Raw genomic sequence first — 144,179 nt, forward strand, 5'->3', positions numbered from 1 at the left:
CTATCTAATCAGAAGTCCCTTGAAACAATCAAATGTTTTATCCTATGCACATAGCAATACACACAGAGAGAGCATTAAAAATATGACAATTGAGTATTTCTCAATCTTTGACTCTTAAGAAGCTAAGTTGAAAATTGAAAAGAAAAATAACCCTTTCAACTTTCTCCCTGACAAATATATTTTTGCTTTGTAATTATTATGCTTAGTCATGACACTGTAGTGAGAGCATTGTGCAATAAAAAGGGCAGTACAGTAGTGTACTGATTAGATGTAGAATGATTAACCACTGTTGGAAATCAGTGCCAAGGTAAAACAGAACCTTAGGACTCATTGTGCCTTTCACCTGTTATACAACTATGAGAATCTATCAGTATAGTCAAAATGCAGAAGACTACTTCATTTAATGTGTGACCTTACTCAGAATTATTCATGTAAGAGGAATTGGGAATCAATTCATGGCTGTAAATTTTAGAGTACATGTGTAGGACTTGAAATATTGGCATCAAAATACCACAACATAGTTCTAAGTGGAGCATACAGATTTCATATTAATGAAGAAAGTTTAAATACAGGGCTAGAGCTTTTAATGCATTTCTTTCAAAGAGCAGGGAATATATTATCATCCATACTATCACATGGTTATATGACATGGGTGATAAAAAACAGGAAGACTGGAATTTTTAAGCAGTCCATATTTCTGAAAGTTCAGAGTGTGGTTATTCTATGTCCTATGTGCTTTTTCAGTTATTATACGAAAATTTTGTTATTTTCAACTCTATGAAGGGTTTCTTTACAAGCAGCTAAGAAATGCTGAGAGCAGAAGAAATAGTCTTCCTAAAGAGTACTCTTATTGGTGTGCTATACCAAATGGTCAGTCCCCAAAGCATGTATACAATTGACATTGTACAGACACAAGGAAGTGTTTTAATGTATTTAGAAATATAAAATATATATATATATATATGTATGTGTGTGTATGTGTATGTGTGCATGTGTATATCTGTGTGTGTGTGTATAGCAATAATTAATTTTAAAAGGCCATAAATTTGAAAGAGCAGGATGGATATATGTGAGGACTTAGAGGGAACTAAGTGTAAAAGGGGAGTTGGTATACATATAATCTTAAAAAATTAAAGGAGTTTTTAGGTAGAGCTATGCCTTTAATTATTGGAATAGAATGGAATTTCCCAAGCAGAAAACAACACTCTTAACTTTACTGCAACTGCATTTACTCAATACCACAAACTCAGTTTCCATCTCTCTCCTTCATTATGTTCCTGAACATTATTAAACTCCTCCAACCTACTCTCATAAATGCAAATATGGATATTGATAACTCTTGAGTACACTTTAGCTGGACTCCAGGACACTACCAAAATTGTCCATCTCTCTGGAGATTTGAATATTTCGTTTTTAATCCTGGTACCCAGTTGTTCTACTTGTACATTATACTATATACCCACATGTCTGTTTGAATGCCATGGACACAGGAAAGTATTACTTTGCTTCATGGACAGCAATTTCAAGGTTGCTACATCCTGCCCCCAATCTACGTTTGCAAATGCTCCTCTTTATAGAGCCTTGAGGGTATGCTAAAAATTCAGAAGCAAATCTAAACAAATTTGTTTTGTTTTGTTTTGTTTTGTTTTTGTTTCCCGTGTGATTCATTTTATTCTTTTTTTTCCTTTTTTTTTTATTTTGCAATACAATTCAGTTCTACATATCAGCCACAAATTCCCTTGTTCTCCTCCCTCCTGGCCCCCTCACCTTCCCCCAGCCCACCCCCTCATTCCCACCTCCTCCAGGGCAAAGCCTCCCAGCGGACTGAGATCAACCTGGTAGATTCAGTCCAGGCAGGTCCAGTCCCCTCCTCCCACCAAGCGACCCTGCATAGGCCCCAGGTTTCAAACAGCCAACTCATGCAATGAGCACAAGATCTGGTCCCACTGCCTGGATGCCTCCCAAACAGATCAAGCCAATCAACTGTCTCACCCATTCAGAGGGCCTGATCCAGTTGGAGACCCCTCAGCCATTGGTTCATAGTTCATGTGTTTCCATTCGTTTGGCTATTTGTCCCTGTGCTTTATCCAACCTTGGTCTCAACAATTCTCGCTCATATAAACCCTCCTCTTTCTCGATAATTGGACTCCCAGAGCTCCACCCAGGGCCTAGCCATGGATCTCAGGATCCAGATCCCTCAGTCGTTGAATGGGGTTTCTAGCACGACAATTAGGGTGTTTGGCCATCCCATCACCAGAGTAGGTCAGTTCGGGCTGTCTCTTGACCATTGACAGCAGTCTGTTGTGGGAGTATCTTTGTGGATCTCTGTGGGCCTCTCTAGCACTTTGCTTCTTCCTATTCTCATGTGGTCTTCATTTACCATGGTCTCCTATTCCTTGTTCTCCCTCTCTGTTCTTGATCCAGCTGGGATCTTGGAATACTACTCAGCAGAGAAAAACAATGACATCATGAGGTTTGCAAGCAAATAGATGGATCTAGAAAAAAATCATCCTGAGTGAGGTAACCCAGACTCAGAAAGACAAACATGGTATGTACTCACTCATAGGAGGATACTAGATGTGGAACAAGGATGACTGGACTGCTACTCACATCACCAGGGAGGCTACCTGGAAAACAGGACCCCAAGAAAGACACGGGAATCACCCAATGACGGAGAAATGGAAGAAATCTACATGAACAGCCTGGACATGAGTGGGGGTAATGAAGGGTGAGGGTTGAGGGAAAGCGAGCTTGGGGGAGCGGGAGATCCCAGCTGGATCAAGAACAGAGAGGGAGAACAAGTAATAAACAAAATTTAAATGAGATTACAACATGAAAACTGTTACGCGAGACCGGGGCGGAGGTGGTGCGGAGCGTGTAGGTCTTAGGCCACTCTCCAAAGTGTGTCATGGGAGAGGCTGCGGCGGGGCCTCTGGTAAGAAGGCAGGAGCTTGGCAGCTTCTGTAAAGACCAGGAGCGGGGACAGCAATCCAGAGCCATGAGCGACAGGGGCAAGCAGAACTATGGCGAACAGGAATCCCGTTCTGCTTCCAGAAGTGGAAGTGCTCATGGATCGGGGAAATCTGCACAGCATACCACTGCAAGGTCTAGCTCCAAGGAAGATTCAAGGCGTTCTAGATCAAAGTCAAGGTCCAGATCTGAATCCAGGTCCAGATCCAGAAGAAGTTCTAGAAGGCATTATGCAAGGTCACGATCTCGATCCCGCTCCCATAGACGATCCTGGAGCAGGTCTTACAGCCAAGATTATCGCAGACGTCACAGTCACAGCCATTCTCCCATGTCTACTCGAAGGCATCATGTTGGGAACCGGGCAAATCCTGACCCCAACTGTTGTCTTGGAGTATTTGGATTGAGCTTGTACACCACGGAATGAGACCTAAGAGAAGTGTTCTCTAAATATGGCCCCATTGCTGATGTGTTTATTGTGTATGACCAGCAGTCTAGACGTTCAAGAGGATTTGCCTTTGTATATTTTGAAAATGTAGATGGTACCAAGGAAGCTAAAGAACTGCCAATGGAATGGAGCTTGATGGACGCCAAATTAAAGTCGATTTCTCTATAACAAAAAGGCCCCATACCCCAACACCAGGAATTTACATGGGGAGACCCACTTATGGCAGCTCACGCCGCAGAGATTATTATGACAGAGGATATGATCGGGGTTATGATAATCGGGACTATTACAGCAGATCATGCAGAGGAGGTGGAGGAGGAGGTGGTGGATGGAGAGCCGCTCAAGACAGGGATCAGATTTACAGAAGGCTGTCACCTTCTCCTTACTACAGTCGTGGAGGTTACAGATCTCGGTCCAGATCGCAATCATACTCACCTCGTCGCTATTAAAGCATGAAGTTGAAGACTTTCTGAAAGCTGCCATAGAGCTGGGATATTGTTTGTGGACAATATTTTCTATTGTCTCCTGTTTAAAAAGTGAACAGTGCCTAGTGAAGCTAGGTGACTTTTACACCTTTTATGATGACTACATTTGGTGGAGTTGACATGCTGTTTTCATTCTGCGTTTGTGTAGTTCAGTGCTTTGTTCAAAGTTAAGTGTTTTCAGAAAAGTATGTTTTGCATGTATTTTTTTACAGTCCAAATTTTGACTGCTGAGAAGTTTCTATTGTACAAAACTTCATTTAAAAGGTTTTTCTACTGAATCCAGGGTATTCTGAAGATCAAAGCCTGTGTGTAAAATGCTACCAAATGGCGAAAAGCAACAATAAACAAGTATGATTTTTACTTTTCAAAAAAAAAGAAAACTGTTACGCTTATAAGCAAAGATCTTTATTATATAAAGAATTTATATATACATATATATAAACTATCAAAATTCTCATAGTTTTATGATACTCTTTATCTTCTTTTGTGCCTAAAACTGTGTCACATCTAAATTGAATTTATTGGTAGAGTTTTATGTACATAATATAGTGATTTTTTTTTAATCTCAAGGAATTAATAGGACAGTAATTATTCCTGGGTACATAGCCATCAATATATTGCATACATAAAACTCCACCCATAAATTCAGTTAAGATGTGAGCACAGTTCTCTGCTGTCATGACCAATCATAATTCTATTATTTGAAAGTTGATCTGTGTTGGAAAATATTAAAGGATAAATCTAGTGCCTCAAAGATCAGGACCAAGACCTTAGTGGTCATCTGGTCATTAAACGTTATTTCTGGTGTTTTACTAGTTATTGTCTAATTTAGAATTGGGTTCCATGGACTCAAAATGATCAGTTCCCATACAAGTCTAAGAGCTCAAATTAGGCTAAATACGAACTCAGGAAAAGATTAGTAAACTCTGATCATTCTCTCTATAAATTGTAATTCAGAAATTTTTGTTTTCACTATTAGTCTGCTTTTGCATTTTTTTTGACAGAAATTTATCTATAACAGAAAGAATTCTGCTCTTACTTGCACAGACCTATTTATTTAAAGCTGAGTCCCTCTCCTATACATACTTATTCATTTGGACTTATGGTAAAGCAGGCATGACTAACATTCAAAACTTGCCAAGCAGTTGTAAGTCTAGGTAAGGCGAAAAACACACTTTCAATAAAATCATCACTTTCTCCCTATGATTGCAACAATCATGGCTTTTTTTCCTGCAAAGCAATGTGCTGAGAGCTGCTGGTAGCAATGGCTTTATCAGAGGCCATGGGAGTACAAAGTAGGTGACAACTAGTATTCAACAAGTCCACCTATCAGATGAATACTTCTCTGATGGGGAGTCCCCCACTTGGCAAAGACCGTGGGGGTCACTGACTCTGAATCCAGTTTCTGTCTGTAATTCTCTCATGTACTGCCACAATTACTCCCTAAAAAGAACTGCTATGGGTGTTTTCCCACTGTTTGTGTGTTTATCCCATGTAAATATTCCATCTATTGAGTACACATATAGCTGTAGATGGTTAGGAAGATGATTTCTGCTTGAGCTGTATAATTCTGATGAACAGAAATAATACTAGGATATTTTTCATAACTGTCATAGGAAAGTAACAGTATTCTCAGATAATTTTAGACTTCAGGACAAATTTAAAACAGACTACCTACCCCTGCAGAGAATACACAAAGACGAGTTCCCAAGTATTTGTTGAATCAAGGTCAGGCATGAAGCAACTTTGGTAGATATAATTCTCTGCAGTAATGGACTTTCTACATGTACTCCTAGCCTCACTTGTGATATGAGGCTCAAGTTTCAGCCAACTATCTGTTTATTGTTTAAGTCCTGAATTTCAATGTCAAACTGTCTGAAAATGCTAACCAAACAGAGCTATGTGCCTGCTTTACACACCTCCCTAGCCTGAGAGAAACTGTGTGATTTCTCATGGCTCAGTCTCTTACTGTATACTCAAGAAATGCTTTGTGACCTTGAAAATGTAACTCATATTTGTCCAGAGTTTTTGCTATAGAGACAGAGATATGTGTATATAGGACAGAGATGTGCATGTAAGGCAGAAATGTGTGTGTAAAGGAGAGCAAATGAGTGAGACTGAGGAGATGAGAAAGTGAGTGAATGTGAATGATGTAGTAATGTGTGAAGGAATGTAGCAGAGTAGAAAGAAAGAGTGTGCATAGGAGAGAGCTGTGTAGGAGAGAGATATGGCTAAAGAAAAATGTGCATGGAGAGAGATATAGCAATGTGAAAAGAGACATACCTGTGTGGAGACAAAGAGAATTTCAGAGACGATTTTTTTTCAAGATGAAGTAAAAGAGAAAATCGCCATCAGAAAATGTGTGTTTCCTTATTTTCCCCCTTAGATAGAAAGGTCAAACCCTCGGATAGATAATAATTTTTTTCTAAACCCCTGCTACTCTGCAGGCAATCTTTTTGTGACCCTGGGTGCAGTTCTGGAGGCTGATCTTCCCGGGCTGTGTTAGTAATTGTTTCAGGTGTTCTTGTTAATTTCATCAGCTTTTTCACATGATCCCTGTGGGAAATGAGCTGTGATTCATTCCTAGCCAATGCTGCATGAGAGAGGATCACGCTAGGGCAATATCCAATATTATTTTGTAAGTGCTGTTTTTAAAAAGTGGATTTTCGCTGGGAGGAGGTGGCACACGCCTTTAATCCCAGTACTCGGGAGGCAGAGGGAGGCAGATCTCTGTGAGTTCGAGGCCAGCCTGGGCTACCACGTGAGTTCCAGGAAAGGCGCAAAGCTACACAGAGAAACCCTGCCTCAAAAAACCAAAAAAAAAAAAAAGTGGATTTTCTCCTGTTGGATATTGAACTACTGCTCCATAAGATCTGAAGTTACTGTAGCTTCGTTCATCCAGCCTGAACATGAGGTTAACACACAGAAGTGCAGTAGAGATGGAAGAAGATAAGAATGCTCAATGAACAGTATCCAGAGTGTGGTCTCTCACCAGACTTCTTGTGGAAGTAAATATTTCTGAGATACTTCAGATAATATGATGTAGGTTTATAACGTAGAGATATCCTAACAACAGCAAGTGAAGGTAACAAATTCCTCCATGATGCACTCATCTCCCATTGCACTTTCCACACATCCAAAAACACCTAGAATTTCTGACATTTGTGAATCCATAACGAGTAAAACATAATGAGATTATAGGCTTCTGGGAATCTAAATGAAGACCGAAATATTGAGCAAAAGAGCCTGGAGAGATGGCTCAAAAATTAAGAACAATTGCTTCTCTTCCACAGGGCCTAGGTTTCCTACCACCCACATGATGGCTCACAACCATCTGTAATTCCAGTTCTAAGGGACTAATACTCTCTTATGACCTCCCTAAGCATCAGGAATGCATGTGGTACACAGACATATAGGTAGACAAACACACACACACACACACACACACTTAAGATAAAAACATTTTTAAAAAAAAATATTGAGGGATAGTAAATAAGCATTAATATGGACTGGGCGGTGGTGGGGTATGCCTTTAATCCCAGCACTTGGGAGGCAGAGCTAAGCAGATCTCTGTGAGTTTGAGGCCTGGTCTACAGAGTGAGATCCAGGAAAGGCCCAAAGCTACACAGAGAAACCCTGTCTCAAAAAAACAAAAAAAAACAAAAAAAAAGAATTAATATGGAAAAGGTAATTGTATATTTAAAGAGTACTCAATTCTCTCCTAAAATGTTAAATATTAAACTGCTAAACAATTTTCTAAACATTGAAAAAAAGATATTGGTAATCATTTTAATCATTTTTCAAATGCAAAAAAAATTATTTTCTATGGTACATAAAGATTCTGTGGGAAATAATTTGTAAAATTCCTAAAGAAAGCACCATAAACCTAGACTTGCTCACTAATATCAACTGATATTTATGAGGTGAAACTTTATGTGAGAATGGAAGTATTAAGAAAATTGTTCTGAAATGATAAGCACAGATTTGGCATATTGGGAACTATAAGATCAGTTGCTTTGAAGAAAAAATAACTGGTAACTGTTGATGCCACCTACATATCAAGACCACATGCTACCAGACAGGCAGGTCTTCTCAGTGTGAGATGCAAAACTACCTGTTTTGGGGATCCTGATGTTACTAACAGTTGCATCTTTACTTGGTTTCTGTAAACAGCTGACTGCTTACCAGAGCCTATTAGACAGTTAGCCTGGGTTACATGGCTTTTCTGATGTTTTCCTGGGGAAAATTTGAAGCTTCCTAGTCCAACATTGTGTTGACATCTTTGCACACTAAATTTTCAGGGATTCGGAGATCACATTCCATCAATGCATCACAATACTTGTAAGTATTTTTAAATTGATGAAAATTAAAGTTCATTCCCTTTTTTGTATCTTTACAAAAATAATGCTAGGAATAAATCTCTGATGTGTTCTTGGATTAAATTTGTGAAAATCTCCTTTTGTTTGTGAAATGTAATTATCTTCAAAAAAGAGAAAGAAAAAAGGAAAAAAATCAACCTTGGCATCATTTCTAGGTAGAGCTATGATCAGCTCCCTCCTCCTGAAGTCCCCCATCCTGACTTTGAATGGTCCTATTAGGCTGGCTCTCATGTCACCTTTTTAGTCTAACCTTTTCAGAAATGCCTCACTCTCCAGTTCCAAGACTCTAATGCTAAGCAGCTAGAGAGAACCTGGGAACTGTTGGTCAACCTTTCCATGTGTGTCTCACCTTCCAGACTGAGAATCACAGACTGTGTGCCATGTTTTCTTGTTGACTCATGACTAGAGGACCACTGACTCACAAACAACTACTAACAGCCATTCCCTGGTCTGAAAATACCACCTAACCCAAGTCTGAAATATTTATAAAATGGAAATCATCATCTCCAAACACCACCCACAGACTTCCATCAAAACCAGTTTTGTGTCATAATGATTCATAAAAAAATAAAGTATCTTTTGAGGAGAACATGTTATATTTATTTTGAAGCATCATGAAAATTAAATCCCCTTTTTTCAAGACTGTTAGCCGGAGTTTCAGCTGAATGTGAGAGTTGCTAAGCAGCCTAGATTGACAGGAAATGAGGCATCCACCAAACAGCATCTGAGTCCCATCACCAACATCACTGTCCACACACCATAACTTCAGTCAGAGTCATAGCCATGATTAGGTCTCGGTGTTAATATTCCTCAGAATATGGATATTCAGGGTGTTCCACAAAACTAAAATAGGAAATAAAAACAAGCATGCACTGTATGATCCATTTTTGCTGTGTAAAGACATGACATCTAGAAAGTTACCTTGGAGGTGAGAGTTATTCGTTTTATTCCCTAACATGTTGCAGAAGGTGATATTCTTACATTCACTTACAAAGCTTTATTAGAAATGTTTTTAAAATATTATTTATTTATACATTTTTTCCAATTATGTCCCTTTGCCAGGAACAGAACACACAAAGACCAGTGTCAATAAAGATTCATCTCCCTTAGCTTCATCTATGCATCAATCAAAGAAAGAAGAGCCAAAAATCTTTCCCAACTTCAGTCTCCAAAGAAAGGAGAAAAGTATAAGTCACTTTAGTTCAAGGTAACTCTAGACATTGATCAACACAAAAATCTCTTAATATGCCTTAAAATATTATTTATGCCTACTACTTTCACTTCCATTTAATTATTAGTAATCCATTCATTATTCACTCACTGCCCATTATGCACAAAGTAATGTATTAGACTCAGTTAAGAAAGAATGGCATCAACAAGATGGGCATCCATGTCTAAGCAGCTAACTGTATAATATGTAGACCTCTATATAGAAATAACAATCCAAAATAAGCAGTGATAAAAATCATTCATTGTTAAAGTGTGACAAGAATTATTCATTACTTACAACAACGGCTCACTCACTGAGCTATATCTCTCCTTTGCCTTCATTCTGCTCTCTACTAAAAAAATCTGCCCGGCGGTGGTGGCGCACGCCTTTAATCCCAGCACTCCGGAGGCAGAGCCAGGCGGATCTCTGTGAGTTCGAGGCCAGCCTGGGCTACCAGGTGAGTTCCAGGAGAGGCGCAAAGCTACACAGAGAAACCCTGTCTCGAAAAACCAAAAAAAAAAAAAAAATCTTACTAGTGATAACATATATACCAATTTTACATGGTATTGTAGATTTTTTAATTCTCCTTCAAACATTACCATATTTATTTCTATGAGAATTAAAATTCCAACAAACAGAAGATGTAGATACATAGATGATAGACAGTTGAATATGTACATATATATATATAGAGAGAGAGAGAGAGACAGAGACAGAGACAGAGACAGAGAGAGAGACAGAGAGAGACAGAGAGAGAGAGAGAGAGAGAGAGAGAGAGAGAGAGAGAGAGAGAGAGAGAGAGATGCAGTCTTTGTTTGCAATTTATAACCTGTTTCCAGTATGAAATTTTGTTACCACAGATCATGAAGGGAAACTAAAAATCTTTGGGGTGGCTATTAATGCTCCTATGCAATAGTGCTTTTTCCTAAATGTTCTTTTCTTAGTTTTGAACATGATTTTCAAAACCTTCTCTGTGTTTTGCAATGACACATACATATTTTCAAATCTCAGAAACAAATGTTGTATTAACTATTTTCCAAGGGAAATTATAAGGATGAATAAGGCACTTGATTTCAAGCAAGGGAGAGTCTTGGACCTGAAACTAATTAAGGTGAGGTTTTTATCAACATTACTTACATCTCAGCTGCAAGATATCGAAAATTTTTGTTCAGGCCATCTAGGGTTTTCATATCCTCAGGAGACAACTGGAATTCAAAAATCTTTCAGAAAAACAAAAGGTTTTGACATTTGAATGAATGAGATTTTATGTGTCAAAGGCAATGTGAGTAGCATATATGTTTCAAAAAAAATGAACATTGTTTACCAAAGCATTCAAGGTTAATAAATAACAAGTAAAAATAAAAAAACTGCTTTTGAGATATATTAAAACTGCAGTACCACAGATGAGAAAATACAAACAAAACATTCAACATCATCTAAAGGCAATGGCATCACCTACATAGTTTCAAAGAAATCTAAAGCAAATATTTGAAATGTATCACAGAAAACAGTGATTCGCATGGAAAGTACATTTTGTAATAAATCAATGAATAATTAAAATGTAAACAATTGCTCATTCAATATTATGTAAGCCAAGATGTGTCCAAATTCTAATTATATCATGTTTATGTAGGACAAAAGAGCTGGCTTTCAAAAGGATCTTCTTATTTAAATTTGAGACATTTTAACTTCAAAATGATTTTCACTAATTGTTCACATCTTAAAACATATGCACTGGTAAGTCTCTTGGTGCCTTAAAAATACGGAGAAAGAGAAGAATGGAGGGAAGGACAAGGAAATTTGTCAACAGTGTAACAACTGATGAATCTAGTAAGACACATAATTAGGGTAGTGGGCGAGAGTAAATAAAACAATTGAACACAGAAAAGAACTCATAAATGTAATTATTCTGAATAAGTCATTTAAAATTACATATATCTTTCTGGATCCATGCTTTACATTACATAAAAACTGCAATTTAGAGAACAGCTTAGGGGGAAATAACACAAAGCCTTGGCAAAATAGTGAAGGAGACTCTTGCCTGACAAATGAAAAAATGTGATGCTCAATCACATAGTAAGTATGAAGACTGTAGTAGGTGCCCTTTTTTCGTGAAGTAATAAAGCGAGAACGAAAACAAGCAAAAATAGGGAGAAGGCAATTTAGCAAACACTTCTCAATGTGTGTAACAGTCATTATTGAGACTATGTAAATGCAGAAAACTCATAATCCTTATTTCTTTTTGTTTGAGAAAACAGAACATCTTATAATTCACTACCTAGAATTACAAATTCTTACATTTTTATACTTCTACCCTTCAATCAACAGTGTTCATTTGTGTGTGTTTATGTGTGTATATGAATATCACTGTCAAATGACCATATATAGACCATGTCACATTACATTGAATTATATATGATAAATATTACATATACTTACATGATTTACCATATATATTTATCAAATGGTAGATATTGATCACATATATAATTGATATATAAATTCCACACACCATCAATCTCTCATGCCTGTACAATTCTGCACACATCTGCAAGCATTTATTACAAAATCTGGGTTTATTCTCCTTCTCCAGCAGTATTTCTAGGAACATCAGCAATACTTGCCTACAACAGTGAGGCAGTTGTACCTGTCTGCCTGGCTTAAGTATCAGACATACATCTGATTCAATTGCTGCTCCAGTTTTAATATCAATTTTTTTAATTAAATTTCTTCATTTACTTTACATCCCAACTGCAGTTTCCCCTCCCTCCACTCCTCCCACCCCCTCCCTTCACCTCACCTCTGCAGCCCTCTGCACCCCACCTCTGTTTCTGTTCAGAAAGAGGCAAGACTCCCATGGCTGTCAACGAAGCATGGTATATCAAGTTGAGATAGGACTAGGCTCCTCCTCTTGTATTGAGGCTGGGCAAAGAAATGTACTCACTTATAAGTGGATATTAGCTCTACAGTAAAGGATAACCATGTCACAATCCACAGACCCAGAGAGGTAATGAAACAAGAAAGGGTCCAAGCAAGGATGCATGAATCTCCTGGGGAAGAGGAAATAGAAGAGAGCTCATGAGTGAACTGGAGGTGGGTAGAGATGGGAACATGAAAAATCTGGTTCAGGGTGGATGGAGAAGGAGAGTATTGAAAGAAATGACTGGAAAGGGGGGTGTTTTGGAATCAGTCAGAAACCTGATGCAAGGGAAACTCCCAGGAATCTACAAGGATGACCCTAGCTAGCTAAGACTCCTAGCAATGACGGATGCTTAGCCTGAACTGGCCATCTCCTGTGACTGGGGAGGAGGAGGCTTTCAGTGGAGGGATTGGGATCCCGGGCAAGCCACACAACTTTGGACCTACTGTCTGTCCTGCCTATGGGAAGTATGTAGGGGAGGGAAGAGAGAGTGACACAGACATTTTAGGAACAGCCAACCAATGACTGGTCCAGCCTCAGACGCATACCACAAGAGTGAGCCCACCCCTGACACGGTCTGCAGCTTCAGGACCCAGAGCCTAGATAGGCCAGAGACCTAGGATAGAACCAAACACGATTGGGGAAAAAATGTGAAGGTAATGATGCCTAATGATATTCTGCTATGCTCATAGTTTGGTGACTATCCCAATTGTTATCAGAGAGCCTTCATGGACGAACTGGTGGAAACAGATGTAGAGACCCATAGCAGAGCATTGGGTCAATCTCATGGAATCTTGTAGAAGAGAGGGAGGAACGATTGTATGAGCCAGGGGCGTCAAGAACATCACATGGGAACACAAAGAAACAAGTAACCTGGGGTGGTAGGAGCTCACAGAGTCTGGACCAACAACCAGGGAGCCTGCATGGGACCAACTGAGATCCTCCACACGAGTGTGACAGTTGTGTAGCTTGGTCTACTTGTGGGACTCCTAGCAGTGGGAGCAAGGATGTCCCCAACGCGTTGGCTGGCTTTGGGGAACCAATCCACACTCTTGATCTGCATTCTGTTGAAGTGACTTTACACCTTCCCCCACGGAGGAGATGTCTACTTGTCACCCCTTGAATCTTGGTGGCTGTGCAACTTGCACTGGACATTTGATCGTGACAGAAGCAGTGATTCTTCAACCCTGTGCTTGTCATAAAAGGCTTCTCACTGGCTTGCTTTAGGGCTAAGTGCAGAGACCTGGGAAACTTGTCAGTTGTAGGAAACCTATATGGAACTGAGGAGAAGATCAGTCCACTCAGACTGAGAGGCAGCATCGTCCTGAATATATGTACAACAGTTCCTTGAAGAGATGTGCAACTCAGCAAAGACAGATAATTTTCACTGAGTCCAGGCTAAAGTATAGCAAATCTTTTAAATCAAAGAATATTCTTAAGTAGTTATTTATATTAAACTACTTGAGAATGGTTTCTTTACTAACTACTAATATTTTACACTATAATAAAGTATACTTATGTGAAATTTCAAAAACACAACTCAGGTAAATGAGTAAGACAGAAACATATACAATTAATCAATATATATACATATAATGAGTATTAGAATATCTCAGCATGCATAGAATTAAAAGTAAAATCATAAAAATTTCTAGAATCAAAGTTACTCAGTCCAGAGCACTCATTTCACAAAATAAAAAAGAAATGCATAGGCAAGGGGTATGTACTTGGCTAACAAAACAGGGCAAATTCTACATTGTCTCCAACACTATTAACAAGTTGCGCTGCTGTTTGTGTTGTAGACAAAACTTTTCTCAATGCACCTGAAAGCTCACATATATAGAAAATGCTTGAAATATAGGCTTGAACCAAAAAATGTTAACAGAGATTTGAAGGAAGCAAGCACATGGAAGATACTATGTAACAACCCTAAGAAGGAGAACTCATCACCTGCAAATTCTCTTTCATCTCATTTTCTTTGAAACTCTGGGCCAGGGGCACAACCCCACGCTGAAGCAGGTATCGAAGTGCAATCAGGGCAGGGCTTCGCTTGTTCTTTTTGGCCACATCACAAAGAACTGGATCATTCAAGAGAACTGGAGAGTTCTGGTCCACCCTAGCAGGAAAGTAGAAATGAGCTGCTGAGGCCAAGGTTTTTGGTGGTGCTTCAAAACACAGTAGAGGGCACATACTAGACTGGACATGATGGTTATGGATAACAGTCAACTGGACAAAGTCTAGAATCATCGGGAAGATGGGCTTCAGGGATGCCTGTAGGGCATTATCTTATGATGAGAATTGATGTGGAAAGGCTCATGTTAATTGTGACTGAAACCATTCCCCTGAGCTGGGGATCCTGGACGGTCTAAATGAAGAAAGTGCTCAGATCATTAGTGATCTTCTGTCATTCTTGGCTTCTTGATTGTAATGTGAAGGGACCACCTGCTTCCAGCTCCTGACACCCTGACTTCCCTACCATTGTGGTCTATAGCCTGGAACTGTGCACCATAACCAGGCCTTTCTCCCTGAAGTTTCTCTTGTACAAGTACTCTGTCGGAGCGATGGAAAAAGAAACTGACTCCAGGGCTACTCAGGAGTCCCTGAACCACCAACTTCTGCTTCACCAGGTTCTTGCAAAGAAAGATCCCTCTCTCCCTGAGAACTGAGTGTTATGATGCTAATTGACAGTCTTGCTGCAGGTATACTCTTTTTCATATTACCATTCTTTATATCGTTGTGTTCCCAGAGCACCATAAGCAACGAGAACAATGTCTTTTGATTTGCAGTAATCCAGCAGCTTACTCTGGTTTAAATAAAGATGACATTCAACCTATGAAAGAGTATGATAGAAAGATATCAGATTATATCATATGCTCATATTATGATGAATAAAAATGCTTAAAGTCAATAAAGTAGACTAAGAAAATTATATGCAATATCACCTTTGAATTTAAAACAGTTGCAATTTTTCTTGAAAGGCAAAAGAACTAATTTTGGAAGATTCTGGTAAACAACATTTGACTGGGTAAGTTTTTGTGTCAAAAACTAGTTAGGGGTCAGCAAGGAAGTTTTTGGGTAAAGATGAAAGCTGCTAAGCTTAATAAAATCATCAGAAAGGACCATAATAAGATGGTGAGAAGCATCTAAACTCCACATAAGTCCTGAACACTGACTGATTTTTATTTTAACTTAATCTTTCAACAAAATGTCCCATGCTTCCTCATTATTCGCAGCTCAAGGAGAAGATCACTATCCCTGCCCCCAAATTCTGCCTACTGGTCTAACTTTAAATTTATACATTCTCCAAAGGTGGTGTAATTAATTATGTCCCCATTCTCACCAATACTTTAATAGTCCAAGGTGAATTTTGTAATCTCCCCCATTTTTTGAAGCAATGATACTGCTCTCAGAACCTTCTTTTCCAGAAAATGAAAATCACTTCCACAAAGGGCAAATGGACACATGTCAGTTGTACAGAGTGAGGAAAACCATGAGAAATGAGGAGGGAATGACAATCCTTACCTGATTGCAGACAGGCTTGTACTTAAGTCCTGGCTTATTCAGGATTCTCTCTAACTGCTTGTGGTTAAAGTTGGACACCCCAATAGACTTGACCAATCCTGCATCCTTACACTTCTCCAATGCCTGGTGATGAGAAGAGGTTGTGAAGGGCCATACTTGCAATTGGCTACATCAATATAAAGAGAAGATGGAACAATTTAATAAATTATCTAGAGTGAGACATACATTTCAGTATTGGAACACTTGCCAGTGTGTACAAGGCCCTATGTTTGATTACAGACACACAAAAAAAGGAAGGGAGGGGTGTATTGCCCAGGTGATCACTGGATTTAAATATGAAGAAGTCAAGATAATGGTGATATTAAGAATAAGATGCCAGGCAAAGATATATTTCTATGACATCACTAAAAAATTGAGGATGCTATTACATAAGGTGGCAAAATAACACATATTCCTTATTATCCTGAGTGCTTCTTCATTTTCCATCCCTTACATTTTAGTAATGCATTTCTCCCCTTCTACTCCAGCAAATACGTATGCATGTAAATGAATTTCTATACTGAAGGGAAAATGAGCTGGCTCTCCCTCCTTCTGCTTGCTCTATTGTCCTTTTGAAAGGCACTCACCTCCCACGTGACACAGAAATCCACTGTGTCCAGTAGTACTTTTCCTTGGTCATCTTTTGGAAAATCATCATCCCCTGGCTGGAAGAGTAATGTTTGTTAAATAAATCTCACAAAAACACGTGTCTCGCCTATAGTAAGGCTTTTAAGAATGTCTTAGAGGAGCTGGAGAGATAGTTCAGTGATTAAGCACTGGCTTATCTTTCAGAGGACCCGCGTTCAATTCCCAGAACCTACAGTATGGGTCCCATCTATTTGTAAATACGTTACATGGGCAATGCCCTCTTCTGGCCTCCACGGACAATAGTGCACAGACATACACACAAGCCAAACACCCATATACATTAAACAAGTATTTAAAAAAAATTTAAAGACTATCATGGAAATAAGACAATAAACAGCCATAAAGTAGTGAGGCATCAACCTATGTACTGTGTTTACAAAGTGATATACATGTAGAGTTGTACAAATTTTCTTTAGGAGCCTAGTTTGCTGTATTTTCTTATGTTAATTATATAAGTAATTAAATATTTTCTTTCTTATAATAATTTTATTTTTAAAATTATAATATAAGTACAGCATTTTTCTCCTTCCCTTTCCTCCCTCCAAACCCTCCCATGTATGCCTTCGCTGTCTCTCAAATTCATGGCCTCTCTTTCTTTAATTATTCTTAATTAAACACACACAAATATATATAATTCTTGCACCTAAATAATATTTTCAAACAACAAAATGAGAGCTGATAATTGACCTGTGTTCTTTTGTCTACTCTTTCTTTTGGAAAAAAGGAAAATGTTTCCTTTTCACAGGGAAGCCCAGTCAATGCATGACCTTGACCTCCACCAAGAATTTATATCAATCTAGTCCCAGTATAAATAATAAGTATGAGTGGCCCAAGGGCAGGCATGAGGGCCAAGGATGGCCAATCAGGACTGAGTGCAAGATTGATTATGAAAAGAAAACATGCAGAGAAGCCATGAAGTGTCAATAACCTTGAAGTTGATACTATCTTGGGCCACTATTGCCACTAAGAGAAAAATAGGGGCAAGACCCAAGCAAACACCTAGTAATACAAATAAATGTGAAAGATGTGTTCTAACAAGATTTTCTGGAAGTTACTTCTACTCTGAGATTCTGACAATTTCTTGGACACCTCATTTCATAATCCAGTAAACTCTTTGTAAAACCTACTAAGAAATTTAATGACATAAACTAACTTTATATGAAATTATAATGGAAACTTGTCTCAACCATCCATAAAAATTATTTCCATGCCCCCATGCAAAAATATGTACATTTGACAATACAAATCACCTACCATCATGGGCACTGGGAAATGCATAAGGTAAAGATCAACATAGTCCAGTTGAAGTCTTTTCAGTGATTTTTCCAAACTAGGCTGGACCAGCTCTGGCCGAAAACAAGTGCACCAAAGCTACAGAAGTTGAAGAACAAAAGTTGTGATCAATTAATAGATTGCCAAAACATGCACACTTATTTATCCTAATACTGAAACATGTTTTGTACTTGAAGGAAAGTTTTAATCATTCCCTTTACACCAGAATTTACTTTACTCTCACTTAACAATGTAAACTCGATTATATATTATTTGTTATTGATAGATCATTTATCGAACAATGAAATTACTTAAGAAATAAAACACATACTACTAATAACATCCAACAACTGAAATATTTTTCATAGACATTATAATCTATCATTACTTTTACTCACCATTTCTGCAACTGACTCCTTTTTCCAACTTCTGATCAAGTAATATAATTTTCACTTCTGCTGTGGGATGTTCTGTATGGCAAATGTGTTGCTCTGATTGGTTGGTAAGTAAAACACTGACTGGCCATTGGCTAGGCAGGAAGTGTAGGCGGGACAAAGAGGAGAATAAAGCTGGGAAGTGGAAGGCTGAGTCAGAGAGACACTGCCAGCCGCCACAATGACAAACAGCTTGTGAAGATGCAGGTAAGCCATGAGCCACGTGGCAAGGTATAGATTTATAGAAATGGATTAATTTAACCTGTAAGAACAGTTAGTAAGATGCCTGCCACGGCCATACAGTTTGTAACCAATATAAGTCTCTGTGTTTACTTGGTCGGGTCTGAGCGGTTGTGGGACTGGCAGGTGAAAAAGATTTGTCCTGACTGTGGGCCAGGCAGGAAAACTCAAGCTACAAATGGCACCCAACGTGGGCAAGAGTTTCCACCTAAAAACTGAAAAAAAAGATTCTAAAACGGAGCTAAAAACAGTTCCTAATTGTCCATCTCAAATGAGTGACAGCTGCCGGTTTGAGCTACTTGTGGGTTCCTGGCATGCGCACTCGACCTGCCATATGGCGGGAATGAGACCTCTACAAGTGGTACATTAAGCTGCATGGTGGATTTAGACATTGCTAGTACAAAACAAAAAAAAAGAGGTTTCTGGGCTACATGCTGCTTGGATAAAAGCATAGACCCACTATAGCTCCCAGAGCTGGCGGTTGGGAAGCTGAGGTGGGCGGAGCCAGCAGCCACAGCTGCTGTAGCTTAAAGCAATAGATTCACAATAAGACAGATTCAGATGTAATAGTAAAAATATGTGTAAAAGACACGTAGGCTTAAAAGAGAAAAAAGGTGATATATACAGTTATAGAAACAAATACATAGTTCTAAAAAGTAAAGTCTTTAAAGAGACAGTAAAATTAATATAAAAAATAAGCCACATAAAGATGAATATTACACAGAGAATCTGGATTGTGTTGTCTTTGGGATTCTTAACTGCAGAGAGATATTTGATTAAAAAGAAAGCTGAGTTAAACCAATATGTATATTTTAAAGGTACCTTGACTTCAAAATTTGGATATAAGGATATGTTGCTTTGGAAAAGAGGCTCTGCTTTTGTTTCCACAGAAAGCCAGAGGCTATGGATTTGTTACAGATTAAGATACATCAGGTTTGACCAGCCAAGACCCCCTAAAAGGTCTCCGATGACACCATGGCCCAAATGATCCAACATCCAGAATGGTATGAAAGCAACTGGCTCAGATGATACAGCCTCATGGACTATTCCATAATCCTAAAATTTTCTTTGTGTCCCCATAAGATACAGCGCCCCCCTCCAGCAGGAAGTAGTAAGAGAAACTACGCCCAAATTCCCAAATTATATGTAATTTTACTTTGTTAAGGTTAAAACCTTCCTTTTTGAAAAAAAGAAAGGGGGAAGTGCTGTGGGATGTTCTGTATGGCAAATGTGTTGCTCTGATTGGTTGGTAAATAAAACACTGATTGGCCATTGGCTAGGCAGGAAGTGTAGGCAGGACAAGGAGGAGAATAAAGCTGGGAAGTGGAAGGCTGAGTCAGAGAGACACTGCCAGCCGCCACGATGACAAACAGCTTGTGAAGATGCAGGTAAGCCATGAGCCACGTGGCAAGGTATAGATTTATAGAAATGGATTAATTTAACCTGTAAGAACAGTTAGTAAGATGCCTGCCACGGCCATACAGTTTGTAACCAAAATAAGTCTCTGTGTTTACTTGGTCGGGTCTGAGCGGTTGTGGGACTGGCAGGTGAAAAAGATTTGTCCTGACTGTGGGCCAGGCAGGAAAACTCAAGCTACACAATTCCTTATATTATATTTCAATAATTTGCACACTTGCATACTATAAAAACAATACCTTTGTAGTGATGAACATGTCTTCTCTCTTTACAATGCCAGCTTTAATTGTGCTTTGAATGGCCTGTCCTACCTCCTCTTCTACTTGATACACAAAAGCAGTATCAATATGGCGTAATCCAACACCTATAGCTAGGTTTGCAGCTTCCAGTGACTTACTCTTGGGAACCTAGAGGAACAACCAAAAGAGATATTTAGAGATGCATGTTCTGAGAGCTAGGTGAGAGTAAACATAGATGGGAGTTTACTAGACTAGAAAGAATTTTGTCTTTCAAAACCATCCTCAGACCAATTGTTAGGCAAGAGCCTAGTCCCTTGATCCTTGAATTTCCACTTTCTACTCTACAAAACACAAAAAATTCTCCAGAAACATTGTAGATGTCACAGAAAATGAAGTATCTCCACAGACTCAATGGTTGCCTATATTTTGTCCCACATTTCAGACAATGAGTCAAAATCTGCTTTCTTGGGGTCTTTCCTAATTGATAGCAAGACTTTCACGTCTGAGAACTTCTTTATACCCATGAAGTCCTGGATACTTATTGGCACTGATGAATGCCAAGATCACCTTGTGTTCAACTGTTTGCTTGAAAGTCACACTCAGCTTATGTAGAAGGGTTACTAAGCAAAATAAACACAAAAAAGTCTGCTTGGGATAAAGCACAATTACAAGGAGAACAGTGTCCTCCTTGACCCTATCTAAGACATTGTCACAAAGGGATAAGAAAGCAAAGATCACAGACACTAAGCAAGGACAGGTTAATATTAGGGACTTGGGCAGAGAACAGTGTCCTATGTCAGTATTTCTGAATATCCATTTTCTTTTCCTGACAGACCTAAATACTGACAGGAAAAGAAAATTGACCCTAGGAATATATCCTCATTAAAAATTAAACTACCTACATCATATTGGAGATTAGTCATTTGGGGTGTCAGCCCTTTCAACCTAAGATCATTTGTTTAAAAAAGATATGACTGGAATTAAATCTAAAATTACTGCCTTGACTGTGAGATTTGGATAATGATATGACAGTTCTTTTATTAAAGAATTTAAGATTGTGGCTGGGGAGATGTTTCAATCAATAAAGTGTTTGCTAACAACTCTCAGAATCTTAGTTCAGACCCCCAGCCCTCATGTAAAATCAGAGGATGGCATAGTGATATACACATGTAATCCCAGTGCTTGGGGATGCAAACTCAGGGCGATCCCTGGAGTTCATTGGATTGCCAGTCTAGCTGAATCACTGAGTTCCAGACTCAGTGGCAGACCCTGCCTCACAAAAATAAAGTAAGAGCAGTGGAGGGAGACTTTGACCTCTACCATCCACACACCTGGGCACAAACTCATGTAATCATAAACACAATCAAAGGAATTAAAAAGGAAATCAGAACATGGAAACAACCCAGATGCCCTTCAACTGAAGAATGGATAAACAAAATGTGGTACATATACACAATGGAATACTACTCAGCAGAGAAAAACAATGGCATCATGAGGTTTGCAGACAAATGGATGGATCTAGAAAAAATCATCCTGAGTGAGGTAACCCAGACTCAGAAAGACAAACATGGTATGTACTCACTCATAGCAGGATACTAGACATGAAACAAGGATGACTTCTCTGCTACTCACATCACCAGGGAGGCTACCTGGAAAACAGGACCCCAAGAAAGACACAGGGATCGCCCAATGACAGAGAAATGGAATGAGATCTACATGAACAGCCTGGACATGAGTGGGGGTAATGAAAGGCGAGGGTTGAGGGAAAGAGAGCTTGGGGGAGCGGAAGATGCCAGCTGGATCAACAACAGAGAGGGAGAACAAGGAATAGGAGACCATGGTAAATGAAGACCACATGAGAATAGGAAGAAGCAAAGTGCTAGAGAGGCCCACAGAGATCCACAAAGATACCCACACAACAGACTGCTGGCAATGGTCGAGAGACAGCCCGAACTGACCTACTCTGGTGATGGGATGGCCAAACACCCTAATTGTTGTGCTAGAAACCTCATCCAACTACTGAGGGATCTGGATGCAGAGATCCATGACTAGGCCCCGGGTGGATCTCTGGGAGTCCAATTAGCGAGAATGAGGAGGGTTTATATGAGCGAGAATTGTTGAGACCAAGGTTGGATAAAGCACAGGGACAAATAGCCAAATGAATGGAAACACATGAACTATGAACCAATGGCTGAGGGGTCCACACTGGATCAGGCCCTCCGAATGGGTGAGACAGTTGATTGGCTTGATCTGTTGGGGAGGCATCCAGGCAGTGGGACCAGATCTTGTGCTCATTGCATGAGTTGGCTGTTTGAAACCTGGGGCCTATGCAGGATTGTTTGGCTCGGCCTGGGAGGAGGGGACTAGACCTACCTGGACTGAGTCTACCAGGTTGACCTCAGTCTGTGGGGAAGGCTTTGCCCTGGAGGAGATGGGAATGGGGGGGGGGGGGTTGGGGGGAAGGTGAGGGGGACGGGAGGGGGGGAGAACAAGGGAATCTGTGGCTGATATGTAGAACTGAATTGTATTGCAAAATAAATTAAAATAAATTTTAAAAAAAAAGGAAATCAGACAGCCTTTTCTGATTACTTTAATAATTTCCATATTTATCTTTCCATAAAAAAAACCACAGTGGCTTTAATTCTGGCTTGTACCACCTTCTCAGGATACCATCCCTGACTAATTTATGAATAAAGCCACTCTGTGAGTTACCAACACTGAGGCTTTAGCAGTGGCCTTGACCTGATCTTGGGTTTTGTGACACTTTGCAAAAGAAAGAAATCCTGAATATTTCTCCAGATTTCCCTATTATACATGCATAAATCTAATAGGAAGGAAATGTACAAATTTGAAGTTAAGGGGAGTGTTCCTTTGTCACAGAATTAAAGTCTCAAAAGGTTTACAAAATAAGAAATTTGCCCCATGTTAAAAAAAACAGTATTCTTTAATGTTTTCACTTCTGGGGACCACCAGGTGTTATGTGAACCCACAGGAATCTGTGAAAGGATCTCTAGAATTTATTAAGATATAGAATGGTGATAATACACTCACAAATACAGAACAAAGTAAACACCACTGCTTATTCTGCTGTTCTTGTCCTCCATTCTGCCCATGGATTTTGGGAAAAAACCATCAGGCCTCCATACCAACCAAGAAAGCACAGCTCTTAAGGGGTCACATACAGACAAAGCCACGCCCTAGGGCTTATATCCCAAAGACATTGGCTGAACGGAAAATTTTTCCCACAGCAACCTTGCTCTAAACTCAACATGCATTAATGAAGACCAATAATTCACACTCATCTTTACTAGGTCCTCCTTCCCCTTATCATAATGATGTATTACAAACTTCAGTGAGTTTCCCACAGTTGAGAATTTGTACATGGGAGAGCTTACTCAGCTCTGGTGCAGTATTCACTATGCGATGCAGAAGGCTACCCCAAAACAAAACTGAAATATTCCTCAAATATTTGTTTCATGCATTAATCTAGAGGGAGACAACCTGAGCTACCACACGGATTTCCTTGCATCTTTCCTCCTTGAAAGGAAAAAACGGTGTTGTGGATTATAGACATGAACAGAGAAGTCCTCTCACACTGCAACCAAGAAAGCTGATTGGCAATCTGGTGAAGTTCTTCTCTTCTATCAAACTGAGAAACATAGACATAGGAAAAGCAAACTGCTCAGAATTGTTAGGTCAAGAATATGTCCCTTTAAGTCTGGAGCTCAGAGCCTGGAGATTCATGCCAAGTTCTCTCTTAGGGACTTCAAATAAGTACAGTAAACCCACAGGCAGGTCTGGGCTAGAAAAGCAAACCCAAGAGAAAAGACACAGCCACATCCTGTCAAACCCAGACTCCCAAGCCTACAACAAGAATAACCAGAGAAGATAAAAAAAAATCTTTCTTCCTATCCCTGAAGTCCCTGACTGAGTTACAGTAAATATTCCGATGCCACTGAGGCATGTACCTTATAGCTCCATCATGTACAACTCTAACATCCATCCTCAAAGAACATGTTTTCAGAGTTAGGCCTTCCCTTTGTTCTCCATTAAGCATGGCTCTCTGCTGGATCACCAGGAGCAGGGAACTTTCTCCCAGAGAAGTGAAAGCATGGAGAAAGACCCTATTCTGCCAGAATCCTGACTCAGCATATCTAGGGAACCTGCTTGGTCTCCTACCCACAGTCACCAATTGTAGATGCTGCTGTAATCTCTATTTAACAAAATTAATAAACAAGTAGGGACTCAATCAAACCCTGATGCAGGACAAGCCTAACTGTCTGCCTTCTTGTACTTGGCATAGCTCTAGCCTGGAAATAACTGAGAATCATGTAGTCTTACCTCTTGGGGTTTATAGGTGCCAAAACCCAGAGCAGGAATGAAGTGGCCATCATTTAGTTTGACAAACTGCTGTTTGGAACTCATGGCTTGCCACTCCTCTGCCTAAGCACGTCCTGAATCTTCCAGTGCCCTAAAGGGGAAGGTGGTAAACATTATATATCAAATTCCTGTCTACTGGCTAACAGGTGGCACTCCCATTCTGGTGGTTAACCATTCCTACTTACTGGCTAATGTTTAACCATTTCTACTCCCTAGATAATGATTAACTAGTGCTACTGTCTGTCTGATGGTTAAACATTACTGCTGTATACCTACTGTTTAAATACTTCTATTGCCTGTCTAATGGACAGCTGACAGAAAGGAGGAGGCCATGAAGTTATAGCTTTATCTCTCATGGAAAAAAGGAAACCACTCGTTTTCATATGAAGGATGAATTTTAAACAAAGTACTATATACTGATAGAGTATTTGTTTTCTGTAATTTTCTCTTATTATCACATATGTTATGTTTGTGGAGAAGAGAGTGACTGAATAATTATAATACTTCAGACACTTATTGTCCTTCGATCATTATGAAGCCTTCACTTGACCATGCATCATTGGAAATTAAGAGCTGCAACTCGCCATATAAACATATTAAAAGAACAAAGAAGCCACAATCAACCATTTAAAACATTTTGATACTCAACAATTAAATTTAGTCAACAATTATAAATAGAAAGGTTAATCTTTTTTGAAATTTTCCTCTATGTTTCCATTGTCATTGTCACAAGTACAATCCTGAAATGCATAAAGGGGACAAAACAGAATAGTGCTTAGTGTTGGCAGCCTCTGGATATTGTTTTACAACAAGCAAAGGGACTTAAACATTACTATAGCACTCAATGTTAGGCAGTTTTGAAATATTCGTGTACATGTGCTGGGTGTGCCAGAAGAGAATGTCTCATCACTTAGGGCTGTAGTTACCAGCAGTCATGGGTAACCTAGCTTGTTATAAGATTGTTGGTCAAACATTCTGGTCCCATGACCTCACAGCAACCACTCTGAACCACTGAGCCACCTCTTCAGTGTCTGATTTTTTTAGATCACTATAAATAAGATGTTAAATGCAGATCAATATTTTAGAGTTTGTAGCCTCATTCAACATTCATACAATAACTAAACTGAAAATGATCAAATTACTATGAGTTTTGGAGTGGGAGAGTAAATGCAAAGTATAAATGAGACACGATTCTATGTATTTATTCTATTACATCTACAGTATATGGGTTCTCACTAATGCAGTACATATGAGACTAGAATATGTGATCACTTTTAATGTAATCTGACCATACAATGTACATTCTATACAAGGTAAGGCTGAAATTTATAAAACTTCATTCTTCTGAAAGAAAGTTATGTTGATTAATAACTTTTTATATGCTTTCCAACCTATACTTAATATCTGTCAAGTTGGAGGCTAAAAAAAAAAGGTGTTTACTATGAAATATAAAGAGGGCTGAAGAGAGGGCTCTGCTGTTAAAAGAATCAACTCCTTTTCCAGAGGATCAAGGTCTGATTTTAGCAACCATTTGGCAGTCCACAGAGTTATGTAACTCCAGAGTATCTGATGCCCTTTTCTGACTTCCATGGGCACTAAATGCATGTTGTGGATAGACACACCATGTAGGCAAAATATCTATCCACATAAAAATGAATTGTATAGAAAAGAGTATCAACTATATTTCATTTGTGCCCAGTATCTGTGGCACAGAAACAGAGATCTATCATTGTGACTGAAAGAGCCTGTAATTCATTCCATTGCGTTTGTTTGCATGTATGTCACATATTATTTACACCTTCATCTGTTGATGGAAATTTTAGCTCCTTCCACTTACTGAACTCATGAAACTCTTTGTTAATGTTATCATACTTTACTTTTGATTGTCTGCAGACTGTGTGTGTGTGTGTGTGTGTGTGTGTGTGTGTGTGTGTGTGTGCATATGTTTCAGTGTGAAAGTTGATGTACATGGCCCACATGTCCTAGAGAAGTCAATCTTAAGGGTCATTGCCAAAAGCTACAAACTCCAGACCAAGTAATTTTGTGCTACCAATTACAATGTAGTATGAAAGTGAAGAGCTTCAATGAGCAGAGAATCAAGGAATAACAACTGAAGAGCATCTGTCGAGGTGAAACACTATGACGTCAGGAGAATTTCTCTCATGTGGGAATATGCATCATGTCTCATTCATAGTCATGCTTCTTTCTTCCACGTGCTTCCAGGGTGAGAAAGGAGAGGACTACATTTAGAATCAGAAGTTGAAGCTCCTACAGGGTCTGGCTCTTCCACTTCCACTGCTTGGTAATATCAAGCTAATCTCAACCCTGCCCTTCTGGTTTGGGGGATTCCTTTACTACCTCAAGGTTTCTGATTCTCCCTTAGACCTTCTCAATGGTTGTTTGTGCTTTTCCATATTTATACAGGAAAAAAAGCCAAATAATCATGAAGCCTCAGCACAGTTGCTACTTGACAGGTATGTTTATAAAGGGCTATTGGCTGTGTTTATTAAGAAGATGCTGAAGGTGTGAGGGAAAATAAGTTCTCTCAGACTTCTCATAATTAATAAAGTTCTCTTGGGCATCTCACAATTCATATGTAAAATGGCACAGGCTCGGATCGGAGCACCAACAGGGAAGATGGCCAGCGGTTTGAGTAAAATGACAATTTTTTGTAGGTAAATTTCTAAATAGTCTTATTAAATAAGAAACACAGAGCCAAATACAGGGGTGATAGCTGTAGAGATCAAAGTGAATAGTGAATAACCATTAACTAACCTTAGTTTACCACACTGCTTCTATAGTTTCCCAAGAGAACCTCTACCTATCTAACCTGTGCCTTTTTTTGCCTTGCTGTTCTGCATTCTCATTGGCTCTTAACACAGCCACTTCACATCCTCCTCACTGCCTGTCTATACAGACCTCCAGGTCTCTATGTTTGGTACTGGGACTAAAGGCATGTGTCACCCCGCTTGGCTGTGTCCTTGAACACACAGAGACTCTGCCTGCCATGTGATCGGATTAAGAGCATGTGCCACCACCACCTGACTTCTGTTTATGGCTGCTTATGACATCTGATCTCCAGGCAAACTTTATTTATTAACATACAAATAAAATATCACCACATTTCAGCACAAACAAAATATCACCACAATTTTTCAAGAATAGAGTCAACATGGCTTTCTGATATATCACACACATAGTAAGAAAAAAGAAATGGACTCCATGTTAACTTCCTAAATTTAGTAAGGCCAACAACTGAAGGAGCTGGCTGAGGAAATAAGAATGGAACAGATTTTCCCAGGAAGACAATGAGTTGAATTTTAAACACATTACATTTGACTTTCCAGGTATCCACCTAAGTGTGTAAGACAGTTGTGCCACTAAGCCTAGAGGTGTGCCAATGACACATATTTAGATTCTATTGGAAAATAATTTCCAGCTTAGGCACCCTGAAATTAGTATGAAAATAAGTGTGTTAGTATGGACCTTAATAAAATGATAACTGAGACATCCTATGGTTGAGTTGGTGAAAGGAAATTTAAAAGGAGCAGAGACTAGAATGGAAACTGAGAAGTACAGGTCCTGTGATACAAGCAAATAAATGGAAGAGGATATTTGTTCCAAATTTCCCCCAAGTTTGCAGTATGCAGCAATGTGTCTTTTCTTAACATGACCCACATGACCTTACAAAGCCCTAGTTGTTCATGACTGTTCTTTACTGTGTGCTCGGCTGCCACTTAGTGTTATGAGAGGGTGGTAACACAGCTCTTTAGTTATAATCATAAACTTTAAATGGTATTTTATAAATTAGGGGCAGAGTAGAGGTTATAGCTTTTGTCCCAGATCCCAGCTTATGTGACATATCCTCAGACTGATGGTGACCAAGCTCTTCAACATGTGTCAATGAGTCCTACTTCCACCCCCATAAGCTGGTACAAGAAACAAAGCCACAAAGGCTTAAAAAATACCACAGCAGCCAAGGTCACCGCCTCCATTGTTTCTCTTTGAATTCCACCAACTGGTCCAAAAATCTAAACAATATTTTTCCTCACACATTGGAAATGTTTGTCCCATTAAAATGTACAATCATAATTTTTGGATTTATTTAGTCAGATGGTAACATAAAGTCATTCCTCCCTGAACTTGAATCAAACAACAGGCATGCAGCTATACACACAAGTGGGCAACCCTAAATGAGAAATGAAATTCAACAGCAGAAAAGTAGAACCTCAAGATTCTGGATAACAGAAAAGCAAGAGAAACAGGGTGGTCCGACACCCGTGGCATAAAAATACCACTAGGGTGAGAGTAAAAAAGTACACCCACGTGGGCGGTGGTGGCACACGCCTTTAATCCCAGCACTCGGGAGGCAGAGGCAGGTGGATCTTTGTGAGTTCGAGGCCAGCCTGGTCTACAGAGCGAGATCCAGGAAAGGTGCAAAGCTACACAGAGAAACCCTGTCTCGAAAAACCAAAAAAAAAAAAAAGAAGAAGAAGAAGAAGAAGTACACCCACTTAGAGAGTTGTACAAGTAGAGGGCTCCAGGGATCTCCCTAGCGTAGCACTGACATCTTGCTTGTACACCTTCCAAACAAATCCTAGGACTGGAATCTGGACGTGCCTTTTCTGTTACTGTTATTTTTTTTTTTTTTACCTTTTGGGTTTGCTTGTTTTGTAGCTCTGGGCATTAGTCCCACAACTTTGCACCCCATGAATGGATGCTTTGCCGCTTAGCAAGACTGTAGGCTAGCAGGAAGGAAAGTACAGAAGCTCCAGCCATGAACCAACCTCATTCAAACTTTGATGAATAACTCACCTTAAGAATAGATTGGGTACCAGTCAATGACCCATCATAAAATGATTGCAGTGAAAAGTTGTCTGAGTTTCCACCCCTAGGCAGATGCCATCATGGAGAGAAGACAAGAATACCATAACTATTGTGGATATTACACCTATAAGTATTCTCTGCACCTGTCAAATTCACACCCTGTCAGATTACACATTACTAATGTGAGTCCTACTGAAGGGATCTATGCTCTATACTCCCACGTCTCCCTATGGAACATGATGGACTACATCAGTGTACAAACAGAACCTTAACAAATTGGAGCAACCAGTGTAAATGGGTGTTCTGTTGGTTTGTTGCTTTGTTTATTGATTGGTTGGTTTGTTGCTTGGTTGCTTGGTTGCTTGGTTGGTTGAGACAGGGTCTCTCTAGGTAGCCCTGGCTCTTCTGGAGCTCTCTGTATAGACCTCAGACTCACAAAGCTCCTTCTGCTTCTGCCTACCTAAGGCTGGGATTAAAGGTATAGGCTACCATGTTCAGCTGTTTAAATAGTTTTAAAGTAGCAGAGACAAACAGTACCTGTGTAAAGCCTTACTAACTCACAGAGCTTGTACTTCTATAGTATAAGAAGCACAAAAGATACACCCGCATGCTTTGCTTTCTATACCATGCCTACCTATATTACCAGAAGGTCCTACCTCTTGTAAGACTTAAGAGCCAGTGGGCACCTTGGACTTGGTTATTATATGTATATGTCCAAATTCAACATTCACAAAGGAGCTACAGGAAGTTAATTTTATGAAGTACAATTGGGAAGTAAACTTAACATTACACATAAACCTAAAATATGGATAAACCTAAGAGGAATGTCAAGAGAGTTGATTATTAAGAAGGCCATCAGACAACCTGGAAGCGATACTCATACCAACACATAAGCAAATCACTACAACATATAAATGTGAAAAACAAGGTTATATGAAACTCTCTAAAACTCATAACTGTATAGTAATATATTCCAAAGATACTGAAGTTGATAAAATGCTAGACAAAGATGCCATAAGAAATTTTGTTTGGGGCTGGAGAGATGGCTCAGTGGTTAAGAGCACTGGCTGTTCTTCCAAAGGTCCTGAGTTCAATTCCCAGCAACCACATGGTAGCTCACAACCATCTATAATGAGATCTGATGCCCTCTTCTAGCCTGCAGGCAAAATATGCAGGCAGAATACTGTATACATAATCAATAAATCTTTTTTAAAAAAGACATTTTGTTTGTTTTTTTGAGACAGGGTTTCTCTGTATTGTGTAACAGTCCTGGTTGCCCTGAAACTTGCTCTATAGACCAGGCTGGCCTTGAACTCACAAAGATCTGCCTGCCTCATTCTCCTGGGTGCTTGGATTAAAGGTGTGCACCACCACTGCTCAGTCATAAAAAATATTTTTAAGTCCAAATGAAATCCAAATATAAATATCATATTAGTGAATTAAAGAAGACTACACAGGATAGGAATGATGAATTTATTAAGGAGAGATGCTGAAAAAACAACCAATAGAAATTTTAGAAATAATGAAATTCATCAGTGCAATAAAAAGTCTCAGTTTGAAGTATCAACAATGGAACAATAAATATTAGCTATTGGAGGTAAGTCTTCAAAAAATTACTTTCACTCCTCTCTCTCTCTCTCTCTCTCTCTCTCTCTCTCTTTCCCTCTCTTCCTCCCTCCCTCCCTTCGTGTATGTATGTATATGTAGTTGTAATTAGATGGATAGATAATCGATAAATGATAGATAGATAGATAGATAGATGATAGATAGATAGATAGATAGATGATAGATAGATAGATAGATAGATAGATAGATAGATAGATAGATAGATAGCTCAAAATAAATAAGAGAACATAAAAGATTTCCAAGACATTACTAAAAGACTGCATAGACTGGTGAAGTCGCTCAGTTGGTAAAAATGCTTGGCTTGCAAGCAATAGATCCTAATTTTAATTCCAAGAACCCACATTAAACAGCTGGATGCAGGCTCTGCCTTCTGGAGTTGGGATACCCTTCATCTGCCACTTTTAGACAACAGAGGTACAAGTTCGAAGGCCCTCAGACTCAGACTGAGCTACACCACCAGCTTTCCTGATTCAGTAGCTTGCAGGACAGCACATCATCCTATGTCTGGTGCCATAATTGAGTGGTAAGAGGCAACACTTATGAAACTAATCTCTGTCTAAGAATCAGGTGTTCTAGGTACTAAAAGTGCTGCCTCTGGTCTTTAGCTCCTGACTTGAACAAGCCTTCACTGCAACCACTCCAGATCAATGGCTGTGTAGATTGCTTGACATCTTTAGTGATGGTGAGGACTCATCCAGTGGTGAGCAGGACAATGAAGTCACTGAGTTCAAGGCAATCAGCAATATGAAGTATATCAACACACAGAAGTGCTCTCTTCTAGAGACCCTGGACAGAACTGGGAGTCTAGAGCCCCAGAAGTCAGATATGATTTAACTATAGATTTTCCTTCCCAGTACTTGTGCATATTTCTGGGCTTGCAGTACTTCCTAATATATTTCAACAGCACAATTGTGGTGCCTTCTCTACTGGCTGATGTCATGTGTGTGGGATATGATCAGTGTGACACCAGCCAGCACATCAGGACAATTTTCTTCTGTATGGAAATCACTACAAGGCTATGGACATTTGGATGCAGGTTACCCCTATTTCAGGCCAAGGCTTTTGTATGTTGGGGCCCTGTTTGATCTATCCTGTCCTTAGATAAATGGAAATCTAATACCAGAAATAGTTCAGTTGCCAATGGAACCCCAGAGCTGTTACGCATAGATACAAGGCAACTCCACATCTGACAGATCCAGGGGCCTATCATCATGTCCTGAGTAAAAGGAGTGGCCATCTACATCTTTGTCCTGCCTAGGTATCTGTAGAAGTACATCAGGCCCTTGACTATTTGTGGTGTAGCAATTTCCTCCAAGATTAAAACATTCCAACCTTCTAGGGAAGCTCTTAAAGTAGGAAGGTAAACAACTAAAGATACTATCAGGAAGTCCCTGAAACTAACTAGATTCACTAGGCTTCTCCCTGATAGTGTAAGCAATGAAAACTGAGAGTCTTTCTGAGACTAGAGGAACAGAGTTGCCAAGAAGACTATGAAAAGCTGAGCTGCAAAAAAAAAAAAAGACTCTCAGAGTAGAAAAACTGCAAAGAGATTCTGAGACAAACCAGCAGCCTGGAAGAAACAGAAACCAGCTGAGCTGCCTAGAAGATATTTAGACCAGATTCACTTGGAAAGGACACTCAGCCTGTTGAGTTTCCTGCAGGTTGTGCAATGTGCAGTTTGGTCCAGGTTTCCCAGCTTTGCGAACTGTCATAGATATTCTCAGTGACAGTGCAGCTAGTACCATTGAGTCCACTGATGACTACTATGTTTGTGCTAGGCTTTCCTGCACCCAACCACGTCCTGTCCATGCAATAAACAGAAGTATTTTCATGAATGATCTTCCCTGTATTTTCTGCACCATTTTTGGTACTGGGAATGACTCTACCTCCTCCATTCCCAGTATTGGAATTTGGGGGATTACAAAGGTTATCAATTGCTGACTGATTAAGGTAGTGTAGACTCATGCCAGGCTTGAGCATGACTGGCAAATTCAGTGCCCTCTTCACATCTCTCCTAGACCTTGTGCAAAGAACCCTCTTCTGTATACTCTCTGGGATGATGGAAGTTGTTGACCTCTCTAACCTGAAGGTCATTAGCTCGAACTCTTCCTGGAATCTATTTGTGCTTGGACTTTCCATCTTCTTTGCACTTTTTCTTCCAAGTTACTTCAAACAAAACACCCTTGTCAATGGTATAATGGGAACTGATCATATATTGCATGACCTTCTCATAACTATGATGTTTACAGGAGGATGTGTGGCTTTTATTTTGAACAACACAGTTTCAAGTACCCCACAAGAAAGAAGGACCAGGAAATGAAAGAAGGGTGTGAGCAAAGGGAATACGTCTATTTATGGCATGAACTCCTACAATTTGCCTTTTGGCATGAACAATATTTTTTAAATGCAGATGCTTCAACTACCTGCCTATTAGCCAACATTTGCAGACTACATGTGGAAAGGCTTTGAGAAGAGTGAAAACAACTGGAGTTCAGAGGAAGACTCCTGGACCACAGTATAGACTTTGCTGTGTCCTATGACCTGGCCACTGTGAAGCATGTAACTACAGTTCCATACTGAGTAACAAGATGTATGTTTTTATAGTTTCACTGGCATCCTTCACCTAAGTGTGGTGATATTTTGTTTGTTATCTAACAAATAAAGCTTGCCTGAAGATCAGAGTGCAGAGCTAAGCCACTAGACAGCCATTGAGGACAGACAGTAGTGGCTAGTGGCACACACCTTTAATTCCAGCATTCAGGAGGTAGAGGCAGAGGGATCTTTGTGAGTTCAAGGTCACCCTGGGCAACACAAGACTGATCCAGTCTAAAAGAGAAACAGAGCCAGGTGGTGGTGGCACATACCTTTAATCCCAGCACTAGGGAGGTAGTGACAGGAAGTGATGTGGCAGGGTGGAGAGAGGAATAGAAGGTGGAGGGAGACAGAAGCTCATCCCCTTTCGGCTGAGGAGTTGATGAGGTGAGAAGTGGCTGTGGCTTGTTCCTTTGTCTCTCTGATCTTTCAGCATTTACCCCAATATCTGGCTCCGGGTTTTTATTGAGACCATTTAGGATCCATGTTATACCTAAGAGTTAAGACAGGTGGCACATCACTATAATGTTGTTGGCAATGACTATAGGAGGGAAAAAAGCTGAATGCATGTAATTTCAGCACTATAGAGGCAGAGACAGGAGGATGCCTGGAGCTGGTTGGCCAATCAGCCTGGCATAATTTGCATGCGCTAGGTCCGTGAGAGATGATCAAAGAAAGGTGGATGGTGCTTATTGAATGACACACAGGTTGTCCTCTGGCTTCTATAGGCATGTATGTATCACACACACACACACAAACACAAACATACATGGTTATATGTCTAGCCCATCACTCTATCTGACGGATAAGAATAACAGACTGTGGCTATAGAAATTTTATTCTATGAAGAAATAGCAGAAAATCTCTCACATCCTGAGAAAGACATAAAGACAAAAGACATTTAGAACCCTGAAGATGTGTAACCAGAAGAGATTCTCTACAACATAACATTGATTGTCAATAATACAAAGCAAAGTAAAATCTGAAGAAAAGAGTGTCAAGTCACATAATTCATCAACAGGATTTTTTTTAGCAGAAACACTAAAGTATTTAAACTAGTTATTATAAACAGTCTTGTGAGGCTTATTTCAACATGTGATAAACAGGACAAGTTGTACTAATTTTCAGTACATTTAAACAATAATCCTTGATTTGCTTCTGTGAAGACCAAAATTTTGATTCATGATGTGAAATTTCAAGTACTACTTATGAGAAAAGTTCCCACACCACAGAGAATAAAAAGTGAGTTCTCATAGGGTAGACTGTTTTCTTCTAACAGCTACACCTAGATCCATCCATAATACACTTGTAGGAAATTATATTGGGCTCTGTTCGTTCATTTGCTGGTTATAAATGGACTAAAGCATTTTGATAATAAATACCTAGCTGGAAATAAAGAATGACTATTAGAAGGACAACTTGGGAGCTTGGTTATATGTCTACAAGACAGAAGACTCATTACTAACATTTGACATTAAACGTTAAACTGGGAAGGTTCCAAATAAAATCACTTTCTGGGAAATAAATTTTGAAAGTAAGAGTTTAAATGAGTTTTATTTGAACACATAAACGGTTATGATGTCATCACTCTTTTTTAGCTCTAGATTAAAAATGAATGAATATGTGTGAATTAAATTTACACCAATAACCACAATTTACCAAAGAACTATTGATCTAATAATACAATTGGAAAAATCATGTTTCACACACATGTACACAAACACACACTACACAGAAGCATTTTAAGTATAGAATATGTCTTTTTATCACATTATCTGCAATTTTGCTCTAATGGCTTATCCAATCTATTCTTCATTATCATATATACAAGCAGTATCACTGTGGCTGAAATTTAATGAGAACTATGGGGGTTCAGCCCCTCGATAGTCCCCTCCCAGGGTCAGGAAAGAATGTACAACCAGCTGATAATTAATCTTTGATGGCAGGAAATGAATCTACATACACAAAACTCCTTAGTCCACACACTTTATTATTCTGAGTCAGTTCTCTCTCTACACAGCTTCTATTCTGCTGTCATGCCTAGCTCCTTTCTTGCCTGATTTCTCTCTACATTTATCTGCTGTCCCCTCTATTTCTAACCTAATTCTCTCATCTTAGTTCTGCCATATATATGTTATCATCCATCTAGTTCCTTTCCACCTTAGCTCTTCTCCCAACTCCTTCTTTCTCATCTTGTTCATCCCCATCTGGCTCTTCTTCATCTTCCATCTTGTTCCTCTAGTACTGTCTTCTAGCCCTTCAATCTAGTTCTTCCCCATCTAGTTCTTTCCTCTCCAGTTCTTACCCATCTAGTTCTTCCATTCTCTTTTCTCTTCTCCATCTTGTCCTCATGTTCTTTCTCTCTCAAATCTTCCTCCAATTCTCCTTATACCTCTCCATCCCCTCATCTCTCAGGTATGCAGTTATAAACCCAAGCAATAGCAATCCTCTGGCAGAGTAAGGTCACCAGGTTTGAATTCTTGCAGGGTCATAAAGTCTAATAAGTGTTTTCCCCAGGCAGTGACCATCAGGCTTTCTTTTACAACCCAAAAGGGAAGTAGTAAAGGAGGAGTTCAATTGAGAGCGTCAATTGAGAGCTAATGATTGGTTAATATATCAGAAAAAGGGAATTTATGTCCTCAAACTACATTCCTAGAAGTGGTTGGGTAAAAATGTTAGGAGTCTATAATATTTGTAAGGCTATATTAGAAAGGAGGGTCTCAGCTAAAACTGAACAAGAAATAAAGCTATCCGCCTGACATAAGAGACAGGCATTGTTTCCACAGGGGTGTTACCTTAGTTCAGGAGATCGTTTGGCCTTGGATGCTTGATATGTATTTTAGATAAATACACTGTTCGGAGTTTTTGGAAGCACACATAGCATACAAGAAAACCATTGTAGGAACCAGCTAATATATACACAAAAGCTAAAATATCACCAAGACTTCTTTAGCCATGGCTTGACCTTCTGAAAAGTCCTTGACTTTTCCATGTAGTAGCTTTTGTGATAGTAGCTGAATTCTATTACATTTTCCTGTGGCCTGCAGCAGAAGTCAGCACAAGTTACTGACTTGTTAATTTCCTCAGCTACTCTTGGGAGCCAATTAGAAGAAAAAAATCAAAATGTGCTATTTGCCCACTGGACTGGGTGATTCATGCCACATACATTGACCTTTCCAACATCCTTTCACTCTTTAGGTATTTCTACCCTAGTGACAGAAACCAATCCCAATTCAGAGGGAAATTTGGGAGGGTTAATCGTGAGTTTTCAATTCTAAGAAGTTCTTCAGTCTCAAAGGATCACTAGTTAGTTAATCATTGCCCTGAAGACCTTCAAATAGTATTATGTTCAATAATTTACTACAAGTATCTATTAGCAGGATCAAAATTATTGATGTTATGGTTTTGAAGTGAAAGGAGACAATACAATCAAATAACAAAGATATATAACTATAAATACTGAACAGGTGAGGCACAAATGCTCAGTCCTTCTCTGAGGGCATAAAAAACAATGTGTTTCAGCCTCCACAGTAAGCACTGAAAAATGCTGAATGTCCACAGAAAAAACTCAGTAGGGTCTCAGGCTTCTGTTTGACTAGCCATGTGCACAATGGGTGCCTAAGACCTACCAAAACACCAGATTCCATGGAGAAAGAAAGTATACTGTGTAAAAGTCTTGTCTTCTATACATTTTAAAAAATTTTATTTCAAAATGTTTTCATGCACTATGTTTTCATCATATTATTTCCCCTCCTCCAACCCCTCCCTAATTCTCCCTGTATTCCTGCCTGCCCAACTTAGTGATCTCTCTCTCTCTCTCTCTCTCTCTCTCTCTCTCTCTCTCTCTCTCTCTCTCCAAAAATAAAAAAATAAAAACTACAGGAAATATCAAAACAGACAAAGTTTTTAAAAAAGAATCAATAATACACAATATATCAAAACAAAATGTACACATGTGTGCCTGTGTGCATGCATACATGTGCACACACACACACGCGCACACACACACAACCCAGCAACAACAAAAATAACATAGCATCCATTATGGAGTCCATTTTGGTTAAGCCAACAACACCTGGGCATAGGGTTTGCCCTGGAGTGATAAGTATACCAAGTGACACTCCATTGGAGAAAATTGACATTCCCCTTCCCAATGGGTATCAACTGCAGATAGCTTTTTGATTCTGGGTGGGACTTTGTGTCAATTTCCTCTTCTCAGTGCTGGAACTGTGTCTTTTTTTAATCTATTCAGGTCTTCTACATGCAGTCACAGCCTCTGTGAGTTCATATACATATCAGTCTTGTTGTGTCTGGAAGATACAACATGTGCATGTCCTGGAAGTCATGCACTATCTATGGCTCTTACAATCTTTCTGCCTCTTCTTCTATGTAGATCCCTGGGCCTTGAAGGGAGGAGGTTGATAAAGACATTCCATTTGGGGCTTAATGCTGCAAGGCCCCTCATTTTCTGTATATTATGGATCAATGACCTCAACATAATGCCAGATTTTCTTTACCTGATGTAAGAGAAAGTAGGAAGTAAGCTTGAACTCATTGGCACAGTAAAGGACTTTCTTAATGATGCCATTAGCACAGGCATTAAGAACAATTAATAAATGATACTTCATGAAACTAATATTTTCTGTACAGCAAAGAATATTATCATTTAAACAAAGTGGCAGCCTACAGAATGGAAAAACCATCTTGACAAATTATACATCTAATTGAGGGTTAGTATCTAAACTATATAAACAATAACAATAGCAACAACAAAACCTGAACGTCAAGAAATCAAATAACCCAGTGAAAAAGAGACATAGCACTAAGCAGAGAGTTCTCTTGTTCATTGCTGGTGGGAGTGCAAACTGGTATAGTCCATATGGGAATCAGTTTTGAGGTTCCTCAAAAGACTGAAAATCGATATACCACAGCTATACCACTCTTGGACATACACCTAAAGGACTCTACATATTACTACAGAGATATTTGCTCATCCATGTTCATTGATACTCTATTCATAGTAGCTGAAAATTGGAAGCAGCCTAGCTGTCCGCCAACTAATGGATAACAAAAATCTGGTACATTTACACAATAGAATATTATCTAACTGTTACAAAAAAATTAAATCATAAATTTAGCAGATAAATGGATGGAAATAGAAACAATTATCCTGAATGAAGTAATATATACCCCCAAAACAAATATGGCATGTTTTTCATATATGTGGATGTTAGCTTTTAAGTTTGAAATGTATGTGTTTCAACCCAAATAACCACAGAAGTTAGGTAGCTAAGAGGCTCGGGAGAGGAGAGGATTTCCCAAGAAAATGAAAACAGAATATAGTGTTATGGAGAAATAAAGGGGATATTAGAGAATAGGAGGATTAAATAGGAAAGGGGATGGGAGGTCAGGGTGAATGGGGAAATATGGGGAAGGACAACTAACAGTAAAGGCCTTTCAAAAAGCCACACTATCCTAGATGCTCCTCAGAATATATACATATACGAAAAGAATTTAAATGAGGTCAACACCTATATGAGAAGACAATACCCCAATTAGACACCTTATGCCACCAAGTTAAACCTCCAGTGCCAGTAGTGGGTTACATATTATTGAGTTGTCAAAAGGGTCCATAGACAACCCCCTCTCCAAAAGATCACAGGTTATTGCCACAGCATTGGTTACTCTCCTTAACCTGATGGTAAGACCCTTTAGCTGAAAGCACAGTTTATTCATATCAACGAACATGGAGAAATAGAGCTGGTGTCCAGCTGAAAACTTTACCACTATTAACTAGAAGGTACTTTTCACACTACCAGAGAAAAGTTATCATCAGTTTCACAAGCTACAAACCCCATGACATACATCTGGTGGACATAAACCTGCCCACCAGATATTTGGGGGCAGTAGTGGCACACATGTTATGGAAGTACCCAACCACATTTTAAAATATGGATTTAAGGCCCACTATGTAAAATGAAACCTATACATGAAACTAAAGTGGCCAAAACCCTGAAACAATATAGGTCATGGATTCTGGAGGAAAGCCAACTTATTATTCTTCTAAAGGGGCATAGCCACAAAACAACTTGTAATGACATATTCCTATACCCATGTAAAACAGCTTTGCTCAACACTCCTCAGCCTCAGAGAAACTTCTTCTTGAAGTAGACAATAACTAACAAAAAGTCAATGTTTTAAAAATATTTCTTGTGCAATAATCTTTAGAAAGTAGAGTGCCGATACGGTTCCAAATCTAAGTTGACAGAATAACAAAAATGGTACTATTAATATTTTCATTCATTTATTTACCTATTTACTCTCTCTCTCTCTCTCTCTCTCTCTCTCTCTCTCTCTCTCTCTCTCTGTGTGTGTGTGTGTGTGTGTGTGTGTGTGTGTGTGTGTGTGTGTGTGTATGTGTGCAGGCCCCAGAGGAGGCCAGAAAAAGATGTCAAGATTCCTCAGAGCTGGTGTTATAAATGGTTGGTAGATGCACTCTGTTCCCCCACGCAAAGCCAATCCACCAGGCTCCTCACTAGCACTACAAGAGGATACCAGCTGCAGCCTCATTTTCCCTGCCCATGCCTCTGATAGATGCCACAGATCACCCAGCCCTTCTTCTCCCCCACCCCCACTAATTGCTGTGTCCCAGGCCCCAGCTTGTATAGACAACCCCTGTTCAACCACAGGCCATAACTGCCAGAAGTCCAGATAGCCTGTCCACAAACCTTCTCTGCTCTCTCTGATTACACAGACCATCCCTTCCTGACCTCCCTCTCCTGATTCTTCCCTGCAATCAAGCCTCCAACACCAACAGGCATACCCTATGAACACACCAACCTAGCAGCCCAGCAAAGCAGGCAACACACAGTCATCACACTCCCTGAAAATCCGGAGAAAAAACAGAAACCAAGGAACAGCAAAAATACAAACTAACAAACAAACAAAAATCCCAACAAAGACAAACTCAACTCAAAAATCAGCACCTAGACCTATAAACACTACAAACACAGATGCCTAGATGCCATTGTAAAAACATGATGAATAACTGTAATAGGCTTTCTTTTGGGCCACCAATCACTCCCAAATCCTGACACGGAGACTTGTTGTTAGTTATGAATGCTTATCCTTATCTTATGCTTGTTTCTTGCCAGCCCTTATAAATGAATTTAACCTGTTTCTCTTCATCTACATTTTGCCTCAGTGTTTTTTACCTTTCTTTCCTTCTGTATATCCTATTTTCACTGCTTGCTCTGTGTTTGTATGGCTGGCAGCTGGCTGAATGGCCCTGGATGTCTCCCTCTTTTTCTCCCTCATTCTCTCCTTTTCTCTCTTGTTCTCCCGAGCCTAGACTCCTCCTGCATTTATTCTCTCTGCCCACCAGCTCTGCCTAGCTATTGACCATTCAGCTTTTTATTAGACCAATCAGGTTCCTTAGGCAGGTAAGGTAAAATAGCAACACATTTTTACATAATTAAACAATCACAGCATAAACAAATGCAACACACCTTCACAGATTTAAAGTAATATTCTGCAACATAAACAAATGCAACACATCTTTATATAATTAAAATAATTTCCACAACAAATAACAGCCAGGACAGTATGTCTTCACTGGAGTCCAGCTATCCTACCACAACTGGCCCTGAATATTCCAACACAGCTGAAGCACAAGAAAAAGATTTTAAACCAACTATGTGAAGATGATGGAGGTCCTTAAAGAGGAAATGAATAAATCCCTTAAAGAAAGCCAGGAAATCATAAACAAACAATTGGAGTAAATGAAAAAAAAAATCCCTTAAAAAAAAAACAAGAAAAACCACAAACTGAGGGAATTTTGGAAATGAAAAATTTAGAAATTAAAAATAGAACTATAGAGAGAAGCTTCAAAAAGAGAATATAAGAGACGGAAGAGAGAATCTCAGGCATTGAAGAAATGGATACATCAGTCAAAGAAAATTTTAAATATAAAAAATTACTAACACAAAACATCCAGGATATCTAGAACACTATGAAAAAAAATAAACCTAAGAATAATAGAAATAAAGGAAGAAAAAGACTCTCAGGTCAGAGGCACAGAAAATGTTTTCAACAAAATCATAGAAGAAAATTTCCCTATCCTAAAGGATGAGGTGACTGTCAAGGTACAAAAAGCACACAAAATACCAGATAGACTGGACCAGAAAAAAAAATCCCTTTGCCACATAAGAATCAAAACACTAAACATACAGAACAAAAAAAAGAATATTAAAAGTTGCAAAGAGGAAAAGACCAAGTAACATATGAAGGCACCTACCGAAATTACACCTGGCTACTCAGTGGAGACTCTAAAAGTCAGAAGGGCCTGGACAGATGTTCTGCAGAATCTAAGAGACCACAGATGCCAGTCCAGACTACTATACCCAGCAAAACTTTCAATCACTGTATCACCATACATGGTTCCGATAGATAGATAGATAGATAGATAGATAGATAGATAGATAGATACATAGATACATAGATACATAGATAGATAGATAGATAGATACATAGATAGATAGATAGATAGATAGATAGATAGATAGATAGATAGATAGATAGATTGATACATAGATAGATACATAGATAGATACATAGATACATAGATAGATAGATACATAGATAGATACATAGATAGATAGATACATAGATGGATAGGCAAATTGTCGTTAGGCATTGTATGGGTACTGGGAATCAAACTCTGATACTCTGATACATGGAAGAGACCTAAAGCCAGTTCTATCAGGTAAGTGGTAATTATAATGAAGTTTGAAATTATAGTCTATTCTATCAAAACTTCAATAAAATTTATTGGATAAAGTATCCACAAAGCAACCTGTTACCCATTTTTAACATTTAATTTGAGAATTTTTAATTTTGTAATGGAGACTAAAGAGTGATTGCTACTGCCCTCTCCCATTACTAACCTTGCTCTATATTGATAAGGACACTCAGAGATATTCAGAATTTTCCCAGTTTCTTCAATTGTACAGGCCATAACTTGATTGGACTTAGAGCCAGAATATACTATACAGTATTTTAAAGTATTCTGTGGTGGTATTGTGTTCCCCAAAATATTGTGCACCCTAATAAACTTATCTGGGGTCAGAGACAGAAGAGCCACTAGATACAAAGGCTAGAAAATGGTGGCACTCACACCTTTAATCCTAGCACTCCAGAGGTAGAAATCCCTCTGGATCTCTGTGAGTTCAAGGCCAGAAACAGAAACTGGAAACGGCCAGACATGGTGACACATGCCTTTAATCCCAGAAAGCTAGCCTTTAATCCCAGGGACTGGTAGAAAGCAGAAAGGTATATAAGGCATGAGGACCAGAAACTAGAAGCATTTGGCTGGTTAAGCTTTCAGGCTTCTAGCAGCAGTTCAGCTGAGAGTCATTCAGATATGAGGACACAGAGGCTTCCAGTCTGAGGAAACCAGACCAGCTGAGAAGTTGGCCAGGTGAGGTTAGCTGTGGCTTGTTCTGTCTCTCTGACCATCCAGCATTTCACCCCAATAACTGTCCCGGGGTTTGATTTTATTAATAAGACTCTCTAAGATTCCTGCTACAGTATTCCACAACTAACCTTTCTTCTGCCCTACCTGAGAGTTTATATATTACATGTCACCTGTTAGCTTTGCTTATCTGTTCTGATATCTGATCACTTAACTCCTTTGTTACCTTGTTCCATTAACATCTCATATCCAATGGTGTACGTACCACTAGAATGTTCAAACTTAGGGACTCCAATTTATCAAATATAGATGAATGGTTTCCCAACATGGAGAATATTTAAGAAATTATTTATAATTACTGGATTGTGGTAGGACTTCTGGTTCTAACTTTAACCAAGATAAGTTTTTGGGTTTTTTTTTTTTTAAGTTTCCTGAACTTCAAAGGTAATTAGATGTTGCCTTGTGGAAAGAAAGATGCTTGCACTATTCTCCTTGTCTGTTACAGAACCAGAGACACAAACCTTGCACCAATTAAAAAAATCAGTCCCCACTCTTTATAGCTGGTGGTGTGGTACTATGACCATAAATTGGTTGGATTTGGATCTCATTCCAGTATCTTTCCTCTCATAATTTTTTAGAACCTATTCAGAATACAGTAGGGCCAGCTAGTCAAGGCCATGACAGAGAGACATAGTTTATGTTGGGAGATGTTCAATTCCTTACATAGAAATATTTGTGTCATATAAATGGTGACTTCTAAGCATTATTATATGTTTTCAAGTAAAGCTCATTAGTCAAAGTCTTTAAAGATATTTCCCAAACATCAAACCACAAAGAAGCTCCATCCTACTCAGCTGTTAAATCATTTTGAAATACATATTTTAGTTGACAAATAGCTACATACAAGGCAGTACAATGTTTTTCTCTGTGTATGTAGGGTGGAACAATTCAGTAAAATGAATGAACATATCCAGCATTTCACCATTCCTGTTTTCTTCAAGGGAAAAACAAAACTCTGATTTCTGAGTCTACTTAGGGATTTAAGAAAGAGAGGAAAGAGGTAATTGTGAATGTGGAATCTGGTGGTAGGGTGGGATTTTTGGTAGTGAACTCTAAGACAAAATTACGTCATTGGTCCACAGCTGTTCTTTAACTTCTTATCTGGTGGTGGAATCTCTGCATATAATTCTCCCATGCTGAACCATCAGGCATGTGGTCCTAATCAGAGCTGAGTCATGTCACCATCATGCCCTTTAGCCTCCCCAAACCATAAACTAAATAAAAATAGAGAAACTCATTTGCACTGTTCTACAGAATGTAAATTTAGTACAATTGTTAGACAAAATGTAAGAAGATTCCTATACTCTCTTATGAAAAAAATTAAGGTAAGTAGCAATTCAAAGAGTAGGCAGCCGCTAGTGAACAGTAATTGTCTCAGGAAGAATACAGAACTTTTGGATGATATTAGAAATATTGTGTGCCTTGATTGTATTGTATTGTGGGTAATATGGACTACTAATCTACCAAAAAATAAAACATATATATATATATATGTATATATATATATATATATATATATATATATATATTCTAGCAGAGTAAAGTTTATATAAAAATGAGTTAAAAATAATAATTGAACTGGATGGATAATAAAAAATAGAATGTTTGCACATCCATATTTATTGTTGCTCTACTCATGATAGCAAGGAAATGCTATCCACCAACAGATGAATAGATAACAAGATTATGTACATATAAACAATAGAATATTATTCAGCTGTAAAAGAAAGATGAAATGTGCCAGAAAATAGATGAACCTAGAAAGTATAACATGAAGCAAGGTGACCCAAACCCAGGGGACAGGGGAACTGCATATTCTCCCTCATATGTGGACCCTAGCCTATAATATATTCTTGTACATTTGTAATTTGGTGTAAGTATGAGTAAAGTCTAAAAATTTAGAAAGAAGACCAAAGTGGGGTAATATTATGTGATGAGATAGAAGAGGATGCAGGCAGGACACATGATTCAGGAAAGAGAATATTAAGTTAATTTTTTTTCAGTTTAAACTCTATCATAGGCTGTTATTTTCACGGTGGATATGTGAATTCCACACATCTGTGTATTGAAGTAGCAAGAATCGTTTTTACATTCCATAAGAATCCAGCATGTAAAGCAGTTGCTGTACCAGTCTCATATTTTTTTAAATTCTGTTGACCATTTCTATTCTGTGCAATGGAAATTGGACATGATTAGTCCTGAATGCATTTGACATATTGACCCATTGAAAACATGATTTTTTTCTAATTCTATTTCAAACTACACCAAATAACTCTATTATAATGTTATTTGATATGTATATTTGTCACCATGTGTAAAATAAGTACACGGGAGTTTTAATTTAATTTTTCAAAGAATATAGATGATTTTAGAATTTCAATGGTGATCATCTAAAATTTTGCAATGCATTTTTATCTACTTTCTTTATACTTGATATTTTCAGTAAAAAATAACAAATAATGAACAGGATGCAGGGAAAAGAATCCCTTGATAAGGTTGTAAATTAGCTCAGTCACTAACGAAATCAGCATAGAAATTTATCATAAAACTAAAATTAGAGCTACCATAAGACCCAGATCTGTAGCCTCTCAATATATGTTCAAATAAATTAAAGTCGGCCTGCAATAGAGATACTGATGTTTATTTGACACTATGCACAAGAACAAAGTTTTGAAGAATTGTTCATGAAAAATAAATAGGCACCTCCCACACCCCTTACCAGCTACAGCACTGGGGAGAACAGACCCCACACCTCACCTGGGCAGCACAATAGAACTAGCCCTGGTGGCATGGGTGCAGGTGAGCAGGCCCTGGGCCTGAGTGTATGAGCCTGGGAGAGCTAGTCTCACCCCTCACCTGGGCAAAGTGGGAGAGCTGGCCCTGTTGGTGCAGGCATAGGAGAGCAGAGGCACAGGAGAGTGGATGGGCTGACCAACTCAACTACCACCCAGGCCTGGATCCAGGGCTTTGAGTTGGCCCATCCCAACATCTACCCCACCTAAGAACAGCTGGAGCATGTGAAGGGGCTGGTCCTGTGGAACCAAAGTTGCAGGATCTCAGTGACACAGGGCAACAACAGGATATCTGAGGGGAGTCCTGGTGAGGATCCAGTATTGATAGGGCAACAGAAGCCAGAGGCCTCCAGCCAGACCAGTGACTCACTGCAATGAACATTTGCAAGCAAAGCTGTTTGGGCAAAGAGTAGACTGTGTGGCCACAGCTTCTACAGCAAGATTTTTTTTTCATTTTTATTTTTTATTATTTTTATTGGGGGGGGCGGAGGAGGCTACAAGGGCGGAGGGCAGATGTTGAGGGACAGGGAGACAAGTGGGATTGGTGATATAAAATTCACAAAGAATCAATAAAAAGTTAAAAAAATATATGGGCAAATGTGGAATGGATATACAATAGGATTAGTCAGCTATAAAGAATAAAAATTGTCAATTTCAAGAAAATAGATGAAACTCAAAATTATTTTTCCTTTCATATTTTCTTCTCTGGATGTTAAAATTTTGTTCTTTAAAGTCTTTAATTCATTGAAAGATAACTTGGATATGCTGTGAGGCAAAGTTTCAACTTCATTCTTTTTCTTGTAGAAATAAAGGTTTATCCTGCAATGTTTTTTGGGCAATCATTCCTTCCTCACTGAGTGGTGTTGGCACCATTGTCAAGAATCAGAACCCATATTTATGAGGGTTTATTTCTACATTTTCCATTCAACACTACAGATATGTGCATCTCTATTTACACTTTCATTCTGCCAGTTTATGGTAAGTTTAGAAATGAAGAAGATGGCACACCACCAGAAAAATCTCTTCATGTTTGCTGAGGCCTTTCAGGTTTCATGTCTACTCTATGCCAGTAATACAGTGAGTGTCCCCCTTCCCAGTGGAACACTGTTATTAATGTAACAAAAAGTGAAATAAGTGAGGCTAGCCAGATTCAGAAAGAATCAAATGTTAATTGGCATTTATGGAATCCACAGGGCAAGGAAGAAGATGTCATAAGCATTCAAAAAAAAGATCAGATAGGAGGAAAGAAATTCAAACAGTGGGAAGGAAGAAAAAGTTAATTCAGGATAATGGGAGTATGTACTGTATGTAGTAATCAAAAAATCACTCACAAAACTATAATCCACATTCTGTAAAATTGTTACACACTAGTAAAAATATTCAACTTCAGAAAAATATCTAAGTTTACTGATGCTATGAAATGGCATCTAAATTTCTTCATTTTCTAAGACTGAATAATATTGAATTATCTGTATTTATCATATTCTTGCTTATTTTCTTTATCCTCATATTTTCCACTTATTCTGGACTTTGTAAATAAGGCTACTTTGAACTTTATCATAAAAAAATCTCTTTTAGATACTACTTTAAAGTCTTTTAGAAATATACCTAGATGAACAATGGTCTCATGCAATATTTAATATTTAGCCTTCTGAGCAAAGTTAATTTTTCTCCACAAGGGCATCATCTTCTAAACACTTAAACAATTTAGTCATGAAATGAAGACTGAATGGTTTTATATATACAATGTGATATAATATGTATCTACAATATTCCCCAAATATTCCCTTGGTATAGAATCTAAGACCTACAGAGTGGATAACTACAACCATAGATAACTTCAGACTCTATCTATACTGTTTTACTATTTTAGTCTACCCTCCATACATAATGAAGTTTTTTGAAAATTAAGCAAAAACTAAATTAGCAATAGTAGCTCCCCCAAAATAAAGTATAACCATATTGTGTAGTAAGTTTGTTCTCTTTCTCTAAAAAATTATTTACTGCCCTGCACTGGTTATTGTGACATGAGAAGATGCCAATGCCTGCATGATGTCACAGTGAAGTGAGTAGAATAACATTTTAATTGTGAAATGTTTTAAGCTAACAAATCAGTTTTACTGCAAGGCATCCATTGAAATAGCACAGAAGTCATCCTAAATCAGGATGCCAGTAAGTGACTTAGACATAAGTTGTTTACACAGAAAAGGGGTTGATTCTCATTTCACCAAAACAGAAAAGATTGGCACCAGATTTCATCAGGCTAACCAGGATACTTCTCAGTTTAAAGCGCGGGGATTATTTATTTCAGTAATTTCCACTTAATATGTTCAACCAGCAGATTATTCTTGGTAACCAAAATGGAGGATGCCAAAACCAAACTTCAAGGGGAGGATGCTGATACTGTTTATGTTAAATCCATCACCTATACTATGTCAAGTATAACATTCATTATATCAGTAAATTGTCATGTGGTGTTTAAGCATACTGAGAAGCTGGCTGTGGAGGAAGTGCTGGCCTCTTGGATCTGTGACCCCAGCACATTTTTTTCAAAGTGTCCTTCAAGACCCCTTGTTCAGGAATGGGCTGTGCTCCCAACCCAGCCCCAGAGAAAGGAGAAAGGAAAACCACTTCCCCAGTCATTGGGGCTGGATGATGTGTGTCATCTGATGTTCTCTAGTCATCTGTTGCTTAAGGTTTTATTCTTGTTCTTCTTCTTCTTGCTGTACAGGAATAAACTCAATCAGAACCCAAAGTACAGCTATCATGGAGCATTCTAAGTACAGAACTAATTAACATTTCATTCCCAACATTGTTCACATGAATTCTAGTCATTTGGAATTTTCTCTAAGTATCCTTTTTTTTTACCCAAATAATGATCTGATTGTGATTTTCTTTTTCATTTTCATAGTTTTTTTTATTGTATATCACTGATAACTTGAACATTTTTTTAAAAGAAACCCATTAAGCTTTTGCAATACACAAATTGACATATTGAATCTTTTGTAATTGTGTTAATAAGGACCTTTCATATTCTTTGTATTGATTCCTCATTAGATACACTATTTGTGAATATTTTATTCATGCTTGGATTGTCATTTGACTCCCTGAACAGTCTTCTTTGGTGTGACAAAAGTTTTTTTTGTATTGTTCACTTTTTGCTTCCAAACATATTTGTTATTATTTAAGCCTTTTATATATTTATATAATGAATTTAATGTCTTATTCTCCATTCCCATCTCTCACCTTTTTCCTTCATCCTTTACAATCTTTCTTCCTAACAGCCCCCTTCTACTTTTGTGTTTTATTTTAGTGTGTGATCCCCTAAGTTTAATTGGAACTTCTTGCCTCTGCATGGGTGAGGGTTTATTTATTTGAGCACAGACAACTTCCCAGTGGCTACCCCACTGAAGAAAATAACACTCTCTCACCCAAGAGCCATTAATTGCCAATAGTCCCTCAGGGAGGACTGGGGCCTCATGGGCCCCTCTCCCATCTGTGAAAACATGTTGACAAGCCTAGTTGTGTGCAGGTCTTGTGCAGATAACTACAGCTACAATGTGTTCATGAACACAATGGCTATGTCATATTTCAAAGGATGTCCTTTTGGTGTACAACTTCCCCAGTCTCTGGTTCTTACATTTTCCCAACCTCTTTTCTACCATGTTCCCTGAGACTGGAAGAGATGATACCATTTAAGGCTGAGAATTCTACCATCACTTATTCTTGGCCCAACTTGAAGCTAGTTACGTGCATTAACCATCACCTGCTATAGTAAGAAACTTTCCTGATAAAGGTTGGATGCAACACTAATAAACATTAGTACTTATGAGGAAGTTTGACAATAAGACCATTTACCAAAACATTAACAGTAGGTTCCTTCCCAACCACAGGGTCTTCTTGACCATATTTATAAAATCAGCCTGGTTTCTTCCTGTGGAGCAAACCTCTGCCCCAATTAGAAAGCAATTGGTCACACCATAACAAACATGCCACTGTTGCACAGGAAAACACATCTTGCCAATCGTGTCCATATCAAAGATGGTAAGATTCCTATCTAGGTAAGAATGATGATGACTTTGCTCCCCCAGTAACCCGCACAGCACCTACAAGAACTATGAAGAGTAGCCAATGGAGAGGAAGCTTCTAGCTCAACTCCAGCTTGATTTCTTTATGCTCTGTGACCCAATTGTGCAACATGCTGAATAATAAAGTTTTACTATTGAACTCTAGTGAGTATCCAAGAGCAATGGCAATCATCTGTATTGTTTAGGAAGTTCCTGGGACCTCCCTGACAGCAGCTCACAGAAAGATATTCCCCCTTTGTTGTAACATTTTAAGTTTTGATGAAGTTAAATTTATCTAAGGGGGAGGCTGAAGAGATAGGGTGGTGTTTAATAGCACTTGTCGCTCCTTCAGAGATACCCAGTTCTATTCCCCACACCTACATGGAGGCTTACAACCATCCATACCTCCAGTTCTTGGGTATCTGACACCATCTTCTGATTTTCATGAGCAACAGGCATACATGTGGTACACAGACTTACATGCAGACAAAACAATCATGTACATAAAGTAAATAAACTAAAAAAAAAATCTATTTTTCCTTTTGCTGCCTGTTTTCAATGTCCTAACCAGGAAATCACAGTCAAATCCAGTTTCACTAAGATTTTTTCTTAAGTTTCCCTTCATTGTGTTGAAGGTTTTGTTCTTATACTTAGGTCTTTGATCCATTTAAAGATAGTTTTTGTACAGACTGTGAGACAGTTTGAAGTTCACTGTTTTATACTGAGATGTCAAGTTTCCTTAACACCACTTTCTGAAAGATGATTCCTTCCTTCTTGGGTGCATTGTCAAGCATCATAATACCACATAAATAAGGGTTAATTTCTGGATATTTTCATTTTATTCATCAGAATTACACATCTCTATTACACTCTCATACCCTTCTGATCAGTGTCACTTTGTGGTAAATTTTGACATAAGGAAGTGGGAGTAGCACTGTGTAATTCCTCTCCAAGTTTGTTGAGGCTACTGAGGTTTTGTGCCTCCTCTGTATGAATAATAGGATGAGGTTTTCTATTTTGAGAAGAGCATTACTAATATGATGAAAATTGAGGTTAGTCTATAGAAATAAGCAAAGTAATCCAAGCTTCAAAAGAGTCAGATATTACTACCATACATGGAATCTATGGGGGAATAGTGTCCTCATTAAAGGGAAATACTAGATAAAAAGAAAGAGATTCAAGAAGAGGGAAAGGAGGGAAAAGTAAGTTTGTGTGATGTGTAGATATATCTCATCAAAGCATACTGCTACATGTGCATATGAGATTGTCATCTTATGAAAATAAACTCACTTTTCTATACAATAAATACGTATTCATAAATATGTTCAACTTCAGAGAAATAACTCTAAGTTATCATTGGATGATATCTGAATCTCTTCTCATATGAATAATGTTGCATATGTATGTGCTGTAGTTTTCTTTGCTCATTCATCTCTTTATCCTAATGTTGGTTGTCTCCCACTATTATGAGTTTAGTGAATAAGGCTACATAAGTACTATCGTGCAAATATCTTTCTAATGACTTGCTTTGAAATATTTTGGACACAAACCTAGAAGTGGAGTATCTTATAGTATTTGATATTTGCCTTTCTGAGAAAAGAGCATAACTTTTAAATACTTAAACAGTTATCAAATGCAGACTATTTGTGATATATATATAGATATAGATATATATATCTCCTAATTTTCTCCCCAAAGCTGAGTTTATATATGTAGTACAGGTATCTGTAAAGTGACAAAACAAATCAGGACAGTGCAGTGTCTCCTCAGAAATTGTAATATATATATAATATGATGTTAAATGTTGACAAAGAATAGATAACAAGACCATTAGTGGATGTCCAAAGCTACTTCTTATACCCTTTGTTGTGTTGAAGAGTTTCCAAGTTTGCTTGCTATTTCACATCTGAAAGTTACATGTTACCAAATGGTTTTCTGAATCAGTTGACAAGACCATGTTTTCCCCAATATGTATTACACTTCACAAAGTTTCTATATAGGATCATCCTTGAATTTCTATATAGAATCTCCTTATTGTGTTTGATTCTTGCAATACACTCCTCAATTTGGAGTACCTATGTGTTTTTAAAGATTTTTCACATCAGTATTCATATTGTTCTATAGTCTTCACTTCTGTAGATTTTGTGACTGGATTAGTATTAGGGTAATGTTGGCCTCATGAAACAAACTAGGAATTCTTTTGGAAGAATTAAGCAATCATTGTTTCCAATTATTTTTAAATGATCGCTTTAATTCAAAAGGAAATCTCTCTGGTCTAGGCATTTTCTGTGTTGGAAAATTTTTCAGTGTGAACTTTATCACTTGTTTTACTGTATTTCTGTTTACAGTACTAGTTTTGATGGATCAGGTTCAAAGGGTGTGTAATCAAATAAGATAGATTGCACTCAGACTTCAGTACAGTTGAACAACTGTCCTGTGCCACTTTGGAATATAGATGGCAATATTTTTGTGATTGTGCTTTAGCTTTATGACAGTGTCTATGAAAAAATGTCTATTGTTTGAAGAATAATAGAAGATTTGTTTGAGAATAAAGAATTTTCTCCACAAAAATGAGTTTAAATATGTAGGACAGGTAGCTCTAAAGTGGCAAAACCAATTAGGACAGTGAACTATCCTCAGAAACTGTGATGACCAGAGTGACTATCCAAAGCCTTAGTTTGTTTGTTTTTGTTTGTTTGTTTGTTTGTGTTTTATTTTTTGAGAAAAGATTTCTCTGTGTAGCCCTGGTTGTGCTATAAATCAGACTGGCCTCAAACTCAGAGATTTGCCTGCCTCTGCCTCCAGAGTGTTAGGATAAATAGCAGAATCCTATCCCAAATATGTGTAAAGAATGAAGATATTTTGTGTAGTGTTGACTACAAGAAAAGAAAGATCTATCTGTATGTATCCCCCCATGTGATTTTGTGGATGGAATTTCTTTACACAATGTAGAGATAAGTCATTTGTCTCTCAAAACTAATAACTCAGCAATTTGTTCATGGATGTGGAAAATTGTTCTCAGTGAAAACAGATTGGATCAACACCAGTAATTTAGATACATAAAACCTCTTCTTAATTTAGCTTTTGAGAATGTGGTAGTTTCCATGTGGATTAATAAAGATGTTTGTTTAATTCTATAGCAATTTTTTCCATTGTAGACTGTTTTATGTCACTTTCTGTTATTTAAATCAACCTTAAATTTCACCTCAATCTCCAAAATGTTCTATGCAAGAAAATATAATGATACGTCTCCAATTCTTCATTTCTCCCAGAAGTATAAAACACAAGAAGAAAAAACTACATTAAAACTACAAAATATAGCCGGGCGGTGGTGGCGCACGGCTTTAATCCCAGCACTCGGGAGGCAGAGCCAGGCGGATCTCTGTGAGTTCGAGGCCAGCCTGGTCTACAAAGCGAGTTCCAGGAAAGGCACAAAGCTACACAGAGAAACCCTGTCTCGAAAAAAAAAAAAAAGGGAAACAATAAAAGTTCAGTAAAGAGCCGGGCAGTGGTGGCACACACCTTTAATCCCAGCACTCGGGAGGCAGAGCCAGGCAGATCTCTGTGAGTTCGAGGCCAGCCTGGGCTACCAAGTGAGTTCCAGGAAAAGGCGCAAAGCTACACAGAGAAACCCTGTCTCGAAAAACCAAAAAAAAAAAAAAAAAAAAAAAAAAAAAAAAAAAAAAAAAAAAACTACAAAATATGGAAAGGAGATAACAGAAACAAAAAATGGGAAAAGGAACATGGTGTCCTGATCACCTTCACAGAGAACTGGGGATCATTCCTTTTAGAAAAGTATTTAAGATTTTTGTAGGCATTACTTATAGAAAAATTGAGCCAAATGAAAATGGAAGAGAAGCAGAGGTCACCACTGTAGGATGTTGAAATATTCTGGTGAGTCACATAGTGAATGAACAGTAAGAGTCTTCTTCATAACAACAAAAAATTAAGAAAGTACACATCTCAGCTTTTATACTCTAGAAATGCTCAGTAATCACTCGGTCTCTTGCAGCAATCTAAAATAATGTGTGGAGTATTCTCTAACAACATTTATTAAATAATATCATTTGGGAGTCACTATGTGGGAGTTTCAAACAATTCTCTTTTGTATAAAAATAATTGGACTAGTGCCAATTCTTTCCTTATAAGTAGAATACGGTTTGGAACTTACTCCACCCCCATGCCATTGATTACTGATTAGTCATACATTTGGAGCTATAATTTGCACTTGCTCACTGCCCTGTGAGAGCAGCAGAAGAAAGAGAGTCTGCTAGGTCAGAGCAGTGAATGAGGATGAATTCCAAAGCTCAGAAAATGGAATTAAATGATGGCCACTCCATTCCTGTACTGGGCTTTGGCACCTATGCAACTGAAGAGGTAACAGGGATGGGACTGGGGTTGAGACTGGAATGAATACAGACCTAAAAGAACGGAAGTTACCAATTCCTGTGCAGTTCTCGTGGCCTCCTGGTCCTCTGCTTCACCAGGTTAGAGCTATGCCATGTAAGAAGAGAGAGGCCAACAGTGTGTGTGTTCTGTACCAGGGTCTGATCATGTAATCATTCACTATTCTCACCCAAAGATCAAATATCTTTTTTCTATTTTGATCTGCTTCAAAGAAAAGAAGAAAAATTAAAACTTACTTATTATGACTATCTGATAATATATATTACATAACCATTTTATTTGTTAACCATTGAAATATGTTTATTCAACCCATTCATGCATTTTTATGTTTAATTACTTGATTTTTGTTATTTCTGAATTTGATATAAATTCTGGGTATTAATTAGTCTTTATGAGATAATTGGCTGACACTTTTTTCCTATTCCATAGATTGTTTTCTTTACACTGTTGACTGTTTCCATTATCATGCAAAAGATTCTTGACTTGGTATACTATCATTTGTCTACTTTTGCTATTGTGTCCTGGGTCTTGGAGGACATATCCAAAAATTACCTGTGCAATGTTTTAAAGAGATCCATCATGTTCCTTCTAGCAGCCTTATCGTCTCAGTTCTTATAATAATGTCTTTGGTTCATTTTGATTGATATTTCTAGCAGGTGGCAGATTTCAGTCCCATTTCCATTCTGTGTGTAGAGATATTCAGTGTTCCTAGTTGTCATTGGTTGAAAAACCTGTGCTTTTTCTTATTCATGCTGCAGTGTCTTTGTTGACAGTCATTTGAAGCATATAAATTCACTTCTATGAAGTCTAGTCTATTCATCATTCATCATTTTTTGTTTGTTTTTTAGAGACAGGGTTTCTCTGTGTAATTTTGGTGCTTGTCCTGGGACTCACTCTGTAGACCAGGCTGGCCTTGAATTCACAGAGATCCACCTGTCTCTGCCTCCCAAGTGCCATCACCGCCCTATTCCATTTATCTATGTGTCCATTTTCATGCCAGTAGCACAGTTTGTTTTAGTTTCCTACAAAACTGCTAAAAGTAGACATCACTTTTCTGGATATACATACATCATTGTTCTCTTTCAGATTCATGGCTTTTTAATTTTTCCCTTTTATTGAGAATAGATTATTGTCTCATACAATATATCCTGATTACCTTCTCTGGTGAGAGTTGAGAGATGCATTAATCTATGGCTATAAGGATAAGTCATTAAGAGTTAGCTCAATTCTATATCTATTTAGGTTCTTCTTTAGGGCCTAAAACCTGTCTGATCACAGATTCATGACCCCAGTAAGGACGCCAGGTATGGGATTTGTCTTGTGGACTAGGGCTTAAATCAAAAAAGCAATTAGTTATTTCCATAATATTCATGCCATTATTGTAGCAGTGGGCATATCTTGCTAAGTCATTATTAAGCTTGCAGGTTCATGGTTATATAAAATTGATGATTGCTTTTTTCTTCCAGTATGATGTTAAATTCTTGACTTAAAATTAAAAAAAAAAAACACCTTTAGATCTCTATGAAATTACAAGGTTAAGAACAGTCATATATATTCAACTGATGAGTTCCTGTGTTTGGTTTCTGAAGGGCTTAATAAAACATGGAAATGTTTTCATAGTGGTTTCATTATTTCGCTAGTCACACAGGTGCCTGTAGGAGCTCCCAAAGCCATAAAGACACATTCAACAGAGCTCTAGCTACTTCCCTCTGAGACTTTTCCTTTAGGGCAGCCATCATCTGTTTAACTGGTTCTTTTTTTTTATTTAAATATCCCCAACCATGATGGGCATGGTGGCATACACTTTTAATTCCAATATCCTCGACAGAGGAAACACACAAGCAAAGAGTCGAATAGTGTGGGCTGCTGACACCCTCCCATGTGTTATCCACAGCCACTTAGATGTGTAGTCACTGACTCCAGAAACTTTATTCAACTGTTTGAATATGCCATTTAACTTCAATTGTCCACATTGGAAGCGGGGGAAGGGGCTCACAAAATCTAATTTTAGACAACATGATGGTTTTATTTCTGTAACAGGACAATAAATCAGCAAAGGGTTATTTGACAGTAAGATTCAAGCAAGTTTGACATCCAGGGTCTTCAGATTAAATGTTAGGTCCATGCAAATGTTGGAAATGGTATATTACACATGAAGGCTATTTCTGTATTTCTTTAATTACTTTTTTAATTTAATTTTTTATTTTATAATTTAATTTAATTTTACATATCAGCCACGGATTCCCTTGTCCTCCCCCAGCCTATCCCCCATTCCCATCTCCTCCAGGGCAAAGACTCCCCTGGGGAGTTCAACCTGGTAGATTCAGTCCAGACAGGTCCAGTCCCCTCCTCCCAGGCTGAGCGATGTGTCCCTGCATAAGCCCCAGGTTCCAAACAGCATAGCTGGTTCTTATTTAAGAAAAATGGCTATTACTTGTCTGGAAAAAATTTTAATACTGTTTCATAAAAGAATGTTTACAGTTATTTTATTCTTCTTACTCTTAAAACTAAAGTATGAAATAAAAGATAAATTTTAATTAGTGAATAATAAATAAATAAGAATATGTCTTTTTCACCTTTTTTATTTTTTAATCAAACTTGATAGAAAAGACAATAATTTTAAATTTTGCTTTATTTATAATTTTCCTAAAATTATGAATTTTGTTGTAAAATCTGACACTTGAAGTTTTCCTTTGTGATCTGGATAGTTTCTTATGTATAAATCTATGTCTTTTGAGGATTAATCTTCATTGTGCCTATTTATTTGTGACATGTATATTATTTAACTGCTTAGAAAAAGGTTAACATAGCATACTAGTCACTATTTTGAGACTAGAGTCTGCTGATACCTGGAAACTTAGACCTCTTACTAATGTTTTTATTGACGTAGGAAAGACCCAGTAAAACTTGAATGGATCCTTCACTCCAAGCAGAACAAGCTGAAAACATGGGGGAAATTGTTCCCTCTAAAAGTCACTGCTTGTACCAAACTTAATCATAGAGATCTTTAAATACTGTTTATTTCTGTTTCTTTAGCATCTCAAGATCAAGTCTATGGATTCCACCAAAGTAGCTATAGATGTTGGATTCCGCCATATTGATTGTTCTCACTTCTACCAAAATGAAGAAGAGGTGGGAAAGGCCATTCGAAGCAAGATTGAAGATGGCACTGTGAAAAGGGAAGATATATTCTATACTTCAAAGGTATCATATATATATAGTGCATCATTGTGCAAATTAATGAAGGGGGGTGTATTCAGATGACATAGTACAATTAAATCTGTAGTTGGTGAATTGTGCTTATAGGTCATCTTTTATTCATGCATGCCCACATATTACATTCAGTATTAAACATGGGAGGTGATGGCTTCCTCAGCATTGCTATATTTAAATTTAAAAGCTTAATGTAAAGTCCATTTGCTTATCTGAGACTCTGCTGAAAGCACTATGATTTAACATGAACTACATTATCAGAGAGGACTCTGCTGGGACAACAAGTTCCCTTATATGCTGAGTGATTTTCCAAAAATTATAATTACAAATATAAATCATATTTATAGATAAGACAGAACATTATAAAATAACCCTTTGGGTGTTAAATTAAGAGATAGCTAAAGTGTCTAGTACTATGTCCACGATATATTAAAATATTAAAAAACTTTTCTTTAGTTATATAAATTAAAGGGATACTGAATCTTCCCCCATTGAGTTCAGGTGAGAGAATTAAAATATTAAATTGCTCTCTAAGACACAATTATAGCACAAATTGATAATGTGTTTGTATATCAAGAATTTTCCTTCAATTTTTGTCATATTTACTAATAAAAGCCACACATATGAGAGTTTATGTAGATGGACACCACCATAAGACATTCATGATGAAAGTGAGTATTTTTCTTGTGGTCAGTTTTTAAGCAGTTGAAAATTTCTCAATACCAAGTGACAGAAAGCCATTGATTATGGTAGCTTATTAATCTAGCACAACTCCCATTGTTCATACTCTACAGCTTTGGTCAACTTCTCATCGTCCAGAGTTGGTCAGACCCAGCTTGGAAAGTTCACTGAGGAAGCTTAATTTGGACTACGTTGACCTCTATCTCATTCATTTCCCAGTGTCTCTGAAGGTAAGTAATTTGTAATATCGAACTATCTAACTTCAGCTGTCAACATGATGTTCATTGTGTGAGTAGATGGATTTAATACATAAAATTCATAAATCTCACTCTACTTATACAAGTTATAAAACAACAAGGTGTGGCTACAGAAATGATGGAAGGAAAGAACTGATTCCTACAAGTTGTCCTCTGATCATCCACTGTGTTGTATGCACACACACACAAAAAAAAAAAAAAAATGAAAAATGAATAAAATGTAAAAAGAAAACTTAAAAACACTACCCAGGATAACTCATGTGAAAAAGTTTACCACATCACGTAAATGAACAAAGCTAAGGAGTAGTCTTTGCAAATATCTCCACTTAGCCATACCCTTCCTCTGTTTATTAAAAGTTTGGTCAGTTTTGTTTCAGCCATTTCTATTGATGATAAATAAGGCCTTTAGCTCAAAGCTCATGAGCATTAATATTTGATGGCTTCCTATATGTTCCAATATCAAAGTTGATCTTGCAAAGAAACAATTGACTTTTTCTCACTTTCCTGACTTTGTATCATTCATGCACTAGGAACATTAAAGGCCACAGATTGGAGCCCTGATTATTTATCCTGTGTCAAGATTCCAACTCACAATTGCCTGAAATCAGTGCAATGACACTAGTGACATTGTCAGAGAAAAATGGACATTACAACAGGGAAATGAGCAGATGTATTAAAAGTAATGTGTCAACTAGTACCCCGCAGGACATGAAAATGCATTGTTTATTATTACACATAACATATGAAAAAGTAAAGTGAAAGGCACTTTATTAATATATGAAGTTGTTCCATCTAGGTTAGGGGTTTAATTTCCAGCCATAAATTTATCTAGGAGCATAGCTACAGGGAGAGATGTAAAAATGATAAGATCTCTAATGACTGCTACTATTCCAGCCAGGGGATGATATTTTACCTCAAGATGAGCATGGAAACTTAATACTTGACACAGTGGATCTCTGTGCCACATGGGAGGTGAGTGACTATAATAAAGACCCCAGAAGAAATAAAGAAATAGAAAGCAAGAGAATATGATAGGTAAGTGATCAGCCCTTCTAAGACTCTGGGAACATCTCAGAAGGAAGGTCAGGAAGAATGTAAGAGACACAAGACAGAGAGAAGAGTGCTGTCTTCTGGACATGACACAGACAATGCAGACATGATCCCTCAGCAGGTGCCCACCCACCCTCAAATAGGCCTGCACAAGATTGAGTCTGTCAATAGTCAATCATCAATCCTAGAAGGACTCGTGGGGCCCTATGCTCCCTGGTGAACTAGCTACTGATGATAGATTCTTGGGAAGGATCAGTCATTGTCTTCAGTTGGGTATCCACTCAGGAACCCACCAGACCCCAACAGATATTTCCAAATCCATGATCACATCAATAATCCTGGTTAAATTCAAAAGACCTCAAAACAAAAGAAAATTAATGTGGGAAAGAGACTTGCAGAGAGAGAGGACAGGTAATAGCTGTGGGAAGGAGATTACTAGAGTGTATGAGGATTACAGTATTCTGAAAGCACTACATGTATATGACATTTTCAAAGAACTGATTCAGTGAATGTTACTGAAAACAGCAAAGAGGTCCAGTTCACACAACTCCACATGTAGGAAAAGGATGAGTGCTCTTTGCTGTAGACATTATGGTCTTTCTCGTCAATGTTCTGCTTAAGTAGTAGGGAAAATGCATAGCAAAAACAAAGTGAACGTGGAGAAGATAACTGTATCCTGCTTTCCTCCCTATGCAATAGTCATGATTGCCTAAGGAGAGCATAGGACTTTATTTCATTGTCATCACCTTTTCTGCCATTTCCTTCATCAGTTTTTACCAATAAATACAAGTCAACTTCACTTTCCTTTCTTGGCACTCTTCTTTCTAGCAACATAGCTTTTCATTTCTATCAGTCAGATTCCAATTGTGTATGTTATTCTCCACCAATGTTTTCTTCCCAGGCCATGGAGAAGTGTAAGGATGCAGGATTAACCAAGTCCATCGGGGTGTCCAACTTTAACCGTAGGCAGTTGGAAATGATCCTGAACAAACCAGGGCTCAAGTATAAGCCTGTGTGCAACCAGGTGAGCTCCTTTATCTCTTTTCCTTTAGACTTTCTTTGCTTTCTGGATGTCCTATTGACAGGTGTCTGTATGTCCTTCCTACTTGTTCATCTTTCTGTTATGGAGCAAAAGGTGCTAAGAGCAGAGCCTTTATCCAGGGCTCTTGAACAGCTTGTATCTTTGCTTGGTAAGGCAAAACAATAATGAGGGGAGACCATACTGTGGAAAGTGTTTAGAGAAGTCAAGGCTAACATTTGGAAATGAAGTCATTAGTCACACTTCAGAAGGAAGATCCACTTATCCCTGAGATACTAATGATGGCCATAGACTGAGTCAACAAAGGATCAGTGAAAAGTACAGCAATACTGGTAGTAGATGAAATCCATACTCAGAAAATTGTAGTAATAATTATAGTTGATCCAGTGCCTGACAACATCTATTGTATGCTGATTCTGTGACATGAGATAGTTTTCATAAATTACATATAAGAAATGTGGGCTGGGTGGTGGTGACACACACCTTTAATGCCAGTACTTGGGAGGCAGAGGCAGATGGATCTCTGTGAGTTTAAGGCCAGCCTGATCTACAAAGTGAGTTCCAGGATAGCCAGGACTATACAAAGAAAGCTTGTCCCAGAAAAATAAAGGAAGAAAGAAAGAAAGAAAGAAAGAAAGAAAGAAAGAAAGAAAGAAAGAAAGAAAGAAAGAAAGAAAGAAAGAAAGAAAGAAAGAAAGAAAGAAAAAGAAAAATGTTCTCTGTTGAAAAATGTGACATGGATGTGTTGGGTACATAATGACATATTATTTTCAAATATAAATGTCAAAGAAATAATACAGAAGTAATATTTTTACATCAGTTATATAACAAATCACATTTAAACTTTTAAAACATTTGGGATAATGATACAAATATCAGTGTGTCTAAAACAGTGGTTCTCAACTTTCCTAATGCTCTGATGCTTTAATACAGTTCCTCATATTGTGGTGACTCACAACTATAAAATTATTTTTGTTGCTGCTTCATAATTTTGCTTGTAATTTTGCTAGTGTTATGAATTGTAATATAAATATCTGATATGCAGGATATCTGATATGTGACCCCTGTGAAAGGATTATTCAACCCAAAGGTATCACGACCCACAGTTAAGAATCACTAGTTTAAAATGATTAATGTATACCATAGTCTATAATATAGGCAAGTGCAAGTGTCTACACCGACACACATGTGTTTAATGTTTTGATGAACCCATTGAAATATGGAAATATGAAATATAGAAATAACTATTCACTCTTACTACAGAACACATCTACTACAAAATTAACTGTTCTCATCCATTACTATGTAGTTAGAGTTTTAGATCAAAGGAACTCAAAAACTAGTGGAGTTTTCAACTTTAGCTGAAGGCAGTTGGAGATAATAACAAATAAACTAGAACTCAAATAATCTAGCAACTAGTGATGTCAGATTTGATCATTTAGTAAAGCTAGCCATAGCAATATCTCTTCTTTTTAAAGGTAAGATTTTTTCCTTTATTTGAAATGCATTTCCTTCTCACATAATGTATCTTGATTACAGTTTCCCCTCCTTCTACTCCTCTACATTTCTCCTACGTTCCCTCCCATCTGGATCCATCCCCATTCTATCTCTCATTAGAAAAAAAAAGCTTCTAAGGGATAATAATAAAATAAAATAAGATAGAATAAAAACTAACACATCAGAATATGACAAAACAAATTACCAGAAGGAAAACAGCCCAAGAAAAAGCACAAGAAGCAGAAACCCACTGTTTGTACACTCAGAAGTCCATAGAAATCACTAAACTGGAAGTCATAATATATATGCAGAGATCCTGTGGGGTATATATTTTATCTATATAGAGATAGATAGATAATAGATGATAGATGATGAATAGATTAGATAGATGATAGATAGGTAGGTAGGTAGGTAGATAGATAGATAGATAGATAGATAGATAGATAGATAGATAGATAGATAGATAGAAAGATAGATAGATGCATAATTTTTTAAAAGCATGACATTATGAGACAAGGAACCTCCAAAGATGACAACTGAAATTGCTTTCTAAGGGCATGCAGCCTACCCTTAAGAGTAGTTTGTTTCCCCAGTGAGAATACTTTGGAGGAAACTAAATTTTTACTTGCAAGTGGTTATCAATTGGAGATTGATTCTGTGTTAGGGATGGGGCTTCTGTCTACTTCTTTCTGCTCTAGGACACCATCTGGTACAGCCTTGCACAAGCCTTTTGCAAGCTGCCTCAAACTTTGTAAATTCATATGCATGTTGATCCAATTGATTTAGAGGGCGTTGTTTTCTTAGTGTCCTCCATCCCAGCTGGCTCTTATGCTCTTTGCACTTGCTCTTCCACAAGGGTCCCTGAGCCCTGGGGCAAGAGATTTGATAGAGATATCCCCTTTAGGGATAGGTGTCCCAAGGTCTCTCACTGTCTGTACAATGCCTGACTGTGGGTCTCTGTATTTGTTCCCATCTACTGCAAGAAAAAGCTACTCTAATGATGGCTGATAAGGCACTAATAAATGAGAATGACATTAGGAGTCATTTTATTGCTATGTTCTTTTGGTAGAACAGTATCATTTGGCTTTACCCTAGGTCCCTAGACTATCTAGTCTCAGGTTGTGTACCAACCAAGTAATGCCAGGTATGGGTTCAATTTCACTGAGTGAGACTTAAGTCAAGTCAGATATTGATTTGTTATTCCCACAAGCTTTGTGCCACCATTGCACTAGCACATCTTACAGGAAGGACACCACTAAAGAACAAAGGGATTGCACCTGTGATGGTGTTTATATTTTTTGTTTGGTGGCATAGAGAGTATCCTCCTGTACCAAAGATTCTAGAACATAGGAGTGAAGGCTCAGTGAATTGCATAGGTGTTGTCTTCAACAATGGGGTCTTGCTGTCAGTTTGTGAAAGGCAAGTTATAGCCTTGGCAACAGCCTGGGTTGTTTGGGAATTCCTATGGGACCCCTTTGGCCAACAATTCAATTAGATGTAACCCAACACCAGTAGTGGGAGCTTCATTTGGTGTCAAAAGATGGCTGGTTAGGACTCTGTCTCTCCGCTTATTTGGTGATTTCATTTAGGTCACCTTCATATATATATTTATATATTTTTTCCAGGAAGTTTCTACTGTATTGGGTTTCTTTTTGACCCTGTAAATGGCCCTTAATTTTAGCTGCTGCTCCCTGTAATTCTCTCTCTCATTACCCTCTCCCCTCTGCCTCCCCACTTGATCCTCCTGTTCCAACTCCCCATTGTCCATCCATAACTGTATACTCAGTTTCCCTTTCCTAACAATATCTGTCTGTACCCTCTACTCCCATACTCTATACCTAACTTCTGTGGATCTATGGCTTGTACCTTGGTTTTCATTGACTTAATATCCACATATAAGTGAATACATATCATATGTGTCTTTCTGGATCTGGGTTACCTCGCTCAGAATGATTTTTTTTTCTTGTTCCACCCATTTGCTTGCAAATTTCATTATTTCATTTTTTTGACAGCTGAGTTAATACTCGGTCATGTAAATGTACCACATTTTTTAAATCTACTTTTCTGTTGAGGGACATCTAGGTTGTTTCCAATTTCTGACTATTATGCGTAGAAAGACTGAGCAAGTGTCTCTGTGATAGGAGGAAGTATCCTTTGGATATATGCCCATGAGTGGTAGAGCTGGATCTTGACATAGATTGATTTTCATCTTCCTGAGAACCACCACTCTGATTTCCATAGTGACTGTGCAAGTTTTCACTCCCACCAGCAATGGATAAGTGTTCCTCTTACTCCACGTCCTCACCAGCATGAGCTATCACTTTGTTGATCTTAACAATTCTGAAAGGTGTAAGATGAAATCTCAAAGCAGTTTTGATTTGCATTTCCCTGATGACTAAGAAAACTAAACATATCTTTAAGTGTTTCTTGGCCATTTAAGTTTCCTCTTCTGAGAACTGTGTTTAGATCTATACCCCATTTTTAATTGGGTTTTTTTCTTGATTTCTAGCTTTTTGAGTCTATCTTTGTTAATTGTGTGAATGTGGTTTCAAGGTTGACCATTCTGAATTGGACAAGTAGTAAAGGAGCTCATCCCAGGGAGGCTAATTCTCCTCTTCCCAGAAGTATTGGCTGTCTGTAGTTCTTTGTCTAGGGATGAAACCTGTGAAATTTCCCCCTTTGATGTTAACATATATAACAATATTGCCATTCACTCTTCTTTCTTGATATATTAGTGTAGAAAGAATTTGGATATAAAGTCCAAACAAATTTACCAAGTTTAAGAAAAGCTGAATTTTGATTTCTTTCCTTTAATTGTCAGTACTGTAAGAAAGGAATTAATATAATAACCACCATCATTAGAGGACAATACTTTTCTGTTCTCTCTCTCTGTCTCTCTCTCTTTCTGTGTGTGTGTGTGTGTGTGTGTGTGTGTGTGTGTGTGTGTGTGTCCCTCCCTCCTTCCCATCCTTTCTGTACTTACTTTATTCTTTTAATTCAGAAACTAACTCAATATCACTGGTAAAATTTCTAACAACTTCCTGTTCTCTTTTAGACATTACCTCAATTGAATATTTGATCAAATCCTTGCTTTCCTCTACTATTCAATATTCAAAGCTCTACAAATTCGTGGAATTTGTTATGTCTCCCACAGTAAAAATTGGTGTTTAGCCTCCAAGATCTGGCCTGCAGGGTTACTGAATCTCAAGAATGTTACTTTTCTAACTTCCCAAGATAGATATTAAATTTATTTGAAAAAACCATGACATGGTATTGATGATATTCTCAATTCAAATTTCATGCTAATATTGATTATTTTTATTCAGCTTCCTTTCCTTTAATATCTCTTTGATATTACTAAGGGATTTCATGGAATTTTATATGTTCCTATTCTGTTTATATACAGGTAGAATGTCATCTTTATCTCAACCAGAGCAAGCTGCTGGATTACTGCAAGATGAATGACATCATTCTGGTTGCCTATGGTGCACTGGGAACTCAGAGATATAAAACTTGGTAATAAGAACAGCAGAAGTCATCTATAAGTCACAATTGTTAACATTCTGGACTCTTGTGGCTATTTTCATTTGTATTCAACCCTGGCAACAAATTTCTGGGATTTGTCTTTCCTTCTAGTGTTAATGAGGATACTCCAGTTCTCTTGGATGATCCAGTTCTTTGTGCCATAGCAAGGAAGTACAAGCGGACACCCGCCCTCATTGCCCTTCGATACCAGCTGCAGCGTGGAATTGTGGTCCTAGTCAAGAGCTTCAATGAGGAGAGAATCCGAGAGAACATGCAGGTGAAGAGGAAGCCAGACACCAGGGCTCATAAGCTGCATCCTTCATATATGCCACATCTTTCATTTTCAATTTTAGAATTTTCTAGTGTACAATAAGTTTAATAAATTAAGCAGTACATCTCTTACCTAAATTTGTCAGCTTTTAATTTATTGATATTGTATTATTTCTCTATAACACTACTTTAGAGTAACACCAATCAGTGATGGACTCATGTGTTAAAATTGTAACAGTTAGTGATCATCTTTTTTCATGATAAAACTGATTGGAATTATCTACAATGAGTCATCTTCCAGCCAGCTTCTGAGTCCTTTGACCAGGAATCATTAATGATTGGGTAATTCCTACTTTAAGTAATATTGAAAATGATTTTTTTCTCATCCTAATTCTTCATGGGTAGGACATACAAACGCAACTGTATCCATGAAAATTTCTGAAGCATATTTTCAAAACTGTCTCTGCACTTCCCTGGATCTTTCACATCATAACATTATTTCTTCTGAATCAAGTCAGCTTTCCTTCTTCTCCAGATTCCTTTGAAATCTTTGTCTGTCGTATTACATGTTATGTATGATGATATATTTCCATTTAATTTTTTAATCTGGTTTTCAGTGTTTTGCTTGATGACTTTAAGAATTGGGGGCAACTCCTCAGATTGTCTCAGATTGACAAATATTCTTCATAAATATATATCTAAAATAGTATCTCTTCCTCTATAACAGGCTTTGGATTTCCAATTGGCTTCAGATCACATGAAAATCCTCGATGGCTTGAACAGAAATTTTCGGTACTTTCCTGCTGATATGTAAGTAACTTTCATAACTTTTATAATTTTTGATGGTTCTCCACTTATTTTCTAAGAAGAGCATATTAATAGCATGTCTGTCAAAAGTTTCCTCACTATGAGGTAGTCAAAGAACAGTTAGAGTTAGAGAAGACACAGATTTCTAGAATTCTCTTTCTAGACTCAGACAGAGTTTTACTCTTGGACACAGCAAAAGGGAGTGGATACAGGGTCACCTTGATCTGATGCACTGGATGCAGGGTCACTTTGATCTGATGCAACTTTCCCTCTTGTATCAGTTGCATGGAATGTGCTGGGTTAGCCAACATTATTACTGAGTCTATATCCTTCCTGCAGATTTTTTGATTCCATCTATATTCTATGGATATAAATTCTGAGTATTTCAATGTCACATTTTCAGATATTATAATGATCAATTTACAATGTCATCTCAAAAATCTGCTCAGTCTCTTACAGACTGAAGGCAATTCCATCATCTCTGTGGTACGGGTCAATAGCTCTTACTCCTCTTCATCCTCTTCATATGCAATTGCTTATTGAGTCTTGCTAATTTAATGGCTTTAATAATGTCAAACCTCTTATTTCCTTTACACTCTATGTGTGTTCAGGACTCAGACAAACATTTTTCTCAAGAATTTCTCGATTGTTGTTGTAAATAAAACACTATTTTACTCAATGGACTATCATTACTCTCCTTATGCTATCTATAAGTCTATATAATTTACAAAAAGATGCATAATATAAAAGAAGTTAAGCAAGAAATTGCTTCTTGTGTGAAAATTTATTCATAATTAATTCAAATTAAGCACTATAATGTATGGAAGGTATTAGAATGCACAATTGCATGTAATCCAAAATTATAAAGTGGGTTATTACCTATATTAACAAAATATTGCTAATATTTTAATAGTATTGAGAAAAATAATGAAGTGAGCACACTTATTCAAAGAGATGGAAATAATGGCAAGCAATCAGTAATTTTTGCTCCTATTAAAATGATAAATTAGGGTTGAGGATTTAGCTCAGTATTAGAGTGCTTGCCTAGCAAGCACAAGGCACTGGGTTCGGTCCTCAGCTCTGGAAAATAAATAAATAAATAAATAAATAAATAAATAAATAAATAAATAAATAAATAAATAAATAAAATGATAAATCATTTTATCACTTTCATGCTACTATAGAGCAAATTCCTTGGACATGGAATTTCAGTCCCATAAATGAAATTCCTTCTAGTTCTGGATAATATAGCATACCCTGTATCATAAGCAGTTAGTAAATAATTAATGATTGAAGACAACTGACACTAAGTGCTATCAGTTACTTTATCATTTAAGAGTGGTTTTTAACTTTTTACTACTTTTTAATTTGATGTATATGTGTGCATGCACATACCAGGCATATGAAGTTCAGAGGACAACTTGCAGGAGTTGATTCTGTGCTGCTACCATGTGGGTTGCAGGGATCTAACTCAAGTCGCCTGGGATGACAGCAAGCACTTTTACCGACTGAGCGAGCTCGCTGTTCCCCAAAAGTATTCATTATTGTCAAATAGATAACTGGACTTGCCCAATTCAAAACAAGGCAAAAATCAGTTTCTGCTTTGTTGAAAATTTACAGTAAAAAGAAATGGTCATCTTTTTGCATTATAGAAAGATGTATATATTTGAATGATTGGCTCCGGGTTCTCTATGTGATAAGTTCCAAGGAAAATATATTTGAACAGCTCATTTGTTCTTCCTTAGCTCTATTATAAAGTACTGTTTCTAAAAATAAGAACACATGTCATACGGCTTCTCAGAAAATCAAGTTTTCCACTTGAGCCTCAGTGGCATAGCTCTAGAAATCTTACACTAAAACAGTCATCAGACACATTGTGCATTGTTCTTTCTCATTGCAGGTTTAATGCTCACCCCAGCTTCCCATTCTTTGATGAGTATTAACATGGAGGCCTTTGCTATGAGCTCTGTTAGAAGCTCGTGTGTGCGATGCTGGACTCTCATATGCCAATAGATGAATACATCACCTTCAATCCATGCTGCTTAGAAACTCACCCTCAGTTTGAGCTATGTCTGTATACCAGGGAGCAAAAGTACTAAATTTTGGCCCTTTTCTATGAATAAAAATACCTTACTTCAGTCTCACCTACTCCTGTGTATAGACCTTGAATGTTTTACCTCCTCCTACCCCATTAAGCCCTCAAACTGATTAATCTGTATATTTGTGCACAGCACAATGTTTAAGAGATAAGAGCTATTTTATTGACATTTCTAGAGTAGGTATGGATAGGTTTCTTACCCTATAGGGAAGTAGCAATTAGGAGGGTTTTATCAATAAGTGTTTCTCCTGATCTTCAAACAACAAGGAAATATACATGTGATCTGGTAAGGCAAGATAAACATGAGAAGAGCAGCCAACATCCCTGGAAGCTCAAAGATTAGAGCTCCAAGAAGTTGGAGAATGCAGTCACTGTAGAAGGCTTTTAAGGGAGCCAAGAGGGGAGTCAGTCTTCAAAGGTCGTGAGTTCCTTGGGATATAAACAGATCCACTGTATCACAGGATGGAATTTGCAGATGAGAGATGGAATTCCAACTAAACTCTGGTGTGTCCTGATTCCAATCCATACAAAGGTACCATACAAGAACTCCCTTCTGTAGACACAACTCAAGCAATTCCCTTGTTTCTTCCAAGATACTTTAAGAGGCCTGTGTTTTCAAATTGCTTATGGATAAATGCTAATGATCTAGTGGCATGGCCTGGTATACCAACTATAGATATATAAAGTATAATATATATGTATATATAACTTTATTACAAGGAATGCTGTAATGAGGGACCTGTCTGCAGTATCAGTATATTTGCTCATTTCATTTGGATTGCATAGTCTCTCCTCATATAATACCAGATGATTATGTAATATCATAGCATACATTTTATCAAAAATTTAATTTATATTACCTAGATCAGAGTCCCACAGTCATAAACAAACCTACCATGACTTGCTGGTAATCTGAGCTGATTTTACTCCTTGTCAAAATATCCAGCGATGACTGTGCTCTTTTATGCTGGTTAATCTTTTCTAAAGATACTCTGGAACATAAAGATATCCAAGATCTGGATAATTGGACCAGACACAAAGGTCACCCCTGTTGACATTCTCTAGCCAAAATAGCCATTGGTATATATGTCATTTGTAATGAAACAGCACTGGTGGCTTACTCAGAGAAGGGATGGATATTCTCCATGACTAGATGCAGTATTCTAAACGGTGAGTCAATTATATTTTCCCACTGTATCCCACATCAGATGTCAATGACAGGGTCAGACTATGACCAGAGGATTCTTGCCTAGTCTATACGGCTTGCCTATAAGGACTCAATAATTAAGGGTTTCCTAAATCTAAATGGTACTGTATAGCTGCAGATATTATAGACTCTCATCACCCCTCTCCCCTGAGTTTTATAAATTTGTGTCTCCAAATAAGGCATACAATGGAATTTTGACCTGTTTGATCACCCTCAAGAAGCATGTTTAATTGGAAGACACACCATATCTTTAAGAAAATACTTACTATATAGATGATAATCAAGCAGAGAATCCCATAAGTGGAACTCCCTCCTAACTCTGGCATTGGCCCTATTAAGTTCTAAATTTACAAACCATCATGTTCCCTTATAAGTTTTCAAGCAATACTTTTTAAAAGTCCCATGCTCACAAAGATGTTGTCTCTATGTAACACATCCACTTCCTCCCACTCCCATTTTTAGAAGTCATTCTATCTTACAGAATGGATTATATAACCAAGGACAGATGGCATCATATGTCCCAATGTCAACACTGCTCGAAATTGGACCGTTATAGGACCCCTTGCAAAGATATAATTCCACTTTGCTAGCATTAGTATCTTTGCAAATGATCACATAGTTAATAAGCTTGAAGATCCACCTCCTCTGAGCCATTGAAGAAAATTAAAATAATTGCATCCAAGACAACACCAGAGCAAAGATGAGAAACTTCATCTAGTAAATGCCAATCATATCAGGAAGTGATCAGGGAAGAAATTCTTAACACTTCTTATGGAGCCCCCCGAACTACACCTCCGTATTCATGGACCTCCTTCCTCCAGGGTTAGCACAGCTCCCATGGAAGAGAGGCTCCAAAACAAGAGGCAAGTGTGTCAAACGTTTTCAATTAAAACAGAAACACACAAATTTGACAAAGAAATAAGTATGCCATATGATCTTACATTTGTCAAACATCATATTTCTCAGATGTTGATATGGAAGGCATCTCTTATCCCCAATAGGACTGGGAAAATACAGGAAACTTTACAGAGTCCAACAGCAAACACAAGGGTTTTAAGCTCCTCGAATGAATGATACAAAGAGAACAAACTCTTGACTTCTGAAAGTCAATGACTGGAGGTCACAAGATAAAACCATCACAACATTTAGCTTTGACTTCTCACTGAATGAATGGAAGTGTTTTCAAATTGCAGGACCCTCCTATTCCTATCTTAATGACACAAGTAACATCACTACCTAACCAAAGACTGTTAAAAGGCCTTCACATGACTGTAGCTCAATCTGCAGTTCCATTGTCACATTATCCAGAACCTGGACACTTTTCCATAAGTGATGGATTTGTTCCCCGGTTCCTGTCAAACTGGGGCACCTTGTTGTGCTCTCAGGTGCAAGACATCATTGTTACTATCTTTGTAATATACTTATAGTACGCTTCATTGAAATGTGATACATACGTGTTGAACTTGATCTCACTCTATGCACTGTAAGTTTCCTCCCCATAGAGGTCTCAGCTGCCAGATCTCCTTGATCTGTATTCACTTCCCAGGTATACAACTGCCAACAATGGTCCTGACCTCCACCACGTGGATTGTATTAACCATGATGTTAATCTCTATGTAGTAGCATTAACAAGACAGTCACTTTTCTCACATAAACCCTGATTTGCCCAGAAATGTCTGGAAACTATACACATCTCTAGACCACACCCTGTAAGAAGCAGAGTGAGCATGAACTTTCCAGGTATGCCACATTCACGCACAGCTAGACAGTCTTAAGTTCACTGAACGGGGTTACTTTTTTCTTCCAGAAGGAAACCACAGTATTGATGCTGGCCTACAGTGTTTTTCTACCGCCACCTAGTGGCGTGTCCACGCTTCCTACAATGGTGCTGTTCTCAGGGAACTGTCCATACTATAAACCTTCTAATGTTCTCAGCCGTTCTGACTTGTGGGGAGGCTTTGGGTGCTTTAATCTCATGAAGACAAGCATGCTGTAGGTATAACAGACAGATCCAAAAGGGAACTTAACCACCCTGGTTTCAAGTATTCATCTCAACTCAGACAAGTCCCCTGAATGGAGAATGTTCACCACCAAAATATTATATTTGTTTTGTAATAAATTCAAAACTCCAGTGAAACAAGATTCCCTTATATTTTTGTAAACTTTATATCCATCATTAGTGTTTTATATAAATCTGATAAAAAATTTATCCAATTTAAGACAAGACTACTAGAATATAAAGTGTATTGTATGCATGTATACATTACTTTGTGTAGATTTATATTTCAATATGTCATCTTCCCTATCACAAAAGTAGAATGCATTTTCTTCCACTTGCTCACATATTATTTTATGTCTTCAATATCTTATCATTTATTTCTGTGGAAGCTCTGTAGCCAAAGCCAAGTTTATTCTTAGGTATTTTGAATTGTTATCAAATGCTATGAAAGTTCTATTTTCCCATTCCAACTGTAGATGCCTAGTCTCAAACTTTATGTGTGTGTTGTATCTAGTCAGCTACAAAGAACTCTGATAAACTTGAAGGTTAGTTCTTTACTCAGCTCTCTTGAGATTTTATTTCCTTTGATACTGTGTTTCAGATTCCAAGGCAATTTTACTGAACTTAGTCAATTCTGAATTTTCTTCCCAAAAAAATATGGATATGGTTTCATAAGGCTATAGTCTTTTCACTAGGGGAGTGGAAACAAAAGGGTCACGAGTACAGGGAATCCTCAACTACACAGTGAGCTTGGAGTTAGCAGAGAATCTGTTTACAAAACAATGAAAAAATAGTATATCATTGACGAAATCAGGGAGGACATTAAAAATTCCTGAAGACATTTGAAAATGAGAGCACATGGTACTAGAACTTCTGGGATACAGTGACCAGAACTTCTGGGATACAGCCACCAGAACTTCTGGATACAGCCAAGGATACATGTCCAGATGGGAGAAAACATGTGTAAAGAGCAGCCAGAAAACTAGAACACTGAGACGAGATTTCAGTGGTGTAGCTATCTAAAGTTTCCCAAGGGAACCCAAAGACACAACTTACATGAGAAAGTTCAATGTCAGTTAGAGTGCAGTGATGTAGCTGCCCAAATCACCCATCCTTCTGTACATAATCCATTACCCATGTTCCTGTAAGTGATCTCAAAAACTACATCATTGGTTCACCAATATAGACCTTGTTTTACTTAGGGTTTCTATTGCTGTGAAGAAACACATGACCATGGCAACTCTTAAAAAGGAAAACATTTAATTGAGGTGTTGGATTACAGTTTCAGAGGTTTAGTCCATTATCAGCATGGTGGGGAGTGTGGTGGCTGGGAGTATGGTGGCATTCTGGTAGACATGGTGCTGGAAAATTCTACATTTTGATCCAAAGCCAACAGCAAGTGAACTGAGTAGCACACTGAATGAAGGAGACCTCAAAGCCCACCCTCACAGTGACACACTTCTCCAACAAGACCACACCTACTACAACAAAGCCACACCTCTTAATAGTACCACTCCCTTTGGGGACCAATTTCTTTCAAACCACCACAAACTTAGACAGAATTCTTCCTTCTGTTATTCCCCTTTCCATTCTGGATAAATGGGATATTCTTTCTAGGAATAGTTACACAATCAGAATACTAAATAATACTTCTTGATTTTCCTCTAAGAAATTTTTGGATTCTTAACGTCTTGCCCCAAAATGATAGAGTTCAATAGCCTCAAAGACTCTGCCTTAAAACCTAAATACAGGTTTTGGACACATTTTGAAAGTGAACATAACAAGATTTCCTCAGTTTATACATGAGATATGAGAAAATGGAAGTAAAAACTCAAAAGTTATGGGCTTTATGAATGGTAAAATATAGTCTACAAATACCATCACTGGAAAAATTCAGCAGAGAGTAGAAGATACAAGGGAGCTTGGTTTGACAAACACTAAGTTTCAAATATCCCTTGGATGGAAACAGAGCCGTGGAGCATAATATCTGGCTTCCCATCTAGAGTGTTTAAGGGAAAGCTGGGCTATACATACTGATTTGGGGTTTCTCGGTCTATAAACAGCATTTAAACTCACGAATACATCTAGGGTCACTAGGGGAGTAAGTGAATCTAAAAGGTAATCCAAGAATTCTTCTAGGACAAGTGAAATTTAGGCCTCCTCTAATTTAAGGAAGGAATCTCTTTAGAGAAATGGATGTAATGTGGGATGCGCATCTTGGGTAGTTATGTGTCTGCTGATGGCTGTGGCTTCAGAAAGCCTCTGGGATGTGACAAAATTAGTCACAAGAAGGACAGCTGGAAGCTTCATGTTAAAAGTACCCATGTCCCTAACACCTGTAAGTCCTTGACCAGTACTCATGACACTAACTCCATCTTTGGGAAAACGTCATCTGAAATGAAGGTTTAGAGCCTCAAAACTGACTCATAAACTTTACATTCCTAAATTTGTTCAAAATGGTTGTGCATTTTGGTAAAAGAGACTGCAAAAGGCGAGCGGCTTTTCAAAGTGTCCTGCATGTCCTATGCCTGTTTTCAAAGGGCTTGTTTTAAGCTTGGAGAATTTGTCTCAAATGTATTATTTACCACTTAAATACTAATGTCTCACTAATGTTTAATGGCTTTGAGATTATTTTGTGTTTTAGATGTGTAATATTCCTGTTTCATTTGTAAGATAATTGAAAGAGAGCTAGCAAGATGGCTCAACTGGGGAAAGAGTTTGTCATGCAAACCTGACAGCCAGAGTTCAATCACCAGGACATGAGGTGGAAGGAGAGGACCCAAGGCACTGTTGCATACATGTCCCTACAATCACATACATCATAAACACACAAAAAATAAAGCATTTGAAAAGACAATATTTTTCAAATTCAAGTTTATTTTTACAACTAAGAAAGTTGGACCCAGAACAAGTATTCAGCAGTTTTCACCAATCAGTTAATTTGATTTTCAGCCTCTCAATCAGTTCCCAGCAGGGCTGGTACTATTCCATTTGCAGAAAGACATTAGGTTTATCCCTCAACTCTGGCTCTTGGGAGGAAAGCTTTCTTTATCTATAATAAACCTATCAAAATACCCATATATCTCAGACAGAATTGTTCAGTTCCCTTCACCTCAATTCCGTGTACCCAACTGCTAATCGTTCTAAGCTGGTTGTCCACACCTTTCCCTGTGAATGCTCCAATTCTAGTTTCCTTGAGCTCAGATCTTAGTGAGTCAGATGGAAAGAAATCATAGAAATAAAAGACAATAGTGGTGCTTTGCATGCACCTCATAGAAGCAAACCTCATTGTCCTCAGGGTATTACAAAAAACACTATGCCCATCTCTCTCAATCCGGTTGAGTGTAGGTTGACACACAACATTGACCAGAGGTGATATCCGATCAGAATCTATGGCATCTCCCACACAGCTACTGTCAAGGTGATGTCATGGCAAAGGCTTCTATGTTAATATTCATCTGAATATGGATAATTAGGGTGGACAGCAGTACTGAAATGAGAAAGAAAATGTATAGAACAAGCTTAGACTGTAGAGAGAATAACTCTGCTTCTGACTGCTATCACAATAGAAGATTTTTATTTACTGGTTACAATCTGTCTTTCTGTCACAAAAAGACTACATAGTAAATGTTTATTAATTATAACTAAATCATTTCATTTTAGTTCCCCACCTGGAACTAAGATAGGAGAACTTGGATATTCAAATGTACAAACATATTCTTTTCCATCAACTACATCATCAGTCTAGCAAAGCAACATCTTATCTTTTCTCTTTCCAGACTTTCAGTGCAAACAGAACCTGATTATGACTTGTGTACATTTCTACAGATATTGACCCAAATTTACATATGTGTGAATATATAAATATATAGTCAGATATGTATATGTATATGTGTGTGTGTTGTATGTAAGTATGTATGTATAGTTTAGTTCTGATAATCCCAAATTCATAATTCATTCAGCTATAACTCATTGTTCATCACATATAACACACTATAGTTAATTAGAAATAGAAAGGACAGAATTATTAGAAATGCTTCCATGTCCAAGAAGCTCAGCACATAGTTTGTAGGTCTCTACACTTGACAAACAACACAAAATATAAAGCGATAAAAATAATTTATTTTAAAAGACTAATTTAATTTTTTTGGACCCTTCTAAATAGGCTACAATAAATCTACAATCTACTACATATTTGCCAAGTATAGTGGCTTACATGTTGGTATAAAGTTAGCAATATTGGCTGACCTGCAGTCTGTGGAATAATAAATACAGAAGCCCATACAAAGCAATCCAAGCTAATTCTGATTACATGCACCCTGTTAATGTAACAGACAGACCTCTGTGAAGAATTTGGGAACAGAATTCCCAAACCTCCTGTCTCACACTGACCCCATTAAAGCAACTCTTAACAACCATATTAAATTCATCATCATAAAATAAATTGAGCAATGTTTTTTCCAAGGTTACTTACACATCAGCAGTAACATATCGGTAATTTTTGTTCAGGCTATCTATAACTGACATGTCTTCTGCTGGCAACTGGAACTCAAAAACCTGTCACGAAAGCAGATTTTAGCATGACCATATATTTGCCAATCTGAAAAACACAAGCTAATCAGACTAAAAGGTGTGGGGTAATAGCTTCCAAAAGACTTTTAAGATAATGGCAATAAAAAGAATTCAAATTACTAAGAAAATGATTCTCCGCCTTTTGGCAAAGATCAAATGAAACTATTAATGAGCACTAAATGAAATTTGAATGCAAATATATTACTTTGTATAATATATTTAAACATCACTATACTACAGGCAAAATCAGATCTCAAAAGAGACTGGAGAAGAAACCAAACTGGCATATGCAAAGATTATAGGATCAATTTCATACAAGATCCAGAGGAATTTGATGATCACTTTTGAAACGTATGAGTTAACAATAATCATCATGGATACAGTTGGCTTTGTATAGCCAATCAATGAATGATTAGAATGTAAAAAATACCCTTTCTTATGTAATCAGACATTTCTCAAATACAGATGATACTTTGTTTAAAGAGCCAGGAACTGGCTTAAAAAGAATGTCACTCTTTAAATTTGTAACACTTTAAGCATCAAAATGAATTTCACTAATTAATAAACCATCAGAATGAGTGGATCCTTAAATACATACTTTTTAAAAATAGAGGAAGAAAGAGAAACAGTAAAAAAAAATGTATCCATAATGTATTAGTTGATGAATCTAGACAATAGGTTTCACTTTGTTATTTTTAACTAATCTCTGTAAATTTGAACATTATCAAAGCAAAATGAATGTTATCAAAATTTGATCAAAACTATTAAGCCTGACAGAATATATACAGATTCTTTAATGGACAAATTAAGATTTTATTTAATAATATAAAAGATGATCTAAAATTCAGAAACGTATACCTAAATCCTATTTAAAAGTTTAACATTATAAAAAATTAGATCATGTTTCAATACAGTGAGGTAGTATTGGGAAAAGGTGATTTTAAGTTTTATCTGACCAGAGTCAGTCAATAATAGCCAACACATTTAAGTAAAAAGTACAAAAAAAAGCAATGAAACAAGCTTGGTGGCATAGCTCACTGCTAGAGAACTTGCCTAGCATGTGTGAGGTTCTAGGTTCAATCCCTAGTACTAATATTGAAAGCAACAAATGAAACATTGATTTTCTAATATAATCATCACAACAGAGAAAAGTAAACACAGCAGTTAAAAGAAAAGTGGTCAATTTTACAGCTAGGATACTTTAAGTGCCATTTAAAAATTATATACTTTTATATTCATCCTTGCTTTACATAGCACTAAAAACTTGCATTGAAGTAAAGACCAGGCCGGGCAGTGGTGGCGCACACCTTTAATCCCAGCACTCAGGAGGCAGAGGCAGGCGGATCTTTGTGAGTTCGAGGCCAGCCTGGTCTACAGAGCGAGATCCAGGAAAGGCACAAAGCTACACAGAGAAACCCTGTCTCGAAAAATAAAAAAAAAAGAAAGAAAGAAAAGAAAAGAAATAAAGACCAGTTGGGGAAAAAATTATCACTTGTATAGAATGTAACAAAACTCATTATGCTACCCATATAGAAAAGACATAACATTCATTGACCACAAAGTAAAATCATGAAAGGTGTGACTATAGTAAGGGAGAGATTTTAGCACATAAAAATATATCATAAAACTAATGAAAACACAGGTAAACTTTGGGGAAGATACTTCAACAAATAACTCTTAATCTGAAAAGTCAATATTCAGAATATATAAATGTGGTAAATGGACTGTAAAGAGCCCCCTTAATTCTTCTAATTTCTGAGGACACACACTTTTGTAATATGAACTTGCAAGTTTTCCCATTTCATCCCTTGAGGTTTGCCTGGCATGTAACTTACAATGGCCCATAAAGCGTGAAAACAATGATAATGGGGCAGTTTTAAGCCTAAAAATGTAAACTCAAATATCTAGTCCTAAACTGAGTTTGGAGAACACCTGCAATCCCAGCTCTTGGGAGGCTAAGGGCAGAGGGCAGTGAGTCTGAGGTTAGCCTAGATACCAGAGAGACTGCCTGACAAAGAGATAAGGCAAGAAAGAGGGAACAAAAGCATTAATATCTTTGTTTTAAACTTATATATCGAAACTGGCTGACTGGACAACTATTAGCAGTAACAATATCTTCCTACTTGAAAATAAAGATAATCAACCCACAGAGAAATTAATATGTAAATACTATTCTCTATGAGTATCAAGAGAATAAATTTTTAATGTAGGCTGAAAAATCACATAGTTTGGCTCCCTCGTTTCATGAAATGAATGAAAGGTGTTTGCTAACTTAAAGATAACCCGGTCAATTTTAATCCTCTACAGCCATGAAACCAGAATGCTATTGTAGAGAAGAAAATGCTCATTCATGCCCTTGAAGCACATATGCCAAGGGAATGCCGGCGACAGTCACTAGACACAAGGAAACTGGAAGGCTATACAGAAGCCTTCAAGGAAGAAACACTATGCAGGAGCCCCGATGCCCATAGCCTACCTACTCTTCAGCTTCATATTCTCCTTGATCCGCTTCTCATTGAAACTCTTGGCGACAATCATAATCCCACGCTGCAGCAGATACCAGAGGGAAATTAGGGCTGGAGTTTGTTTGTACTTTTCGGCCATAGCACAAAGAATTGGATCTTCCAAGAGATATGGGGCATTCTCATCTATCCTGAAAAGAAAGGAATATTGACTGCTTGTGGTCAAAAACTTGGGATTTCAAAACTGAAATTGTTTTATATGTGTTTTAGATATGATTTAGTTACAATCCTTATTACCAGTTCTTATATCGTTGGGTACCTAGAGCACCATAGGCAACCAGAACAATGTCTTTTGACTTGCAGTAATCCAGGAGCTTGCTCTGGTTGAGATAAGGATGGCATTCTACCTGTAGATGGACAAGACAGAAAGATATCAGATTATAGAAAACCTCATATGACCATGAAAAAGAAGTGTTCATAAGTAAAAGAAGTGGAATTGAAAAGTCTACACTATGTGAAATCTGGCTGGATCAGGAACAGAGTGGGAGAACAAGGAAAGAGATACCATGATAAATGAAGGCACCATGGGAATAGAGAGAAACAGAGTACTAGGGAGGTCCCCAAGAATCCACAAAGATGACTCCACCATAGACTACTGGCAATGGTCGAGAGGGTGCCTGAGCTGACCTACTCTGGTTATCAGATGGCTTAATACCCTAACTGTCATCATAGAACTCTCATCCAGTCCCAGGCGGAGCTTTAGGAGTCCAATCGACAAAGATAGAGGAGGGATTCTATGAGCAAGAGATATCGAGACCATGATTGGAAAAAGTACAGAGACAACTAGCCAAACTAGTGGAAACACATGAACTGTGGACCAATAGCTGAGGAGCCCCCATGGTACTGGACTAGACCTTCTGGATAAGCAAGACAGTTTGTTTAGCTTGAACTGTTTAGGGGGTCCCCAGGCAGTGGAACCGGGGCCTGTTCCTAGTGCATGAGCTGCCTTTTTGGAACCTAGTGCCTATGGTGAGACACTTTGTGCAGTGTTGGTGCAGGGAGGAGGGGCTTGGACCTGCCTCAACTGAATGTACCAGGCTCTACTGACTCCCCATGGGAGACCTTGCCTTGGAGGAGGTGGGAATGGGGGGTGGGTTGTGTGGGAAGGATGGGAGGTGGAAGGAGGAAGGACAGGGGAATCTGTGGTTGATATGTAAAATGAATAGAAAATCTCTTAATATAAATAAATAAATAAATAAATAAATAAATAAATAAATAAATAAATAAATAAATAAATAAAAGAAAGTCTCAACTTCAAGTAATGGTCCTCTTTTAAAAGGTAAAAACATCCCTGAGGTGAACTGACTCTGGCCCACTGAATACAGATACACTGAGAAAAGATGAACTACAGATGGGGCAAGGAGAAGAAGCCCACTGAGGCTTGGATTTGAACTGTACCATAAAGCAAGAATTTGGTTGAAGACTTATGAGGGCAGATATGAAAGACAAAAAAGTAAGTTTGTAGGGATTCTGCTAGCGACATTTGGAAATATTTGAGCATCAAAGCTATGAGGGTTAACAAAGGAATAAAAGAGCTTGCCACACATGCATGGTGGTCTAAGTTCAATTTCCAGAACCCACATAAAGGTGGAAGGAGAAAGCCACCTCCACAAGGTTGTCCTCTGACCTCCGTACATACACCACAGCATGCCTGCCTATACACACAAAGAGGGAGAGAGAAAGAGAGACAGAGACAGACAAGGAGACAGAGAGACAGAGATAGACACACAACATTCATACACATACAAACACAAAGTAAGTTTTTTAATTGTAATTTTAAAATCTTCAGAGAGCCAAGCAGTGGTGGTGTACACCTTTAGTCCCATAACTTGGGAGGCAAAAGCAGGTGGATCTCTGTGAGTTTAAGGCCAATCTGGCCTACAGAGTGAGTTCCAGGACAGCCAAGGCTACACAAAGAAACCCTATCTTGAAACACACACACACACACACACACACACACACACACACACACACACACACACAAGAAAGAAAAGAAAAGAAAAAAAATCCCAGGAAAGATCATGCCAATTGGTTGTACAATGTCACATGGTCAGCCCTGAAAACATGCATATAAATAACATACAGAATGAGCAAGTTGTAGTTTGTGTATTCAGGAATATATATAAATATAAATATGTATATAAATATAAATATATATATTAATAAATAAATACACACAGAGAGAAAACACAAGTATCTGTTCCTAAAGTGCTGATTATTACAGTAAACCTTCTCTCAGGTCATTGATAACTAAGGAAAGACAACAAGGTTTACTGCATTACTTAGGAATAGCTGTAGTTCATCTTAACTACTTAATCAAAAAATTTATTTACATTAGAATTCAATGAAGAAAAAAAATAAACTAGTATCTTAAAATGAAAAAAATAACTTCTGGAAAACCCCAGTAAGAAAGCTAATTCAGGCAAAATGTATTAATAGATATTTGAAGTAGATTTTAAATATGTAAAAATTGGTCTTAAAACATGACCCTCCCCATAGACAATTATCACCTGACAGGATAGTTATAACTGAAGCAAAAGAAAATATCTGCTTTAAAAAACTGATCTCACTATTAAGAAGAGAGGAGAGGATGAGAGAGAGACAAAATTATGAAAATTATAAATGATAGGAAGTTACAAGAGACTGCAATGAAATCCAGAGGATTGTTACAGCATACTTTGAGAACTTGCATCCACAAAAACTGGAAAATCTAGAAGTAGGCAAATCCCTAGACTTATATGTCTTACCAAAGTAAGTCACAACATATCAACAACTTGTTGAAATCAATAATAGCCTTCCAACTAAAACAAATGAGTAGGAACCTAGGCCCAGATGGATTCACTACTAAATTCTACCACACCTTTAAAGAGAAGTGTTCAGGCTAGCTTTTTGTCAACTTGACACAAGCTAGAGTTATCTAGGAAGAAGAGTATCATTTGAGAAATACCTCTATCAGACTGTCTGTAGGTAAATCTGTAAACTATTTTCTTTATTAATTATTGGTGTTGAAGGGCCCAGCCCACTGGGAGACACTAACACTGGGAAGGTGGTCCTGGAGTGTATAAGGAAGCAGGTTGACCAAGCCATGGGAACAAGCCAGTAAGCAGTCTTCCTTTGTGGTCTCTGCTTCAGTTCCTGCCTCCAGGTTCCTGCCTGAGTTCCTGCTCTAACTTCCCTCAGTGAAGGACTATAAGCTGTAAAATGAAATAAACACTTTACTCCCCAGGTTTCCTTTGGTCATGGTCTTTATCAGAGCAATAGAAAGCAACTAAGACAAGGTACTAACACCAATGCTCCTCAAACTCTTCTGTAAAATAGAAAGGGAAGGGACATTATAAAACTTACCCTACAAAATTAGAATTAACCTCATACAGAGGAAGCCAGGTCCCCTGGAAATGGACTTGGGAGCTGTCATGTAGGTGATGGGAACTGAACCAGGGATCTCTGGAAGAGGAGCTAATGCTCTTAAACACTGAGCCATCTCTCCAGCCCCTCCATGGCTCTTTCATTCTTGCAGTCTTTAGTCATTCTTCATTATTAGAGAGTGCAGCTTTCCTTGATCACTTTTGCATTTCCAAATTCTTGCATGCACAGAAGCACTGTGGCCCCCAACCTTTTCCACAAAGACTTTACTAAGCAGAGATACAATCAGCATCCTCTGCTCCATGAAGTTTAGTAAGAGAAGAGGATTATGGCTAGTAATAAAGGAAGAAAGGAATGAAGAGCAGAAGAAAAAGAAACTATGGATGCTCACCTGGTTGCACACAGGCTTGTACTTGAGCCCTGGCTTGTTCAGGATCATCTCCAGCTGCCTGCGGTTAAAGTTGGACACCCCGATGGACCTGGCCAACCCTGCATCCTTACATTTCTCCATGGCCTGGGGCAGGGAGAAGGTGGTAAAGAATAATTTGTGAAAGTGGCTGTAGATGGTTATGAATGCAATGTTGTGTTGCTAGAAAGAACACTGTCAAGAAAGGAAAATAAAGCTAACTTTGTTTCGTAAGAAGAGAGAAACCAGTTTTAAATATGGACAGGAGATAAAGACAGAATGAATTCCTTTGCTCTCCTTAGGAATCAGAGAGATTATTTCAGATAGTGGAAGATATTTCTCCCAATACTTTTCCGGTAGTCTCTAACATATTCAATTATGCTTTCCTCTCCACAGCAGCAAAATAGCCCTAGTAAAGACCATGGGTTTTCTTAATCTGGAGGTGCATATCTGACTCTCACATGTGAAGCTGAGACCTGACTCCCTCTCTTAACTTTCCCTCTGCTCTATACTTCAAGTACTTACCTCCCATGTGTCACGGAGATCCACTGTGTCAAATAATAACTTCCCATTTTCATCTATTGGATTAAGATCATTTCCTGGCTAGAAAAGAAACAGCCATTATAACTGTCTAACCAATGTCATGACTTTCCCCATAACAATGCTCCCTAGTATAGAGAGGGCTTCTCCATAAATTAGGTAGACCAGCATGCCAGAATTTATATTCACAAAAGCCTTTGCATGTGAAGTTGTAGGAAATATTTAAGGTAACATGTTTCTTTTGTTCTCTCACATCTATTACATGTGTTAATTCACAACATTTCCCAGATCTCTATGGGCATCCTATTTGACTTGCATTACTGTTTAATACCAATGCCATTTCCCCTGGAGAAACATCTGTCTGTCACTGAGAAAGTCAGTAGCTATATGGTCATGATCCCAGCAAATAAGCAATTGCAGTCTTGACATGATTACAGAATCAGTGTTCCCAACACTGTTACTTTCCTTCAACATGTCAAAGGTCAAAGGTTAGACATAGCAGCTAAACAATGTCCATCAAGGGACTGAGATACACCTTAGCTGGTAGCTAGAGTGTTTGATATAGTATGAACAAGGCCTTAGGTTCAATCTGCAGCACTGCATATATCAAGTATGGTGGTACATAGCTGTAATTCCAGATCTCAGGAAATGGAGATAGAAGGATAAGACATCAAGGGGATCAGAATAACTCTCTAATACTAATTAATAATTGTTTATAATAAAATTAATTATTAATAGTTATTAATATCAGAATAATTAGATTATTTTCTCTAAAAATCAACAACAACTAAGTCAGAAAAAAATCTACTATCAATAGTAACAACTATCAGCTGTAGATTCTGGAACATACAGAAACTCCTCAGATGTTCCGTTTGCAGCCCTTTCAATGGTAGACAAAATATAAACAAACTAGGAAGTATGACCCACTAATTCTTGGGGATACGGATTCTTTTCAGAACACTGAATGTACTTACTGAGGAATCTGTTTCCCAGGTCTTAAAATCAAACATCCTAATGAGTAAATATTTTTCTAATCTCATCCAATGTCTCTGAACATTTTATGACTTACATCTATCATCCTGCGTTTATTTGTAAGGTTTTTTTTTTTTAATTCATTCTTAGTCCAGCATGTCAAGGGCCATACAGAGGGGACTGAATCATAGGGGAGACAGTAGTTTATTGTCTTTTTTTGTTGACCATACGATATCATGATGGGTAAAATTTCCATTATTGCTAGACATGGACTAAGATTGGTTTTGTTATATAATATTTTACAAATATTAAAACACATACATTTACCAAGCATTGGCCATGTACCAGGCACTATATTAATTCATTTAATCTACTTTTTTATCTGTTAGTTATGTGGTTATTCTTATTGGCATTTACAGGTAAGAAAATAAAGTCATGGATTTAAGGAACTAATCACTAAAAACTAGACAATTAAAACAAAAAGTTCAAAACTATTCACTATGAGTCAGGTCTGTTGATGCACACCTGTCATCTCAGCACTCAGAAGATTGAAAAAAAGATAATCAAAATCTTCAATGGAGGCCAACACGTCAACATGGCTAGGACCCATTCAAAAATAAGAATGTATGATCTGCTAGGACAGTGCTCTTATCTGGGAGACACCACTTTACTCATTAAAATATTCTTTTGCTGCCTGCCACTTGCCTAAGTTTGTACAGTTTCAAGTAGTAAAAGGAAAATAATTATAAACAAAAACAGTAATCCTAGTATATGGATGCTAGAGGATCTGGATTCAGTGTTAGCCTTGGCAACACAGAAAGTTCAAAGCCAGTCCCATTTTTTAAAAAAAAAAAATCAAGACTAAAGAGATTCACTTAAAAACAAAAAGATTAAAAGTAAAAGGAGCCCACATGAGGATAGACTCAATCAAGTTTATTTTCAAGATTAAGTTTTACACTGGAAGATAAAGCACTGAATATAAACAACCATGAACCACAAACAAGCCATATTTGCTACCAATGGAAAAGGATGGAACAAAGGAAAAAACTATAAACAGACACATTTCTAAAGACTTTTCCAAATCCATCAATCTTGTGTGATTTGGGTTGCTTGTTTTCCACATGAATTATTTTGAGTGGCTTCCATGATATAGTCATTAAATTTTTATCAGTTTATCTTAGTCTAAATAAATCATCAATGAAATTAAAGGTCATTCGGACCACTGAAGTAAAATAGGTATGAAGATGTTGATTGCTTACCTTCATTGACACTGGGAAATGAATAAAATAGAGGTCAACATAATCCAACTAAAGTTTTTTCAGTGACTTTTCCAAACAAGGCTGGACCAGTTCTGGCCTATGACATGTGGAAGGAAGCTGCAAATGTTGAGAGTAACACATTGTCCAAATTTATGGAATTCTTTTACCCAAAATTGAGACTTTTTCAACTGGTCAGAAACTGGCGACCACAGAGCAAAAATACTCTGTCCAATTTTTAGTTTTCCATTGTCTAATCTATTAATGTCAAGTCTGATACATATTTGGGGTTTATTGGTAAATCTATGGGACAATGAAAGGAAATAAATACTTGTGTGAAAATTGGATGTAATAACAGCCATTCTCTGAGTTAAATTTCACATAAGTTTACAAAGGAGTTTTCTATCTTATCCCTTCATGCATTAGCTCAATGGGAAAGAGTTAATATTCCTACATTTACATAAATAAAAGGAAATATTGCTAATATTTTAACATATATTAGACAAATAGAAGACTCTAGCAATGTTTCATGAAATACTCAGGAAGCAAAATTTTATTTTCTCTATCACTGATGAAAGTGAAAAATGGATGTTAAGAACCTTAAGAAATATTAGTCACCCAAAAGATAAGATATGAGATAGTCACTCAGGAAGCCCTAGTCTTATCACAGTTCTGTCCAAGTTAAACCACACTGTTATGAGATATGAATCAAAATAACAAAATAATTTTTACACTAAAGTTACAAATTCAAACATAAAGGTGAAGAGAGATTCATCAGCTTCCTCTGTTCTCAACACTGATTGAATATATGTAATTAAACAGTAGACTAATATGCCTAACTCAACCACTGATCAAATTATACAAACATCAACATACCAGTTTCATTCATTTGCACATCAGCATACCATATGTGCACAATACCTTTGAAGTGTAGAATATATCTTCTCTCTTCACAGTGCCATCGGCAATCTTGCTTCGGATGGCCAGCCCTACTTCTTCCTCATTTTGGTACAAATAAGCTGCATCAATGTGTCGGAATCCAGCATCTATAGCTATTTTGGTGGCCTCGGTAACCATACTCTTAGGAACCTAGAAGAGCAACCAGAAGGAGTATTTTGAGATAGTGTATTACTGTAATTAAAGAGGCAATTCCACGTAATTTATCTGGTAATCAAGAGAGGTTTATTTCTGGGATAACTTACAGCCAATAGGGGTTGGTTACAGGATCCAGGAGAGATGAGGTACCATCCAGGAGAGAACTCTGGCTTGGTGTCCCATCCAGCTTCCAGGATCACGAGGTATCCAGAAGAGCCAAACACAAACACGTACACACCTCATGTCTTAAGGGGCTCCCTCTCACCCACGCCCCAGGGGCAGGTCAGCCCCCCGGGCAGGTCATAGGCAGATGTGGCAGTTACCAGTTACCTGCTGACACTCTCGGGCAGTGTTTCAAGGTCAAAGTTGGAACAGCTACCCACTACATCCATGGGATTGAATTAATTCTAGAACAGATGGCTACTTTACAAAACCACAAGTTTCTGCTGTGTTAAGTGGGTAATGTATCTTCCCAGGTTTGTGTGGGCCTTTTCTTCTCAAACAATGAGAATTGAGCATCTGAGAAAAGTTTTCAGACTGAGACAATCACTCATTGATTATTGCCATCCATGGTCTTCAGGGACATTTCTAGGTTCAGTAATTTGCTAGGAGGATTCACAGGACTCAGCATATAGCTGTAACAGTGGTTGTTATTTATATAATGAGGTTATAAAGTAAACGGAGCCCAAGACAACGTGCATAGCAAGAAGAACAGAGGAAACAGTGTTGGAGGTCTCTCCTGGAGAAGTCACACAGAACACACTAAATTCCCCTCATGTTGTAGACATGTTGTAGACAATACATGTATGCATTGTTTGCAGGAAATCTGTTGAGAGACTCAATTCCTAATTATTTAGCTGAGAGTTTACATAGACATCCTCTGTCAGCACACTCTGAAATTTCACTCTCCCAAAGGAAAGCAGACCTCCATAAGCTCTGCTCTTTGTGTAAACAGTTAAAAGAACATGGCCATTCTTCTCTATTATCAAATGGTGAAATTAAGGTTGCCCGCTATCAGCCAGGGTCTAGTTTAGAAATAGACACTTTAACACACAGCAGGATGCTGTCTTAACTCATCCCCTAGACATTCTATCTGCATGACTGAAGTAAATTCTAGCATAAAAATATATACTTCTGGGATAGAGATTTAATTATCAGAATTACTTTTATGACATATAAAAGGAAGTATTTAAGTAACTTTGCCTTGATGCTCAGAGGAGACTTTGAACTTGGGCATTTGCTGGGGCTGTTGAGATTTGAGGGTCTCTTTAAAATGAATTAAATGAACTTGTGGTACTACACAGACACAACCCTGTGGGAGTCAGGCACAGAATGTTATAGTTTTAATCTCAATTGTCCCCTGACGTATCAAGTGATTGAAACATGAGGACTTTACCCTCACTCATAGGTCAGTCCATTAGTGAATTTATAATTTGATATTATTGGGAAATGGTACAAATGAGGAGAGACGATTCATTGTCACTCTAATGAGGAGGTTAGCTAACATTAGATATCATGGAATTTGAAGTGATATTTCGACCAATGCACATCTCATGCACCAATCAAATTAGCGCAACTGGCATTTCCCTCTTCTTCATATTTCATTTAGGATCTTTGAGCTACTCTCCTCCAGATATTAATAAAATAGAACTAGACCTGGCAGCACAGGTTAAGGCAGAAGATTCCTGAGTTCAAGGACTGACTAAGCAACATAGTGAGATCTTTTCTCAAAATGTAGGGCTTTTTGTTAAGTCCGGGGATACATAGAATAACTTTCCACAATAGAATATTTGCATAGCATGTCCAAGGGCTTAGGTTCAATCCCCTTTACAGAAATATATATCACTGTAAAATATAGTCACCACCTACTGACATGCCAGAACTTAGTCCTTATCTGTGTTTTGGTACCTATGTCCAATCTAATAATCACTATTCTACATTTAAGTCGAAAACGTAGCTTTCATACATGTGGTATTTGTATTTGTCTTTTTTTATGTTTATTTTTTAAATGTCCTCTAATTCATGTACTTTATAAAAATAACAAGATTTAATCCTTCTTTGTGGTTGCACATTACTTCACTGTGTGTGTGAGTGTGTGTGTATTGTCAAAATTATTAAGGCCACTCCACGTAGTTAAAAGGAGATTTATTTAATGGCATAACTTACAAATTAAGGGATAGATAGGTCGCGGGGTCTGGAGAAGGTGTATCGCAGTCCAGCGGTGTTCTCTGGAGCTCTACTTGGCCCACCTCCACCGTCCAGGGTCCCGGAACCAAGAGCGAGAGCTGGCCCATCCAGATCTCCGGTCTCCAGGTGCCTCCCTTGGCCCCGCCTTGGTGTGTGTGTGTGTGTGTGTGTGTGTGTGTGTGTGTGTGTGTGTGTGTGTATGTGTGTGTGTGCAACATCTTATTCATTCATTGTTTGATGGGCACTTAAGTTAAATTCATAACTGTTCCTAATGGGGTTTCATGTATTATTCCAGTATACTGACTTTATTTCCTTTGTATAGGTGAAGAAGGTTATGGGTAGATCATATAAAAGATCTATTTTAGGAACTTCTATATTGTCTTCTTTAGTGTTTGTACTAATTTACATTCCCATCAGCATGTATGAGAGTTCTACTTTTTCAGCATCCCATCAGTGTTTGCATTTTGCTGCCCTTTTGTAACAGCCATTCTATGGCGAACCATTATCTCATTGCAATGTTGAATTTCAATACATGCCACCAAGCCATAGTAACCAAAGCAGCACCGTATTATCCTGCAATGGCACCAAAGGAAGAAAGCACAGCAAACTTTCAAATCATTAGTACAGGGACCCATGTTTTAGATATGTCCTCAAAGTAAAGATCATAGAAACTAAAATACATAAATAGAATTATGTATACTTAAGAAACATTTTTTTACTTTTTTGATGGTAAGATTAGAATGTATAATTTTGAGATTATAATATAGTTTCAACATTTCCTCCCTACAAACCCTCCCATGTAGCCCCCCGTGCTCTCTTTCAACTTGATGCTTCTGTCTTCATTAATTGTCATTACATGAATATATGTAATACAGATATTCTTTCTTTTTTTTTTTTGCTTACAAACTGTATGGCCGCAGCAGACCTTTTGTTATCTACTTCTTATATCTTAAATTAACCCATTTCTATTAGTCTATAAGTTGCCACATGGCTTGTGGCTTACCGGTAACTTACATCTCGCTTGTCATGGTGGCGGCTGGCAGTGTCTCTCTGCTTCAGCCTTCCACTTCCCAGAATTCTCCTCTTTCCTTGTCCTGCCTATACTTCCTGCCTGGCTACTGGCCAATCAGTGTTTTATTTATTAACCAATCAGAGCAACACATTTAACATGCAGAACATCCCACAGCATTCTACTATCTTCATAATCCTCTCTTTCTAAACTTGTTTCTCTTTTCTGTACGTCTAGGAAAAAGAAATTGTCTTACTCATTTTTGTTTTGTTTTTTCATTGTCTCCTTTCTTGTGGTTAGGGAAATGCCTGACCTCTCTTAACATAGTATTAATGTGCACTTGTTATTTTTACTATCACCTGGATAAAAGTGGCTTTTCCTAATAATCGTTTTGATGATTACTTTAAATCAGGTGGTAGATGTTAGGATAAAGCGCATTAGGGGTGTATGTGGGTAAAATTTAAGGAGAAAAGCATCTCATAGTAGAATTTATTAGAAATCAAAAATCATTTTGAGTTTCTTTTATTTTCTAAAGCTAAAAATTTAGGGAATAAGAATGTGTTGTCTTCTGTTCCATCACGAGGCACTCATTTGAAGGCTGTATTCAGTAGACACAATTTTTTCTGTTGTTATTCTTGACGCAGCCAAAACAGTTTTTATTGGTGAAATGTTTTGGGACTGAGTCTACCAGGTTGATCTCAGTCCACGGGGGAGGCTTTGCCCTGGAGGAGGTGGGAATAGGGGGTGGGCTGGGGGGAAGGTGAGGGGCGGGAGTGGGGAGAACAAGGGAATCCGTGGCTGATATGTAGAACTGAATTGTATTGCAAAATTAAAAAAAAAGGTTTTATCGTAGTATGCTATCATAATCACAACACACAAAGGCAAGAGAAGAGAATCATCACATGATCTCATCTATAAGAACTGTTTAAAATAGATAAATCTATAGAGACATGAAGTAAGTAGACTGGGGTGAGAATGGGGACTAACTGTAAATGATACAAGGCTCCTTTGTGGGGAGATAGAAAAGTTATAAAATATGGATAATGTTGATGGTTTCATAAATGTGTGAAACCCTATGGTATTGAACACTTAAAATAGATAAATTGTATGGCATGTTAAGTTATTAATCAGTAAAGCTAGTAATACAGATATTCTTAAATATAACGTGTTCGGTCTGTATAATGTTAATTGTACGTATATTTTCAGAGCTGACCACTTGGTATTGGAGAATCAGTCAGTTTCTTCTTCCCTGAAGAAGGCTATTTCTCCCACTCTCAGCATTCTTTACTTGCCTGTAGATCTTTGTGTAGGGTTTGTTTGCAGCAAAGGGAATAACAGGATGAAGAAATAACCTACAGATAAGGAGAAAATCATTGCCAACCATGTAGCTATTCAGGTTCACTTTGCTGGCTTGATTTGGATTTTTTTTTTTAAGGAACAAAGCTCCAAGAGATTACTGAAACACACCTCTGGGTGTGTTATATTGGCATTTACAGAGGTAAATAGATCAAAAGGACTGACCAGATCATTGGATTAACCCCTTGATTTCATTTCCTTCTTGGGGAGTGGCAGAAAGTAAGGGTGTGATCTGTTGGAGAAAGTAGGGGACTGGGAGTGTGTGCTTGGACTGCAGTTCCTTCCTTTACTTCTCTTCTTCCCACTTCTCTTCCACCTAGAACAGAAGAGCAGCTGCCTCCACATAGCCCATCCCCACCTCCACCACCTTGATGTTCTGCTCAGGCAAAGCTAGTCAAGCAACACAGACTGGAGCTTGAGAACAGTCAGCCAACATCAGGGGTGAAAAAAAATCAAACCAGCAATTCCTTCTTTGGTTTCTATGAGGTATTCTTACCACATTAATTCTAAAATAATGTGTTATCTGGAAAATTATTACTATCCGGGGTACATGAAGAACCCAGAAAACTTTGTGACAAAATTAATTAGAGGGGAAGTGATCTGAATATACAGCTCTCAAAAAAAAAAAAAAAAAAAAAACAGTATGAAAATGTCCCGAAAATACATGAGACACATGACACCCAGTGTGACCAGCATTTATGCAGTGAGGGTGGTTATTAAGTTTTCTCTTTTGCACCTACCTACTAGAAACAGGCTTCTTTTCAGACTTGAAAGTGAAAGTGAAGGCAGAGCCAAGAGTTACAGTCATTAACCACATGGTCAGACTCTCAGCTCCCTCTAGTCCTGTCTGCTTTCTTCTGAACTCCAAAACCACCATCGTTACCTCTTCGGGGGCAAAGGTTCCAAAGCCAAGAACAGGAACGTGGTGGCCATCATTTAGCTCTGCAAAGTGTTTGGGATTCATTGTGGCACAGTCCGCTTCTGTCTTCCCCGCCGTTACTGGGTACTGAGTAACAGGAAGATATACTGCAACTGTGGGATGCAAGCTTAATCATTACTTACTTCCTGTCCATCCTTAAACAGGAGTGTGTGGGGAGGGAGGGAACACAGCCCACACGCCCCAGAGAAATGGAAGCAGCTCAATGATTTCATAGGAATGAGAATTCTAGAGTAAAGTACTGTATACTGATAGATTATTTAGTCTTTAGTAAATTTTCTCATTATAGTCTCCCACAAATTGTCTGATCACAGATTAACTGAACAATTATTGGCCATTTGTTACACTGAAAACCTTCCTACACCTGTTCCTTTGTTTGGACTCATGTTTTTCTAGCCACAATGAAGCCCCTTCTTGGTTATACATTATAAAAAGAGTAAGACATCACATACCACACACACAGTCACATTCAAAGAATTAAAGAAACTGGAGCTGGGTATGTGGCTCAGTGATTAAAATCATTTGCTGTTCAAGCATGAGGACCTTGGTTCAGATTCCAGCACCTACATAAAAGTCTGGGTGTGGCTGTGCATACCTATAGTCCCAGGGCTGCCAGGCAGGGACACAAGAGGACCACTGGGAGGCTGGCCAGCCAGTCTGGTTCTAGCTCCAGCAAGAAACTCTGTCTCGAGCAAGTAAGGCAGAGAGTAACAGAACAGTACACTCACAATTCTCCTCTGGTCCATAAGTGTTCATACACAGCCCATACATATATTACACATGCATAAACCCACACATACACTAAATATATACACACACCATACATACACATGCACTTATATACACACACATACACATATACATGCAAATACATGTGCATGTACACATAACACATCTACATCCATGTGCACACATACCATTACACATGTACACATGCACACATCACAAACATACACACATAGACAAAACACACACATATACATTCATACATACATTGGATTTGTACACAAATGTATACAATCACACAAAATCACTTTCAGCCATTGAAACACACTCAACAGACACTCATCTCTTTCACATGCATTAGCACACAGTCGCATGCACACTCAAACACACACATGGTAGCACACTGGCATGTTCACACTCATACACTCACTTATAATCACAGACATTCATATAAACACACACTAACACAATGCATACTTACAGAATAATAGTCACACACACTGAAATACTAAAACACATTACAAATACACTTACATACTTCAAAACTAAAACACAGAGCGCACACATAACCACATATGGAAAGACATTCCTACGAACTGACCCACCTTCTCAGGTATACGCTCACTCCCTTAATCACTAACATGACACACACATACATACATACATACATACATGCATACATACATACAAACTAAAAGCACACTATACATATATTAGATGTTAGGAATTGAACTCAGGTTTCCAGGCTTGTATGACAAGCACCGTTATACACTCAGCCATCTTACCAGCTCAGATGTTATCTATATATTCACTGCTCTCAGTTTAAATTTCTACTTGGAAGAAGTTGATATCATCTTTCACTGTTAATGCAGAAAACTCAAGCGTCCCTAGGAGGTTTAATTCATACTTAAAATGTACTTCAGGTAACTACTTGGGTGTTTACTGCTTGTAACTAATTCACAAGGAAAACCAAAACTTCAACACACCCCACGCTAAGTGACCCTCTTGCTCCGTGGTTTCTACTAAGCCTCCATTCATCAAGGTCTGATTTCATCAAGCCTGAATTCCTCAAGAGCTGTAGTCAGTGGGAACTATTTCCTCTTCTCATTCTTCCACTCTCAGCAGATTCAAGCCAACAGTCATATCCCACTCACTCTTTCTACAATTCTCTTCTAACTAGATGTACTGCTGGGGGAGGTCCCCTGTCACTTTCACCCACTGTCCTGTCTTCATAGCAGCTGTGTAGGACCACTGTGCACGAGAGCAAATTGTTTTGCTTTGGCATACAGGGATTATTTTAAATAAAGCCGAAGCCCCTTCTGCTCTATAGTAAATCTAGATGTTTCCAGGCTTCAAGATTGCCAAGCTGGTCTGACAACTCTCCCACAGGAATGAGCTCAGAGGAAGAAGGAGCTATTAACTCTGTGAAGTGCAGGGAGTGTTGTGCTGCTGGAGAGGAATCAGTCTCTCATTGCTCTCCTTCTTTCCTGTTCCTGCTTTCCTATTTCCTCCCTTTTCCTTTCCCTGGGTCTTTTTTGTTCCCCTCTCCTGTAAGCCTCAGAATTCCTTGAGTTTCTTAAGATGAACTCCTCCTTCCTACTCAACGAATTGTACAAAAAGAGAACTGAATCCTTGACAATTCCATCAAGTGTCACAGACCAAGCAGAAAAACAGGCCATCTCTTGACACTGAGGAGGCTGCAGGGGGTTTTTTGTTGTTGTTTTTTTGTTGTGTTTTTAGCATGTTCTAATCTGTACTGCCTGCATGACCTAACTCAATTCTGCCCTGCCCTGATTACATGCTTGGTGATCTGGCTGGATTACTCTACACCCAAATTTTGTTTACTTTGGAAGAAAAGATATCAAAAGGACAAAAGACTTACAAAGCAGGTTAGCCAAAACCAGTTTGAGTTTAGACGGCTTCCAACTTCATCATAATTCAATCTGTAGATGCTTAACTCGGATATCAGTGGCACTAAACATAAATATTTTCCCTTTTCTCCCCTTCATTTCTTTTATCTCACTGTGACTTCTCCAGTGGGTCAAAAAGCACATTGTGAACCTTTGTGTCTACTTCTCCTATTCTTTGGCCGAGAATAATTTTCCTCATAGCTGAAACTCACCCTCAGTTGATGGTTCTGCGACTCCTCCAAGAGGGAGAAGGCACTATATGTGGGATCAAAGTTGGTAACCATTCCATAGTTAGTCATTGCTACATATAAAGAGACAACTGGTCAGGAGAACTTTGAGTCTGGGCACTATTTGACATATGATTTTGTTAGGATTCCGGCCACTCCTCCAGCTGTATGACCGCATATGCACAGTTCAGTAGCCAAGTAAGGGGCCTTACATCTTACGACATCCATGTGCTGCGTGGTCACGCAATCTGCACATGTGCAGTGGAATCCCTAAAAAGCCGGGCACAGACTCCTCCCCTCTCTTCGGCTCTCTCCTCCTCCCCCCCCCTTCTCTGCATGTGTCTCTCCAACAGGCTTGGCCATGCTCCCTTCTGTCCCCCCTACCAATAAAGCTCTGATACTGAATTTTGTCGTGCCTCATGACCTTTCTCGCATGATAACAGTGCTGCTTAATATTTAAAAGGAACAGCTGTATCTACCATGTCAGAATTTACTCCAGAGATATTGAAAGCCAGTCATCTGGTGTTCAGATCTTCCATGTATCTTGGTCCCATAAAGGCAGAAGTGAGGTTGAGGATGTGTCTCAGTTGGTGCTGTTCTCACATGTGCAAAGCCCTGTGTTTGATCTCCAGCACTAGATAAGCAGATATACTAGTTTATGCCTATAATCCTAGCACTCAGGAAACAGAAGTTCAAGGTCAACCTTGGCTACTTAGCAAAGGTAGAGACACTCTGGGCTACATGAGACAGACGTCAAAAAATTACTTAGATAAAAGAATAAAGGGAGAGACGGCCAAGTTTATTGTGTTTTCTCCCACTTCTCTTTCTTTTAACACAAGAATTCGTTCCTTATCACAACCCAGAGTACTTCACAAAGTCCTTTGGGTTGAACTTGACCTTTAATCTGTGTACACAGCTGGGAACAGCATGGTATTTGAGGTGATAGTACCTGATAGCCAAAGCCATAAACTAATTTCATAACAAAGTTTTCCAAATTGGAGTGGACTGCAGAGTGTACCCTGTGCCCAGTTCCAGACATGCTTGAGAAGTGTTCAGAACGGCTATGGGCATAACACCCTCCCCCTAATTCATGAGCACTTACCTATACCAGTTCCAGCCCGCACTTGAGACAAACCCAGAAAACAGCTTATAGTGGCCAACTGTCTCTTTTTTGTTCCCCAATTTTCCATATGAGCCCAGAAATCAAAGCTTTTTGTTCTCATAATGGCCACATAAGTTGGTGCTGATCTGGGCACATTACTACCTAGATTGGCACTTTCAATGATGCATGCAGATATCAAAATCTCAGTGTATTCTACAAATACACACAAATATCTGTCAATTAAAACATATTTAAAAGGAAATAGGTAATAAAATGTCATAGCTGTGTTGACTGTGGCTACTTTGTTGTTTAATATTTAAGAAGTCACTTTTAAGGACTTTGAATACTTTATAATTTGGAGCTTCTTTGTTCACTCTTTAGTTGTATGTTTGCGATATAGCCCAAAGTAGCCTCAAACTCACTACAGAGCCCAGGCTGACCTCACACTCACCCTCATTGACTGCTTAGCCTCCTGAGTACTAAAATGCCTAACATTCACTGTTTTCAAAACAGTATCTATTTCTTTCATTACAAGGAATTGAACAGCATCCTTCCAAGCACACTATACATTCTCCTTCTTTGACCTTTATCCTGCTTTTATTGTGTTCTCAGTATTTCGTTGTGAACAAGCTTAAAACAGGCCAACATGAGTTTCTTAGTTGGGGCTAGCCTTGGTGGTTTTACTTCTCTGACTTGAGAACTACACAAAGATACCGAGAAAGTTGGCTGCCGCTTTCCCAGGGACCATATAGATTTTACTTCAGAAGTTGTAGTTCAAATTCATGTTTTCTCTTTCTCTTTAACAAGGTAGAAATGAGAAATTTTACAAAGTAATGGTCTGTGTGATGGCTATTCTTGGTTGTCAACTTGACCATATCTAGAATAAACTACAATCCAGAAATGGAAGGCACACCTGTGAGAGATTTTCTGCTTGGTTTGAAGTGGGTGAATGCATTTCTAGTCCAGACCTTTGTGGTCGGAAGACACACATCTTTAATTTGGATTTTGAGAGCGAAGACATATCTTTAATATGGTCCATACCTTCTGCAAAAGTCTATATAAGAGCACAGAAGAAGGAAGCTTTTGTTCTTTACCTGCTTGCCCTCACCTTGCCAGCACATCCATTCCTTCACTGGCATTGGAGACTACTTCCTAGCGATTCCAAAATATACAGAAGACTAGCTGGGACACCCAGCCTCATGGGACTGAGAAACTACAAGATTCTTGGGCTTTCCTTTCATAGCCAGCCATTGTTGGATTAGATGGACTGCAGCCTGTAAGTCATTCCAATAAATTCCTTCTTTATATATAGAGATTCATTCCATAAGTTCTGTGATTATAGAGAACCTTGACTAATAAACTGTGAAATATTATTTGTAAGTCTATGCTTAAATACTCAATTTTCTGTGTCTTGATAGGTATTTTAATGTTGAAAACACATCAATCTGAAATCTTGCAGAAGACCTAAAGTGTGTGCAGGTTCCCAGGGAAGCCAGAAGAGGCTGTCAGATGCCTTGGAACTGGACATATAAATGGTTGCTAGATGCTCTCTGATACCCCAGCAGACCTAATCCATCAGGCTCCTCCCTAAAATGCTATGGCAGAACAACAGCTACAGCTTCCCTTCCCCCATCCATGTTTCCTATGGATCCCATAGACCATACCCTCTTGACCTGCCTCCCCCTACTCAGGGCTGTGTCCCAGCCCCCAGTTTATACAGACACCCCCTGCTCAACCACAGGCCACGCCCATCAGAAGACCAGGTAGCCTGCCCACAGACCTTCTCTGCTCTCTCTGACCCCACAGACCATCCTCTCCTGACCTCCCTCTCTTGACTCTTCCCTGCATTCCAGCCTTCAACACCAGCAAGCATTCCCCATGAACACACCAGCAGAGCAGAACAGCAAAACAGGCAACATATGGCCATCACACACTCTAAAAATCCAGAAAATCCAGGAAAAAAAAAAAAACATGAAATTTGCAGGCAAATGGATGGAACTAGAAAAAAAAATCATCCTGAGTGAGGTAAACCAGACCCAGAAAGACAAATATTTTATGTATAAACTTATAAGTGGTTATTAGCTGTTAAGCAAATGATAACCAAGCTACAATCTGTAGACCCAGAGAGGTGAGGTAAAGAGAAGGGCTCTAGGGGTGGACTCATGGATCTCCCTGGGAAAGGGAAATAGAATAGATTTTGCAGGTGGACTGGGGTCCAGTGGGGACTGGAGGGGGGGATGATCAGGTATACAGAGGAAATGGAATGGAGGAAGGGAATGTGGGGAGAGAAGGTTGGATGCTTTTCTCTGTGTATGTATGGTAGAATGATTCAGTCAAACTAATGAATATATCCTGGCATTTCACCATTCCTATTTTCTTCAAAGGAAGAACAAAACTCTGATTTCTGGGCCCACTTAGGGATTTAAGAGATGGGATCTAGTGATGGGGGGGTGAATCTTTGGTAGTGATTTCTAAGACAAAACTACATCACTGGTCAACAGTTGTTCTTTAGCTTCTTATCTGGTGATGGAATCTCTGCATTTAATTCTCCCATGCTGAACCATCAGGCATGTGGTCCTAATGAGAGCTAAATCACGTCACCATCATGCCCTTTAACCTCCCCAAACTGTAAACTAAATAAAAATAGAAACACTGTTCTACAGAATTTAATTTAGTACAATCGTTAAGTAAAATATAAGAAGGTTCCTATTCTCTCTTATGAAATAAATTAAGATACGTAGCAATTCAAAAAATAGTTAGCCACTTCAGAACAGTCATTGTCGCAGGAAGAATATAGAAGAACTTCTGAGGAAGATAGGAATATCGTGTGCCTTGGTTTTGTTGTATTGCAGGTAATATGGGATACTAATTTATGAATTAAAAACAAACAAGAAAGGCTGAATAGCGCCGCGGCAGTTATCATCGAGTCGGAAATAGAAGTTGTAGATTCTGGAACTCGGGTACTTGCACAGTTGCAGAAGACCTGCCAAGAATGGTATTTATCTGTGTGAAGGAGGTAAACGCAGTGCATTTTGGGATATGTAGTCAGCGCCGAGCTTGGCGCCCTTTGAGGCGGGTGATAAACTCCTCGCTAAGAACAAGATGTTGCTGTCCTTCGCTGCCCCAACGTGACTTAACTACTTGGCTCCCAGTACTTCCTTTTTGGCAACCCTCAAGGGCGGTGGTCAAGGTCCCTGATGGGCCTGATCGACTCGCAGAAACCCAAGCCTTATCAAAAGTGCTGAGTTCCTGACAGAAAGCTCTCCCTAAGTGATCAAACCCTACGGAGTACCGAGATACCGAGAAAGTTGGCTGCCGCTTTCTTGAGCAGATTGTGGACCTGCAAGCCCCACCACTACCCATCACCCACTATCCCTCACGCCCCCACTACCCCCACCACCCCCATCACCTCACCACCTCACACTCCCCCACTACCCTCCATCACCTCACCACCCCTCCCTCCTCCCCGACCCCCACCCGGTACCTCTTTCTCCAGCTGTGCTGACTAGCTAAGCCGGTGGCATTTAGGAAATCAACTGCTCTTTGTCCTCAATGGAACTTGCGGCGCCAGAAGTGGCTAGGGAAAATCTAGATGGGGCGAAGCTGTTGAGAACCAGACATCAGAATTCTACGAAGCCTCCAAGAGGACACTCGATGGTGATCGCGAGGTTGGGCTGCATGAGCTCCCCCTCCTGGCGTGGTCAAAGCAACCAGCCACCAGGGTAAAGTTGGGCCAATAGAACCTATGTAGGTCTGAAACTGAAGTCTTTATGATTAAGCTACCAAATTTACATATTCTAAATATTAATCCTCTTATAGCATCAGCAATACTTATTGAGGTATTTTCCCAAATAATTTCTACGTTCATTTTTACATGGTACTTTTTTTTAAAACAAATACTCCACTCTGTGTGTGTGTGTGTGTGTGTGTGTGTGTGTGTGTGTGTGTGTGTGTGTGTGTGTAGCTTTAGTTTGGTTTTTGAAACGGCCTCTATGTAACTCAGCTGGCAAGCTTTCCAGGCCAGCACCAAATTTGCACTTCATTCTGCTTCTGCCTCCTGACTACTGGGATTATTGGTGTGAGTCACCACACCCAGCTTATTTCTTGTTTTGTTTTTGGGTTTTGTGTGTATTGAGATAGGCTCTCCTGTAGCTCACAGGCTGGCCTTGAACATGCCATATAGCTGAAGATGACTTTTAACTCCTGATCTTCCTTTCTTTGCCTTACAAGTGCTATCAATACAGGGGGGTGCCACAAAGTCTGCATACTATTATTGTGTCTTCTGCTGAGTAGATGTTTAATTATGCCATCACTCATTAATATGTGAAACAATTATCTAAATATACACCTATGTTTACCTAAATTGTTCTAGTATAATTAAAAACTCTGGAGTCAAAAATTGAAATAAAGACCTGATAAATCCAAGAAACAGCAGAGAGTCAATACTCTGACCCTCTCTCCACGTTTGACTCTGTCTCCACATTTTTCTTGATCCACCGGCCCCGGAAATTCCCTCTTCTCTCTTCCTATCACTCTCTATCAGGCCTCCTTGGTCCTCCAAAGACTCTATGACTGATCCCAGTCAGCCAATTGCCGACTCCATCCTTTGATTCAGGGTGGCTTTATTGGCGCAGTGGAATGATCGTATGAACACTTCTCCACCAAACACCTGCCATGTTCAGTCAGATATCAAATATTCATAGCCACAGTAGTATGTTCCTGCTGTTGTGGGGTACCCTCCAAAGAAGACTACTCAGACAGTCTATAGCCATTTGAAAGTCTCTAGTCAAGCCAATTGAGACTACACTCAGGTTCTCAGGACCCAAGTGTAATGCTAAGCATTTAGAATAAGGGGCTTTTAAAGACAAAATCTATATCCTGTTCTTTTGCTTGGCAGCTTCAGGGGGAGGTTTGTACAAGCAGACAGTTTAACAGAAGCCGAGCAGAGCTGGCTGGGGCATTGATTTCGGTTTCCTGGGTAGAGCTGGGTAATTTTCAACAGGGCTTCCCATCAAGGAGATCAAATTCTAGTTAAACCTAAAATGGCCTCAGCAAGAACACAGGATAAAGGAACGTCTGCCCTGTCTTCTCTGGCACACTGGTGTCTCTCATTTTAACTGGCATATTTAATTTTGTTGTATACATGTCTGCATATGTGTGGCTGTGTGGAAGCCAGAGGGCAACCTTAGTTGTTATTTTTAAGGTGTCATCCTTTTTTCTGTTTGGGGTTTTGTTTTTATTTTTGTTTTTTTCATTAACATGATCTCTCACTGGTCTGGAAACTGCCAAGTGGGTTAGGAAGCCATGAATACACCTGTCTTTGCCTCCCCAACACTAAATTTACAAGCATGTGTATTACCATACCTGGCTTTTTAAGTGTGGGTTCTGGGGTCTAACTCGGGTCTTCATGCTTTCAAGGATAGCACTGTTCTGAGTGAGCCATTGCTCCAGCCCTAATGTATTTAATTTCTGTAATCTCTTTATAATGTTCAAAGTCAACTTCTCCATAACTCCTTCAATTTAAGAGTAACTTTATTTTGACTTATCAGTATGTTATGTAAAGTTTATAACCACCTAATCAACTTCCACGAAAGAGTAAGCCTAAGCATTTATTCACTATTGCATTGGAACTTTTGGTTGGTTTAGAACTGACTCATTGACCCTATTGACATTGAATCTGTTGACATGAAATAAATGTCTAGTTTGTTGTTGTTGTTTGTTTCTTTTTTGAGAGATGTAAATTAAATAATAATGAGGTGATAATATTAGTAGTATGAGCAAATTCCAGAAAGCTGACAATCAACCCCTAATGCTGGGAGACTGTCAGCAGTAGATGCCCTCATTCATTGCTATTGGAGGTATATAATGATAGAGCCACCTTGGAAAATGATTAGATAATTTCTTTTTTTTAACATAATTCTTTATTGATTCTTTGGGAATTTCACATCATGTACCCCAATCCCTCATGCACCTACTACGCCCTCTATATCTGCCCCTCACCCTTGCAGCATGTTTCCCAGTGGAACCTCCCAAAACAATTAATTAAAAACAAAAACAAAAACAGAAAAAAACCCACCTTGCTCCTCTATCTTTCCAGTACCTCTTCATTCATTCTAGTGGCTTCGGGACCTGCAGTGTGTCACAAAATACACCTTTTTGTCCAATCAGCCCCACCAGCAAAATGTTCATTACAATTAGTTATAAGTCTGGTTTAAGGCCTCTGGCACACCACCATCCCTGGACACACAACAAAACTCCTCTCAGATACCCTGCTGTTCCTGAGTCATGGAGGTCCTGTAGTTATTGCTCCACAGGACCAGTACCTTCACGAACTCCAGCAGGTCATAGATGGGGTAGGTGTTAGGGTGAGCAAACCCAAGGTCCAGGATCTGGGTCTTGGTGGTAGCTGAGCTTGTGGGTCTTAGTCACAGGGACTGTCCCCTTCAGGCAAGGGGCAGAGTCTCCCAAGCCTATGCCATAGGGGCCGGTTCTCCCATGACCCAGGTGAGGGGTGGGGCCATTTCTCCCGAGTGCAGGGGCCAACTCTCCCATATAGGGAGTAGACCAGCTCTCTGCCTACAGTGTCCAACTAGGGGCACAGCCAGTTATCCCAGGGCCAGTGAGGGGTAGGACATAGACATGGTCCGCAGCAGCGGCCTGGGCTCTGGTATCACCTTGGCGCCAAGTGACAGCCCAGACCCCTGGCATCATCATGGACTTGGATGGTATCAGACTTTGATGGTATCAGGAGGCACAGCATCAACACAGACCCTGGCTGTGGTAGGGCCATGAAATGTCTAGTTTTTATATGTTGTTAAATTCATTTAGAGAAATTTCACATTCCCCATTATAACATATATATTTTATTCCATTTATTAATAAGAATAGGACAGTTTCATTTTATCAACACATTACATAGAATTTTAGTTTGCTATCTATTCACATTTTGTTAGATTAATCAATAGGTAACTAGTAATTTTATTGCTTTTTGATAATTTTTCCCTTTAAGAGACTTCAAATATATAGGTATAGTGGTATGCCTTTAATCTCAGCATTCTAGAAGTAGGGGTGGGTGGATCTCTATGAGTTCCAGGCCAGCATGGTGTACATAGCAAGTTCTAGACCAGCAAAGGGTATATAATGAGAAACTGTCTCAAAAAATTCTTACTTGAGATATTTATTAATGAAATATATAAGTCCAACTGTATGCTTCAAACTAGGTAAACAATATTTGTATTTTTTTTATTTACCTCCACATTCTTCTGAATCTTCTGTAAACACAACACTATCACCTTACCTTTCTGATTTCTTTAAGATATTCTTGGTGCAAAAGATATTGCTAAAACTTAACAATTTACAAATTTTAAAATTAACGAATATTGTCCTGGCTCAAATACAGTATTTCAAATAATTTTTGAAATTTTAAAGTATTTGTCTCATCAATTACATGTCCTTTTAATATTAATTTCATAACACAATTTAATATCTATGAGATATTTTGTATTCTATAAGTCTAACCGGTTTACCTATAAACATGTAAGATCAAGTTTCACAAATCAATTTTTAAATCTAAGAAAATTTGATGAATATGGAGTTTACATTCATTTCCATTGACTTTTCCTACCATAGCTCAATAAGAGAACTGCTGAAACCCTTGAAAATACAATTATCAAGTCTAGCTCTCTGTCTTGGATAAAATATGTCGAGTTCCCCTTTACCTGTAACATGTAATTATCAAAAACAGATGATATATTTCCCAAGCAGAAACATGTTCAGCTTTCTTCTTGCTCTCCCCACATCTATAAAAATGATGATTCTTTTATATGAGCTCTCTTCTTACTGACCTCCCAACCTTCCCACAGGGAACACTTACTCTCCATGCTCTTGGAACTCTGGTCCTTGGGCTGGTGAAGGGAGCCCTGGGACTCCAGATCACCCCTACCACATCTGCCTCACCTCCAAACTAAGAACAAAATAACTTCAGAGTACTTTCTTCTTTCTCAAAGGATTTGAGGATTATTGACTTACCAGTAATCTCTCACTGTTAACTCCCTAAATGTTGAAAGTTCTTCCAACTCCAAGCAAAAAATGTCTGTTAAATGACTCTCCTCATCTACAGCCTACTGCCCAAGATTTCTAGGCAAATCAGGTTGGTGTCAGAAGGAAACAAAAAATTGATGTCACAGAAATAGAAGCAGGCAAGAATCTTTAGGGTAGGGCCTGGTGAGATGGCAAGGTGTTTAAAGGCTTGCTACTCTTACAGAAAACTCAGATTTGGTTTCCAGCACCCACATGGTGACTCACAATCATCTGTAACTCTAGTTCTAGGTGATCTGTCACCCTCTTCTCCCCTCCATGGACACGGGCATTCACAAGGTACACATACATGTAGGACACTCATATATGTAAAATAAAAATAAATTAATATTTCAACACATAAGAATCTTTGGGATAAACATCTTGATGTTGCCTTTCAGACTTCCCACACAGCTCTGGGGACTTAGCTCTAGCTGACTGAATTGACAAGACAAGCTGGTCTGATAAGAAGTGATGATGTGTTCAATGGCCAGTATCCAAGACATCTCTCATATCATGATGCATAAAACAGATCTTCTGGTAGGAATTCTGACAAGGGCCTCCATGTTAATATTCATCAGTAAATGGATGATTGGGATGTCCATTAAAACTACAATTAGAAAAAAAGAATGCCTAATATAAGAAATTGATTCTTTCTTGTTTTAAAGAAGAATAAGTCCAAATGTAGGTCAGCAATAAAGGCTAGTTTAAGGTGTACTGGTTACTGCTAAAAAGTTCACTTTTTTAAAATATCAAATACAGTGTTTACATATTGTACTGGCTAATTTTATGTCAGCTTTACACAAGTAAGAGTCATCTGAGAGGAGAGAGTCTCAACTGAGAAAATGCCTCCGTAAGATCAAGCTAGAGGGAAGCCAATAGAGTATTTTCTTAATTTCTGCTTGATGTGGGAGGCCACAGTTCACTGGGGGGGAGGGGGTGGTCCTGAGGTTTATAAGAAAGCAGACTGAGCAAGCCATGTAGAGCAAGCCAGTAAGAAAACACTCCTCCATGGCTTCTGCATCAGTTCCTTCCTCCAGGTTCCAGCCCTGCTTAAGTTCCTACCTTTATTGCTTTTGATAGGGAACAGTTGTATGGAACTGTAAGTGAAATAAACCCTTTCCTTCCCAAGTTGCTTTGATCATGCTATTTCTTCACAGCAATAGCAACCCTAACTAATACAGGTAATTAACATGTTAAGTTTATAAATGGAACTTTTATACAGGGTCTCATTTATCCCAGGCTGGCCTCAAGCTCACTATATAGCAGACAATGATTGTGAACTTCTGACCCTCCTGCCTCCAACTCCCACTGTTGGGCTATAGTTGTATACCACCATGCCCAGTTTAAGAATTTAGAATTCCTTATTCTAGAAGCATAGTTTGTAATTTGGTGATGTTCATACTTTATTAGTGACATGAAATATAATTGACAAAGATCTTCTTTTCAGTCTTTATAATTAAACATATAAAAGATAGCAACAATTCCTCTCTGCTTTCCACTCTATCTTTGCGTTATCACTAATTCTTAACATTTTCTATACTAATAAAAAGATTATTAATGGTTTATCTGCTATTTTCTTGAGGACATATAATTTTTAATAGAACTATTCTCATTTTATACACCATTCCATTATTTCTACTGTGAATTTAAATCCCCATGGGCAGAAGAAATACACAACCCTGCCTCTGTCCATTTACAGGATATGTCTTTTCTCAATTCCCACAACTTTACAAAAGGAAGGAAAACTAGACACCATTTATTGGCTTCAAATTCTTCCACAATGTCTCCAAAACCTTCCTTTGGTTTCTTAGCTAACTAATCTAAGACGTCTTTGTTCTCTGCACTGAGATCTCTGTATTTCTGAAAATGCCAAAGAGTACTTTCTGTTCACCTCACACAGACCAACTGGTTTTATACAAAGGTAGCATTTCAGTTCTGAACAAATGTTCATGAAAATGAATTGAGAAAATTGAATCTATTAAAAAATCAATTGACAAGGTATAATTAACAATTCCATATGGGGTAGATACAAGAGTCTAAGACCATGTTATTGAAACAAATGACTTTGATCTGGTTAGCAACAACAACAACAAAAAAAAAAAACCTGAGAAATGTGGGAGCAGGTGCCATAAGCTCACGTTTAGAAATACTTAATTCAGCTATATGGCAAAGTATATGTCCCATGACATAGCTGTAGAAGACAGAAGCCTACACGGAGCTTTAGTTTTAACAAAGGCATTATATTATCTAAAAATTTCAGGGAACTGAGAAGTACAGAGGGTACAAGTGGAAGTCAAGCTGACCCTGGTCCCACCAAAAGAACAGAGCTCTGGAGACAATCTGTAAGAACTCCCAAAGCAACTCATCCCTAACTCAGACTAGCCTTTGTCTTCTTCATATCGAGGTAACTTTTAACACATCACATTTCTACTCAGAAAACAAATTGAAGCAATGTACTGATCAAAGATACTTACAAATCTCCAGAATTGTATCTTAAATTTCTGTTCAAGCCATCTAGGACTTTCATGTCCTCTGAAGTCAACTGGAATTCAAAAACCTATCACAGAAGTAGAAATTTTATTACTTTCATATTCCATATTGCCAATCTGGGAAATCCAAGTAAATTCAACAGAGTAGTGCAGAGGCAATATTGAAAACACAGGAGACATGTCCCAAGTCTCTTGAAGATATCAAGCAAAGCATTCAAACTATTAAGGAATAATAGGTGGAAAAGAAATAAAGCCATGTTCTTATATAAGAGATTAAACCACACAACTACAAACCAAGGAAAAATTAGGAAAGAAACAGAGATGATGTTATTGAAACATATGAACTTAAAATACTGAAAAAACTTTAAAAACTGAATTTTAACAATAGTATTTAGTAAAATGTATGGACAGAGACTCCTACATCCCATTAGAAATTAGAAAATAAGTTTTATATATTTTAATTTATAAATTTCAAATGTGAATGAAGTCATAAGGAAAGAGCATAGGAACTGGCTTAAAAAGATCTTGACTAAATTAGAGATAGATTAAACATGAAAATTATTATCACTAGGCCCCAACACATCTAGACTAATGATTTTATGAATACTACTATATTACTGTAGAATGTGGTAGAAGACAACAGAAAATCAATATCTGAACAGCTGATAAAACTATTAAAGGTAAGATGGACTGTGATGTTTAAGTGTAAGCCACATAAACCCTTTCCTCCAACCCAAGTTGCTTTTGGTCATGGTTTTAAGCCAGCAACAGAAAACTAACTAGGACATCCAGTTAACCCAATGTCAGCCATGTACAAGAGGGACTCTGTGTCAAACAAGGTGAAAAGTGAAAACTGACACCCAAGGTTGTTCTCTCACATCCAGACACACACCATATCATGTCCATACACACGAGAGAGAGAGAGAGAGAGAGAGAGAGAGAGAGAGAGAGAAATATTTTTTAAGTGATCTTACAGATGACAGGAAACAGCAGACATCTCTAGACTACTCCATTCCAACAACAATTGTGATGTATAATGAAGTGCAACCTAAGCTAGTTAGCGAAAGAATAAAAATAAAGGTATAATGAAGGAGAGCTTAGGCAGTTCTACATCAGCACCATCAATAGAGAAGCCTCACTGTCATGCAAATGAGAAAACTCAATCCACAGCAAGATGGGACAACAAATAATATCAGTTGTGGCATATGCCTGAAGATCTGAATTCAATCCCTGAAATCTATAGTGGAAAGAAAAGTGAACTCCTAAAAAGCTGTCACCTGACCTGCACACACTTACACACACACACACACACACACACACACACACACACACACACCACAAATAAATATAATTTCAAAAGAGGCTAAGAAGCACAAAGATGTCCATGAGAGATCACAAAGGACTCATGTTAAGGATATGTGCTGACTAGTCTTATGTCAACCTGACAAAAGCTAGAGTTATCTGATAGGACAGATTTCAATTGAGAAAATGTCTCCAAAATACCCAGATGTAATGTATTTTCTTAATTAGTGATTGATGGTAGATGTACAGCCCATTGTGGGTAATGCCATCCCTGGGCTGGTGGCCCAGGGTTCTATAAGAAAGCAGCCTGAACAAGGCAACAGGAGCAAGCCACTAAGCAGTGTTCATCCATGGCCTCTGAATCAGTTGTTGCCTCCAGGTTGCTGTCCTGTTTGAGTTCCTGTCCTGTCTTCCCTTGATGGTGAACTGTGATGTGGAAACATAAGCCTAATAAGCCCTTTGCTCCCCAAGTTCCTTTTGGTCATGATGTTTCATGACAATAATAATAATCCTAACTAAGACAGGATATTTCACAGATGTTTCAAGGCTTACAGCTCTGTCATCACCTGCATGTTCTCTTTGATCCGCTTCTCATTGAAACTCCTGGCCAGGACTACAATCCCACGCTGCAACAAGTAACGAAGGGCAACCAACGCTGGTGTTTGCTTGTACTTTTTGGCCATGGCACAAAGAACTGGATCATCTAAGAGAACTGGACTCTTTTGGTCCACCCTGGAAAAGAAGGTAAAATACTGAATTCCAGAAGTTCAAATTACCTTAATGATAGGAGGCTTACAGGACAGTACATACTCCAGACCATACATATACAACTGTTCTCCTTGACCCACTAGAGTCAACGTCATCTCGGGGCTTCTCAGAAATTTAAATACCAGCCCCTCTAAGGCAGTTGAGAGTTAATCTAGAAAGTTGTTACAGAACTAAATATATTTCAACAAGACAGTTGAGATTCACTGTTGTCTTTGTTACCTACCATACTGCATCTCGTGAACTTCCCAAAGTACAGTAGGCAACAAGAGCGATATCTTTTGACTTACAATAGTCCAGCATTTTGCTCTGGTTCAGATAAACATGACACTCTACCTGATAAAAAAACAATCAGATTATATGAAGCTTTGATTAATACAAAATGGAAACATCAAAATGAAAGAACTTGAATTGTTAAAAAGTATAACATGAAATTTGAAGTGAAAAAATAACATTAAGTAACAATCATTTTAACAAAATAAATTTAATTCCTCTTTCTTATAGAAAGACATTTTTAAATATATACCTGAGAAGAAATAATTCTATGGACCAGCTCTTAGGTGCTGAATAATCTTTTCCACCTCATGAAGGCTTGAGAAATTCCATAGTGGGAATAGGGGAAGTATTCTTGCAAATTTGGAGACTAAATCACAGTAGAACATGAATTTGGCCAAAGGCTCATGATGGCTTGTGTGAAGACAAAAGAACTAGTTTGGTAGGATTCATATCAATGTAAGAAATCTGTAAGTCCATGAAAATACAGAGAGAAAAGGAAAAGGGCAAGCAAATCCATTTGCTCATGCTGATTCTCACTATGATAATTCAGTCAAAACGTTGGTAGTCAAAGGCAAACTATTAATATTTACATTATCTCATCTAAAATTGAGTTTTATCTTGATTTGTAAAAAAAAAAAATTTTTTAGCAAAATATCATGTAAGAAAAGTAAAAGGGGTTGGTGAAATGACTTAGCAGGTTAAAGCACTTATCATCAAGCCTGATGACCTGATTTCAATTCCTGTGACCCACGTGGTGGAAAAAGAGAACCAACCAATTCCTATAATTCTCTGACTTCCACATATGTGCTGGTGTGTGTGTGTGTGTGTGTGTGTGTGTGTGTGTGTGTGTGTGTGTGTGTGTAAACAGTTGATTTGCTGCTGTCAGGAAACAGGAAGGAGTAGACTATGACATATGTGAAAAGGCTCAAAGTGCTCTGCCCAAAATTCCCATCATGAGTTCACCATAGCCAAGTAAGATATCTCGCAAATCTGGATGAATTTGATAGCTTCCAGTTAATTTCCCTGTAGCTATGACTGTGGTTAATACACCTGAAATCAGAGGTGTCAGGACTCAGGACAAGCGATCTAACATTCATGATTGTACTTTTGTTGATCTTTTACTTTGGCTCCCTAATTCTTTACTGCCTACACTGTCTTCCCAGGACCTTTCTTTCTGTACACAGTCCCCTCCACAGCATCTTTCTTTCTTCATCCAATTGCTTCTCATAGACGGAGAAGAAGTACATCTTCTTCTCAATGACCTCACTATGACTACTGCCTCCTTTGATTATCTTTCCCTGATCTATTTCTTACATCCAATTAGCCCTGAGCTAGCCCTAATGGTCCACTGTCTTTTTCATAGTTGTAATGAAGGGACTTCTATGTCCTCTCAGAAAGATTCCACTTTTAAAATTTCCACCCCATGAAGGTAAAATGGACAGGACTAGACAACACATGGATATGAACAAATTTAGGCATAAAATGTCAAGCAGTGGAAAGGGCTCACCTGATTGCACACAGGCTTGTACTTGAGCCCTGGCTTGTTCAGGATCATCTCCAGCTGCCTGCGGTTAAAGTTGGACACCCCAATGGACTTGGCCAACCCTGCATCCTTACACTTCTCCATGGCCTGTGGTGGGAGAGATAGTGAAGGATAAATTGTGCAGTTGTTCCAAAAAGTGGTGTTAAAAGGGATGCTTTCAAACAATGCTGGGGGAGCTACTGGCTTTGACTGTCTAGAGATGGAGAATTTTTTGGGAAAAATAAGGAGCAAAGGAAGTGAAAGCAAGAAACAATTCCTGTGTCCTTAAGAAACAGGTGACATGAGAGGCCAGGCCAGCTTCCTGAAAACCACCACAACTCCAACTGCTCCTCTTCTCCTCATCACCATATCCCAGCCCACACCTCTGGCAGAAGCCTTCCACCCCACCCAACTCCTGCCTGCCCCACCCACCATAAGCCCAAGTAAACCACCACCCCACCCAACTCTTGCCTGCCCCACCCACCATAAGCCCAAGTGCCCATCCTCTCCTTGCCCCCTGATCCCCACTGCCCAGAGGAAGGCCAGCACATCAAAACCCAGAAAAGTCTGCTCCCCACTGCACCTGGGCTATGCCAGCATAACTTCAACTGTCCCTCCTCTCCTTACCACCAAATCCTGGCCAACACTTCTGGTGAAAGACTTACACCCCATCAGAGGCCAGACCACATCCTGAACCCCAAAGACCAGCTGAACTACCTGAAAACCAGGCAGAAGCATCCTATCTTACCAGAAGCCAGGCCAGCATCTGAATCCCAGAAGACCCCTGGCAAGATCAGAAGCCATGCACAAACCTAACCAGAATGTCAGCCCCAAACTTGGGCAGCAACCCACTGCTGGATCAGAGAGAAAATTCAGGACATCAGAATTAAGCCCCCAACGTGGACAGAGACCCTCTACTCAACCACAGGCTATGGGAGCCAGAAGACCAGAGAGGAAACAAAAATTGAGGAAGAAAACATTCACCCAACAAAGACAAATCCAGAAATTGGCAACCTAGACCTATAATCATTTCAAATCTAGATGCCTAAAAGTAAGTGTAAAAACACAAACAACAACCAGGGTGGTATGTCACCACCAGAGCCCAGCCATCCCACTACAGCAAGCCCTGAATATTCCAACACAGCCAAAGCACAGGAAAACAATCTTAAAACAATCCTTATAGTGAGGATAGAGGTCCTTAAAGAGGAGATGAAAACTCCCATAAAGAACTCCAGGAAAAAAAACAAACAAAATATTGGAGGAAATCAACAAGTCCCTTAAAGAATGCCAGGAAAGCTAAGAAGAAACAGAAAAAAATGTAGAGAAAACTATTCAAGACTCAAGAATTTAGGAAATGGGCCGGGCGGTGGTGGCGCACGCCTTTAGTCCCAGCACTCTGGAGGCAGAGCCAGGCAGATCTCTATGAGTTCAAGGCCAGCCTGGGCTACCAAGTGAGTTCCAGGAAAGGCGCAAAGCTACATGGAGAAACCCTGTCTCGGGGGGGAAAAAAAAAGAATTTAGGAAATGGAAAATAAGGGTAAGCTAAGGAAATACAGATGCAAGCACCACTAACAGAATTTAAGAGATAGATAGAAAAGAGCATCTCAGACATTGAAGATACAATAGAAGAAATTTATCAGCCAAAGAAAATGGTAGATCTAAAAATATCCTAACACAAAGCATCCAGGAAATCTGGGACACCATGAAAAAAATGAAACCTAAGAACAATAGGAACAGAAAAAGGAGACGTATCCCAGCTCAAAAACCCAGAAAATATATTTAACAAAATCATAGAAGAAAATGTCCCTAACCTAAATAAGGACATACCTATAAAGGTGCAAGAAGCTCACAGAACACCAAACAGATTGGATCAGAAAAGAAATTCCCTTAGTCACATAATAATCAAAACAGTAAACACAGAGAATAAAGAATATTAAAAGCTGCAAGGGGAAAATGCCAAGTAACATATAAAGGCAGACCTATAAAAATAATGCACAACTTCTCAAGAGAGACTTTAAAAGCAAGGACCTGGACAGATGTCTTGCAGACTCTAAGAAAACACAGATGCAAGCCCACACTAATATACCCAGCAAAATTTTCAATCAGTACAGATGGAGAAAACAAGATATTTCATGACATAGCAAAATTTAAACAGTATCTATCCACAAATCCAGTCCTTCAGAAAGTACTAAAATGAAAACTCCAACTCAAGAAAGTTAACTGTACCCAAACACAGGGAATAGATAATCTCACAGCAACAAAACCCAAAGAAGGGAAACACACACACACACACACACACACACACACACACACACACACACACACACACGGGAACAATCAGTGGTCATTAATATCTCTCAATATCATTGAAATCAGTATGCCAATAAAAAGACACAGGCTAACAGAATGGATATGAAAACAGAATCCATCCTTCTGCTGCATACAAGAAATACACCTCAACATCAAAGATATTATCTCAGAATAAAGGGTTGAAATAAGATTTCCCAATCAAATGGACCCAACAAGCACTCAGTGTAGCTATCCTAATAGCTAGCAAAATAGACATCAAATCAAAATTAATAGAAAGAGATGAACTCATCAAAGAAAAAGCCACCAAGATGATGTTTCAATTCTGAACATCTATGCCCTAAATGCAAGGGTACCCACATTTGTAAAAGAGACATTACTAAAACTTAAATCACACAAAGAACCCCACACATTAATAGTAGGAGACTTTGACACTCCACTTTCACCAATGGACAGGTCATCCAGACAGAAACTAAACAGAGAAATAATAGTCCTAAATAATAGGACTCAAATGGACCTAAGAGATATCTACAGAACATTACACCCAAACAGAAAATAATATACCTTCTCAGCATCTCGTAGAACTTTGACCAAAATTGACCACATACTCAGGCATAAAGCAAGTCTCAACAGATATAAGAAAATTGAAACAATCCCATGTATCCCATCAAACCACCATGGATCAAAGTTGGATTGCAACAACAACAGAAACAATAGAGAGCCTACAAACTCCTGGAAACTGAACAACTCTACTGAATTACCACTGGTTCAAGGAATAAAAAAAAAGAAAGAAATTAAAGACTTCCTAGAATTCAATGAAAATGAATGCACAACATACCCAAACTTATAGGACATAATGAAAGCAGTGCTAAGAGGAAAGTTCATAACACTAAGTGTCTACATAAAGAAGTTAGAGAGTCCACATACAAGTAACTTAACAGCACACCTGAAAGATCTAGAACAAAAAGAACACTCAAGAGAAGTGTACAGCAAGAAGTAATCAAACCGAGGGCTAAAATCAGTAAAATTGAAATAAAAAGAATAATACAAAGAATCAATGAAACAAAAAGTTAGTTCTTTGAGCAAATCTACAAAATAGACAAATTTCATCCAAACTAACTAAAACACACAGAGAGAAAATCCAAATTAAACAAATCAGAAACAAAGGGGGAACTCCAAAGAATCACAAGGTCATACTTCAAAAACCTATACTACACAAAATTGGAAAATCTAAAAGAAATGGGCAAATTTCTTGATAGATGCCACTTACCAAAGTTAAATCAAGATCAGATGAACAATTTAAATAGACCTATATTCCACAAGGAAATATAAGCACTCATTAAAGTTTTTACAACCAAAAAAATCCCAGGGCTAGATGGTTTCAGCATAGAATTCTACCAGACCTTCAAAGAAGAGCTAATACCAATATCCCTCAACTTATTTCCCAAAACAGAAAGAGAAGAAACATTGCCAAATTCATTTTGTGAGGCCACAGTCACTTTGATACCCAAACCACACAGACTCAAAAAAAAAAAGAGAATTACAGATCAACATCCCTCATGAACATAGATACAAAAATATCAATAAAGTACTCACAAACGAATCCAAGAATGCATCAAAAAGATCATCCACCACGATTAAGTAGGCTTCATCCCAGATATGCAGGGATGGTTTAACACACAAAAATCTGTCAATGTAATCCACCATATAAACAAACTGAACAACCAAAAAAAAAAACACATGATCATCTCATTAGATACTGAAAAAGCCTTTGACAAAGTCCAACACCCCTTCATGATAAAAATCTTGGAGAGATCTGGATTATGAGGTATATACCTAAACATAATAAAAGCAGTATACAGCAAGCTGGCAGCCAACATCAAATTAAATGGAGAGAAACTCAAAGCAGTGCCACTCAAATCAGGAACAAGACAAGGCTGTCCACTCTCTCCATATCTATTCAATATAGTTCTTGAAGTTCTAGCTAGAGCAATAAGACAATTGAAAGATATCAAGGGAATACAAATTGGAAAGGAAGAAGTCAAAGTATCATTATTTGTGATGATATTTAAGTATACATAAGCAACAAAAATTACACCAGGTAACTCCTACAGCTGATAAATACCTTTAGTGAAGTGGCAGGATACAAGATTAACTAAAAAAAAAAAAATTCAGTAATCCTCCAATATACAAGCAATAAACAGGCTGAGAAAGAAATCAGGGAAACCACACCCTTCACAATAGCTACAAATAATACAAAATATCTTGGTGTAACTCTAACCAAGCAAATGAAAGACATTTATGACAAAAATTTCAGATCGTTGAAGAAAGAAATTTGAGAGGATATTGGAAGATGGAAAGATCTCCATGCTCATGAATCAGTAGGATAAACACAGTAAAAATGGCCATCTTACCAAAAGCAATCTACAGATTCAACCCAATCCCCATTAAAATCCCAACAGAAATCTTTATAGACCTTGAAAGGACAATTCTCGACTTCATATGGAAAAACAAAAAACCCAAGATAGCTAAAACAATTGTGAACAATAAAAGAACTTCTGGAAGTATCACCATCACTGGTTTTAAGCTTTACTACAGAGCTATAGTAATAAAGTCTACATGACATTGCCATAAAAATAGACAGGTGGATCAATGGAACTGAATCAAAGACACAGATGTAAATACACACATCAATGGACACCTGATTTTCAACAAAGAAGCCAAAATTGTACAATGGAAAAAGAAAGCATCTTCAACAAACGGGGCTGGAATAACTGGGTGTCAGAATGTAGAAGAATGCAAAAAAATCTATATCTATCACCCTGCACGAAACTCAAGTTCAAGTGGAACAATACTTCAATATAAATCCAGATACACTGAACCTGATATAAGAAAAAATGGGGAAAACCTTGAACACATTGGCACAGGAAACAACTTCCTGAATAGAACACCATAGAGCAGACACTAAGATCCACAATTAATGAGTGGGACTTCATACAACTGAAAAGCTTCTGTAAGGCAAAGGACACCATCAATAGGACAAAATGGCAGCTTGCAGAATGGAAAAACATCTTCACCAACCCCACATCTGACAGAGAGCCAATTTCTAAAATATATAAAGGACTCAAGAAACTAGACATTAAAAAAAAAGTAATTCAACTAAAAATGAGGTACAGATCTAAACAGAGTTTTCAACAGAAAATATCAAATGGCTGAAAAACAATTAAAGAGATGTTTAACATCCTTAGCAGTCAGGGAAATGCAAATCAAAGTGACTCTGAGATTACATCCTTACACCTGCCAGAATGTCTAAGGTCAAAAACATAAGCAAGAGCTCACGCTGGAAAGAACCTACAGCAAAGGGGAGACTCTTACATTGCTGGTGGGAGTGCAAACTCATACAGTCACTTTGGAAATCAGTGTGGTAGTTTCTCAAAAAATTGGGAATCAATCTATGACCAAGCTGTACCACCCTTGGGCATAACCCAAAGGATGTTCAATCATACCACAAGGACACTTGCTCAACTATGTTCATAGCAGCATTTTTTTGTAATAGCCAGAACCTAGAAACAACCTAGATGTCCCTCAACTGAAGACTGGATGAAGAAAATGTGGTACATTTTACACAATGGAGTATTTATTACACAGCTGTTAAAAAATAGTGACACCATGAAATTTGAAGGAAAATGGGTGGAATTAGAAAAAAAATCATCCTGGATGAGGTAACCCAGGCCCAGAAGACAAACATGGTATGTACTCACTTATAAGTAAATATTATCTGTAAAGGATAACCATGCTGTAATTCACAGACCCAGGGAAGTTAGGAGAAGATGCTTGGATCTCCCTGGGAAGGGGAAATATAAGAGATTTCATGGGTGGACTGGGGTCAGGTAGGGATGGGAACATGAAGGATCAGGTGAGGGCCATGTGGGAGGGAGAGTACTGAAAGAGTGGACTTAAGGGGGGCCATTCCAGGGTAGGTGGAAACCTGGTGCAAGGGAAACTCCCAGAAATCTACAAGGATGACCTCAGCTAAGATTCCTAGCAAAAGGGGATATGCAACCTCCTGTGACCAGGCAAGAATACCAGTGGAGGGATTGGGACACCAACCCAGCCACATAACCTTTGACCTATAGTCTGTCCAGCCTATGGGATGTGCTAGAATAAGGGTGATACAGAGATTATGGGAGTAGCTAATCAATGACTGGTCCAGTCTGAAACTCATGCCAGGAGAGTTATAGTGAGCCCACCCCTGACACTGCCTGGAACACCAGGACCCAGAGGCTGGATGGCCCTGAGACCTAGGATAGAACCAAACATGACTGGAGAGAAAGGAAGTCAATGTAATGATGCCTAATGATATTTTCCTATGCTCATAGATCAGTGCCTATCCCAATAGTCATCAGAGAGACCTCATCCAGCATCTGATGGGAACAAATGCAGTGCCTACAATCAAACATAATGCCAGGCTTGGAAATCCTGCTGAAGAGATGGAGGGAGAATTGTAGGAGCCAGAGGGGTCAAGGACATCACAAGGAAAACCCAAAGAGTCAATTAACCTGGTCTCATAGGAGCTCACAGAGACTGAACCAACAACCAGGGAGCCTGCATGGGACTGACCTGGGCCCTCTGCATATATATGAAAGTTGTGTGTGTAGCTTGTTTTCTTGTAGGACTCCTAACAGTGGGAGCAGGGGCTGTCTCTGACTCTTTTGTTGACTTTTGGGGACCTATTCCTCATACTGGGTTGCCTTGCCTAGCCTTAATACAAGGTGAGGTGATTAATCTTACCACAATTTGATATGCCATGTTTTGTCAATGTCCATGGGAGGCCTGCCCTTTTCTAAACAAAATCAGAGAAAGAGTGGATGGGGTGGGGGGGGGGGGGGTGCAGAGGCAGGGATGATTGGGAGGGACTTGGTGGAGAGAAGGGAGAGGAAACGGTGGCTGGGTTGTATGGACGGACAGATAAGAAATGGGTAACATTGCAACATTTGGTTGGAAAGAGATTCCTAAGCCCATGCCCTCAGTTCTTCTCCATTACTATTATTTTCCAGCCATGATTTCCCCAATAACTCCATCAAAACCCCTCTTGTGAAAGCTACACACTTCTAGATTGAGCCACATGTATTCTGTTCTCACACATGGAGGTAATACCTGACTCATCCTCTCACAATCTGTGTCCTTTCCTCTAAGGACTCACCTCCCATGTGTCACAGAGATCCACAGGGTCTACCAACAGATTTCCATGTTCGTCTTTTGGAATAACTTTATCTCCAGGCTGCAATAGAATCATTCATTTTAAAGACTTCATTGAAAGTCATGTCACCACATTTGGTCACACTGCCAACTACTCCAGAGTCTGGGCCATGAAGCCTTCCCCAGTAAGTAGGACATTACTTTAGATATTTTCAGTGAAAAGGGACTAAACTTAAAGATTGGCATATCCTAATCTTTTATATTTTCCTTATGCTTAATAGATGCTTTTCTCAAAGTCCTAATGGTGTCCTGTATGACTTCAATTATTATTTCAGCCCCTGTATTTCCCTATAGAAAAATGCTTCTTTCTTTTTGGCAAATCCAGGCATTATATGGATTTAGTATCTGGCAAAAATGGATTATGATTTGAGCAACACAGTTCCTTTTCACAATGGACACATGATTATGAAAGGGCATGCACAATTAAATTGAGCCATCAGTCAGACTTTCTTTTCAGGATTAAAGTGGGTTAGAAAGCCAGAGTAGCTCTCAAGTTTTACCAACCATGAATTTTGAATTGCCACAAGACCATATCTTCTACTAGTAGCAAATTAAAACCCCAAACTAAATAAACAGCATAAGAAATGGAGAAAATACTTCTGAAGCTGATGGTATTCATACCTTTAAATGTAGTCCTGGCTTGAACTTCCCAGTTTGTAACATAATAGCCTCCATTGCACAAACTAGCTTAAGTTTTTCACATAATTTTATAGCAAGAAATCTGCATAACACAGTTATTAATTGTTAAATGCCATCTACAAAACCCCACCACCATGAAATTATCAAGAGAAATAATCTTCAATCGCCAAGTCTCCAAGGGCTGGTAGTATGAGAACCAGATGTTCTGGTCGGCTTTCTGTTGCTATTATTAACATCATGATTCAAAACAACCTGAGAGGAAAGGGTTTATTTAATGTCTTACACTTCCAGACCACAATCCATCATTGAGGGAAGTCAGGACACAGATTCAAGCAGAAACTGAAGCAGAAAACATAGAGGAATGCTGCTCCCAGGTTCAAACCCTTCCTCATTCATCAGCTAGCTGCCTTATACAGGCCAGGACCACCTGCAGAGGGATGGCATTTCCCACAGTGGGGTGATCTCTCTCACCTCAATCCAGTCAAGATAATTTCTCAAAGACATGGCCTCAGGCAAATCTGAGCAATTCCCCAACTGAGACTCCCTCAGATGACTCTGGGCCCTGTCAAGTTGACAGCTAAAGCCAACTAGAACACCTACCCAGACTGCGTACCACCAGGTCTGCTTCCAAAGTTCAATGATGAGAGATGATGTAAAGCGTATTTACATCATCTACATGTATTTACATGATGTAAAACGCCTCATTGTGAAGCATATGTATGCAGTTTTATCAATCTCCAGAATTGCATGTAAACACCTTCAAAAGACTAAGATGGCCCAGTGGGTAAAGCATTGGACTTGAAAGCCTAAGGACCTGAGTTTGACCTTCAGGACTTATGTAAAACAATAAACAGAAAACAAAACATAAAGCCAGCTGTGGTGGTACATGTTTGCAATCCTAAGACTGGGAAGATGTAGACAGGTAGATTCCTGGGGCTAATTGTCTACTCAGTCTAGCCTATTCAGAATTCTAGACCTGGGAAAGACCTTGTCTCAAACAAGTTGTGGATGGCATCTGAAGAACAACACCAGTGACTGTTTTCTGTCCTTCATAAAAATAAGCACACACATGCGTGTGCAAGCACACACATGTGTACTTGCGTATAAATAAACTCACACGCACACATACACACACACAAAAAAAAAAACAAGAACTATGCCTTGAACTATGGTTATTGGGTTTTTCCCAAGTTTCTAATGCAAAAGGTTTTCTTTCACAAGCAGGAAGTAGTGTTTCAAGGCTGGAAAAATAACTCAATAAAATGGGACTTGGGAATTACTGTTTAGGATTTTCATCAAAATAATCCATACATTCAACTAAGGATATAAATATTAAATTGCCACATAACTATTGGCTATACGAGCATCATTAGTGAAATAATTTTAAACACAGTGATTGCTCACCTGCAAAGGCATTGGGAAATGAATAATGTACAGATCAACATAGTCCAATTGGGCTTTCTTCAGTGACATTTCCAAGCAAGACCGAACCAATTCTGGTCGATGGAAAGTGCTCCAGAGCTGCCAAAGTTAAAGAATGAAACTTTAAACTCAAGAGTTCACTTTCTTTTATTGGATTACTTCATCTAACAAGGAGACATTTTCCTACAGTTGGAAATACACTCCCTGCTTTTCTTTCTCTCCATTGGGTTTTCACATATAAACTTCAATGTGTGTGTAGTCCAATGCCCTACCACCAAGCTATGTAACTGAACATCAGTATATACTTTATTATTGTCCTTTTATCTACTGAACGTGGAATGGAATGTTGAAAGAGAAAGAATTGTTTTCTCTAATAATACTGCTGAGTTTACAAAGTAATTCACAAGATTGGTCTAAATCACTCATCCATTCAAGAACACAGGAAGAACTAGTACATAACTGAAGGTTATGGGAAAACCCGTTTGGAGGTGTATTAGTGTGTGCTGAACTTAACTGATTAAACTTTAGCTATGCCTTTAGTGAACAAGCACTCCCGGAAAGAAGCTGTGTCTGCAGAGATTGACTGGCTGATTGGAACTTCAGCACTGTGGTGCAATTAAAATGCTGCAGGTCCAGAGGCTAACTATCTTATCTTGGGCTAGCCCTCTGGAACGGCCATTGCTCATTCACCTCTGTGTGAGAACTAGCATCTTGTGACTAATAGACAAAAACTATTGAGACTATATTAACTTATCAGACTACTAGTTTCCACTAATCCGAAAGCTAAGAATGTCATCCATATCATGTTAAGCCGGTAGAAAATTTCCCTCATCTTACCCTACTTTGCCTCTCTGGTGTACTCACCAATGTATTTTAAATGTGCATTGATTTATGACTTTCTTTTTTCTGTAAAAATATAAAAACTTCATGAAACTGCTTCCATGTTAGAAAATAGAACTTGAGGTAACCTGTGTTCCTAAGCCATGGTTACTGAAAATGGTTCCAAAATAAACTATCTGTTAATTGCTTTAATATTAGATCTATTGTTCTTAAGACACTATAGTCTGCATATAATATACTTTCATATACTATCCTTCTGTGTGAACTCTGTTCTCATAAAACTTAGTTTTCTAGCCTTGGATAAATGCCTGCCCAAGAAATGTCTCAGAAAGATGTGTCCTCTTTTCCCCTGCTCCTCAACAATGAAGCTTGGTGTGCTCAAGGGCATTGTGCAAACAGCCCCTATTTGTCCATGACCTTCTGCCTTCTGAGCACATTGGTGATGGTGATGAGACGTGGCTCTGTTTTTCATTGTTTCTCTCCCTGAGGTAACTGGAATAAAAGCTCTACAGAATGCCAGTAAAGGCACTCCAGAGCAGCACAACCTACAGTCCCCTGGTTCTGTTGAATCTCAAATTCCACCTTACTTCCTCAGCAATGTTCACCGTGGAGTCATGGTCAAGCTCTGCTGCATTTTACATTTCATGATGAACTACACAGCTTTGACCTGAGATTCAGAACAGTTTATTTACACGAAAGTCATAAATTTTAACTCTATAATGATAATGAAGACATATTTATCTATTTTTATCCCTAGCTTCAATACATGAATGTGTGTGAATAAAATGTATACCAATAAGTAATGATATATGAAACAGGTATTGATCCAAACATACATTGTCTCCTCAGTTCAGCCACATTAAATATGCCCACAAGCATCCCATGTACAAAATACCTTTGAAGTATAGAATATATCTTCTCTCTTCACAGTGCCATCTGCAATCTTGCTTCTAATGGCCTGTCCTACTTCCTCTTCTATCTCATACAAATATGCAGAATCAAAATGCCGGAATCCAGCATCTATAGCTATTTTGGTAGCCTTGATAAGTTCACTCTTAGGAACCTAAAGGAGCAACCAAAAATAGTACATGTGTAATGAAGACATTTCAAACACAAACAATGGCTTTCCAGTGAATCAACTTCTCCTTCTTGGAGCTGCTCTGTATGTGTAGGAATGAGCCTATTCCAATTTTTCTGGATCTCTTCCCATCAGCCCCAGAGGTGGGCGTCCCTGAAATGTCCTCAGTCCTAAGCAATCACTGCATCACTGGTGTTAGGATTCTGCCCCCACTCCAGCTACATGACTACACATGTGCAGTTCAGGAGCTAAGCAAAGGATCTTGTGTCTTACGTCATCAGTGTGCACCGGTGATTATGTGCACACAGCGTGGTCACACAATCAGTGCATGCATGGTGTACCTCCATAAGCCTGCCTGCACATGTGCAAGGGAATCCTTAAAGAGCAGACATAGACTCCCCCTCCTCTCTGCTCTGTTCTCTCCTGCCCCACTATCTCTATCTCTCTGTCCCTCTCTCTGCTCTCTGCATGTGCTTCTTCCCCAGGCCTGGTTCTTTTAGTCCTACCCCACTTCCTCCTAATAAAGCTCTGATACTGGGTTTTGTCATGGCTCATGACTCATGACCTTCCCACATAGTAACCAGAGACATTTGACATTTTTAAAAAACAACATTGGTGCCATAATTCAGATCTTCCTAATGCTGTCCTCAAACCATTGGGATCATAATAATCCAATGGCTCTCTAGCCAGAGATCAGTTTACAGCCTGCCTCAGAGTGGGTCATCCTAAAGCTGTCCTCAAGCCAGCAAACTATCAAAAAAAAATTCAAGACATGGAATAAAATCTATCTCTTGTCTCCCAGAGCTCCCTAACATTAGGGCTAAAACTTAAGCATTTGGAGAGCAAGGCTCCTGACCCCACAGGCAGAAGTTTCAGCTGTGGCATTTAAGGTGTGCCATGGGAGAAATGAAAAAAAACCCATAAACAGAATTGCCAAATGCTGGCACATGACATTCCAGTAGCTGCACAAGGGCTTCCAGGTCCCTGTTTTAGAAGGTCACACAGGCTAGTGGGTGCCCTGCCGGGTCATCAATTGAGCCTTGTTCAAAGTGCCACCTAGAGAGACTGGTCAGCTGACTGCCCCCAGGCACGGAGTGGCAGACCTCCTAGGCTTGGCTACAGGCTTGCAGGGAACCCAGGATGCAGCATGGGGGTGATCTGTCTCTTCCTGTTGGACACCGAGCCACTTAATCAGTCCTGAGGGAATTTTGAGGTCCCACCTCTCCTTCTTGTTTCTCTATTGTTGAGGTAGGGGAACAGCCTTACCCACCTCACCAGACTTAATTGTACTTTCAGGGTCACTTGATGGGAAAAGATTTTTCAGTTTTCATTTCATTTGCTCCCTCCATGTGCCTCACTCCAGACCAGTCAGTAGTGCTTCCCATGCACAGTGACACAGACAGGGCCCTGCTCTCTCTCAAGACATCAGGATCCACTGCCTTGTCACCAATTCCAGAAGAATGAGGTCTCACCCCACAAGTTTTTTCTCTTTCTCGTTCCCTCTTCTAATTAACTACTCAGCTAATTGTTACAGGATCACCATAGAGCTGAGGACCATCAGATATACTCAGGTGGTAAGGAACAGAAGCAGTTAAAAGGTATTTACACCTCCAGACCAAAAAAAGTCTGGGTTCTGCAAAAAACAGACTCTAATATAACCATCCATTACCGTTAAATGTTCTCAGCAATTGAACACCTGTGTCTCCTAGATGCTAAACTAATAAAGGAAACAGGTACCTTAAAATAATCTATCTCTGATAAGGCTCATCTCAGGTAAAAATTAAAAACATGTTCCAAGGGCAAGAGAGATGGCTCAGCGGTTAAGAGCACTGGCTGCTCTTCCAGAGGATCATCCTCTTCCGAGGACCCTGGTTCAATTCCCAGCACCCACATGGCAGCTCACAACTGTCTGTAACTCCTGTTCCAGGGGATCTAACACCCTCACACAGACACACATACAGGCCAAACATCAATGCACATAAAATAAATTAACTAAAAAAAAACATGTTCCAATCTCTCTCTCTCTCTCTCTCTCTCTCTCTCTCTCTCTCTCTCTCTCTCTCTCTCTCTCTCTCTCTCTCTCTCTCTCATTAGCACTAAACAATATAAGCAGAGTACCAAACACTACAATGGTCACCAGCCCAAGACTTTAAACTTTCTCATGGCCGCTTCTTAATATGTTCAAATTTTTTTCTAAGCTCCAGAATCTGGACAGGTCGGATCTACTTCAGATAAGTGCCAAACCCACTTTCCTGGTCTTGGGACCCCCTCTATCACCCTGGGAACACCCAACGTAAAATAGTAGTAGTAGTAGTAATAATAATAATTCTTTCTTCTAAGCTTTTCTCTGTCTCACCAGTATCCTGTCAAACACAAGCAGCCAAAGAGTTCCAAGCCAGGAAAGACAGCTCTGAGGTGGCAGACAACAACCCACCATCCCAGGATACCTGTCTACCTCAGAAGTCCCCCTTCCCTATCCCCCCAAGAGTCAACTGACACCCACCAAGTCAGCTGGAAGCAATTTTTGTGGGAGAAACGATGCCCCTATTCCTGATCACCCGCTTTTTTATAATAAGCAAATGTCTGGAATGTTAGGATTCTGCCCCCACTCCAGCTGCATGACCACACATGTGCAGTTCAGGAGCTAAGCAAGGAGTCCTGTGTTTTACATCATCAGTGCACACCGGTGATTATATGCCTGCAGCGTGGTCACACAATCAGTGCATGCATGGTGTACCTCCATAAGCCTACCTGCACATGTGCAAGGGAATCCTTCAAGAACCAGATACAGACTCCCCCTCCTTTCTGCTCTGTTCTCTCCTGCCCCACTATCTCTATCTCTCTGTCCCTCTCTCTGCTCTCTGCGTGTGCTTTTTACCCAGGCCTGGTTCCTTTGGTCCCCCCACTTCCTCCTAATAAAGCTCTGATACTGGGTTTTGTCGTGGCTCATACCTCATGACCGTTTCTCACAGTAACCAGTGCCGCTTATCATTTTTAAAAAACAACTGGCACTAAAATTCCTGAAAAATATCCCCTCATTCAGTGATTTGATCAAAGGACTCATAGACAGTATAGGAAGACAGGAAGACTTATAAGGATAGGATACAGGAAGAAAAAGGAGCCTCTCATCCTGGAGTCTGTCTGTCTGAAGCCTCTTAACCAGCTGAGAATCAAGAATTCCAGCACATTTAGCAACATGCGCTGTGATGGCTATAATATTAGAGCATTCCTTTCATATTCAGATATACTGTCTTAAAATAGCAATAAATTTGGATTAAGTCCTGGCATGTCTATGTCTTGGAGACATTGTTAATTTTCTCACATATTTTCTGGGTATCTCAAACAAGACTGTTAACTTTGTGTACAATAAAGATGTCTTGTTTCATGGATCCCTATGAAATAGTTTCACTTTATCAGTTGTGATCCTGCCATGTACCCTTCAGAAACCACTCCCTGAAGTCATTTAAATATCTTATCAATGCTTTGAAGATAATAACTTCTCTTAAATGGTATATATGGCTACTATAAAAAAAGGGTGGCATTATCTTGAAAAGCCCACACCTACACTTGGGTGTATCATATTCTTACTCTTAATAGCCCATGCTTAAATCTATGTTTTAAAGTGTGCTTTAGGACTGGGCAAATGGCTCAGTTTTTAAAAATGCTTGTTGCCCAAGATGAGATCCTGAGGTTGATCCCCCAAACTCATGTAAAAAATGGGGTGTGGCTGTACATACACACTTGTCATCTCAGAGCTGAGGAAGCAGAGGCAGACAGATCTATCAGGCCTACTCAGTCTGATGCAATCAATCTTCCTAAAATATTATAATCTTCTTTGAGAGTTTTCCATTTAAAAAATTGTTTTCTTCTTATATGTGTGATAGTTTTGTCTACATGTATGTTTATGCATCACTTGTCTGGTGCCAACAGAGTCAAGAAGGGGATGTTGGATGCCTTGGAACTGGAGTTACAAACAGTTGTAAGACACCGTGTGGTTGCTGGTACTTGAATTCCTCTGCAAGAGTAGCCAGTACTCTTAACCACTAAACAATCTTTCCAGCTCCAACAGTTTTCCCTTTGGCCTCTCTTGAGCACAGCCCTGTAATTCTCAAGGTTGTACTGACCTGTGCAGATGTACTGAGACTGCAGATGTTGTAATAGCTTTGCTCCTTACCTCTCTTTCAAGCTATGTATGCTGAGGAATAAAAATTCCTATCAAAAGAGGTAAAGATATCTCTGTGATTATGTCTTCTGCATGAGAAAACTGTGATTCTAGCTTTAAGTAATAGCCCTTGCCACTCACTGAATAAGCAAAGGATAAAATGAGAATGGAAACATTTTCCCATGAGAACCTCCTATAGTATTTTGATTCAAATGTCATGAATAGGAACGTGGAGCAAGAATTTAAGGTGCTTTCTTAAAGTATAGTACACCCATAAAATGTTTTATTTTCTTTTTAGATAAGTGTTTCTGTAGTGAAAGTAGAAAATAAAACTTATTTCATCATAGGTCTGGAATTTGCACCGTGATGCTCAGTCCCTGCTTATCAGCAGAACACAATAAGCTCATCATTTTTCATAAGCCGTATCTCTAGTGAATTCTACCAAAAAATATTTTATCTGGATCTTATCTAATAGAGAGGAGTAATTATTTGAATCACAGAAATAATCCATGTCACTAATCCCGTTGTAATTAAACTCAAAGCATAACAGTTGCACTGATAGCTGCTTTCCACTTACTGCCCAACAGGCTGAAACTAAAGCAAAAACAGAGCCCAGAATAAATGGTACTGTCCACATAAGTCCCCAAGGAACAGTTACAAGACTGCCTTCTGTATCACATGTGGCTAGATTCTGTGAGTTTGCTTCACACAGGAGCAAATCTGAAAGTCCCCTTCAGTTTCCACACATCCTTGATTTTTTTTTTTTATAAACCCTTAACCCCAAGACACAATTGTTACCTTCTGAGGCACAGTGGTTCCGAACCCCAGTACAGGGATGAAGTGACCATCGTTTAGTGCCACACGCTGAGATACAGAACTCATAGCTTGTTACTCATGCACCTAAGCAGGTCTTCAGCCTTCTGATTGCATGGGCTACAGGTCAGCAAAATGTGACAGCTTCTTAACTATTCACTGGGAAGTCAAACAGTGGCATGTGGGAGGAGCCGCTTAAAGCAATAGTCCACAGATAAAGAAGAGAGCTAGAGGCTGCTTGCATTTTTATGAAAGTGAACTCCAACAAATTACTAGACGGTGAAAATGAAACCATGAATTTCTCGTAGAAGAAAAGACTCTGTTTACAGTCCACAGTTTAACTAACAATTTAACTTCTTTAAATTGTTAAAAAGGAAACTGATGGAGAGTAACTGATCATATGTTACCTAGAAAGTAACTTCTGCTGACAGGCAGGGTATCACTTCTTTACTTTCTAAACAGTAAGATTCTTGTTGTGCCATTTCCATGCAGACACATGGTATCTTTATCATACTTGCCTCTCCCACAACCACTTTCATTCCATTTATGGCTCCCTAGATAATCTGCCTTCTACTTTTATGTCTTTTTCAAAAACTAAACACCATCCATGGGGAACACATGAGCTATTTGCCTGTTTAAGTTGAGATTTTTATGTTTAACAAGCTGATTATCACCTAGCTCAATCCATTTTGGTGCAGATGAGATGATTTTACTCTTTCTTGTGTCTTAATAAAACTCCACTTCGTATATATGCCACACATTTTCTTTATCTGTTCATCCTGATTGACACCTAGACTGAGTCTATACCTTGGTCATTGTGAAAAGTACCTTTAAAAAGCACGGGTGTAGGGATATTTTTACTATGCTGACTTGGATTCTTTTGCATATACACCCAGGAGCAGCATAGCTAGACTAAAAGAAAGTTCTATTTTTTTAGTTTTCTGAAGCTACTCATACTGATTTCCATACTGGCTGAAGTAACTGACATTCTCACCAGCACTACAGAAGGGCCCCACCATCTCCCTTCCTCAACAGCATTTGTTGGGCTTTGTTTTCTTGATGTCAGCCATCTTATTGGTGTAAGACAGAATCTCTATCTTTGATTTGCATTTCCTTCATTTGCTATAAACAGTGAACATTTTTATATTCTTATCGGTCATTCTAGAGCTGTTTACTTTTTCATTTATGGTTGAATGGCCTATTATTTTGATTTTTCAATTCTTTAACTGTTCTGGATACTCCTACTTTGGAAAATGAATAGCTGGTAAAGATCCCCTTGTATTCCATAGGCTATTCCTTCACTTTAATAATTGTTTCCTTTTCCTATTGCTTATGTTTTTCCTTATTTTCTATGTTCTATGTTGAGATTTGCTTAGCAGTTAGGAAGAATATTTCTTCTATTTTTTGTAAGTATCTTCTTAGTAACCAGCCTTCTCTTCAAGACTTTTTCCTCTATTCTACTCAGAGAAGAGAAAACAAAACAAGTAACAATACGGCATTTTACAAAAGGACATAGTTGAATTCGTATTGTTTCAGCTGTGTGTGATGAAACATGCAACTGCATGGAGCAACCTCAGTGGGAGTGTTGGTACCTCCACCCCTTCCTTTGGTGGTGTGGAATGGCAGGACTTCTTGCTATGCTAGCAGTTGCATTGTCCCTGAAACAGATGAAAAGACATACAACTAAGACTGTTTCATCTAAAGGTAACATGTCTGGGGGGATATTCAACCATGGCCATCTTTCACTATGTGGCATAGATTGGCATACCTCCTTGAGGAGTGGGCTGCTGTGGGATAATGCTTTTGTACACTGGTTTAATAATATGCTGATTGACCAGTAGCCAGGCAGAAAGTCTAGGTGGGGTAAGCAGATGTGGAGAATTCTGGGAAGAGGAGGTGCTGAGTTAGGAGTAGCCAGACAGACACAGAGGAATAAAGATGGCAAGGCAGAACTGAGAAAAGGTACCAAGCCACATGGCTAAACATAGATAAGAATTATGGGTTAATTTAAATGTAAGAGCTAGTCAGCAATAAGCCTGAGCTAATGGCCAAGCAGTTATAATTAATACAAGCTTCTGAGTGATTATTTTATAAGTGGCTTCAGGACCACAGGGCTGAGCAGGACCAGAAAAATCTTCCAACTACATTTGGCGTACCAACGTGGAGCTCTCGAATTTCCATGAAGCCTAAAAGAGTTTAAAAGGGCTTCTAAACACACAATAATGAAGCCAAAAGCAGCTTTCTACTTCATGTCTCATGCAGGTCGAGATATAGACACACCAAGGAACAGAAACACCATGGCGTGCGGACTTGAGCTACAGCATGGTGGGTTCGTGGGCGTATGGGCTTGAGTGTAGCATGGCAGATTCCTGCCACTATACACAGTGGTGTCTGCAAGTTGTGCAGCATGGTGCATGGTGGATATAGCTTTTGCTAGTACAGGGAAAAAAGGGAAAGAAAGAAAAGGTTTTGGGGCTACATACTACTAGATGGAATCATAGACCCACTGCTACCCAGAGTCGGCAGTGAGCATGGTTCCCCCACAGCTGGTGGTAAACTTAGTTCTGCCAGGTTGGAAAGCTGAAGTGGGCAGAGCCAGCAGCCAATGCTGCCATTTCAGTCCTAATTGTGCTACAGTTTAAAGCAACAGATTCACAAAAAGATAGATTCAGATGGAGTAAACCTCTAAATGGTTTACATTTTATGTAAAAATATGTGTAGGCTTGGAAGAGAGAGAAAAAGGAGTATATGCAGTTATATAAAGAAATAGATAATTTTAAAAAATAAAGTCTTTTAAAGAGACAGTAAAATTATGTAAAAAATAAGCCATGTAAAGATGGAAATCACACACAGAGTCTGGATTATATTGTCTTTGGGATTTTTAACTGCAGAAAGACATTTGATTGTAAAGGCTGCTCAGTTAAACCAATATATATTTAAAAGTATCTCGACTTCAAAATTTATGTCTAAGGATATGTTGCTTTGGAAAAGAGGTTCTGCTTTTGTTTCCACAGAAGATGAGAACCTGTGGGCTGCTTCCAAGCTAAGATGGTTTGATCAAGGAAGACCCCCTGAAAGGACTCCGATGACACTATGGCCCAGATGATCCAACATCCAGAATGGCTTCAAGGCAACTGGTTCAGACAATGCAGCCTCACAGACTACTCCAGTCAGGACTTGACTATAATTCTTAATTTTCTCAGGATCCCTGTAAGATTGCCAGTACCCCTATCCAGCAGGAAGTAGTATGAGAAGCTACACCCAAATTCCCAAAATATTGTTTGTAAATGTTAATTTTTATTTAAAAGGGGGTTGAGTATAAGTGCAATCTTTCTAAAGAAGAAAGGAGGATATTATAGATATGGTAGGATAAAGAGTAACAACTTGTTTAAAATGTTTTATGTTGCTATGGATCTTAGTTTATTGATACAAATTTAAAGTTAATTTTGTTATACTGTACGTATATTTTTACTCTTGTTTAAGGTATTATGTTTGTGGAGCTTATTTGAAATTGTAATGTATAATTAAGAAATACAGGAGAGGCCGGCCCCCAGCTCCCATCTTGCTCCGGACTTCCCTTTTGGAATACTGGTGAGTACCCTTCCTTGCCCCAGACCCCATCCCTGGGCACCAGCCACTCCAGGGAAGACCTGCCCAACTTGGCCCCAGGTTCTGGCCACCAGGCAGGTTCCCTGCTAGCCCCACCGGGAAGGATCCCCTTCTCCAAGACCCCTGGCAGACCCTGCAGTCTCCACGCCCTGCCCCCACGCCCATCCGCCTGAGCCTCAAGCCTCTTCCTGAGACTTAGAGGCCGGCCCCCAGCTCCCATCTTGCTCCGGACGTCCCTTTTGGAACACTCGTGAGTACCCTTCCTTGCCCCAGACCCCATCCCTGGGCACCAGCCACTCCAGGGAAGACCTGCCCAACTCGGCCCCAGGTTCTGGCCACCGGGCAGGTTCCCTGCTAGCCCCACCGGGAAGGATCCCCTTCTCCAAGACCCCTGGCAGACCCTGCAGTCTCCACGCCCTGCCCCCACGCCCATCCGCCTGAGCCCCAAGCCTCTTCCTGAGACTTAGAGGCCGGCCCCCAGCTCCCATCTTGCTCCGGACTTCCCTTTTGGAACACTGACTTCCCTTTTGGAACACTGGTCTGTCTGAACCAAGTGTGCGGATAAGGCCAAGAACGAACCACAAGGAGATGGGCAGACGTCAAGGCAGAAACATATACAACAAAATGAATAGCAATACAGCATCACCAGGCCCTAGCCCTCCTCCAACACCTAGACCTGAACATCAGAAATTGGAAGAAGCAGAAGAAAACAGCCTTATGAATGACATCATGAAGAAGCTAGAGGCTTGCGTAGAGGAAAAGACAAATAAAATGTGAAGAACGCTGTAAACAACTAGAGGAAAGGGCAAACAAATTAGAAGAAATCAATAAAGTCCTGGAAGAAAACAATAAAATACTGAGAGAAAATCAAGAAAAATCAATGAAACAAATGAAGGAAACAGTCCAAGACCTGAAAAGGGAAATAGAAAAAATGAAGAAGACACAAACAGAGGGAATGCTGGAAATAGAAAATCTGAGAAAACGATTGGGAACTTCAGATGCAAGTATAATCAACAGAATGCAAGAGATGGAAGAGAGGATCTCTAGCATTGAAGATACAGTAGAAGAAATACATTCATCAGTCAAAGAAAACACTAAAGCCAACAAAGTCATGAACCAAAATGTCCAAGAAATTTGGGACACCATGAAAAGACCAAACCTAAGAATAATAGGGGTCGAAGAAGGAGAAGAATACCAACTCAAGGGCACAGAAAATATATTCAACAAGATCATAGAAGAAAACTTTCCCAACTTAAAGAAGGAAATGCCTATGAAGATACAAGAAGCTTATAGAACACCAAACAGACTAGACCCCCAAAAAAAGTCCCCTCGCCACATAATAGTTAAACAACTAAACGTACAGAATAAAGAAAGAATATTAAGAGCAGCAAAGGAAAAAGGCCAAGTGACATATAAAGGCAAACCCATCAGAATAACACCCGATTTCTCAATGGAGACTTTGAAAGCCAGAAGAACCTGGACAGATGTAATGCAGACACTAAGAGACCATGGATGTCAACCTAGACTAATATACCCAGCAAAACTTTCAATCACCATAGATGGAGTGAACAAGACATTCCATGACAAAGCCAGATTTAAACAATACTTATCCACAAACCCAGCCCTACAGAAAGCACTAGAAGGAAAATTCCAATCTAAGGAAGTCAGATACACCCTCGAAAACACAGGCAACAGATAAAGCCACAGCAGTAAACCCCAACGTATAGAAGTACCCACACATCACCACCAAAAAATAACAGGAATGAACAATCACTGGTCATTAATTTCCCTCAATATCAATGGACTTAATTCACCTATAAAAAGACATAGGCTTACAGAATGGATACGAAAGCAGGACCCATCTTTCTGCTGCATACAAGAAACACATCTCAAATTCAAAGATAGACACTACCTAAAAATAAAAGGCTGGGAAAAGACTTTCCAATCAAACGGTCTTAAGAAACAAGCGGGTGTAGCCATCCTGATATCCAGCAAAATAGACTTCAAACTAAAATCAATCAAAAGAGATCAAGAAGGGCATTACATACTCATCACAGGAAAGATCCACCAAGATGAAGTCTCAATTCTGAATATTTATGCCCCAAACACAAGGGCACCCACATATGTAAAAGAAACATTACTAAAGCTTAAATCACATATAAAACCCCACACATTAATAGTGGGAGACCTCAACACCCCACTTTCACCACTGGACAGATCTCCCAAATTGAAACTTAACAGAGAAATAAAGGACTTAACTGATGTCATGACTCAAATGGACTTAATCGATATCTACAGAACATTCCATCCTAACAAAAAAGAATATACCTTCTTCTCAGCACCCCATGGAACCTTCTCTAAAATTGACCACATACTTGGCCACAAAACAAATCTAAACAGATACAAAACAATTGGAATAACCTCCTGTGTTCTATCAGACCACCATGGTCTTAAGTTGGATTTCAACAACAACAAAAACTACAGAAAACCTGCAATCTCATGGAAACTGAATAATACCCAACTGAATCACCAATGGGTTAAGGAAGAAATAAAGAAAGAAATTAAAGACTTCCTAGAGATCAATGAAAATGAAGACACCACATATCCAAATTTATGGGACACTATGAAAGCAGTGCTAAGAGGGAAATTCATAGCACTAAATGCCCACATAAATAAGTTGGAGAAATCTCACACTAGAGACTTAACAGCATACCTGAAAGCTCTAGAACAAGAAGAAGCACAGTCTCCCAGGAAAAATAGACGCCAGGAAATTATCAAAGTGAGAGCTGAAATCAATAAAATAGAAACAAAGAGAACAATACAAAAAATTAATGAAACAAAGAGTTGGTTCTTTGAGAAAATCAACAAGATAGACAAGCCCTTATCCAAACTAACCAAAAGACAGAGAGAGAGCATCCAAATCAACAAAATCAGAAATGAAAAGGGGGACATAACAACAGACATTGAGGAAATCCAGAGAATCATCACGTCATACTTCAAAAACCTCTATTCAACAAAACTGGAAAACCTAAAAGAAATGGATAACTTTCTGGATAGGTACCACATACCTAAGTTAAATCAAGACCAGATAAACTATTTAAATAGTCCAATAACCCCTAACGAAATAGAAACAGTCATTAAAAGTCTCCCAACCAAAAAAAGCCCAGGACCAGATGGTTTCAGCGCAGAATTCTACCAGATCTTCAAAGAAGAGTTAATACCAATACTCTCTAAATTGTTCCACACAATAGAAACAGAAGGAACATTACCAAACTCCTTCTACGAGGCTACAATTACCCTAATTCCTAAACCAAACAAGGATACAACAAAGAAAGAGAACTACAGACCGATCTCCCTCATGAACATTGATGCAAAAATACTCAATAAAATACTGGCAAACAGACTCCAAGAACACATCAAAACAATTATCCACCATGATCAAGTAGGATTCATTCCAGGGATGCAAGGGTGGTTCAACATACGAAAGTCCGTCAATGTAATACACCATATAAACAAACTCAAAGAAAAAAACCATATGATCATCTCACTGGATGCAGAAAAGGCATTTGACAAAATCTAACACCCCTTCATGATAAAGGTATTGGAGCGATCAGGAATACAGGGAACATACCTAAACATAATAAAGGCAATTTACAGCAAGCCAACAGCCAACATCAAATTAAATGGAGAGAAACTCAAAGCAATTCCACTAAAATCAGGAACGAGGCAAGGCTGTCCACTCTCCCCATACTTATTCAATATAGTACTTGAAGTTCTAGCCAGAGCAATAAGACAACATAAGGAGATTAAGGGGATACAAATTGGAAAGGAAGAAGTCAAGCTTTCCCTATTTGCAGATGACATGATAGTATACTTGAGCGACCCCAAAGATTCCACCAAGGAACTGATACAGCTTATAAACACCTTCAGCAACATAGCAGGATACAAGATCAACTCAAAAAAATCAGTAGCCCTCCTATATACAATGGACAAAGAAGTGGAGAAGGAAATCAGAGATACATCACCCTTTACTATAGCCACAAATGACATAAAATACCTTGGGGTAACACTAACCAAGCAAGTGAAGGACCTATATGACAAGAACTTTAAGTCCCTGAAAAAAGAAATTGAAGAAGATGTCAGAAAATGGAAAGATCTCCCATGCTCATGGATAGGCAGGACTAACATAGTAAAAATGGCAATCTTACCAAAAGCAATCTACAGATTCAATGCAATCCCCATCAAAATACCAACACAATTCTTCACAGACCTGGAAAAAATAATACTCAACTTCATATGGAAAAACAAAAAACCCAGGATAGCCAAAGGAATCCTGTATAATAACACAACTTCTGGAGGCATCACGATCCCTGACTTCAAGCTCTACTATAGAGCTACAGTAATAAAAACAGCTTGGTACTGGCATAAAAACCGACATGTGGACCAATGGAATCGAATTGAAGACCCTGACATTAATCCGCACACCTATGAACATATAATTTTTGACAAAGAAGCCAAAAGTGCACAATGGAAAAAAGAAAGCATCTTCAACAAATGGTGCTGGCAAAACTGGATATCAACATGTAGAAGGCTGCAAATAGATCCATATCTATCACCGTGCATAAAACTTAAGTCCAAGTGGATCAAGGACCTCAACATAAATCCAGCTACTCTGAACCTGCTAGAAGAGAAAGTAGGAAGTAGTCTTGAACGCATTGGCATAGGAGACTACTTCCTAAATAGAACACCAGTAGCACAGACTCTGAGACAAACAATCAATCAATGGGACCTCTTGAAACTGAGAAGCTTTTGTAGAGCAAAGGATACGGTCAACAAGGCAAAGCGACAGCCTACAGAATGGGAAAAGATCTTCACCAACCCCACATCTGACAGAGGACTGATATCCAGAATATATAAGGAATTCAAGAAATTAGACATCAAAATGCCCAACAGTCCAATTAAGAAATGGGCTATAGAACTAAACAGAGAATTCTCAACAGAGGAAACTCAAATGGCCGAAAGACATTTAAGGAACTGCTCAACATCCCTAATCATCAGGGAAATGCAAATCAAAACAACTCTGAGATACCACCTTACGCCTGTCAGAATGGCTAAGATCAAAAACACTGAAGACACCTTATGCTGGAGAGGATGTGGAGCTAGGGGAACTCTCCTCCACTGCTGGTGGGAATGCAAGCTTGTACAACCACTTTGGAAATCAATATGGCGCTTTCTTAGAAAATTGGGAATCCATCTCCCCCAAGATCCAGCTATACCACTCTTGGGCATATACCCAAGGAATGCTCAACCACACCATAAGAGCACTTGTTCAGCTGTGTTCATATCAGCATTGTTTGTAATAGCCAGAACATGGAAACAACCTAGATGCCCTTCAACTGAAGAATGGATAAACAAAATGTGGTACATATACACAATGGAATACTACTCAGCAGAGAAAAACAATGACATCATGAGGTTTGCAGACAAATGGATGGATCTAGAAAAAATCATCCTGAGTGAGGTAACCCAGACTCAGAAAGACAAACATGGTATGTACTCACTCATAGCAGGATACTAGTCATGAAACAAGGATGACTTGTCTGCTACTCACATCACCAGGGAGGCTACCTGGAAAACAGGACCCCAAGAAAGACACAGGGATCGCCCAATGACAGAGAAATGGAATGAGATCTACATGAACAGCCTGGACATGAGTGGGGGTAATGAAAGGCGAGGGTTGAGGGAAAGAGAGCTTGGGGGAGCGGGAGATCCCAGCTGGATCAACAACAGAGAGGGAGAACAAGGAATAGGAGATCATGGTAAATGAAGACCACATGAGAATAGGAAGAAGCAAAGTGCTAGAGAGGCCCACAGAAATCCACAAAGATACCCACACAACAGACTGCCGGCAATGGTCGAGAGACAGCCCGAACTGACCTACTCTGGTGATGGGATGGCCAAACACCCTAATTGTTGTGCTAGAAACCTCATCCAACTACTGAGGGATCTGGATGCAGAGATCCATGGCTAGGCCCTGGGTGGATCTCTGGGAGTCCAATTAGCGAGAATGAGGAGGGTTTATATGAGCGAGAATTGTTGAGACCAAGGTTGGATAAAGCACAGGGACAAATAGCCAAATGAATGGAAACACATGAACTATGAACCAATGGCTGAGGGGTCCCCACTGGATCAGGCCCTCTGAATGGATGAGACAGTTGATTGGCTTGATCTGTTTGGGAGGCATCCAGGCAGTGGGACCAGATCCTGTGCTCATTGCATGAGTTGGCTGTTTGAAACCTGGGGCCTATGCAGGATTGTTTGGCTCGGCCTGGGAGGAGGGGACTAGACCTACCTGGACTGAGTCTACCAGGTTGACCTCAGTCTGTGAGGAAGGCTTTGCCCTGGAGGAGACGGGAATGGGGGGGGGGGTTGGGGGGAAGGTGAGGGGGACGGGAGGGGGGAGAACAAGGGAATCCGTGGCTGATATGTAGAACTGAATTGTATTGCAAAATAAATTAATAAAAAAAAAAAAAGAAATACAGATTAATAATTAGTCATCTATGATAGTCAAACTTATAGTGATGTTAGTTAAGTTTTCCAGGTATATATAGATACATATCAGTTAGGTAAGTAATCTTCAAACACTTCAAAGACCTACAGCATATGGCATTTAAAATGTTTTAAAAACTTAGTCTTTCTGGACAGTGAGACACATCTGCTCCGGCAGCACTGATTTACTTCAAAGAGAAAGACACTCTATATGGAGTTTATCTTCTTCTTGGCAAAAATAGCCATTTGGGCAGGCAACTGCTCTTGTCTGGACTGCTGATAATATGTTATATAAACTGGACATACAGGACCCATTGTAAGGTGACCACTGAACTTTGCAAGGTGAAATGATTCTTCAGGTTCCTGCTTTGCAGAGGAGACTGCCAGATATTCTATAGAACACAGAGAAGTGACTGAGAGATACTAGACCTATAGGCTAAAGATGGATGCCCCAACATGACAGAGGAACTTTGGGTGACTGTCCAGACAGCCAGCTGTCTCTGTCATTCTAGATTTTTGGAAGTTGCTTACAATGTACTTCCTGTTTCCTTAGGTAATATTATATCCTTCTGGGGTCTCTGATGTAGTTAAAGACTAAATAGTTATAGTTATAATTTTCCTTGGTTATGATAAAAGATAAATTATATATGAAATTTTAGACTCACAAATATAGGATAGATGATAGAATATTTTCTTTAATTTTGCCAAATATAAATAGACTCGATATTGTAACTGTAATTCTTGCTTGATAATTGTTCTATTACATGGAATTTTACTATGTTAAAGTTAAAACCTTCCTTTTTGATTAAACAGAAAAGGGTAAGTGCTGTGGGATAATGCTTTTGTACACTTGTAGCAGGAATCTTTAACAGTTCTTATTAATAAAATCAAACCCAGGGCCAGTTGTTGGGGTGAAATGCTGGAAGGTCAGAGAGACAGAACAAACCACAGTTAACCTCACCTGGCCAACTTCTCAGCTGGTCTTGTTTCCTCAGACTGGAAGCTTCTGTGTCCTCATCCCAATGGCTCTCAGCTGAACTGCTGCTAGAAACCCAAATGCTTAACCAGCCAAATGCTTAACCAGCCAAATGCTTAACCAGGCAAATGCTTCTAGCTTCTGGTCTTCACACCTTATAAACCTTTCTGCTTTCTACCACCACTCCCTGGGATTAAAGGCTGCTTTCTGGGATTAAAGGCATGAGTCACCATGCCTGGCTGTTTCCAATGTGGCCTTGAACTCACAGAGATCCAGAGGGATTTCTGTCTCTGGAATGCTAGGATTAAAGGCGTGAGTGCCACCATTTTCTAGCCTCTGTATCTAGTGGCTGTCTGTTCTCTGACCCCAGATAAGTTTATTAAGGTACACAATATTTTGGAAAACAAAATACCTCCACATTTCCTCTCTTTTTGTCTAAAATTTAAAAAAGGCTTATAACTAATACAAGAAAAACTATCCAATAAGTATATACAATATATACAGCCAAAAATTACATTAATGATGTCTAGTCCATTAACATTTGACAGATTCAGATAAAAACTCCATTATATATATTAACAATGTCCAGTCCAGTAACATCTGATAAACTCAGACCAAAACATTTTCATTACTTATCTTATTTAAAACAAGTAGCTCCTTTTTAAAAGTAGATTCCATAATCTCCCTTTTAATCTTATCATATCCATATTCTCTCTTTTTTCTTTTCATAATACATTCAGTAGTCTACCTTTTGTCATTTTTATATCTCTCCCTTTTTATTCAGTGTAGATTCAGTGATCTACCTATTTATCCTATTATTTCTTTATCTTTTTTTCTCAGAGTAGATTCAATGATCTATCTCATATCTTATTCTTTTTTTCTTTTTGCTTCTAGGGGTGAAGATATCTTTAGGGAATCTTGAAAAGAAAATTTTTGGGTTAATTGTCAAGTCCTGTATCATTTGTCCAATCTCTGCATAAAAGGAAAGTTCAAGGCTTGTCATAAGTCCTTGCTTGAGTAGTCTGTCAGGCTGGATCATCTCAGCTAGTCATCTCGAAATTGTCCTGACCAGTCTGTAGTCCAAAGTCCATCTTTCCTTGGTGTTAATCAGCTTAATGACTTTACTATAGTCCATGTGGAATCATCTTTGTGGAGTCCCATCTTCTTTTTGAAGACTTTAAAGTCACTATTAGGCATGGTCATGGTTCCCTGAAGTTTTTTTTTTGTTTTTTTGTGTTTTTTTTTTTTTTTTGTTTTTGTTTTTTTTTGCCTCCTCTGAGGTTTGGAGTAATCACAGTCTGATAAATGTCTGTCTCTCGGAACCATGAACATTCTTCCCTAGAACAGAAAATCTTCACAGCAATTTCTCCCCACCATTTGTCTTGCCAAACTTTTCCAAACTGACCTTTGCCAATGCTTTCTTGTAACACGATGGTCCTGGCAATTCTTCTCTGAACCAGCAGCAGTAAACCCCGTTGTCCCAGGTTGCAGCATCATTGCAGTCACCAACATGATGAGAAGAAGCCAGCAACTCGGAGTAGCAGCCACTGCCTCCATTGTCCCACCACTATTTGTGGTTCGGTCCTGGCCGAAGCTTCTCCCAAGCCTCCTAGGCCAGCCTCAAACTTGGGATCCTCCTGCCTCTGCCTCCTTCAGTAAATCCTACCGGCGTGCACCACCACAACTGGCAACATATAGCTCCAGTCTGAGCTGGGGCCTGCAAGGCCCTAGCCAACTAGCTTTTTCAAGAATTCGTAACACAAACGTTGGGCGCCAGATGTAGCATGAATCTTAAATGTTCTTATTAATAAAATCAAACCCAGGGCCAGTTGTTGGGGTGAAATGCTGGAAGGTCAGAGAGACAGAACAAACCACAGCTAACCTCACCTGGCCAACTTCTCAGCTGGTCTTGTTTCCTCAGACTGGAAGCTTCTGTGTCCTCATCCCAATGGCTCTCAGCTGAACTGCTGCTAGAAGCCCAAATGCTTAACCAGGCAAATGCTTAACCAGCCTAATGCTTAACCAGCCAAATGCTTAACCAGCCAAATTCTTCTAGCTTCTGGTCCTCACACCTTATAAACCTTTCTGCTTTCTACCACCACTCCCTGGGATTAAAGGCTGCTTTCTGGGATTAAAGGCGTGAGTACCATGCCTGGCTGTTTCCAATGTGGCCTTGAACTCACAGAGATCCAGAGGGATTTCTGTCTCTGGAATGCTAGGATTAAAGGCGTGAGTGCCACCATTTTCTAGCCTCTGTAATCTAGTGGCTGTCTGTTCTCTGACCCCAGATAAGTTTATTAAGGTACACAATATTTTGGAAAACACAATACCACCACATACACTGGTTTAATAAAACACTGATTGGCAAGTAGCCAGGCAGGAAGTATAGGCAGGGCAAGCAAATGAGGAGAATTATGGGAAGAGGAAGAGTTGAGTCAGGAGTCACCAGCCAGACACAGAGGAAGGAAGGTGACAAGGCAGAACTGAGAAAAGGTACCAAGCCATGTGGCTAAACATAGATAAGATTTATGGGTTAATTTAAGTGTAAGAGCTAGTCAGCAGTAAGCCTAAGCTAATGGCCAAGCAGTTATAATTAATAAAAGCTTCTGAGTGATTATTTTATAAGCAGCTATGGGACCACAGGGCTGGACAGGACTGGAGATACCTTCAGACTACAATGGGTTGTGCTACATGATTATAGAAGTTCCTCGAAAGCAACTGAGAGACAAGAAAATATATACTATGATCCCTGAAAGTAACAAATATAGGATGGAATTGTAAGTAAGCTATGATGTCAGTATGTAGCCCTTGCTCTGGGCAATAAGTAACTGAGCAGGCAGTCCAGAAAAAAAAAAACTTGCCTGAATAAAAGAGGAAGTCCAATGAGGAAAAGATATGTGGATGCGTGGTTTGTCTGCATGAACAATGAAAGGTGATGACACAATATCCTGAGTACAAATCTAAACTGTGATAATGAAAGGAGTGATCCAAGTAGCAGGTGACATAAGATAGGAATGTAGCAGACTTTAAAACATAATATAATAGAGATGGTTTCCAACTTGATGAATGAGATGAAAGCTTAAGGAATCACTAGGGTCTGGTGAACATAATCACTCCTACTAATCAGATTTCAATAGCAACGTTGTTGTTCAACCTATTGAAAATAGCACTCTTCCTTAGCTGAGGAACTCTTGATAGCTGATGGCTGACTGGGGAGGGAGAGTCAGTTTTCACTAAGTGAATCATGCTGAGTATATGGGCAGCACAAACTGGACTCAACCAACATTTTTTTAATTAAAACTAAAAAAGAATACATGAAGTTAGGAGGGGCTGGGGTGGATCTAGGAAGAGTTAGGAGAAGTGGAGGAGTTAAATATGATCAAAATGTATAATATTCATTGTGACATTCCCAAATAATTAATAAAAATTTTGTGTTAAAAAAGAAAATAAAGCCAATCGTAGTTGTTCATACCTTTAACCCAGTACTCAGGAAGCAGAGGCAGACAGATCTCTGTGGTGATGTAATGTATCCTCCAATATATTGTGTCTCCCAATAAAATTTACCTGAGGATCAGAGGAAAAGGCCAGGCTAGTAAACATAGAATTCAGGCAATGGTAGCACACGCCTTTAATCCTATCACTTGGCAGCAGGGATCTGTCTGGATCTCTGTGAGTTCAAGGCCACACGGGGAACAGAGCCAGGTTTGGTGGCACATGCCTTAAATTCCAACACTAGTTAACCATGGAGGTCTGGAGGTCTGCACAGTCAGACGAGAAGTGACAGAGCTGGCAGGAAGAGGAAGTGATGTAACTGGGCTGAGAGAGCAAATGAGAGAACAGAACAGCAAGGTATATCGGTGTGGGTAGACAAGAAGCAGCTTGCTTTTCGAAGCTGCAGAGTTGGTTAAGTGAAGTTCCCACTCCTCTGATCTCTTTCAGGCTTAACCCTAATTTCTGGCTCCGAGTTTTTTTTTTTATTAATAAGACCATTTAGCAATTTGTGTACAGCTCTCCATGAGTTTGAGGCCAGTATGGTCTACATAGTGAGTTCTAGAACAGCCAAGGCTTTGTAAGAGACCCTGTTTCAAAAAGAAAAAGAAAAAGAAAAAGAAAGAAGAAGGGAGGCAGGGAGGGAGGGAGAGAGGGAGGGAAGGAGGGAGGGAGGGAGGGAAGAAGGAAGGAAGGAAGGAAGGAAGGAAGGAAGGAAGGAAGGAAGGAAGGAAGGAAGGAAGGAAGGAGAGAGCACCTAATACTCCCACTCCACCACAACTATCCATTCTTCCCACTCCTGAATTTTCTCCAAATGATTGTCAAGAATACGGAAGATCTGAGATTTTAATCTTACTTGCAAACTAATAAACTAGCTCAATATGTTTTATACATGGAGGTTAAAAAAAAAGAAATCTCTGAAACTTCTCGGTTAGGGATGAGTGAGAGTTTATTACTTGTGACAATACCTGTGGCCAAAGTAAGGTCACTTTTGAGTCAGTTGCTGCATTTCTAGCTTCCAGAACATGAAGTGAAACAATTCAATGGCACATGAACATTTAGTAGGTACAGTCAAAGGAGAAAAACTTTGAGTATTGGAAACCCAGATTGTTTGCAATGGATAGTAAGCATGGCTGCCTCTATGACAAGAGGGAGAGGAGCTGTTTACTTTAGTAGACATGTTTCATATTTCCTTGGAGGGAGCTACAGTCTCCACATGCCAAGACTATTCACTGTACAACTTCTTAAATAAATGTAGAATAAAGGCAGTCAGTACCTTTTGTTTGTGTCATGTACAACAACATAAGAAATCCTAGCAGGTAGATAGTCCTATGGTCCTACCCCTAGGTATAGAACTCATGCCAATTGTTAGTGACAGAAGAGGATGTGACAGTTTCTTCTAACTGTGTATCCCTTTAGAAGCTGACTGCACTCCAGTGGAAGACCACACATCCAAGATTATTTTGGCAGCACAAATTGATCTTGAAAGTGTTTTGGGGTTTTTATTTGTCATTTGTTTGTTTGTTTGGTTTGGTTTGGTTGTTTTTTCAGGACACAAAGTTTTAGATGGGTAGGGAAGGGGAATGGATCTGGGAAGAGCTGGGAGTAAGAATGAGCACAATGCATACAAAATTCTCAAAGAACTGATTTTTTAAAAAAAATAAAGAACAAAATAAATAAGTAAATAGAAAAAGATAAAGAAAACACAAAAAGAAATAAAATAAAAATAAATAAAACCTCAAAAAGTAAAATTTAAAAAGATGTAAGAGACCAGGCAGATTTATTTTCCAATAGATGTTTATTGATTTCTTTTTTTTTAACTGTTAGTTTTACTTTTTAATATGCATATGTTGGGGAAGGCAAGTAGGTGCACATGAATACATGTGCCCAAAGAGGACAAAAAGAGCTGGAGTTACAGGCAATTGTAAGGTGCCAACATGGGTGCTGGGAACCAAGAGCAGTGCACACTCTTCCCCTCTGAGCCCTCCCCAGCATACCCCCCACCCCATTTCTCATTGAATGCTTCTGGTTTTATTTTGTTGGAAGCCTACTTCTTTCAGTAGACTTTCATACTCAAAACATTTACATGTAAACTTAGCCTAATTTTTCCCTAATTTATTATAAAACAATGCTTCAGGAAAAAATATATTCAAAAAAGTTTTACTAGAAAGAAAAAAGAGTGCATGCCACTGCCAACAAGTAAAATTACCCAAATCTGCTTTAATAACTAGGAAACTAAATAAGTTAATAAGACCCATTTCTTTACAATCAGAAAAGTGCTCCAAAATTCTTGAATAATGTTCAATAACTTGAACAAAATACATTTTAAAATTATATG

At 38.7% G+C, this 144,179-nt stretch overlaps 3 protein-coding genes and 3 pseudogenes across 8 annotated transcripts; 3 read left to right on the plus strand and 3 right to left on the minus strand.

Annotated features, from left to right (window-relative positions):
- Positions 1 to 2,969: 2,969 nt before the first annotated feature.
- Positions 2,970 to 4,227, plus strand: LOC128103518 (transformer-2 protein homolog beta-like; annotated as a pseudogene).
- Positions 4,228 to 8,889: 4,662 nt separating this feature from the next.
- Positions 8,890 to 24,821, minus strand: LOC128103479 (aldo-keto reductase family 1 member C13-like). Of its 4 annotated transcripts, none has more exons than XM_052727900.1 (9): positions 24,561 to 24,821; positions 20,220 to 20,387; positions 17,873 to 17,989; positions 16,558 to 16,635; positions 15,932 to 16,054; positions 15,130 to 15,239; positions 14,360 to 14,525; positions 10,627 to 10,709; positions 8,890 to 9,122 (listed from the first exon to the last, which is right to left on the minus strand). In XM_052727900.1, the coding sequence occupies exons 1-9, from the start codon at positions 24,642 to 24,644 to the stop codon at positions 9,080 to 9,082; spliced, it is 972 nt and encodes a 323-aa protein (XP_052583860.1). In that variant the 5' UTR covers positions 24,645 to 24,821; the 3' UTR covers positions 8,890 to 9,079. The 4 variants fall into 4 exon arrangements, with proteins under 4 accessions (XP_052583860.1, XP_052583861.1, XP_052583862.1 ...); XM_052727901.1 differs by having other exon boundaries at positions 16,558 to 16,631; positions 17,869 to 17,989; XM_052727902.1 differs by lacking the exon at positions 8,890 to 9,122 and having other exon boundaries at positions 10,608 to 10,694; positions 24,561 to 24,820.
- A 2,221-nt stretch (positions 24,822 to 27,042) lies between these two features.
- LOC128104530 (solute carrier family 23 member 2-like) lies at positions 27,043 to 32,310 on the plus strand (annotated as a pseudogene).
- Positions 32,311 to 54,322: 22,012 nt separating this feature from the next.
- Positions 54,323 to 68,824, plus strand: LOC128103523 (aldo-keto reductase family 1 member C18). 2 transcript variants are annotated; one of them, XM_052727992.1, is made up of 9 exons: positions 54,323 to 54,412; positions 57,479 to 57,646; positions 58,450 to 58,566; positions 59,488 to 59,565; positions 60,545 to 60,667; positions 65,586 to 65,695; positions 65,816 to 65,981; positions 66,702 to 66,784; positions 68,682 to 68,824. In XM_052727992.1, exons 1-9 carry the CDS (start codon positions 54,323 to 54,325, stop codon positions 68,722 to 68,724), a joined length of 978 nt encoding a protein of 325 aa, XP_052583952.1. In that variant the 3' UTR covers positions 68,725 to 68,824. The 2 variants fall into 2 exon arrangements, with proteins under 2 accessions (XP_052583952.1, XP_052583953.1); XM_052727993.1 differs by lacking the exon at positions 59,488 to 59,565.
- Positions 68,825 to 74,942: 6,118 nt separating this feature from the next.
- LOC128104326 (aldo-keto reductase family 1 member C23-like protein) lies at positions 74,943 to 93,079 on the minus strand (annotated as a pseudogene).
- An 11,829-nt stretch (positions 93,080 to 104,908) lies between these two features.
- On the minus strand, positions 104,909 to 127,287 carry LOC128103541 (3-alpha-hydroxysteroid dehydrogenase-like). 2 transcript variants are annotated; one of them, XM_052728019.1, is made up of 9 exons: positions 127,204 to 127,287; positions 122,061 to 122,228; positions 120,308 to 120,424; positions 118,209 to 118,286; positions 110,684 to 110,806; positions 109,127 to 109,236; positions 108,702 to 108,867; positions 106,819 to 106,901; positions 104,909 to 104,951 (listed from the first exon to the last, which is right to left on the minus strand). In XM_052728019.1, exons 1-9 carry the CDS (start codon positions 127,285 to 127,287, stop codon positions 104,909 to 104,911), a joined length of 972 nt encoding a protein of 323 aa, XP_052583979.1. The 2 variants fall into 2 exon arrangements, with proteins under 2 accessions (XP_052583979.1, XP_052583980.1); XM_052728020.1 differs by lacking the exon at positions 118,209 to 118,286.
- Positions 127,288 to 144,179: the final 16,892 nt, after the last annotated feature.

This window comes from Peromyscus californicus, unplaced genomic scaffold (assembly GCF_007827085.1).
Source record: "Peromyscus californicus insignis strain IS unplaced genomic scaffold, ASM782708v3 Scaffold_8__1_contigs__length_139910024, whole genome shotgun sequence".
NCBI lineage: Eukaryota > Metazoa > Chordata > Mammalia > Rodentia > Cricetidae > Peromyscus > Peromyscus californicus.

Coding starts and splice junctions, on each gene's coding strand:
- LOC128103523 (XM_052727992.1), top strand. CDS start 54,323: ATGAGGATGAATTCCAAAGCTCAGAAAATGGAATTAAATGATGGCCAC. Junction 59,566..60,544: donor ATCTCTGTGCCACATGGGAG/GTGAGTGACTAT, acceptor TTTTCTTCCCAG/GCCATGGAGAAGTGTAAGGA. Junction 60,668..65,585: donor ATAAGCCTGTGTGCAACCAG/GTGAGCTCCTTT, acceptor GTTTATATACAG/GTAGAATGTCATCTTTATCT.
- LOC128103479 (XM_052727900.1), bottom strand. CDS start 24,644: ATGAGTTCCAAACAGCAGTTTGTCAAACTAAATGATGGCCACTTCATT. Junction 16,055..16,557: donor ATTTCTGTGTCACGTGGGAG/GTGAGTGCCTTT, acceptor TCTCATCACCAG/GCATTGGAGAAGTGTAAGGA. Junction 10,710..14,359: donor AGATGAAAGAGAATTTGCAG/GTGATGAGTTCT, acceptor TTTTTCTGAAAG/ATTTTTGAATTCCAGTTGTC.
- LOC128103541 (XM_052728019.1), bottom strand. CDS start 127,287: ATGAGTTCTGTATCTCAGCGTGTGGCACTAAACGATGGTCACTTCATC. Junction 122,229..127,203: donor GAACCACTGTGCCTCAGAAG/GTAACAATTGTG, acceptor TTGCTCCTTTAG/GTTCCTAAGAGTGAACTTAT. Junction 118,287..120,307: donor ATTTCCCAATGCCTTTGCAG/GTGAGCAATCAC, acceptor ATTCTATTGCAG/CCTGGAGATAAAGTTATTCC.